The sequence below is a fragment of the Carassius auratus genome, chromosome 44, assembly GCF_003368295.1.
Source record: "Carassius auratus strain Wakin chromosome 44, ASM336829v1, whole genome shotgun sequence".
NCBI lineage: Eukaryota > Metazoa > Chordata > Actinopteri > Cypriniformes > Cyprinidae > Carassius > Carassius auratus.
The window spans coordinates 14,865,425-14,988,481 of record NC_039286.1 but is presented as its reverse complement, the minus strand read 5'-3'; the positions used below and the strand labels follow the sequence as shown (position 1 = coordinate 14,988,481).

General features: G+C 36.3%; 7 protein-coding genes and 1 long non-coding RNA gene across 19 annotated transcripts in view; 2 read left to right on the top strand and 6 right to left on the bottom strand.

Annotated features, from left to right (window-relative positions):
• The first annotated feature begins 1,460 nt into the window (after positions 1 to 1,460).
• On the top strand, positions 1,461 to 34,991 carry LOC113062635 (chromodomain-helicase-DNA-binding protein 4-like). 3 transcript variants are annotated; one of them, XM_026232623.1, is made up of 41 exons: positions 1,461 to 1,714; positions 2,119 to 2,231; positions 4,150 to 4,268; positions 9,806 to 10,033; positions 10,138 to 10,256; positions 13,310 to 13,566; positions 13,932 to 14,056; positions 14,263 to 14,398; positions 15,466 to 15,635; positions 15,781 to 16,014; positions 17,227 to 17,430; positions 17,555 to 17,766; positions 17,861 to 17,992; positions 18,740 to 18,839; positions 18,951 to 19,142; positions 20,136 to 20,336; positions 20,425 to 20,562; positions 20,690 to 20,811; positions 21,948 to 22,121; positions 22,200 to 22,341; positions 22,449 to 22,580; positions 24,687 to 24,804; positions 24,906 to 25,030; positions 25,168 to 25,260; positions 25,351 to 25,489; positions 25,578 to 25,747; positions 26,600 to 26,777; positions 27,494 to 27,580; positions 27,669 to 27,760; positions 27,848 to 27,981; positions 29,273 to 29,417; positions 29,573 to 29,735; positions 29,822 to 29,922; positions 30,642 to 30,870; positions 30,997 to 31,059; positions 31,144 to 31,314; positions 32,180 to 32,288; positions 32,414 to 32,546; positions 32,630 to 32,825; positions 32,916 to 33,079; positions 34,750 to 34,991. In XM_026232623.1, the coding sequence occupies exons 2-41, from the start codon at positions 2,186 to 2,188 to the stop codon at positions 34,759 to 34,761; spliced, it is 5,805 nt and encodes a 1,934-aa protein (XP_026088408.1). In that variant the 5' UTR covers positions 1,461 to 1,714; positions 2,119 to 2,185; the 3' UTR covers positions 34,762 to 34,991. The 3 variants fall into 3 exon arrangements, with proteins under 3 accessions (XP_026088408.1, XP_026088407.1, XP_026088410.1); XM_026232622.1 differs by having other exon boundaries at positions 2,116 to 2,231; XM_026232625.1 differs by lacking the exon at positions 1,461 to 1,714 and having other exon boundaries at positions 2,186 to 2,231; positions 31,000 to 31,059.
• Positions 34,992 to 35,214: 223 nt separating this feature from the next.
• On the bottom strand, positions 35,215 to 36,775 carry LOC113062633 (melanoregulin-like). The gene is made up of 3 exons (XM_026232621.1): positions 36,667 to 36,775; positions 36,423 to 36,586; positions 35,215 to 35,741 (listed from the first exon to the last, which is right to left on the bottom strand). The coding sequence occupies exons 1-3, from the start codon at positions 36,773 to 36,775 to the stop codon at positions 35,538 to 35,540; spliced, it is 477 nt and encodes a 158-aa protein (XP_026088406.1). The 3' UTR covers positions 35,215 to 35,537.
• Positions 36,776 to 40,619: 3,844 nt separating this feature from the next.
• On the bottom strand, positions 40,620 to 42,241 carry LOC113062632 (vegetative cell wall protein gp1-like). Of its 4 annotated transcripts, none has more exons than XM_026232617.1 (3): positions 41,932 to 42,241; positions 41,069 to 41,848; positions 40,620 to 40,913 (listed from the first exon to the last, which is right to left on the bottom strand). In XM_026232617.1, the coding sequence occupies exons 1-3, from the start codon at positions 42,101 to 42,103 to the stop codon at positions 40,639 to 40,641; spliced, it is 1,227 nt and encodes a 408-aa protein (XP_026088402.1). In that variant the 5' UTR covers positions 42,104 to 42,241; the 3' UTR covers positions 40,620 to 40,638. The 4 variants fall into 4 exon arrangements, with proteins under 4 accessions (XP_026088402.1, XP_026088404.1, XP_026088405.1 ...); XM_026232619.1 differs by having other exon boundaries at positions 41,073 to 41,848; XM_026232620.1 differs by having other exon boundaries at positions 41,232 to 41,848.
• A 608-nt stretch (positions 42,242 to 42,849) lies between these two features.
• LOC113062634 (uncharacterized) lies at positions 42,850 to 43,888 on the bottom strand. 2 transcript variants are annotated; one of them, XR_003278564.1, is made up of 4 exons: positions 43,835 to 43,875; positions 43,593 to 43,716; positions 43,280 to 43,389; positions 42,850 to 42,907 (listed from the first exon to the last, which is right to left on the bottom strand). It is a non-coding gene; the product is annotated as an uncharacterized LOC113062634 (long non-coding RNA). The 2 variants fall into 2 exon arrangements; XR_003278563.1 differs by having other exon boundaries at positions 43,593 to 43,888.
• Positions 43,889 to 45,084: 1,196 nt separating this feature from the next.
• Positions 45,085 to 54,114, bottom strand: LOC113062631 (stAR-related lipid transfer protein 3-like). Of its 5 annotated transcripts, none has more exons than XM_026232612.1 (15): positions 53,799 to 54,114; positions 51,973 to 52,220; positions 50,592 to 50,669; positions 49,934 to 50,011; positions 49,688 to 49,741; positions 49,384 to 49,501; positions 48,737 to 48,838; positions 48,600 to 48,652; positions 48,362 to 48,454; positions 48,221 to 48,283; positions 48,032 to 48,127; positions 47,391 to 47,470; positions 47,151 to 47,255; positions 46,974 to 47,067; positions 45,085 to 46,401 (listed from the first exon to the last, which is right to left on the bottom strand). In XM_026232612.1, the coding sequence occupies exons 2-15, from the start codon at positions 52,192 to 52,194 to the stop codon at positions 46,294 to 46,296; spliced, it is 1,344 nt and encodes a 447-aa protein (XP_026088397.1). In that variant the 5' UTR covers positions 52,195 to 52,220; positions 53,799 to 54,114; the 3' UTR covers positions 45,085 to 46,293. The 5 variants fall into 5 exon arrangements, with proteins under 5 accessions (XP_026088397.1, XP_026088396.1, XP_026088398.1 ...); XM_026232611.1 differs by lacking the exon at positions 53,799 to 54,114 and adding an exon at positions 53,234 to 53,337; XM_026232613.1 differs by lacking the exon at positions 53,799 to 54,114 and adding an exon at positions 53,106 to 53,153.
• Positions 54,115 to 55,258: 1,144 nt separating this feature from the next.
• Positions 55,259 to 74,178, bottom strand: LOC113062630 (protein phosphatase 1 regulatory subunit 1B-like). The gene is made up of 5 exons (XM_026232610.1): positions 73,835 to 74,178; positions 62,417 to 62,500; positions 58,177 to 58,252; positions 57,011 to 57,130; positions 55,259 to 55,969 (listed from the first exon to the last, which is right to left on the bottom strand). The coding sequence occupies exons 1-5, from the start codon at positions 73,946 to 73,948 to the stop codon at positions 55,833 to 55,835; spliced, it is 531 nt and encodes a 176-aa protein (XP_026088395.1). The 5' UTR covers positions 73,949 to 74,178; the 3' UTR covers positions 55,259 to 55,832.
• Positions 74,179 to 76,686: 2,508 nt separating this feature from the next.
• On the bottom strand, positions 76,687 to 97,554 carry LOC113062629 (cyclin-dependent kinase 12-like). Of its 2 annotated transcripts, XM_026232609.1 has the most exons (15): positions 95,731 to 97,554; positions 92,551 to 93,225; positions 90,267 to 90,467; positions 88,914 to 89,053; positions 88,357 to 88,527; positions 87,963 to 88,152; positions 85,559 to 85,615; positions 85,246 to 85,347; positions 85,071 to 85,148; positions 84,838 to 84,954; positions 84,371 to 84,502; positions 83,657 to 83,874; positions 82,229 to 82,651; positions 77,353 to 77,608; positions 76,687 to 77,212 (listed from the first exon to the last, which is right to left on the bottom strand). In XM_026232609.1, the coding sequence occupies exons 1-15, from the start codon at positions 96,753 to 96,755 to the stop codon at positions 77,203 to 77,205; spliced, it is 3,795 nt and encodes a 1,264-aa protein (XP_026088394.1). In that variant the 5' UTR covers positions 96,756 to 97,554; the 3' UTR covers positions 76,687 to 77,202. The 2 variants fall into 2 exon arrangements, with proteins under 2 accessions (XP_026088394.1, XP_026088393.1); XM_026232608.1 differs by lacking the exon at positions 76,687 to 77,212 and having other exon boundaries at positions 77,301 to 77,608.
• An 8,387-nt stretch (positions 97,555 to 105,941) lies between these two features.
• Positions 105,942 to 123,057, top strand: part of LOC113062628 (F-box/LRR-repeat protein 20-like) — a 19,094-nt gene continuing 1,978 nt past the window's right edge. Inside the window, exons 1-14 of the mRNA XM_026232606.1 lie at positions 105,942 to 106,095; positions 109,919 to 109,980; positions 110,209 to 110,263; positions 110,562 to 110,636; positions 110,765 to 110,859; positions 112,158 to 112,226; positions 112,301 to 112,396; positions 112,479 to 112,605; positions 113,768 to 113,842; positions 119,309 to 119,439; positions 119,543 to 119,603; positions 119,718 to 119,762; positions 120,880 to 120,936; positions 121,390 to 121,602. Of these exons, the coding sequence (XP_026088391.1) occupies positions 106,054 to 106,095; positions 109,919 to 109,980; positions 110,209 to 110,263; positions 110,562 to 110,636; positions 110,765 to 110,859; positions 112,158 to 112,226; positions 112,301 to 112,396; positions 112,479 to 112,605; positions 113,768 to 113,842; positions 119,309 to 119,439; positions 119,543 to 119,603; positions 119,718 to 119,762; positions 120,880 to 120,936; positions 121,390 to 121,602 (1,203 nt within the window). The 5' untranslated portion in view covers positions 105,942 to 106,053. The remainder of the gene's footprint in view (positions 106,096 to 109,918; positions 109,981 to 110,208; positions 110,264 to 110,561; positions 110,637 to 110,764; positions 110,860 to 112,157; positions 112,227 to 112,300; positions 112,397 to 112,478; positions 112,606 to 113,767; positions 113,843 to 119,308; positions 119,440 to 119,542; positions 119,604 to 119,717; positions 119,763 to 120,879; positions 120,937 to 121,389; positions 121,603 to 123,057) is intronic.

The window sequence follows — 123,057 nt, the reverse complement described above, 5'->3', positions numbered from 1 at the left end:
GAGTCACATTCGGTTCGGTGTGGGTTGGGGGAGGAGGGAACTAGCAGAGAGAGCATAAAAGGAGTATTATGGTATTCATTTTAACATGCATGGTAATCTGAAACCCCTCCCTTACACCCCCCCACCACCCTAAAACACACACACACACAGAAACACCTCTTTCTTGCATATTGCCATGACAACTGCCAGCAAAGGAAGAATATTATGGTCTGTGTTTTCTTTTGGATGAGACATTATTACTGGATATTTGGTGCTTTGGAGTATGGAGGAGGGGTGCGCCTGAGTGAGTTGTCATGACGACCATCTCTATATTTCTTTGATATGTAATTATGCTATATGGTGCCTACCACTCCCCATCCCCCCCAAGAAACTACATTTGTTTCCATATATGTACATGTGTGCTGCATTTTGATGGATTTGATATGTGCGTCAAGAGCCATCAGTGTTTCTCATTTTACATCTCTGGATCCAGGTGGATGATAACGGGGTGAAGATGGCAGAAGGTATAGGCTATGTTGTTGATACGAGGAAGACAAACTACAAAATGTCTCAACGTCCCATCAAGACACTATAACTTCTGAAGGCCTTGAACAAATGGTGGCAATTCCATTTTAAACCATTATACAGCAGAAATATCAATGTGAGATTTGAACTCGTCTTTAAATGAGACCTTGAAGCTTCAAATACAAACCAGATCTACACTTTTAACAATGAAGGTTCCAAAATGGGGTTTTTGCAGTGATGCCACAGAAGAACAAGTTTTGGTTCCCTAAAGAATGGTTCAGTTGAAGAGTTCTTAATATAGCCATTTATTTCTTAGTAGGAAGAACATTTTTAGAATCTAAAGAACCATTTTCCACTATAAAAACCTGTGGAATGAAAAAGTTCCATGGAATGCTACACATTTCTCATGGAACCATCAATGCCAATAAATAGCCTTTAGTTTTAAGAGTGTATTATCTGCTTTTTAAACTCATTCTTGGACCACAAACCAAAGTTGGTTGCATGTTCTACTAAATAGTAGAGTGCTAAAATGCCTTTGCCATTAAGTTTGGATTGTTTATGCCGTTTTATACGCTCACATATGTCTACTGTAAATACAGAACTATAATAAGGAAGCAGTTTGGCGAGGAGCTGCTAATCGACTTTTTTTTTTACCCTCTCTCACTTCCGGCTCAGTTCCCGTTCATTCTATTTTCGGAGTTATGATTATTGTGGGATGTCAGTGACTATGTTTATTATTATGGGATGTTAACTGAGGTGGGAGGGGTAGGCTGTTTCTATGGCAACTGTTGCTAAGGGCATGGTGGAATGGGGAAGAGAGGGTCTGTCTTTGGTTGTTGGGGGGGGGTGGTTATTATGGTCTGTATGTTGCAAGGTAACTATGTGCGTGGGGGGAGGGGTGGATGTCTGTATGTATGTGTATGTGTGAATATGGGGAGGGAGATTATTATGGGATGTCTGGCCCCTGATCTCTTTGTGTCTATGCAAAGGGTGTAAGTGGCAGAAGGAGAAACTGCGACGTTGTGTGCATCCTACAGCTAAGGAGAAAAATAAATCAATAAAATAATCCGGATACACTTTTACTACTTATTAGAAACAGGGATATTACAAACTGTTTTAAGTGCTGATGAAAAGGAGCCAATACAACGTGGGGACATCTTAGATTGAATTAGCTCAGTGTTTGTTTGAAAAAGGGAACAGGTCAAGTTGTGTGAGTACGATTTCTGACATTGTATTACGTTAAATCTACTTATGTTTTCATTAAATCATACTATTTATGACGTCGTTTAATGCATGTAAAATTAAAGGAATCTTAAAAGTTATGGAGACTTTGCCAGGTTAGCATTACTAGCCTGCTTAGCTAATGCCTCACTCACATTATGCCACATTTGTCCATTAAATGTAAAATTAACTTGTATTTTAAAGTTTAAGCATGCTTTTTTTCAGTTTCATTAAACCAAATGCTATATGTCCCCTATTGTTAGATATATTTTCACGCTTTTCGGGTTTTTTCTCCCTTGGCATGGTGTAACCACTATGATCAGCATGCTACCGTGACTATTAACTTCCGTTTGTATTGTTCATTTATTTTCTGCCTCCCCCGGCTTCAAGAAGGCACCAGAGGAGGCGAAAATCGGCATACGAGTGTCCACAATCCTCTCTAGCTGCTGTAATCAACAATATGTCCGGCAGCGAGGACGATTTTGAACATCGGTCTATGATGCAAGGTAAAATATCTAACGTTACGTTTGCTGACGCGGGTCAACTCCACTCGATTGGTCGGTGTTGGTGTTGTTTATCGCATATATAGATTAAATGTAGACACGTTTAATGTTTAAACGGATTATCTGTCACGTATTCAATGTTATTCGGTGGAGTTTATTGGTGTAAAACTTCATTTATTCGACGAAGCAGTTGCTAGTAACGACTAACGAAACCACAAGCAGGATTGATTCTAGATATTTCTTCACACAGTGAACTAGAATAGTAATTTAAATGAGAAATTCACCTTATACGTTTGAATACTTTACCTTTTTATCATCCAAATAGACATTGTTGTTGTTTTTCCGGCAGCGCTTTGTGTTGCCGTTTTTTACGCGGCAACCGTCGTTAACGTAACTTTCATACCATTTCTACCGTCGCACTCAAATAATACGCCTTCATATTTGGCAGACATGCCACAAAACGTAAATTTAAGCAAAACGGAGAGCTTATTAAGCAGTAGTAATGATTTTATAGTAATATTAGATGTGTTGTTGTTGTACCGGCTTCGGTGCTTAGCGGCCTACCGGTAACAATCGCGTGAGTTTGACGCGCGAGGATTTTTCGTGTCCCTCGCGCTCTGGCTGCTCGCGCGCTGTCGGCCTGTGGTGTTCAAGCGCAATATTTGTTATATTTAGTATGTGAAATAACCGTAACCGTCGATTTTATTTGTAATATTTTGATTTCGCACACCAGCATGTGCAGGAATCGGATGTGACGCCAGTTTTTTCAGGGAAATGGTTAAAGGGGGGTTTTGCCCGTCATTCGGTGTGTCGAATGGAGCAAAATACTCATTGTGTTTTTGTATTTTGTCTGACTGATTATGTAAAACAGAATGTAAGATTATTATGAAAAACTTTAGGAAGGGAATTATGATTTTAAATGTGTTTTGTGCCAGTAATGTAGTATATTTGGTGGTTAGTCAACTCAGTGAGTTAATATACTGTGGTACCTGGAGAAAAGCCAGTATATTGTTTTCATAAACAATCTGAGGCAAGTCCATTAAGATCTTATCAGATTAATGTCGTCCATAGGAAAATTTAGACTGACAGAATAATCATAATAACAACAACAGTGCCATGTGACTTTTCTAAACAGAGATTGTAAAATCAGTGCTATCATGCAACTTTGTCCTTAGATTCAGTATTTGCAATCCTGCTACCAAAAAGGACTAATATTGTATTTGATTGTAATACTCAGGCCACTTACATGTGTGATTTTGCTGTCATTTTAATACTTCCTGTATATCTGTGAGATGGTAGCCTAATTGACATCAATTCTTAACATAAAATGCCCCAATGATTTTCAACCAACTCAAATGACTAAAGTAGATTTGAAGATGACTAATCCTTTGCTCTCCTTTTATGAGATTAAATGTAAATGTCAACAAATGGCATTAATGATTGATAAGATCAATCTGAGCAGCTCTTTTCCTAATTACAGGGTTTACATGCTCATGAGTTTTATTTTATTTTTAATTTATTTTACTTTTACAATAAAGTACAATACAGGCCTTAAAATGATGAAAATTAGTAGAAAGTTCATAATGAATATATTGACTATATAGACAAAATCTTCAACTAATTGTTTTTGTTTAAAATATTAAATCAAGTAGGTATTTCTCTCTCAGTGCAATGTGGGCAAGCATATTTTTTTTATTAATATGAAGCCAGTGATACTTATCTGAATGACTGGGATAAATGTAATTTATTAAAGGAAAAATACTATTAATAATTCAAATGCACCATTCAGATAATTATGAAATTTATTTATTAAATGATAAAAAAAACAATATAAATAAAAAATAATATAACATTTATTAAAATCTAAATAATTTGTTAAATAAACTAGATTATTTAATAAAACTGTTTTTGTTTTCTGCAGACGATGATGACCTGGACGAGGAGTTGTCAGAAAATGATGCCCCAAAGGTGAAAAAGAAGAAGAAAGCAAAAAAAAGCCGCGAGAGCAAAGGCAGCAAGAGAAATCGCTCACGGAGAGAGGTAAGTGCCTTTTCTGTGAGCATGTGTGTGGATATTGTTTGCAGTATTCACTGTTCTTGTGTTATTTATTAGAAACCTCCCCCACGGTGTCTTAATGAGAAACAGAACAATTTAGCTACTGTCTCAAATGGGATAGCATGTCCTAATGACTATTAATATCAAAGGTACATTATTCCATTTTTTTAGCTGCTTCATTAAAGAGGGGTTCTAATGCTATTTCATGTATTCTGAGTTATTTAAACTAGGGCTGGGCGATATAGGCAAAAAAAAAGAAATCCTTGATTTTTTTTCACACAAAAAAATCACATTTACAATATTATTCAGTATTCTGATGACAGAGAAATTGCTCAAAACAAGTTTTAACTTGATTTTGTTTTGATTTTACCTTCTGGGATTTGATCTGGATTTCCCCCATTGGGGTTAACCCTCTGGAGTCTAAGGGTATTTTTGGGGCCTGGAGAAGTTTTGTCATGGCCTGATATTTGTGCTTTTTTCAGTTTCTTATAAATATCTAAATTAGGGCCGGGACTTTAACGCGTTAATTGAGATTAATTAATTACACAAAAAATAACGCGTTAATTAAGTTTAATTAATTACAGAAAAAAAACATTTTTAATAACCTATTTTTGCACCGCGGAACGTTTCTCACTGGATGAGTTTCGGCGGACCGATTATACTTGAGCACCAACTAGCGTTCGCATATCACCGCAGCACATCGAACCTCAAGTATCACCTAAACGCAAAACATATAGCAGCTAGCGTGGACTTTACACTTTATGTTGAACTATGTATTATTTTGTTGGTTCAACTGGCAGTTTATGTTAAACTCCTTAATTATTTTGGCCAAGGTTATTGAGAGTTGGACTTAGTATGTTATGGCCTCTGAAGCAACAGAGAGATGTTTTCTAATAGTCAGGGTTTCCAATGTTCTGAATGTAATTGACAGTATTGTGTTTTACTTAAAAAAACACTTTACAGAAGGTTCCAGCACCTATAAGCTTCCTGAATTTCTGAAATATACTATTTCTAAATTGTTTCTAAGTATGCTATTGCTACACTTAATGGCAAAAATTGCACTGGTCTGCTAGACTTGGTTGAACAAAAATAAACAATATTTTGTTACTTAAGCTTATGTATTCAGTCATTATTCAGTGGTATACTATAAATCCCTGTGAAAAAAAATTACTTCTCACTGTTCTCAGGTCAAATATTTATATGCGATTAAAATGCGATTAATTTCGATTAATTAATTACAAAGCTTCTAATTAATTAGATTAATTTTTTTTAATCGAATCCCGGCCCTAATCTAAATGGGTAAAGTCTAATATCACTGTAATCAGCACAAACTGGGCTATAATAATATGTGAAATTGCATGCATGTACATGATTGTATTTTTGAGAAAAAAAATGTTATGCATGGTTAGTGAAAAACTAAAAATGTTAAATCACTTGAATAAGGCCATAAAACACATACATAACATTGGTTCCCGGGACTGTTGAGAACTGGAGCTTGTAGCCTAGAATTTTTCTTTCTAAATTATGTGAAAATCATCTTGTTTACTCATTCACAGAAAACAATATATTGATTTAAATTTTCTAAGACACTTTTTGTTGGTAAAAGTCCTATGTGAGTAGGCATCAACTATCATGAGTATCATTGTGATTTACACAGCTGCATAATGAGCCGAATTTAATTCAATCAATTAAAACTGAGAGTGTAATTTAAGTTCTTTTCGGAAGGTTATCAGGAGAAAATGACTCAAAACGCATATATGCGTTAATCGACTCGAAAGGGTTTTAAAGTGCAATCAGAAACAACAAGCCAAAAAGACAAGATGGCAGGCCCTGCCATTGTAAACAGTGAAAATGTTACATAATATTCTTATCATACTGGATACAGTTTGTAAGACTGTCAGAGGTCTTCACTATTATTATTTTTTTTTCATGGGAGCCGCACTGAGCCACTTTTACAGCAAAGCATCCTGTGTAGACAACATCACTAGGTTCTATTGTCTTTTGTTGGATCGCGCCACTCGTGTCCGGTGTAGACCTGGTGTGAGTTTTTTAATGGGTTAAGTTATAGCCCTGCTTGTTTTTAACGATTTTATGAAATATCTCTGTTGACTGCATGATCATATCATCGTATTATTTACTGCCATGCGAGCCTCAAAAGTAAAGATTGGCGAGCCAAGCAACGAGTAACACTGCTGTAGGTTGCTTTTTGGCGGATATGCTGTGCTTGTGCTGCCGCGGTCTTGTTCATTTCGTAGGGCGAAACATTGCTCTCACTCAGAAGCATGTCTCTATGGCAAACGTGCAGGAGGAGGGTTGAACCCATTTGAAACTGCTGTGGAGCTACGGCCACGGTCCTGAGTGGAGCGTTGGCGGATGTTAAAAAGAAATCCGATTTTCATTCAAACAAGTCGATTTAAACTAGACATTTTGAGTTAATCGATAAAATCGATTTATCACCCAGCTCTCTTTTACACCGTTAAAGAGTTGCATTCTCATGTTAAACATGGGTTTCAAAAACTATTTGGAGTATTTCTGTGCCAAGGACACTCCCTCAGGGTTCGAATAAGTTTTGGAATGTTTTTTTTTTTTTTTGACGTCACGAAGAGCGGAATTTCTTGTATGGGTACTTCTCCCGGAAGAGCGCGTGCACACAGCAGCCAGAGCAAGAGCGCTTGTTTCGGGTTAAGGGAGTCGTCGACAGCGACGCACATGACTTGCTTGAGAAGAATGTCTCCAAAGTAGTGTGATTTTTGGATATAAGGGAAAGATAACCTTGTTCAGCTTCCCAAAGAACCAGCCTTAAGGGAATAGTGGATGCAGTTTGTTTTTCCAGGACAGCAATAGAGTTTCGCATGTGTGTGTTTGTTCCCGTCATTTCGGTGATGAAAATTTTATAAACAAGGCCCAGTTCAAAGCTGGATTTGCAGATCGTTTGATACAGAAAGATAGAGCAGACCCAGCGATAAAATATCCCGCTCATGAACTGGAATCGCAGGCGATGAGTAAAACACAACACACCTGATGCTTCTTCGTCAAGCTGCTGCTTCTTAGGCTTTTGCCTTGATACTTTGGGTTACACCGGCAACATGCCCATGGACACTGCAGACTATTGGCATGCATCTGTAATTGCACATCAACGCAGAAGTATAAATGAAAATTGGCGCATAGCCTACAGCGTAGACTGAGGCCATGTCATAGATCCGACGCAAAAGTATAAATCAGCCTTGAGTGCTTTTGTTGTATTTATAACAGCAATTACAAAATTGAATTAGTTTAGAATCTCTTTCTTAATTAACTGGTCAAGTTAAATCATTTATACGAATAAACGAGCTAAATCATTTATAGGGATAGTCCACCAAGTTTATCTGCTTACCCGCAGGGCATCCAAGATTAAGGTGACTTTGTTTCTTCAGTAGAAAAAACCAAAACCAAATTAAACACTGCAGATCGTGACGTGTAGTAGTTTATATGAATGTATGTCTGATAGGAACTTTTTTTTTTTTTTTTTTTTTTCATCTTACTTCTGTATAATGCATATTAAAGTTCATAAGTGCAGTGCCGCTTTGTTTACAGTGGAAACTAAGGACACGCTTTAAACGCCACCTGCTGGAAGAGAGTGAATCTGAATCTCGTTCAGCTGGTTTGCCGTTTCTTTTTTCATGCCTCACAAAAACTGAATTCAAACCTTTCTGTTTTTGCTTAAAGGGGGGGTGAAATGCTCGTTTTCACTCAATATCCTGTTAATCTTGAGTACCTATAGAGTAGTACTGCATTCTTCATAACTCCAAAAAGTCTTTAGTTTTATTATATTCATAAGAGAAAGATAGTCTGTACCGATTTTTCCCGGAAAAACACGACCGGCTGGAGGCGTGACGTGTGGGCGGAGCTAAAGAATCACGAGCGCCAGTAGGCTTTTGCGTTGAGAGCATGTGGAAGCTGTGACATTATCGTGAGGGAAAAACCATCATCCAAAACAAACCATGGCTTACAGTCAGATTCAGCCGTGTATTTATGATCCAGAATCAGATCCCGAGGCTGAAACTGAACGAGAGCAGCAGCAGCAACGACTCGCTCAGAGCGGGGCTCGAACCCGGGTCTCCGGCACGGAAGGGGACGCACTAACAAGGAGGCAGAGATATTTGAAGCAGTTTTACTCACCGCCTGCGGTTCCAACACACGATCGTGACCCTTTTTCGTTGGGATTGCATCATCCTTAAGAAATAAACGATACGCAAATCCGTCGTCAAACTGGGCCTTGTTTGTAAAACAAGCATCTTCGAAATGCAGGGAACAAACACAAACACTTGCACAACTCCGTTGATGCTCTGTAAAAATAAACTCCATCCACTGGTCCCTTAATGCTGTTTTTTTTTTTTTGGTAATCTGTGCAGGGTTGTCTTGCCCTGGCAACCAAAAACATTTCGCGACGCTCTCGTTCTGATCAGTGAATGTCTGTTGTGCTCTCAGTGCTCTGCTATACGGGAGCGCGCGCTCTTCCGGCAGATGTGCCCTTAGGACCCATATAAGGAAATTCTGCTCCATCTAATGTCACACAGAGCCATACTCGAAAAAAACTTTCCGAAACTTGTGACAAACCAGAAGGAGTATTTTGGGAACAAAAATACTCCTTCAAACGTACAACTTAATTTTTGAAACTTTGTCCATGTTTAGCATGGGAATCCAACTCTTTAACAGTGTAAAAAACTCAGTATGCATGAAATAGCATTTCACCCCCCCTTTAAAATTTTTGCAGTTATACAATCTAATTTAAATTAAAACCTGCTCATGTTGCATGTATGCAGCAGCTTTGTTTGGATCATGATTAAATTGCAGTGGTTGCCTCTAATTTTAAATGGAAAGAGCACAGACAAAGCTTATTTTGTTTATATAAAGAGATTTCTTTTATTTGTGTTATTTATTTGATTTGGGGCTTTCAATATAGTTTTATTTACATTTATATATATAAAAAATATTTAGCAGACGATTTTATCTAAAAGCGACTTACAAATAAGGACAACAGAAGCAATCAAAACCAGCCAAAGAGCAATAATATGCAAGTTTTGTGGTACAGGGTCATGTATAACAAATGCTTACATAAATGCACAGTTTTAAGGCAGCTTTAAGTGCCTCTTTGCTAACTCCATGACTTAATTGAATACTACATTGCATACTCATGTTTCATTTGCCCTTTAATATGAATTTATACAGCACTTGCCACTGTATTTGTGCATCCAATTGAAGAACACGTTTTAAATAAACTAAAAAAAAAAACAGGCATCTTTTTCAGGAATCTTTGAATATACATTTCAAAAGAATAGCATTTATGTAAAATAAAAATCCTTGTAACATTATAAAGGTCTTTCATTTAATTAAATGCTTTAACAAATCTTACTAAATTCAAACCTTTTGAATAGTATTGTACATTAATATAAATCTTAACCTAAAATCTTGTTTTGAAGAATGGGCTAGTGATTTTACCAGCATCCAAATCTGATCAAATGAATGTCCAATGTGCCCTCCAGGATATCGCCATCAGTTCTCCGGAGCCAGTGGAAGGCCCTGATTTGGACGATGGTGAAGAAGACCATTCAGATAGCGAGGGTAGCGACTACACACCTGGCAGGAAAAAGAAGAAAAGAGCCAGCACCACAAAGGACAAGAAAAGAAGCAGCTCTGGTGCCGACAGAATCTCAGCAGCTTCCAAACGGAGGGAACCTGAGGAAGAGGAAGACGAGGATGATGACGATGCTGTGAGTTCATATGGGATTTGGCAGCTAAATGAACTACATGTTAAAATAAATACAAATTGAATCACTCAGTTCTATAAGAAGTGCTTTTCTGAATTGATTTGAAGGAGCCAAAAAGTTCCTCTCAGCTTTTGGATACCTGGGGTATGGAGGACATCGATCATGTCTTCACTGAGGAAGACTATAGGACTCTGACCAACTACAAAGCCTTCAGCCAGTTCGTCAGGTATGAGTGGCATTACCCACATTACAAGTCATTGAATGTTTTTATTGTAGATTCACTATCAAAACACGCAATAATATTGCAGTGTTTATTATAAGTGATTTAGCTGTGCACAAAATCATCCATGTCCCCTCACAACTTTTCAAACAAACCAGACATCTCTCGTGATGTGTGTGCTGGCAGGATGATAATCTGCCTTTTGCATTCGATCACAGCAACAGTGATCCAATAAACCCAGTGCTTCCCACAGGTTTGAAATATAACAAGGAGAAAAACAAATGAACAGTAAAGGGTTATATATATTGCATGCATGCACAGTTTTAAGGCAGCTTTAATAGCCTTTTTGGTAACTTCATGACTGAACTGACCATGACATTGCATATACTTGCATATTATTTCGCGCCTGGCGCTGAAGTAAAGTGGAGCACGTGTCTGAAACATCTCCTGTTCTGCAACAGAAAAAATGCACTTCCTGTTAAAAGAAAAAGTGACAGAATCAGCAGTTGTGAGTCGGGTGGCCAACCCTAAACCCGCCCGTGTTAATTACATTAAATATTTTTAACACGTTAAACTGAAACAATTAATCGCCTCCGTTAATGCGCTAATTTTGACACTGCTAGTTTTAACAATATCTTTATTTGTTGAAATTAATTATAATAACATGGGCTACTATTACATTTAATTAAATACTCATGTAATGCATTAATATGCAGCGTAAATTATCCAAAATTTCAGCATTTAAATGGTAGAGTTCTCCTTGCTTTCTCATATAGTGTCTGTCTTAGTGAATGGGACACAGATTTTTACTGGTACTAGTAAAAAATTATATTTGTCAAATAATGTTCTTGGACTTTTCTTCCTGTGGGAAAGCATCCCAGCCAGAAACTACAATAGTTTACTATGAATTAAACAACATTAATTACTAATAAACACACAACAGCGCCGCCTAGAGACACTTCAACATGCAGTGCACTTTTTAAAAATTAACTCATATACTTTTGAAGTTTAGTAATAAATAGTCTGTATGGGGATTTATGTCGTTCCATCGCCAAGATATGACATCTTAAAATGATCATTAAGATTTAACCATTTATACCATTTTAATTTATTGAAGTTGTGACAAAAAAATCACATGGAGGGTTTTCGCATTATTCGCACACGTGCTCCTAAATATATTTTATATTTCACACACACATCTATTTTTAGTTGCAAATGCGAGTGAAGCACCCGCAGTGTGGTCTCTGCATCTAACGGTTGCTGTTGTTTTTTTGCTTTCTACTGTCACCATTGGCTTGCGTAGTTGGAGTTTAAAAAAACACTTAAAGGGATAGTTCACCAAAAAAGGTTTAATTGTCATTTACTCACCCTCAAGTTTTTCCAAACCTTTATGAGTTTCTTTTTTCTGTTGTACACTAAAGATATTTTGAAGAATGTTGGTAACCACACTGTAGACGGTAGCCATTGACTTATAATATGGGGGAAAATGCTATGGAATTCAAAGGCTACCATTTGGGTGAACTATATTACTGAATTGACTCTAAGTGACACTTGAGCTAGAGCTGAAAATGACACCATTGTCTTATGCTTTTTAAGCTGAATGTTTCATAGTTTATGAACTTCACACAGGTATTGAACTGAACTAAGTCAACTCAACACTATTCTGAGTTGAGCTGAATAAAAACACTGTCTTTTTTAGAGCTGCTTTGTCACGTATTTTAACCCTTCTGCGGCCCTCATTTGGGAGTCACACTCAGGGTCTTCACGGTCAAAAGTGACCGGACACCTGAAATGTAACTTTTTTGCCCCCCAGTAAAATCAGTGGAATATATTTTTATTCAATAATATTTTTTCTTTTTTCTTTTGTATTTTGAGAAAATTTTAAGGTATTAATTCATATTTATGCAATAATTATGAACAATTTTTCTCATAGAAAATATTACATAATTTTTTTTTTCTAATTTTTCAAAATTATTTTCAAATTAATGTTGTATTTCAGATTAAACCAGAGACTAGGCCTTTCAAATACATTTTTTTGAAGATTTTTTAGCACCACCTGGTCAGAGCAAAGAAAGAAAAACATGTAAGTGCATGGTGCAACCACTTATTACCAGTATAGGAATCTATAGAGAGGCTTGTGAATTCCCTTATTGTTTTTAGACATAATTGCTTACTCATATTAAGTAGTGGACTTGAATATATATTAATACATTCTAAAGAGTACTTTTTGTATATTTTTTTATATTTCTTCTGTTATAAATAATGATTTCATGCATTATTTGCATTAAAGTTTTTGCATTATGATTGCAATCAAACCTGAACATATTGTTCAGTGGCACAGAGCTCCTGCAAAAAATAAAAAATAAGAATCCTCAGAATGGTGCAAAGGACCAAGTCTGAGTTTCTAAGTGCACTGACAAACCCAAGAGGCAGCGCTTGCTTCTCATCGCTGTTTTACAGACAGCAGGTCATAGGTGTGTGTGTGTGTATGTGATTATTTAGAGTGTCATACCTTCACTGCTGTTAGATTTTCTCTGCATTATGACTGAATTATTGAATGGATTTCACATTCTCAAAACTTTGCTCTGTGTTACAGACACAGTAGTTCATAGGTGTCTATGTGTAAGTATGTGTGTGTGTGTGTGTGTGTGTGTGCATCTGTGTGTGATTGGATGTGCCAATATCACACTCTTGATGTTTTATAGTGTCATCCCTTCACTGCTGTGCACTTTTTTTCACTTTTGTGATCGATTTGTAGATTGTGTACACAAATATTCTCTGAATTGTTGTATTTTTGTCTATTTCCCATTCATTTCCTATGGACGGTCATTTTTGACCGAAGACCCTGAGTGTTACTATTTTTTTTACGCCCACTTAGACTCTTCGAATCATGTCCTCAATTTTTTTGTGTGTTCACACCCCAAATGCCATGAAGGTCACCGCATTTCATATCATTCCGATGAAGCTGTGATTTTTAACATTTTAAAACGTAAAATATTCCGGTCAGAAATGACCGAAGACCGCACAAGGGTTAAGAAGCTTACATCATCCCCCTACAGGCCTCTGATCTCCGCCAAGAACCCCAAAATTGCGGTTTCCAAAATGATGATGGTTCTGGGGGCGAAGTGGAGGGAGTTCAGCACGAACAACCCTCTTCGGGGTTCGGCTGCTGCCACCACAGCCCTGGCAGCCGCTAGTGCCTCTGTATCAGTTGAAGCTGCAGAAGAAAGTCCAGTCACAGCGCCCACAGCCCAAATCAGTGCCGAATCCACACCAGCAGCTCCCATACGCAAGGCCAAGACAAAAGAGGGCAAGGGTGAGGGCCAAGTTGTTTCACTTCTTTTAATTTGTGTTTTTATGATTTGGTTTTTCACCACGTGAGTAACTGCCTGCGAAGCAGCTGTTTTCCCCAGCTGTGACGTTTGTGTAAAATGTTATTACAATTTAAATGGCGGTTTTCTGTTTAATAATTTTTAAAATGGAATTTATTCCTGTGACTCAAAGTTAAATTTTCAGCAGCATTACTCCAGTCTTCAGTGTCACATGATTCTTCATAAATCCAATGAAACAAGATACTTTATATGATTTTACATGCTAACAGTGTTTATCTTTGATGTAGGAATAGCCACTCATTTTTTGCTTGCTTCATGGGAAGCTGATGCTAATTCGTGTGCATTTCAGGGCCCAATGCACGCAAGAAGTCCAAACCTGCACCCAAACCTCAAGAGAAGAAGGTGAAGACCAAAAAGGTTGCTCCTCTGAAGATCAAACTAGGAGGCTTCAGCAGCAAGAGGAAACGCTCATCTGTAAGGACTTCAGTTCTACTTTCCCCCCTTCCTTTTCTCCAGCTTGTCTTTGCACTCATCCTTTAACCTTTTTCCATGAAATATATATTTTTTTCACTCTGCTCTAATTTTAGACCTAGTATCCCATTAAAGACATCCAAGTCATTTTCTGGTCATTTATCAGACTGTATTTCACTCTTCTTTTTATTTCAAATTCTCTGTTTTAGAGTGAAGAGGATGATGTAGACGTGGACAGTGACTTTGATGATGGCAGTATGAACAGTGTGTCTGTTTCCAATGGATCAAATAGCCGCAGTAGTCGCAGCAGCACTAAAAAGAAGCCCAAAAAGAAGACGAAAAAAGGTGAGGATCTTGTGTTCTCTGTCTATCAGTGCTTGTGAAATATTATTAGGCTTAAACAGGCCAAGGTTAGACCTTATATCTGTCATAATCCCTTCAGAGAACAACTTAAGGGACCAAAGACTATTTAGTAAGTAAAACATTGTATCTGGTACATACTGAAACCCTGAGGAATATTTGGAAAGCCTAGAGCGTTCCAAGTGTTCTTGAAATTAGATATCCTCCCCTAAAAATAAAAGTGCATTTGAGGCACATTACTCATTACTATCATAGAGCCTTATGAAATCAGTAAAAACATTTTCTCAAGTTATTTTTTTTCAAACAAAGTGCAATAGTAGAGAGTGCTTCTCTGGGTCAAGATGCTCTCTGGTCCAGGGTTTATCACCGTCCATCAAAGAAAAACTACAGAATGATCATGGCACTCTTGTAAATAAAAAGCCTTTATTATCAGACGGCTACATCCAAGTAATCGGCACAGATGACTTACTGAAAGACACTACTTTCACCTCTGCTAAGTTTGTTAAATGCTCTCCCTTGAATTTTTTTAAATAATTTTTTCAATTACATTTTTTTTCTGGATTTCTTTTGCATCACAGTTTTTCTGGATTGTTTGATTGCTTTAATGGTTAAATTAAAATAATATCTAATTTAAATCATGAAACTTGTACAGTTTAACAATTTAAGTTAAAGTAATGCCAAAATTTTGTTATGTTCTAATTCTGTCTTTATGATTTAATAAAAAATTATAATCAGAAATGGTGGGAATCAAATGAAGACATAACATTAACAATTGAATAATTCTTATAATAAAAACTTGTAATCAAAACTAAAGAAAAAAATGTTATTCCATGTAAGTTTTATTTTAATTACAAATATTTCGAGAAGTACATTCTACTATACAATATTATACAATGGTAATGTAATTTTTTTAAAGTGAAATGACATTTTGCAATATGTTAAATTCATTTTTTTATGACTGGATTCCACTATTCTGTCCTTGTTTTTCACATCACTGAAATCATAGGGTCCTTCTAACAGTCGTTGAACTGTCCTTTCTCCTTCTCTGTTAGGTGATGATGATGGTGATGGATACGAGACGGATCATCAGGATTACTGTGAGGTCTGTCAGCAGGGAGGGGAGATCATTCTCTGTGACACCTGTCCACGAGCTTATCACATGGTCTGCTTGGACCCTGATATGGAGAAGGCACCAGAGGGCACCTGGAGCTGCCCACACTGTGTGAGTGAACCAACTCTGAATCTCCACATCTGTTCAATATAAAACTGCAGCACTTGCCTCCTGTAAAATGTTTGGTTTTGTCCAAAGAGCTGAATATCAAGCCCTGATGTGCCACTGTACTCAGCATCACCTCTCCCTCTTTTAGGAGAAGATGGGCATCCAGTGGGAGGCTCGTGAGGATGCATCAGACGGTGAGGAGGAGAATGAGGTGGTTGGTGAGGCAGAAGAGGACGACCATCACATGGAGTTCTGCAGGGTGTGTAAGGACGGTGGAGAGCTGCTGTGCTGTGACTCCTGCCCTTCGTCATACCACATCCACTGCCTGAACCCACCCCTGCCCGAGATTCCCAACGGAGAATGGATCTGCCCTCGCTGCACTGTGAGTAAACTGCGTTACAACTTGTAAACAGGCTTAAAGGTCTGAGGTCACGTGTGTTACTGTCAGTTTTCAAGAAATGTCATATTTGACTGATCAGTTAAATGACTTATCATTAATGTTACTGCAGCAAAATTCATGTCGGAGACTTGACATAAAAATCTATTTTTGAATAATAACGTAAGGGTTATACCATTAATGTACTTAATAACTTGTACACTAATCATGTTTAATTAATTGTTCACCCCTAGTCTCAGTATATGGTACAACGTAACATACATTCACATCAAATATTAACTCAGCGGTAGAGATGCACTCACGGGACACTGCACTTATTTGCAGTCACAAAAGTACATTACTTGCATGTGCTTTAAAACCTTGCCGGTTTAACATTTCATTTGTGTGCTGTTCTGACATGCGCCTTTCCTGAGCGTGTACACATGAAGCGCGTGCACACTAGAAGTCAGTGGGGTCCAGCAACTGTTTGGTTACCCACATACAGTAACCTTTATGTTCAACAGAAGAAATAAACTCATTTAGGCTTAAAACAACTGGAGAACAAATGATGACAGAACTTTCGTTTTTGGGTAAAACAACAAAACAAAAAGAGAAAAATCACTTGCAGGTCTTGACTGAAGAACTTTAATACAGTTGCTTTAATACGAATCTATGTATAATTTAAACTATGAAGTGTATATAGTTTTTTTTGTTTTGTTATTTAAGTGGACGGGGGGGGGGGGGGGGGGGGATGAGAGGTGCAAGAATGGAGTGGCTTTTTCGGCTCTCATTTTCGGCCATTTTTCTCTTTTGGCCAAAAACCGAAAATGCCTTAATTAATACATATGCATTTTTTATATAATATACGTGCATAATAAATATAATTATACATTTTTAACATATGATTACTAATTTACAAAAATGACTTTAAATATTAAGATATAACTGCATTTATAATTAACATAAATGTTGTATATAAATAATTGGGATTCATATATGCACAAATAACCTAGCTTTGATTGATAATTTAAAAGTGCGTAAGAAATGTATGACTGTTGGTAATAATAATGTATGGGTATTATCCTTTTGAGTCCAATATATTTAGACTTAATTAGTTAACCATTGATTTCTATTATTGATAATAATGTATATAAGAGTTATAGATTTTACTCTTTCCACATTGTGAAATAATTTATACTGATATTGTTTTCCCTCCAGTGCCCTACTATGAAAGGTAAGGTGCAGAAGATTCTGACCTGGCGCTGGAGTGAACCTCCTCCTCCGACCCCTGTGCCTCGGCCCAGTGACCTCCCCGCTGATGCTCCTAACCCCATGCCATTAGCTGGTCGCCCTGAGAGGGAGTTCTTCGTTAAATGGCATAATATGTCCTACTGGCACTGCTCCTGGGTTTCTGAGCTGCAGGTACCAGCACTGCTTCTTACTGCCGCCTTAAAATGCAATTTTGAATCCAGCTTCAGGCTGAATTTACACTCAATTAGTTAACTCGGTCCTAATTTTGGTCCACACCTTCTCTTGCTCTCTCTAGCTGGAGATGCACTGTCAGGTAATGTTCAGAAACTACCAGCGCAAGAATGACATGGACGACCCCCAACCCGTAGACTTTGGTGTTGAGGGGGATGAGGAAAAGAGCGACAAGAGGAAGAAAAAAGACCCCACTTATGCTCGGATGGAGGAGAAGTACTACCGCTTCGGCATCAAGATGGAGTGGATGATGATTCACCGTATCCTGAACCATAGGTGAGATGAGCTTCAAGAACTTTAGATTTGAAATGATTTGGATCAGTTTCCTGGCTTTGCTCACGTCGTATCTGTTGTGTTTTATTCTTCTCAGTGTGGATAAGAAGAATAACTGTCACTACCTCATCAAGTGGAGGGATTTAACTTATGATCAGGCCACCTGGGAGGCAGATGATATGGATCTACCAGAGTATGACACCTACAAACTGCAGTACTGGAACCACAGGTATACATGTGCATGGACGCTACTGTTAAAGAACACACAAAACCGTGAAGTTAAAGCATTTAACTTCAAAATAATGTGAAGTAACATAATGCTGTTTTATGTGTATTCTCATTTAAATAATAATTTTTGCAATTCCTGACAGTGTTATTTTAGTATTGTTTGTGTACCATTTATAGTTTCTATTACACTTTTAAATAAGATTTTTTTTATGTTTTTAAGATTTTATTTTAATTTTAGTTTTAGTGATTTGTTTTGTTTGTCTTTAGTCATTTTTCATTTTTTATATTACTGTTTAGATAAAATGTATTTAAAAAAAAATTATTATAGTTTATATTATTTTAAATAGGCATTTTTACATTTTTTTGTGCTTTTGTAATTTTTTTATCACCAATATTATTATTATTATTATTACTATTTAATATTATATTATTAGTAGTAATTTTAGTGCTTCAACTTAAACTTATTTCAGTTACTTGCCATTTCTAATTTCCATTTAGTTCTAGATTTTCACAAAGTTTTAAATAACAAATGTTTTTTAATAGTTTTAGTTACCAATAACCCTAATTTCTGCTAAAACATCCTTGATTACATTAGTATGCTAAAAGGCCTTTTAAAGGTAGTAAAAGCTATATAAAAAAGATTTAGAAAATTTCTTTAATGAATTAAGAGAGAAATGTGTAATCTTTAGGTACATAGACGCTCATCAGCAAATGCTCATCAGGTTCTTCTGTTTTTGTTTTCTTGAAGGGAGTTGATGATGGGTGATGAAGGTAAACCAGGAAAGAAAATTAAAGTCAAAGGAAAGGTGCGAAAACTGGACCGACCTCCAGAGAACCCTGTCGTGGATGTAAGTCAGCTGCATTGTTTTCATCCTACACAAAACACAGCACCTATTAGACCCAGCTGCACCATTCACTTGCTCAACAATGGCTGAAATCCATTTCTTCTTCTACTGTAGCCCACTATTAAGTTTGAGCGGCAGCCAGATTACCTGGACGCTACAGGCGGGACCTTGCATCCATACCAGATGGAGGGGCTCAACTGGCTCCGCTTCTCCTGGGCTCAGGGAACCGACACCATCCTGGCAGACGAGATGGGTCTGGGAAAGACCGTGCAGACAGCTGTTTTCCTCTATTCACTGTATAAAGAGGTGTGCAGTTTATGTTTTTTATGGAACTGACCAAATAATTAAAATAGGATGAGCTTCATTAATCTTCGTAACCAAAGAATAACCACACTACTGTAAAAAAAGAAAAAGAAAAAAAGAATTAAATATATTTTTGACAGAAGTCTTTCTAATATTTGGTGCACAAGAAACATTTCTTACTGTGATCAAAGTTGAAAACAGTTTAATATTTTTGTGAAAAACAGTGATCATTTTATTTTCAGGATTCTATGATGAATAGAAAGTTCAAAAGAACAGCAATTATTAAAAAAACTTTTTTTTGTAACATTACAAATGACTTTCACTAACACTTCTGGATAGGGCAGCACAATTAATCACAATTTTATCATGGATTCCACAATTACATAATCGTTCAAAGTTGCAATTGATTGTTTAAAGTCCACTAATGTTATTCTGCACACTTAAGCTATGTTTTATTTCTCTCTACACGTTATCTTAAGTGTTTTTCAATTGTTTTAGTATAGCATACCATTCATATTTTTTTATATAATTTAAAGAAGAAACCAATCCGATGTATATTTGACATTTGAGGGCTTAATACTATAGAAAAGCACTTTCAGTGTGTTTTCAGCTTGTTTGTTTTCGGATAAAAATACGGCATGCCGTTGCATCAAACAATGGTATAAGCATCATTCAATGTAATCGTAATTAATAATCGCAGTTACAATTTCAAGGGAATAATCGACAATTATGATTTTTGTCATAATCGTGCTGCCCTAGAAGCCATTTAATTCATCCTTGCTGAATAAAATATTAATTTCTTTAAAAAAAAATCTTACTGATCCCAAATATTTTATATAATGGTATTTTTTTAAAATAGTGTATATTTTCATACAATGCTAGTGCGAAATAATATATTTTATATTTTGTACGTTATGTAAAAATTCAATGTCATTACTACCTTCGTACAGCATATCCTCTCTTCAGTTTTAAAGTGCTGGTGTCTTCGTTCTCCAGGGTCACTCGAAGGGTCCGTTCCTGGTGAGTGCCCCCCTGTCCACCATCATTAACTGGGAGCGAGAGTTTGAAATGTGGGCTCCGGGTATGTATGTCGTCACATACGTGGGTGATAAGGACAGCAGGGCTGTCATCAGAGAAAACGAGTTCTCCTTTGAGAACAATGCCATCCGCGGTGGCAAGAAACCCTCTAGGATGAAGGTAAGTGAGAACTCTGAGATTCTTTCCATTGAAGAGTCTCAAGACACTTAAATCCATTTATGAGTGATTGTTTCTCTTGATCACGCAGAAAGAAGCCTCGGTGAAGTTCCATGTTCTCTTGACCTCCTATGAGCTGATCACTATTGACACGGCTGTTCTGGGCTCCATCGACTGGGCTTGTTTGGTAGTTGATGAGGCCCACAGACTGAAGAATAATCAGTCAAAGGTGAGACCCACATAGATTATGTAATAATTCAAGTATGATGTAGACTGACAATGTAGTTAAAAATTGTACAAATGTTTATTACATAGTGGTTTGAGGTTTTAATGTTTTGCTGTGGTATTTTATGTAGTTTTTCAGGGTGCTCAACAACTACCCGCTGCAGCACAAGTTGTTGTTGACTGGAACTCCTCTACAGAACAACTTAGAAGAGCTTTTCCATCTGCTCAACTTCCTCACACCAGAGAGATTCAGGTGCGTTTCTGATTTATTTCAAATCCAACAATCATGCAGGAACTTGTGAGAAACTTTAAAAGATAGTTTTTTCAGTCTTGAAATACTGTGTGCATATACCTGTATAGTCATGATATTAGATAAAAACATAGAGAACATAAATATATATATAAATATTAGTGGTGGGCCTTTATCGGCGTTAACATGCTGCGTTAACGTGAGACTCTTATCGTGCGATTAAAAAAATATATTGCCATTAATCTATTCTCAAAGTTGGGTTGGGAGCTGGGTGTATACTATGGGAACTATGATGACTTTCACCTATGTCGAGAGCACATTATTGTAGCGCGAAAGTACATTAATATAATGCGTGAGCGCAAATCTCTCTGCTCGCGCGCGCTCTCAGATACACGTTGCTCTTGTAAGAATAAACGTTTAAGAGCAGGCATACTCTCTGAGCAAGCCCAGAGAAATTTTTACAAGAGCAACGTGTATCTGAAAACGCGCGCCCAGTTCCCATTCGGTAGCAGAGAGATTTGCGCTCCGCACATTATATTCCGCGCTCGAGGAGAGATTTATCTAGATTAATTCCAAAATTACAGTGAGATTAATCTAGATTAAAAAAATTTATCTATGCCCACCACTAATAAATATATATAAATCTAAAATCATCTTCTATTTTGGCTGAAAAAGAAAAATGGCCAAAAATATGTGGTGGTATTTTTTTTTTCCCAACATGTTCAACAAAAAAATCTTTTTTTTTTTTTTCTTTTTTTTTATGAATGCATTTTAAATGAAACCCTTTAGCATCCTCTGGTTGCCCCCTGCCCTTATGAAACAAAAATATATTGCAGTATATTGGAAAATATCATGTAATATATTAGGCATATATTATTATATATATTTATTTTTTCCAATATATTGCAATATATTGAAAGCGACAATCATTTGTTTATTTTGCAATATATTATATAATATATGTATCATCAATATATTATTAAATGTATTCAAATATATAAAATATTAGAAAATAAAAAGGGAAAATAATATATTACAATATATCACAATATATTTTAAGAAGTATATTGGTAAATATATTTTCCTTTCGTAAGGGTGGGCATCTGCATACATAAATAACACGATCTCTCATTCTGCAGTAATCTTGAGGGTTTCTTGGAGGAATTTGCCGACATTGCTAAGGAGGACCAAATCAAAAAGCTTCACGACATGCTGGGACCACACATGCTCAGGAGACTCAAAGCCGACGTGTTCAAGCACATGCCTTCCAAAACAGAGCTCATCCTCCGAGTCGAGCTCAGCCCCATGCAGAAGTGAGTATGTGATGAGGAGCGGACTGAGAAGTAGGTTACAGGACACAGAGTTTCTAAATCATTTATTTGTGAATCCAGGAAATATTACAAGTTCATCCTGACCCGCAATTTCGAGGCTCTGAATACTCGTAGTGGAGGAAACCAGGTTTCTCTACTGAACGTCGTCATGGATCTCAAGAAGTGCTGTAATCATCCCTATCTTTTCCCCGTTGCTGCTATGGTACAGTCCATTTTTACCTCTTTCTGTACCTTTAATAATAGACCAATAACATGTCATATTATGTGATGTGTGAGTAAATTGGTTACTCCATTGGCTGTGTGAAACAGGAAGCTGCCAAGATACCCAATGGGATGTATGAGGGCAGCACCCTGACTAAAGCCTCTGGCAAACTGATGCTACTGCAGAAGATGCTGCGTAAACTCAAGGAGGGCGGACACAGAGTGCTCATTTTCTCTCAGGTAAACAAGCATTTATTTATTCAATTACTTGGGATTCATTTACCTTTTATGTAGAGATCCACCTGTTGCAGCTTTCTTGGCTGATTCAAATTTTTACTATTATTATTATTTTTATTTTTTTTTGTAAGTGTGACCTGCCGATTACGATTTTCTTTCTAAGAACTATAAACAGCTCTCAAAATAAAGTGCTCTGTGACTGGAAAGAGGTTGAAATGAGTTGCTGTATATAACAAAACGGATGTCATTTCCTACTGATTGTAACTGGCCTTTTTTCCCTAAACCTATTAAATATATCTTTCACATCAAATTCTTACATTGTCAATTAATTCAGTTAGAATTATAAGAAATTGTAGATTTGTTACCATTCAAATGAAATCGGTATCAACAAACAGCATCTTTCCACTGCAGAGGAAACCGAAACAGATGAGGTGCCATAAATGCATTTACACCACAAAAAATTGCATATGTATACATAAATAATGTGATGAGGGAAAACATTGTTTTTAAATAATTCTTTTCAACATACAAATAAGAAATTTTGGGGGAAATGCAATGATACATGAAATATGAAACTAAACCAGCAGTAGGTGGCTGCAAATGACTGTTTCAAGGAGTGAATCATTTAGTCATTCATTCAACCGATTCGTTCAAATGCATGATTCATTTAGAAACGAGGCAAGTGACTGTCTTTATGAATAGGTCACTGAATCATTGATTTCAAGTCCGTGGATTCATTCAGTAACGAACATCAATGTGTTTCTCTGAGGCAACCGTTCTGCTGTGACTTTGATTGGAACTATTTTTGTTTGCAAAAACTGTCAATACTGTCTCTAAATTACAAGTCGCTTAATTGTAACATTTTGTTTATTGAACTACTATATCGTTGTTACATTGCAATCATTCTGATATTCAGGAAAACATCTTGGCTATAATAATAATGTATGCATCAAAAATGTAATTTTGCTTACCTATTATAAATGTAATTATATTAATGTAATCTATAACTTACTGTGAGTTTCTTTGTGTGTACTGTTGCGCTATTTTGTTTTGAGTCACTCTCTCACTCAGGCTGCGCGAGCCTCATCTGGCACAACATTAATATATAATCAGTCGCCGCTTACACTGAATGCTATTAAATCAAAATAATTATCGTGTGAAAATTTGTCGTGGCCAAGTTCAGTGCTTCCCAATTTATGGTTATTGATGTTTTAATCAAGTAAAATTCTCTCTTCTTTGGCCCTTTAAAAAAAAACTCCTTGTCCCAGACAAGCGTTAATCGAGACCTGTTTTTCCCCCATGGTTTACTTTGGCCATTCACGTATTACAAATTGCGAACTTTGTGTCTTCACTCACAGTGAAGAGCTTCCATGCCAACGACATTTACGGACGTGAGACTGATTTCGGTCCCTGGCCGGTCGATTGTTGCATCTCTACTTTTATCTCGAAGGCAAAACTTTTGTTCCCCCCAAAACACATCAAACCATTCTCTCTCCCTCTCTCTCTTTATTAATATGCATTTTTGTAGATAAGAATATATGATGGCTATTAAGTATTAATAATAAATATTTATACTACCATTCAAAAGTCAATGTTTTTTTGTTTATAAAAGAATTGATGTATTAAATTAATAAGAATCACAATAAAGGTCATTTTTTAATGTTACAAAGATTTCTATTTCATATTAATGCTGTTCTTTTGAACTTTTGTAAAATCGAAGAATCCTAAACAAAAATCTTGGTTATCCGAAAGTTAGAAATTATTTTTTTGATCATAAATATTTATTGAGTTGCAAATCAGCATATTAGATTGATTTCTGAAGTATCATCTGACACTGGAGCAATGGCGCAAAAAATAATAGGAATAAATAATATTTTAAATATATTCAAATATGAAACGGTTATTTTAAATTGTGATAATATTTCACAAAATTACTGTATTTTTTGTTTTAGGAATAAATAATATTTTATTTTGAAATATATTCAAATATGAAACAGTTATTTTAAATTTTAATAATATTTCACAAAATTACTGTATTTTTTGTTTTTAATTACAAAAGCACCTATAATGCACAGCAGGGGTTTGAGATGTTTTGTCTGTCTTCCCTAGATGACCAAAATGTTGGACCTGCTGGAAGACTTCCTGGAGAATGAGGGCTACAAATATGAGCGTATTGACGGAAGCATCACAGGAGGCATGAGACAGGAAGCCATCGACCGTTTCAATGGTGAGTTCAGATGTTTGCTATGTAATGATGTGGTTTGTTCATTTGTTCTCTATATAAATTCCATTTCTGAGTGCCATAATGAATTTTGTTTTTCACTTTAGCTCCTGGTGCTCCCCAGTTTGTTTTCCTGCTGTCGACCAGAGCCGGTGGATTGGGTATCAACCTGGCGACTGCAGACACGGTCGTCATCTACGACTCAGACTGGAACCCTCACAATGACATTCAGGTGAGATCAGGCATCAGCTGATGTTTAACATATGGATCACCTGCTAGAAATCAGTAAGATCTGACTTGACAAGATAACTTTTTTCCAAAAGCTCAAGTGTGTTTCATTTTGATTTTTGTTCTGTTTTCTCTTTGTAGGCCTTTAGCAGAGCTCACAGGATTGGTCAAAACAAAAAGGTGATGATCTACCGCTTCGTTACCAAAGCCTCTGTTGAAGAGAGAATTACTCAGGTACACTTACAGTTCTTCTGTGAAACAGAATGTTTTTGCCAACACTGTCTTTTGAATCTAAACTGAATGTCTTTATTTTATTATCTCCAGGTGGCCAAGAAGAAGATGATGTTGACTCACTTGGTTGTGCGTCCTGGATTGGGCTCAAAGACCGGTTCGATGTCCAAACAGGAGCTGGATGACATTCTCAAGTTTGGTACAGAGGAGCTCTTCAAAGACGAGGGAGAAGGTGTGCCTTACAAGACTCTTTAATTTATTCTAATACAGTTTCTCACCCAAGGAACTGAAATCGGAATTGGTTGTGTTTGTCTGTTAAGGAGAGAATAAAGAAGAGGACAGCAGCGTGATTCACTATGATGACAAAGCCATCGACCGGCTGCTGGATCGTAACCAGGATGCCACAGATGACACCGAGCTCCAGAGCATGAACGAATATCTCAGCTCCTTCAAAGTGGCTCAGTATGTGGTCAAGGATGAGGAGGAAGCGGTGAGTGCCAGTGAAGAGCACTGTTGGCTGCTGGACCTGTGGGATAAGAGCTGGCTGTAGGATTGTGCGATTAATCAAAATATAGGAAAAACGTGGTGCGGCTTTGTGTCGCTTATATTGTGCTTTTGGGAATGCAACATGTTCCAACCATCTTCAAAAAGAGAAACATTTATAAACCTGTGCTTGTAAACGAGAGAAACTTTAAAGTCAGCTGCTGGTTTCCACTGAAACTAAAGCTTGATGGTTTTAATTTTAATATATTTTTAATATATTTTGTTTTACTGTGAAATGTTACAATAGAAATATAAATTGGGATTTAATGTTTCTAATGTGTAAACATTTTAAAAATGAAAAAAATGCATCACCTTTATTGTAATTTTCTTAAATACTTGAATTATTTTTACAGTGAAATATTAAAATAGTAATACAGTTGTATTAATCTTTGAAAATGAAACTACAGATAAGATGGCCATAAATTTGAATTGTAATTTTACGGGTTATATAACAATTTTTGTTAAATACTTTTTACTTTTATGGTGAAATATTACAATATTAATAGCTTATTTCATTTATTTTAATACTATTTATATCGTAGTGTTGTAATAGTTCACTGTTTAGTAATTGTAGTTATATTGACATATAATCACAGTTCATGGCTGAATTGTGAAGCTTTACAAACAAGCACAACAAACCTAGAGCAGAAACAATTTTTATCAGAAAATATGCCTTTAGTTGTCACATGCTATGACACATGAAGCTGTGGTTTAGTCCGGTCTCATAATTGGTCTTCAATAATACGGTTATAGATACCATCTCTTGCTCTTTTTCACTGTTTCCTGTCTTCTCCTTCAGGAAGAGGAAGTTCAGAGGGAGATCATCAAGCAGGAAGAAAGTGTGGATCCCGATTACTGGGAGAAACTGCTCCGACACCATTACGAACAGCAGCAGGAGGATTTGGCCCGTAATCTGGGCAAGGGCAAGCGAATCCGCAAACAGGTCAACTACAACGACGGCTCTCAGGAGGACAGAGGTGAGAGATGTGCCAACACTATTAAACTATGAACCACTTTTGAAGTGTTTTGTCCAGGTTAATATAAACCGTAGGGATGTAACAATTAACCCAACTCAAGATGCTAAACGATTCGCAATACTGATTTCACAATATGATTTCCTCACTTTTTTTTTTTTTTGCATGATGAGATTCTTTTATTATTTCTCACACAAAATACTGCACATTTCTTTGTGAAATTGAAAAATGTAAAATAACAAAACTATCTAGAAATTTTAAAGCAAACCCAAAAATATAACAAATGAATGCAAATAAAATAAATCTCTTCATTTAAACAAATTTGTTTTGCCAAACAAATATAAAATATAAACAAATATGCTGCATACATGCAGCATGAGCAGTCTATAGTATAATTTTGATATTAGAAGCAAAAACAAAATGAAATTGTGCAGCATAAAACATGTGAATGAAACAAAACCAGCAGATTGGCTGAATGAGAGTGCAAATTTATGATAATGAACACCACAATGTTTGCAAGACAGACGGTAAGTCTTGTAATCTGAAAAACACATCAATCTGCCAACATTTAAAGTCATGTAGTCTGAACTAGTCTCTATACCAACTTGAATCGCCACATATATTTATCAATTTTCAGCCAGCTCGGGGTGCATCGCTACATTTCTACTTAACCATTGAAAGTGCTTCCAAGTTTGTTAATCTTTTTTGTTTCGTTACAGACTGGCAAGATGATCAATCTGATGGCCAATCAGATTATTCTGTTGCTTCAGAGGAAGGAGACGAGGACTTTGACGAACGAACAGAAGGTGAAACTTACATGACAATGATTGAACACAGGATTTTAAAAAGTCCAAAAAATAAAACTGAGTGCAATTTTTCACTATCGTCTTGCAGCCAATTCACGACGACCCAACAGGAAAGGCCTTCGAAATGACAGAGACAAACCCCTGCCCCCCCTGCTGGCCAGAGTGAGCGGCAACATTGAGGTGAGTGAAGGATACCTGGGATTTTGGTTTTCTTAAACTCAACGTGTTTTTTGTTGAACTTACTAAAACTTTGTTTGGATTTGGCAGGTGTTGGGTTTCAATGCTCGTCAGCGGAAGGCCTTCCTGAACGCAGTGATGCGTTATGGGATGCCGCCTCAGGACGCCTTCACAACCCAGTGGCTGGTCAGAGACTTGCGTGGCAAATCAGAGAGGGAGTTCAAGTGAGTTTAATTTAAGTTAACTACCATAATGATATTATATAGACCAAAAAATACCATATGTTTGCAGATATTTAAGAAAAATGCTTAGTTAAAACTTGTTTATCTGAAAAACCAAAAAAAAAAAACGATGCTACAGTCAGTTAATCGCCTTTGAAAATGAGTGTTCTGGTCTGGAATGTCTGTCATTGTTTTAATTTGTGAAACCAGTTTACCCAATTGTATTTCGCCACCCCGGGTTGCTAGTCGGCGGAAAACACATTTAATTTCATTCATCATCAAGTCTGCTCGTTCCTGTTTGTGTCATCAATCTGGCAACCTGTGTGTGTGTGTCAAATCTGAGGAGGAGGGGCCGGGTGAAAAAAAAAAAAACCTCAACAATATTTTGAATTTGGACTGCAATACCTGGTTCAACCACTCGGTGTCAATCCCACATACAGCACCTTTAAGGTTGTGACCAGATTACAAATATTTAAAAGGATAGTTCACCCAAAAACGAAAGTTGTCATTTATTACTCTCCTCTTATCTTCAGAACACAAATTAAGATATTTTTGATGAAATCCAAGATATCTTCTAACCCTGCAGAGACAACAACGGAACTGACATGTTCAAGGACCAGAAAGTTATAAGAACATTGTTAAAAAATAGTCCATGTGACATCAGTGGTTCAGTTCAGCCTTAATTTTATAAAGCTACAAGAGTACATTTTGTGTGCAAAGAAAAAAACAATTATGACTTTATTCAACAATTTCTTCTGAGCATTCTGGCATGCACTGAGCCTTGTTTATAAGCAAAGGAATTCACAATCATGCATCATGGTACTCGTTAACGTGCATTGAAGTCTGACGCAGAAGTGAAGAAATTGTTGAAAAAGTTGTAATATTTGTTGGTTTTTCTGCTTTCTTTTGTTTTCTTTCTTTTAGAAAAGATGCATTAAATTGATGGAGTAATGGCTGATTAAAAATTCAGCTTTGCATCACATTTTAAAATATTTTCAAATAGAAGTTGTTACTTTAAACTGTAGTAATATTTTACAATATTGCTTTTTTACTGTATTTTATAAATGCAGCATTGGTAAGCATAAGAGATCTTTGAATAGTTTATATGAATATATTTTTCCATTTAATGGAATATAAATGTGTATTTTTTAGGATTACAGATAAGACATTTATCTGTAAGCATAAGGCTCCTAGAAAAATAAATACATAAAATCTTAAATAAATATTCATACCTTGTGTGTCTTGGATCTATGAACTGGTTTTAATGCTGTTGTCCGTGTCTTCTTTCTCTCAGGGCTTACGTCTCACTCTTTATGCGGCACTTGTGTGAGCCCGGTGCAGATGGAGCTGAAAGCTTTGCTGATGGCGTTCCCCGGGAGGGACTGTCACGGCAGCACGTCCTTACTCGTATCGGTGTGATGTCGTTGATCAGAAAGAAGGTAAAAGAGTGAAGCATTATTATTCTATATAACATGCAGTACGAAAGCCGTGAAGTTTACAAACCGATTCTGTGAAATTTGTGAGATGCACGAATAGCAAAATCCATTTTGCACAGATGTCTAACTGTTGGTGTTTGGATAACCTCCTGTTTCAGGTCCAAGAGTTCGAGCATGTGAACGGTCAGTGGTCAATGCCCTGGATGATGGAGCTGACCGAGAATAAAACTGCATCCACTGCCGGCAGTCAGCCCGACTCACCCAGCAAAACGCCCTCTACTGGCACTCCAGCAGACACGCAGCCCAACACACCTGCTCCAGGTGCCACATAAAACACAACCTCTCTTATTGTAAGCTGATTACTGTTCAAATAAGACAAACTTAAACCTTGCCTTTTTGTTGTACAGATGTTGTTTCCAAAGCAGAAGAAGCTGGAAAAGATGTCGATAAAGAAAAGGCTAAAAATGGAGACGGTGAGAAGGACACAAGTGAGAATAAAGACAATGAAGTGAGTATCAGTTTAAACGACAGAATATATTGATCTGTTTTTTTAAAGCCCGATATACTTATTGCAGACCTGCCAACCTGTATGCATTTTGTGTAGCGACTACGCATTTTGACTTCAGAGTATGCTGGTACGATTTGTCACTCTAAACCACGCAAAAAAATCTAGCGATGCATTTGTCCACGCGCAGTATTCAAAACAAGCAACAGAAAAAGAGGAAGCGGTCAACCAATCAGAATTTTTTTTTTTTTTTGCATTTAAATAAATTCTGCATTTCTCTCCTAGTATCCTATAGTTTATAGTTTCAGTTCAAAGCAGCTCGCTTAGTTTAATCAAAATACAAAATACTGTAATATATACAACTGTATACCGCAAATCAGCCAAAAAATACAGAGATAATTCATTTTTGCTCATATCGCCTAGCCTTATACAGAAATGTACTGGATTTTTTTGTTGTTGTTCTTTTTTTGTCTTTTTTTCTTTCTTTTTTTTTAAATAGCATTTAAAAACTAAATAGCAAAAATTAACTAAGCAGTTATCGTAAACCGTAAAAAAGTCAACTTTTTACCCCATCTCCACCGCCACCACCCATCCCCAACCACCAAATTCATTCTTTGGTTTTGTTTGATGTATATTGGTGCCTTAATTTTCAGTGCTTCGACCATGTGAGGTTAGATGATTTTGGTTGTTAATAAGCTATTTCTATTTCTTCTAATCAATAGGTCATTGCCATCCCTGATGAAGATGACGAAGCGTCTTCTACTTCTGAAGACAAAGGCAAAGACAGCGAAGAGAAAGACAAAATGCCTGAAACCTCTTCAGACGGAGACAAGGCGGATGGGAAGCAAGATGAGAAAGAGGAAGAGAAAGCGAAGTCTGAAGACGCTGATGAGAAGACCAGCGACAGCAAGCCCAAAGAATCTGAGGCTGAGAAGGAAACAGACACCAAAGGTGAACAAAAATGTCATTTGCAACCCATTTGACTCTGATAATATGGGTTTTCAGGGTTGAATGGGATCAAAAATATACTTTGTCTAAACATGTGGTGGCTAATTTGTTAATGTGTTTTATTTTCAGTAGAAAAGAAGGACGATGAACCTGAGAAGATGGACACTACCCCTGTTACAGAGGAGAAGAAAGGTCTGTACTACCTGACTGGCTTTGACATGATTACGTAGTTTCTCGCCTTCACACTTCACTAACTTGTCGTTCATTTTGCTCCAGGTCAGAAGGACGAGAAGGATCCTGGTAAGACGGAGGAAGCAGGAAAACTGCAGAATGGAGAGAGTGCCAAAGACAGTACAGCAGGAGCAGCAGCAGCAGCAGCAGCAGCTGAAGAGAGGAAGAAAGCCAAAACACGGTTCATGTTCAACATCGCAGATGGAGGATTTACCGGTAAGATCTCTGTCTATCTTAGAAACTCTTCTCAGGTTTTGTACTAGCTTTAAAGAATAAGTGATTCGGTATAGAAGTTTTAGCCAGAAATATGAAACCTTGACAAGCTTCTAAGTTTTTGAAAATACATTTTCTTAATTTAGCTTTTGGTTAATATATATCAATCCGTTGTTATCAAATCCCACACCATCCACCCAACTCCTTTCCTTATTTTTTTTTTTAATATAAATATCTTTTTTTTTTTTCTAGAGGTTTCTGTAATGTGAACAGCACTTGAGCTGTATTTTTAAAAAATGTATTTGAACTATTTAATATATTTATTTTGGACTATTTTAACTAACTATTTACTATATTAACTATTAATGTTATATTAGACATGAATTAATCTATTAGCTATTATTAACTATTAATTGTATTTGATTTATTGTAACTATATTAAATATATTATTTTAACTATTTATTTTATCTATTCACTTATGATTCACTATTAATATTTATATATCTTTAGAAATATTAATACACACACATGCAGTATATTATTTAAATGTCCAGCTTTTTTATGACAAAAATATAAATGTATTGTTTTACATGAATTTCAGTATCAACAAAAAAAAATACTTATTAGAATTTTCTCTTATACATTTTGTGGTTTTTGGTTGTTTTGCCTCTTGAGGAATGATTTTATTATTAGTAGTAAATAAGTGTTAAAAAGCCATAATTATAACAATTATTTGCCAAAACGCTATGTTTAAGCATTTAAAAAAAAAAAAAAATATATATATATATATATATATATATATTTATATATTATTATTATTATTATTATTATTATTTATTTATATATTTATTTATTTATTTTTTGCAGAATTACACTCCCTGTGGCAGAATGAGGAGCGAGCTGCTACAGTCACCAAGAAGACCAATGAGATCTGGCATCGCCGCCACGACTACTGGCTACTCGCTGGCATCATACAGTATCCTTAAAAAAAAAAGAAAAGAAATAAAAGCAGCCTTCTGCATACATGTACACCTGTGAGTGTCTTTCAGATGTGTTCAATGACAAGCAAAGCATGAAATACGCCTTAACTCACCGTCTCAGACACGGTTACGCTCGTTGGCAAGATATTCAGAACGACGTCCGGTTCGCCATTCTCAACGAACCCTTCAAGGGAGAGATCAACAGAGGAAACTTCCTGGAGATCAAGAACAAGTTTCTGGCCAGGAGATTCAAGGTATTCTGAAAAGAATGACATTTTTCTTGTGTTCGTGTCATGTCATTGGAGTTAGTAACACAGTTTATGTGTGTCTCCTGCAGCTGCTTGAGCAGGCTCTGGTGATTGAAGAACAGCTGCGCAGGGCTGCGTATCTGAACATGACTGAAGACCCCTCTCACCCCTCCATGGCTCTCAACACACGCTTCAGTGAAGTGGAGTGTCTGGCCGAGTCCCACCAGCACTTGAGCAAGGAATCCATATCCGGAAACAAACCTGCCAACGCCGTCCTACATAAAGGTGCGTCATCTGACATTAAAAAATTCAACTCCTGAATTTGACTCATCATAGAAGTTGACACCCACTATTTTTTGTATGTGCTTCTAATAGTATTGAAACAGCTAGAAGAGTTGCTCAGTGACATGAAAGCAGATGTCACACGTCTTCCGGCGACCATCGCCAGGATACCGCCGGTCGCCGTGAGGCTGCAGATGTCTGAAAGGAACATTCTCAGCCGTTTGGCCAGCAGAGCACCAGACACACAGTCTCAGCAGGTACACAATCACCCGCCTGTGCTCGTATGGTTTATGCTTGGACTATATCTGATGTGTTTTTATAGTCTACAGTAGTTTGGTGTCCCCTGAGTTAGTAGGGGTGTAACGATTCATCGGTATGGATCGATACATCGATACGATGTCTGACGATACGATGCATCGATGTCACACGTAAAATATTGATACTAGTATAAATAGTCACCTTATTTGAGACTGTCCACATTTTCACATAAAATCCGTCTATGCATTACCGCCAACGCGTGCATTCTCGCTCAAACTCATGTATCAGGACTCGGTATAAGGACTGCCTGAAGGCACAAGGTGAGAATAAAAAATGCTCGGGATTGTTTGCGGAACGGTTGAGCGCTGTGTAAAAACTTGTCAGCGAACACATCTGAAGCGCGCACACACACACACGACCGCACTGCGCGAATACTAAATCGATCCTAGTTAACACAGTCGGTTAGGCATGTCTTAATGTAAACAGTTCAGAAAGAAAAGGCATGTGTATCAGTATATTAAATCCGTGCTTTTGTTCTTAAAGTGAAAGCAAACTAATAATAAATCTAATACTGTCAAAGAAAAATACAAGTGATCACTGCTCCTGACTAAATAACCTTTGTAACATCAAAAAAGTATGAATCTATATTTAATTTATACAGTGAAGACTGCAGTTATTCTAGATGTATTACATTTCTGTAACATACCTTAAAATGTATTTTAGACTGAGCTGAAAAACCTGAAAAGCTCTGTTTATTCAACTTGTATCTTTGTATTTATTTTCTCCTATTACTTGTAATTTGGTTATCTGTATTAAAAAAAAAATATATATATATATATATATATATATATATATATATATATATATATATATATATATATATATATATATATATATATATATATATATATATATAGTATTTTTAGCACTGAGCCCATATTAGCAGCCAGATTTTTTTCCAATTGTTTATTTACACAATGTGAAAATGTAAATGTTTGTTATATATTTTGCTTGCATTTGCGAGTTAATAAAAATGTAGATGGTGGTTTAAAATAGATTTATAATATAAAAATATAGATATATCGATCAATATACTCCTGTATCGAATTGAATCGTAATTGAATCGTATAACTTTTTGAGGTATTGGCAAATATCATATCGCTGGTATTGAGAATCGATATCGTATTGTATAGTGCCGATCCATCAGATTTACTCCCATACAAGTTAGCTATTCTCTGTTACACATTACTGGTTACTACTACAGACTTTATTTTCCAAGAAATCATTCACTTTCTAAATTGATTGTGAAAACACAGCCTTATTCAAAACGTGTCAAGTTAATTTTTTTTTTTTTCCAAAGTAAAACATGAGGCCATGCATTTTATTCAGAGAAAAAACACAGGATAGTCTATTTTTGTTGTTGTTGTTAAACTTTTGAAAGGCTGTGCAATGTGTAAATTTAGCTCAATGCCACATCTACCATGCAAAAATTATAGACCGCAACAAATACAGAAATAAACAGTCAAAATTACCTTCACGTTATCAATGTTTTAGGCCATTTTAAGTCATCAAAAGCCTGAATTTTGAAGTATGCATCATGCTGCAGTTTTTCCTTTCATTTGTGACGTATCTCTATGATCTGCTGTTAACTGTGTGTTCATGTTGCCAGGTCCAGCAGTAGTCTGCGGCAGACGCCAGTCCTCCGAGCGCCGCACACCATGTCTACATTCCTGATTGCACATGAAATCTCATCTTAGCTTGAATCCACACCCTTGTACTGTCCGCTCAACCCTGGGGGCTGTGGATATTTGAGCTGTTGTTGTTTTTTATTATTTTCCTAATTAATATTGTTTACATAATATCGTTGATGATGGTTTTTGGGACCTCAATAAAAATGTTCAATAAAAAGGACTCTGTTCCTTTTATTCATGTTGTAGTTATTGTGCATTATAACTGTAGAGGAGTTTATTTCTTCATCTGAACAGATTTGGAGAAATGTAGTGTTGGTGAGCAAGTGATGTGATGACAAAAAAAAAACAAATGGCATATGAGAGTTGAAGTTTTTAATAACCGACTAGTTTCAACATTTCCACAAACGTCCAATGTAAAGAACACAGACACAAATTTCAAGAGATGCATTTCATTTCTACTTATTTAAATTCACTTCACAATCTAAGCCTTACAATATCAACATGCCTCCGTAATCCTGAATCTTCTAATAATTTTATAATTCATAGTTACATAAAATGTGAGACCTGCAGCTATTTCTATGTTTCTAAAAAGTCTCCTATTTCTCAGAAAATCATTTGTCTAATAAATGGTTTAAACCTGCACCATTTAATCTTAAGCATCCCCATCATCCACCCTAAAACCCGAACCCACATCAGTCAAAATACTTTTACCTCCAAAACCCCTCAAACTGAATTCTGAAACCCTCAACACAATCTAATCTCACTGTCAGTCCTCTGGACCGGTGGTCTCGCCCTCTTCATCCTCGTCCTCTCCTCCAGAGATGTTCTGATTCATGCGGGACAGCAGCAGAGGGAGATTTATTCGACCGGTGTTGTCCTCTTCATCATCATCATCATCATCTTTAGGAGGGTAGAAGCGTCGAGCCTTGGCCACAAAATCCTCAGCAGCATCCAGATAAATCAGCCGGTCCTGAGCGCAGTGCAAATATTACAGAGGTCAGAGTGAACAAGGGGAAGTCTGTCTATCTCAACTAAAGCATGTTCATTTCAGACGTTCATACACATTTTTCATTTTATATTGAATATTTCATTTTAATATTTTGAATAGAATATTTTATTTTTCATGTCTATAAATTTTGATTTCGGTTTGTTTTTTTGTAACTGTATTTTTAAAAAATGTTTTAACTAATTTCTAATTTGCTTTTATTTTATATACATTTATTTTGTGCATGTAAAGTAGTATGGCTCAAGTCCCTTTTTAACTTAAAATTATTAGTTCATTATTTTTTTGTTTTGTTTTCTGAAAGTTGTGCATTGGTAGCTTTTGTTTATATTAAATTTATTAATAATGTAAATAATTACATTTATTCTAAATATTGATATTTGTATTATATTTATATTTGATATACATAAAATGCATTTAATAATAGTAATATTTATTTTTATATTAGATTTTTTCAATATTTTAGAATATCAAAACAATATTCATCTTTACTTGCCTGAAGCATGAAGCACCTCACTTAAAATAGAAATGAACTTGTTGATGGAGAAGTACACATTTAAATGCAGCAGCAGTATTTACATGATTTATATTAACTGCTCTCTGAGTGTTTGTGATTGCTCAGAGTTGTAGTTTGAGTGAGAAGCTCACCAGGATGAAGAGGTATCTCTCGGGTGGAGCCTCTTTGCGGTTGAATATGGATGTCTCCGTGTGGAGGGTCTGCAGCAGGCTGCGGGCGACCGCTGCGTTTCTCATGCGGTCACATGATGCGCTGGTGGACACAGTCAGCAGAGACTCGGCTTCAGCCATGAACCCTGAGAGAAGAACACGAGCATCTCAGTGACAGACGGTCTCCGAATCACTGGAACATCATCTCTCACACATCATCTCTTACCCAGATTCTCTAAGATCATCTTCCACTTATCTCGCACCTCTCTTCTCATGTCTCTCATAGCCTCGATGTCGACGCTCAGACGCCGGTAGCCCTGCAGGACAGAAGACATGAAGCATCACGCTTGACCTCTAGAGGTCACATCTATACACACTAACACACATACAGTCTTGTTCAAAATAATAGCAGTACAATGTGACTAACCAGAATAATCAAGGTTTTTAGTATATTTTTTATTGCTACGTGGCAAACAAGTTACCAGTAGGTTCAGTAGATTGTCAGAAAACAAACAAGACCCAGCATTCATGATATGCACGCTCTTAAGGCTGTGCAATTGGGCAATTAGTTGAAAGGGGTGTGTTCAAAAAAATAGCAGTGTCTACCTTTGACTGTACAAACTCAAAACTATTTTGTACAAACATTTTTTTTTTTCTGGGATTTAGCAATCCTGTGAATCACTAAACTAATATTTAGTTGTATGACCACAGTTTTTTAAAACTGCTTGACATCTGTGTGGCATGGAGTCAACCAAGTTGTGGCACCTCTCAGCTGTTATTCCACTCCATGATTCTTTAACAACATTCCACAATTCATTCACATTTCTTGGTTTTGCTTCAGAAACAGCATTTTTGATATCACCCCACAAGTTCTCAATTGGATTAAGGTCTGGAGATTGGGCTGGCCACTCCATAACATTAATTTTGTTGGTTTGGAACCAAGACTTTGCCCGTTTACTAGTGTGTTTTGGGTCATTGTCTTGTTGAAACAACCATTTCAAGGGCATGTCCTCTTCAGCATAGGGCAACATGACCTCTTCAAGTATTTTAACATATGCAAACTGATCCATGATCCCTGGTATGCGATAAATAGGCCCAACACCATAGTAGGAGAAACATGCCCATATCATGATGCTTGCACCTCCATGCTTCACTGTCTTCACTGTGTACTGTGGCTTGAATTCAGAGTTTGGGGGTCGTCTCACAAACTGCCTGTGGCCCTTGGACCCAAAAAGAACAATTTTACTCTCATCAGTCCACAAAATGTTCCTCCATTTCTCTTTAGGCCAGTTGATGTGTTCTTTGGCAAATTGTAACCTCTTCTGCACATGCCTTTTTTTTAACAGAGGGACTTTGCGGGGGATTCTTGAAAATAGATTAGCTTCACACAGACGTCTTCTAACTGTCACAGTACTTACAGGTAACTCCAGACTGTCTTTGATCATCCTGGAGGTGATCATTGGCTGAGCCTTTGCCATTCTGGTTATTCTTCTATCCATTTTGATGGTTGTCTTCCGTTTTCTTCCACGTCTCTCTGGTTTTGCTCTCCATTTTAAGGCATTGGAGATCATTTTAGCTGAACAGCATATCATTTTTTGCACCTCTTTATAGGTTTTCCCCTCTCTAATCAACTTTTTAATCAAAGTACGCTGTTCTTCTGAACAATGTCTTGAACGACCCATTTTCCTCAGCTTTCAAATGCATGTTCAACAAGTGTTGGCTTCATCCTTAAATAGGGGCCACCTGATTCACACCCGTTTCTTCACAAAATTGATGACCTCAGTGATTGAATGCCACACTGCTATTTTTTTGAACACACCCCTTTCAACTAATTCAACTAATTGCCCAATTGCACAGCCTTAAGAGCGTGCATATCATGTATGCTGGGTCTTGTTTGTTTTCTGACAATCTACTGAACCTACTGGTAACTTGTTTGCCACGTAGCAATAAAAAATATACTAAAAACCTTGATTATTCTGGTTAGTCACATTGTACTGCTATTATTTTGAACAATACTGTATATATATATACACACTCACCTAAAGGATTATTAGGAACACCATACTAATACTGTGTTTGACCCCCTTTAGCCTTCATAACTGCCTTAATTCTACTTGCCATTGATTCAACAAGGTGCTGAAAGCATTCTTTAGAAATGTTGGCCCATATTGATAGGATAGCATTTTGCAGTTGATGGAGATTTGTGGGATGAACAGGGCACAAAGCTCCCGTTCCACCACATCCCAAAGATTGGGTTGAGATCTGGTGACTGTGGGGGCCATTTTAGTACAATGAACTCATTATCATGTTCAAGAAACCAATTTGAAATGATTCGAGCTTTGTGACATGATGATGCATTGTCCTGCTGGAAGTAGCCATCAGAGGATGGGTACATGGTGGTCATAAAGGGATGGACATGGTCAGAAACAATGCTCAGGTAGGCCGTGGCATTTAAACGATGCCCAGTTGGCACTAAGGGGCCTAAAGTGTGCCAAGAAAACATCCCCCACATCATTACACCACCACAACCAGCCTGCACAGTGGCAACAAGGCATGATGGATCCATGTTCTCATTCTGTTTACGCCAAATTCTGACTCTACCATCTGAATGTCTCAACAGAAATCGAGACTCATCAGACCAGGAAACATTTTTCCAGTCTTCAACTGTCCAAGTTTGGTGAGCTTGTGCAAATTGTAACCTCTTTTTCCTATTTGTAGTGGAGATGAGTGGTACCCGGTGGGGTCTTCTGCTGTTGTAGCCCATCCGCCTCAAGGTTGTGCATGCTGTGGCTTCACAAATGCTTTGCTGCATACCTCAGTTGTAACGAGTGGTTATTTCATTCAAAGTTGCTCTTCTATCAGCTTGAATCAGTCGACCCATTCTCCTCTGACCTCTAGCATCAACAAGGCATTTTCGCCCACAGGACTGCCACATACTGGATGTTTTTCCCTTTTCACACCATTCTTTGTAAACCCTAGAAATGGTTATGCATTACAAATCCCAGTAACTGAGCAGATTGTGAAATACTCAGACCGGCCCGTCTGGCACCAACAACCATGCCAAGCTTAAATCACCTTTCTTTCCCATTCTGACATTCAGTTTGGAGTTCAGGAGATTGTCTTGACCAGGACCACACCCCTAAACCATGTGATTGGTTGATTAGATAATTGCACTAATAAGAAATTGAACAGGTGTTCCTAATAATCCTATAGGTGAGTGTGTGTGTGTATATATATATATATATATATATATATATATATATATATATATATATATATATATATATATATATATTTTTTTTTTTTTTTTTTTTTAATAATAATTATTATTATTATTTGCAGATGTGTTGTGCTTGTCGTACGTGAGTGCCCCGCTGAGTTTGGGCTCGGGTCTGCAGCAGGTTGTAGAGCGTGCGGTCGTCGTCTCTCTCGGAGTGGGAGGGGTCTCCGGGCTCGTTCCACAGATTCAAGAAGTCCTCGCTGCAGACTGTAGCGCGGTGACGTCACGTATCGACGTCACGTATGTGTTTCCCGCGCATGCGCAAAGTGAGGCCAGGTATGTCTCTAACACGCATGCGTGTGTAATTTGCATTGCGTGGTGACGTTAGGTGTTTTCGCGTCGTGTGACTTAATACATCAGTAAAACGCATGCGCATTCTTAACAGAATAGCCCATACCAATAAAATAGATAAGTATTTAAAAACTCTAAACAGTAAAATGTCCATGATTTTAATCATGTCTCATCTGAGGTAAAAATATACGGAATTAGAGTGTTTATTCTGTAGCCTAATATCTGTGTAGTAATATATATATACATATACATATATACATTCTGTTGAGCAGTACTTCACTGTGTAGCTATATTGTAACATTACACTACACTTTAATTGAACCTTTCTTTATTTCTTTTAATCTGTCCTCTGTCCTGGTTCTTGTTTATTTATTTAGTATAATTTTATACATGCTTCTGTTACTTTGACAATTCTGCATGTGAAATATTTATGCCAATAAAGTATTTTTCAGTTAAATTGACAACATACTTTATATTTTCAGTGTCTGCTTCCCATTTTTTTGCATCTTGCCTCCAAAAACCAAACTGATAACAGTAATCTTTTTTTTTATTGCAAAGTACAAAACAAAATATAATTGTGTGTGTGTACATATATGATTGAGAGAGAGAGAGAAAGAGAGATTACAACTATAAACATGACACATGAGAAAGAAAAAAGAAACTGCATCTGCACCTACACATTCTAAAATTCACCTCCATCTTTAATAAAACAATCAACTGAGCAGTAGCCCTAAAGTCTTTGTAGGAATAAAATCCACGCAGGACTCCCCTCCTGCCATTCCCAACATAGCCAGGTGGGCAGTCTTTGAATGTTTCATGGCACCATAGGCACTGGGTCAGTGAATACGGCACCCGGAACTCCTGTCTGTATCCTACAGAAAATGCACTCCAGTTCACGACACCTAATTTACATAAAAGAAAAAACAATATTTAAACAAAATCAAATCATTTTGAAGAAAGGCAAAAGAGTCATACAAGGTAAAGATTTTTAATATATTTTGAAATGTATTATAGGATGTGATGGTACTCAAAGTAGATGGAAGTGGTGGTCCCTTACATACTTTGGGTTGATACAGTGGAGTACTGGGCGTGGGAGACACAGACGTGCGTGGTTCACTTGGAGAAGGCTGAGCTTGAAGTAGGGGTGCTGTCTGAGCAGAAGCTGCAGGCAGAGATGTGAAGGTACTCAAAGGAGATGGAAGTGGTGGTCCCTTACATACTTTGGGTTGATACAGTGGAGTACTGGGCGTGGGAGACACAGACGTGCGTGGTTCACTTGGAGAAGGCTGAGGTTGAAGAAGGGGTGCTGTCTGAGCAGAAGCTGCAGGCAGAGATGTGAAGGTACTCAAAGGAGATGGAAGTGGTGGTCCCTTACATACTTTGGGTTGATACAGTGGAGTACTGGGCGTGGGAGACACAGACGTGCGTGGTTCACTTGGAGAAGGCTGAGCTTGAAGTAGGGGTGCTGTCTGAGCAGAAGCTGCAGGCAGAGATGTGAAGGTACTCAAAGGAGATGGAAGTGGTGGTCCCTTACATACTTTGGGTTGATACAGTGGAGTACTGGGCGTGGGAGACACAGACGTGCGTGGTTCACTTGGAGAAGGCTGAGGTTGAAGAAGGGGTGCTGTCTGAGCAGAAGCTGCAGGCAGAGGTGTATTACCAATCAGAACCATGGGTGATGGAGTTCTTTGTGGAGATGGAAACTTTTGTTTCTTTTGCTTGCATTTTGTAAGATGGATGTTAAATTGTGCTTTTCGTATGATTGTAGCAGAACAATAGCAGCAATGAAAATGAGAAACATCTCTGCATTTTAAGCTGCATCTTATGATAATAAAATCTGAAATTTACAAAAAAAAAAAACAGTGTAAAACACATATCCACTCACAAAACCATGTTTATGGATGTTCAAACACTACACACCTTCTTCACGAACAGCTGTTTTCAGATGATCCTGCACATGCTTCGTGACACTGTACAAGTCCACTGGTTTGTAGACCCAGGTCTCACAAAATGGGCAGTGATATTTATCACAGCATGAGATGCACTGTTCTATTGTTATCTTTTCTCCTTTTCTGAGGACTGTAGTATGCATCTAAACAAAAGAACATTTACAGTCAAGTTAAGGTTTCTATATGTCAGATTTAAATGAACTCTGTCAGTCACACAAAGGTAAATTGAAGAGGTAACACTTTACAATAAGCTGTCAATGGTTAATATTAGTTAACAATGAACAATAAATGTTACAGTATCTTTTAATCTTTGATAATGTTAGTTAATAAAAAGGATGACAAATACAAAAACAACACATGCAACAATCAGTGACATTAGCCTACTTTATTAATGCAAGTCTTTCTGCTCTATTTAAATACATCTCTAAAGGCTAATTTGTCGGCGAAAAAATACTTTTAAAGACCCTTTAACAGACCAGCAGCAGAATCCCTGTCACTTTGAATCCTAACATATATCATAACACATGTCATAAATGTCTGAAATCGCAATTGCAATATACGATTATGACCAAAGCATCGTTGCAATTAAAAGCCGTTAACACAAACACACATTGTTTTTAAGAAAACATAAGTAAGTTAATATTTTTTTGACTTACTGCCAACGAATCTCAAATCCACCATACATCCGGAAGTGAATGAACCTGTACATGCGCAGTAACCCTAGGTATATAGCGCTTCTATACTCCTTGGTAACGGAAATATGTACGACGCGCATGCGTGTTAAACATATACCTTATGTCACATTGCGCATGCGCAGTAAACACATACGTGACGTACGTACGTGACGTCACCGCGCTACAGTCTGCAGCGACGGGTGTCTCCACAGATTGGTCTCCTGGTCCCGCCTTTTTTTCGCCTCGCGGTCGAAATATTCTAACGTGTCGTGACTGACACAAACACACAAACAAAACGTCACCATGCATACGAGGACGAAAACTGTACGAATATCCGTATCATGTGTGTTTGATATTACTTTGTAACTAGCAGTTAACACGTTTCCTTTTTAATTCAAATTTGTATTTCCTGTCAGGCCAAAGGAAAAGCAGAAGCACGTTGTGAAGTGAGTTATGAATTAAATGTATATATTAAAAATACTATTTACACATGTTGTAGAGTTGAAGAGTTAGTCGCTGTTAAAACTTTTAGTAAGTTTACTCAGTTTTGAACTAAAGAAACTTAAAATAAAAAAGTAAGAAGGAGAAATAGTATATTTTTCTTGAGCAAAATCATAAACTCAAAACATAGTTCAAGTATAATACCTAAGTAAAGGTCTCTTTTCTTCCTCGTCCTCATCATCCTCACAGCAGCAGCAACAGCAGAATCGTATACAGAACTTCTTGAAGGCGGCACCCATCCTCAAAACACAAAACTAGAAGATGGCAAAGAAAAAGTCCAAGTTCGAGAGGTGAGTTTTAAACACCACATCTCTGTTTCTACTACAGGAGAGATTCGTCTTGCCTTTCTTCAAGCTGTCAGAGTCATATACGGTTCTTCAGGGTGAGCCTCAGCATTCGTTAAGTATTTTCAGATTGAAAATAACAGTGGGATGTATTGCTTTAAATTATAACTTACCCCAGAAACTCCTGGCAAAACGCTGGATCCATCAATTCAGATCTAAACACAGTTTTCTCTTATTCAGAAGTGAAGCATCTTTTGGGGTCCAGAGAGCGAGCGACTAAAACATCTCAGTGTCTCTCTAGAATGAATAACATCACAGTTTAGTCATGAGTCTGAGCTGTGTAACCCGAGGCCATCACAGACCTCTAAATAAAGCCACTCGTCCTACAGCCACCAAAACACACACAAGCTTTTACCTCCGACAACGTTAGGTTTTGCTTTGCATATCCAGAACTTCATACAATTTTAAACAGTCATAGAGAAAACGAAGCAGGTTTGAAGTAAAAAAACAAAACAAAAGAGTGATTACATAACACAGTTGCTTCATATTATTATGAAAACAAATAATCCTAAACCTCTTGCTCACATTTCACTGGCAAAATAATCAAACCTAAATACCAGATTTGAGAAGCATGAAACAGCAGGTCAGTGTTGTTTTAGTATTAATTATAAACTTTTATAGTTTTTGATTTTGCTTTTATTGTTTAAATTTTCAGTCAATTTCATTTAGTAATTTTATGCATTTTGTATTAGTAAACTAAATTATTTTTATGTAATAATTTCAGTGCTTAAACTTATTTGTTTTTCATCTAATATTTATGTTTGACTTTTTTACAAATATTTCAAGCAGGTGAAATTCAGATATAAGTGTAAAACTCGTGTTGTCAGTAGGATGTCTAATACAAAATGCAGATTATTATTATTGTAATTTTTGCCAGCTGTCATCCATCATAAATTGGGTAGGAATTACTGTCTAAAGTTTGTGGCCACAAAAAACCCAGAACTAAACAGACACTTGTGAATTTTGCTTTGCATATACAATTAAATTTTACAGTCCTTAAGGAGTAACAGACACTATTGCATCATTTCGGTTCTGTGGCTGAAAGTTTGTCTAAAAGTGAGACAAACCTGCAAATGTGTTCAAAGATCACTTTAAAATTAATACATGAACCAACAAAATGATATGCAATAAAGACAGAAATAGAGAAGTGTTTGATGTGTGATACTCATGTGAGAGGCTCGTAGTCTGTCTTATCACAAGGTAGGCTGGGTACAACTTATTCTGCCAGAGGCTTTTAACTTAAAAAGCATAATCCAAATAATAAAAATGTAAAAAAGTTGACATTATAGGAGTATATAGGTTTTTGGGGTTACTGTTTAATTAACTATACATCTGAAACAGGTAACAGACATTCTGTATAAACTTCATGTTTGTTCATATTTATTAAATGTTGATTCTTTATTTAAAAACAAAATCATGATTTTTGAGGTTACATGACAGAAATCTGTATAGCTTCATATTACTGTAAATTAGTATAAAAATATCATTCACACAGAACCTGAATCATAAGTGAATTCAAGTGAACTGCAAAATATTTTTTGCACAAACAAATGTGGATACAGTCCATAATGGTCCCCCAAAAAAGAAAGTTCAGATACAAAATAAATCTTAATAACGAAAGCAACTTGTAATTTCACTGAGGGGAAACTGTAACAAAGGCACACAAGTACAAGCCAAGAAAGGCTGCGAAACAAAGTACAGAACAGGATTTTAAAAAGATTATAAAAACATTATTAACGATAGCATTGATAAACCAACTACAACGTGTGCCATCCCTTAAAAGGAAGCACAATACCCTGTAAAAGTGTTTTTTTTCTCCTCTCTGTTAAAACCATTAAGCTTGCTTTTTCAAGCCAACTATTAATGTAGGACACATTCGCATTTCTATTAGACAAAACTTATCAAACAACTAGTGACTATGCCTTATAAATTGCTCTGCCCTGAATGAATGTGGTAAACATGAGTGTATAATCAAAAAAACTTTGGACAGTAATGCTCTGTGAGAAAAGCAAACTGACATGCAATAAAGAAAGGAGAGAAATAAAAGCATGCATTTAAAAAAAAAAGGCCCATTATATTCATATGGATTTTGAGCTGCTCTGAACCAGTTTTTATAGAATAAAATCGAGCACAAAAGTTGTGCTGCAGCATATTTTATACAAATACTCTGGTCGTAGTTGCCCGGATATGTTGATTTAAGACATAACTGTATAATCAAACTCTTAATCATTTACATTATTAGACAAATTATCATATACATGGCAGGATGCTGATCTATGCTACAGATGAATGCATTTACTTTTAATAATCTAATACAGCAATGTTTGGCCACAAGAGCCAATTGCAAACCATAATAAGATCTAAAACAATAATTACAATTAGTAGGAATGTGTGTGCATGTTTGATAAAGGCATAAGTAAAAGCAGAATGAGAAACCACAGCATATTTGGCACAGAAATGGTCCTAGACTTCAGTTGTGTTCACACGGGGACAACAGTGGTTTTAGGCACAATCGATTTTTCCCCTGACCTCTTATACAGCACAAGCTGCTCTATGATAACTTCCTGTGCATGTTTCCAGCTCTTGTTGGGTTTGACAGTATGAGTTATGACTCGTGTCCATGCGCTGCAGTAGTACATTTATATAAAATTAAACTTCAGTGTAAAGTGCAGCCAAACTTTCCTAGTGACAACCTCCCGCCAGTCAAACTCAATGCTGTATCTCCTCTTGACAGTTGTAGTATGAATATGGCACAGTCAAATATAAAGTTATCACAATGTAAACTGTGCCTGGATAAAGAGTCGAAGCCAGAGATCACCGAGGTGGGACGTGGACTTCATTTATATGCTGCCTGAGATGAGACATGAACTCGAACATGGTGGCGGCCAGTGACTGGTGGATGAGGTAACGTGGCAGGTGACCCTGTTATAAGAAAATAAATAATAATACATTTATTTTTACTGACACAGAATAGCGTACGCAGTTTGCGTTCAGCTCATTTTCTTCAAAATGGTGATATGGAGAGACACAAAGGAGACAGATTGTTGAATAAAGTCGTTATTTTTGTCTTCTTTGTGTAGAAAAACCATTTGGCGTCGCTTCATAACATTACGATTGAACCACTGAATCAGATTGAGTATTCTGATGATGTCTTTCATACTTTTCTGGACCTTGACAGAGTGAGTTACTTGGCAGTCAATGGGACAGTCACAAGCCTCTCAGTTTTCATCCGAAATATCTTAAATCGTGTTTCCGAAGATGAATGAAGCTTTTACGGGGTTTGGAACAACATGGGGGTAAGTGATTAATGACAAAATTTACATTTTGGGGTGGAGTAACCCCTTTAATGTTATGGGATTGTTCAAATCTCTAATTCTATGTATTTGCAAAGCTTATAGTATTGATGCTTGCCTTTTAAAACAACTAATTAAAAACATAATTTGACTTTGTTCAATGGCTTAAATGTGCAAACTGCCAGTGACTGAAGCTCTTGCCTTAAGGTCTGTATTGAGGACCCAGATGAAGGTGCAAACTGATGGGTTACTGCTAGATTTCAACACCACAAATCCACCAGGACCATTTTCCCCTCTGAAAGAGAGAAGGAGAGAGAGAGTTCAGTTTAAGGTTTTAAGTTCTCCCCTTTTTTATTTGCTGTTGAAGCCGAAGCAGACCTGACGTAGCGACTGTGAGGGGGTTTGCTGCTGTGACTGGTGGCCATTCCTGCAGAGATGTAACAGTCTCGCCTGCACTCCACCCGACGAACGTTCACAAAGTCCCTGAAGATGAAGAACAAGAAAAGACAGTTTGAACCCTTTGGCTTCCCAAGAATTTGAACAGCCAATCAAAGCAGCTACAAATCATAATAAATATGAAATATTTCACATTTTAAACCGACTTCAACATCAGCTCACCTGGGAGACACGACACCTCCTGCGGCTCCCGCAGAAACATCATAAGACACCATTGTGTTTTCATCCACTCTCTGTAAAATCTGTACACCGATCAGAAAAGAACACACAGAGAACATTAATTGCATGCAGGACACTTACAAACAGCTTCTTACTTCAAGGCTGTTTAAAAACTCAAAACCATCCCACAAAAAAATATTTTATTTTTGTAGCTTCTTAAGAGTTTTATTTATGGCCTTTCTGTTTCTATAACTACAAGGGAAAGTCAGCGAGAAAACAGAAAACAATAGGGATTGATGTATATGTGGGTCATCAGCATAAATACACCCCTGTGGAAGCAAGACCTATTTTACACATCCATTTAGTTTTCATTCAGCAACGACGCATTAGACTGATCGAAAGTGACAGTGAAGACATTTATAATATCACAAAAGATTTCCATTTTTATTTTGTATTTCATATAAATGCTGTTCTTTGGAGCTTTCATCAAAGAATCCTGGAATGTATGCAATGTATCATAGTTACAGAATTATTACATTTTGGTACATTTTAAAGTGTAGATGTGTCTTCACTATTAATACATTCCTCACACCAACATGTGTTTCAGCTGACGTTAATGGAGGCATCTGTGCGTGTATGTGTACCTGACAAACAGACACTGTTCTGTTCCACTGCACCATCTTCTCTGGCTGTAAAATGACCTCCTTATTCACCACCTCTGCTTTACACTGCAAGAGTGCCTAAAACAGCCAAAACACAGGTAAGTGACTGATTCTCTATGTATTGAACAAACATGAAGACACAAAAAGGCTCATAATACAGATGGAAAATACCTTTAAAATAAACGTTTTCCCATGGAATGGGATTTCAAGTGTATATACTGCATCGCCCATCTCCTAAGAATGAAAACATCGTATTAAACCAGCAACAAAACCAGAAACAAATCAAGACTGCAAGCATGTACATGTACATACATTAGTCTTCTCAAACTTCCAGTTTTCCTCTTGTGTCAGTATTTGTTCCACCACTGCCATGGCCTCACGTCCCTGTCGTATAAACTGCTTGTCCTTAAAAACAAGTGATTAGACAAAGTGATCTGCAGTGCTTTTTATGGAATAAACGTTCTTATTACTTTCCGACGGACAAAAATTTTGCCATTGTTTATTTTAACCAAACCTAATCAAAAAAAAAAGAAAACAAGCATTTGATTACTTGTTCTGTTAGTTCTTTCCTGCTGAGACCTTCATCAAACTCCTCATCTGAACCTACAGGACAAACACAAACATTAGGCAGGAAGCAAAGCAAAAACAGACAATGAGTTGCATTAGAAAAAAAGTGAATGGCGTTACCTGCCAGGGACTCTGGCGGAGAGTAAAACTGTCCGTCAGACATGGGTCTAGGGTAGATCAGAGGAGCCGGCTCACATGCCGCATTAACTGCTGCCAGATACACTGCAGGAGATGAGAAAATCACCAGTGATGTGTGAGGACTTCCCCCAAACATCAGTGACAGTCAGTGTGCATCTCCAGAGCAAAGCAGAAGCACGTTTCCCTTCCCAAAGCTTTAAGTGATGTGACTTTACATGACCACAACACAATTAAAATGACAAAAGGGATTTTTCTTCCTCTTTGAAAGGGTTTGTACTATGCAGATATTCTCACATGTTCACAATGCAAAGTTTCCAAGTCTACCCAGAACATTTATTTAAATACTAAGAAGCCAAACTGACTCGCTCAGAAATGATGACACCTATGATGTCACAACCATAAACTTTATTAACATATGATCAGCCACATTTGTATACAACGATAAAGTTCAGTATTATTATACATCTCAAATGAAAAAAAAAAGGTCAGCCAATCATAATTTCTCAAGTCACATTTCTCGAAGGCACAAATGTAAAAAAAAAAAAAAAAAACCTTTAAACTACTGATTTGTGTCAGTACAATATAGCCCTGAATTTGTTTTTTTATAAAAATAAAAAAAAAACACTTACCTCTTTCATCCTCCGCTTCCTGTGTGAGAACTTTGAAATCCAGGAACCAGGTTTCCAACCATGCCACCACAAAAGAGGTGATGGGAAGAACGTAGCCAAAAGCATTCTGACTGAACAACTGTGAAAACAAAGGTGACCTAGCATGTCCCACACCTATCTCTATCATCACATATAGTAAAACATATGAGGAATTCAGAGCTGCTAGTGTTAGTCTATCTGAGGAACCAACACTATGTAACTTCATTTCAATTCAATTTAAGTATTAAAATAGATTGATTAGAAAGACAAAAGATGAATATCTTACATCTGACCAGATAACTTTGGCAATGAGGAAGGCACTGGTCACCAGAGTAGTGATCTGAGATAAAAAAGAAATAAAAAAGAAAGAAAGACAATTATCATGACGAGTGACCTTTAAAATCTTAAAACTCAAAAGTATAGAAAAATATATGGAAGTACCTAAAAATATAAACTGTTTAAAAAAATTTTTTTTTTATAATTTACATAAAATGTAAATATTGAGATTTATATAGGCTGAGGTCTTTCTTACCGCGATAACCCACCAGTGTCTCAATCGAAATGCAGCATAACCAAGCTGCAAACACAGAAACCTAAACACAGCTAAAAGCTGAGAGCAACAAGCAAATGAGAAATAGAGACAGCTTATTGTTTATGAAGTAATAACTGAGGATTTAGCAATGACTGTAAGTGAGTATAAGAGAGTTTCAACATGTTTCTAGAATGAATTCACTGTTTTTGCAGGTATGAGGGCAGCTTCAATACATAATAAAGCCTTTTTATACCCCAATTTCACCCAAAACTCGCTTGTACAAGAAATGCTGTAGGGGACGAGCACTTTCCAAGTACTGTACATCTATTGATGTCACATGCTAAAAAGTGTGAAAGTAGTGACACTGCAACTGTGTGAATCACTGTTCCACTCACATCATGCTCTATAATCTTTTAATAAACAGACGACTGCTTTACCAAACAAAAAATAAAAACCCAAAACTGGAACAGTTTAATGATCGACATGTTCTTGAGTTGAAGTGCGAGTAGTTTGTGTGTTTGTTTTAGACTGGACTAAACAGCATGAAATACTCGGAGAGATCATTTCAAACCAACAGCAGAGAGAACTCAGTTACAAAAATAGACCATATTTTATTATGGCTCAATAAGTAACAAGACATTTGCTTTAAGATACTTACAAAGATATCAAAGAAAGATGACTTAAAGTTGTATTCAACAACCTCATTCTTAAGACTGGTCCATATATTCTTACTGATCTGAGAGAGACAGAGAAAGGCAAATCAAGCATGCGTCCTTACAATATTAAAATTGAAAACCTTTAAATGCACATAAATGTACTGTTTTATATGTCACATGCTAAAGATACATATTAAATTACTATATCAAAATCTATACAATATCTGGATTGAGTAATGCCAAAGGAGCGATGTGGACATCATAAGATTAAAAATGTAAACTGATTTAATATAAGGCTATTTTAATGTTATTGCAATATATTTATTATTCAAATTATTTAGAAATCTGTTGCTGTTTTTGTATGCTTCATTTAGCTCGTGTAAACTAGCCTATAATTTGTTTGCCGTTTTATGCACAATAAAATCTCAACTGTTTAAATTGTTCATTGAACTGTTTTAAATGTAATTTGTATTGTGAAAAGAAACAACGTAATTATAAAGCATGCATTGCTCCAGGCGATACAGTGTGATTAATTAGGCAGGTTGCGGGGGAATCATGATGCCGAAAAGGCCTCCGAAAACCACTCTGGACCCCTCAAATCCAAGCAATCTCCTTTTTGAACTTTTAACGTCTGGCCAGCGCCTCAGAGCACCGAACACCAGGACACTCAGGCACAAGTAAAGATCTCCCCCAGGCAATCTACCTCATGAACTGTTAAATGTTCTCCCCTACTGTTCAATAAATAGATGTGCAATACCACTTTTATTTAATAGTACACTACATCTTATTCCATTCCTTGTAAATTCTATTCTATTGCATCTATATATCTCTACTGTATCTCTGTTCTACATACAAATTTTGTCTATTTATGTTTATTTACATAAATGTATTTTATTCACATATCTTTATTTCTTATTATCTGTGTGTTGTTGTTGTTGTTGTTGTCTTGTGTACTGGAAGCTTCTGTCACCAGAACAAATTTATTGTATATGCAAACATACTTGGCAATAAAGCTCTTTCTTATACATTTATATAATTAAATATCAATTATGCATTTTAAATATATTTTAACCATATATATTTAGTACAGTAAATACATTACATTTGAAAATATATCTTTCCTTTTTATCTAAATATTCACATTTTGTTTTTAATTGTTTATTATTTTATTATTAAAAAGAGATACAATTATACATTTAATATGCAAATATTGCATAGCTCTATTTTTAATCAGAGGAAGTGAAACCGGCACGTACAATTAACTGTAACATGCGTGCCACACGACTATGGGCGAAGTTAAAAAAGGAAGTACAAACTGAATGACAAATAAAAGCTATTAGCATTGGGCAATAAGACAGTTTGTAAACAAAAACAAAAACTTACATTTAATTCAATGATCCAGAGCAGAGCGATGAAGAGGAGGTCAAACGTGACGAAGAGGCAGAATGTTCTGCGTACGTCTGAGAAGGCTTTCCTCTCTCCGGGGGGCAGCAGGGGGTATTTAGGGGAGGGAAGGGAGAGAGACGCCTGGGAATACGAGGCATTCAAAGAAGCAATGGCTGGAAGACTCCCTTCCAACTCGCTGTAGTCCACGCCACTCGGCATAACTACATTCAGCTGGAGCACATTCCCTGAACCAAAGAAGAAAAGATGATCAAACGGTCTAACAACAAGTCAGTCTAATGCAATTATACACAAACTGAAAGCACAGTGATCAAAGCAACAGACTGGAGGACAAGATCTAATCAAGAAGCCTTTGACTTTTAAAACCGGTCTAAAGCTTTAACAAAAGGCTTGCCCTATGAAGTGTATCTGATTGCATATTATATTGTATATGCACTAAATATTTTGCATTTCTGTGTAGGGTAAACATTTTGTTTTCTGCTATGCACTGAACATTTGATTTAAATAGTCACTGTGTTTGCATTAACTAGGTTTTGTTGAATGAATATGAATAATTTGTGATAATCTTTGGGTTGGTAGAATGTTGTGACAATTATACATGATCACTTAATGCCATCATTTCCCATATAATTTGTGTTTGTGAACTGATATGGGAGCTCCGAAAACAGTTTTAAGCATTAATTCTAGCCTGTCATTCTTATGAACAATTTGTCATTATGACAGCAGGTCAGGTGATAAGCCATTCTAACTTTTAACACAAGGCATTCAGGTTTGATAACACTCTCTTCCCTATTTGTCCAAAGAATTATAGCAAAAATTAATAAAATCATGTGAAATAAATAGACCAGATAATAAACACTGGGGAAGCAAAATTATCACATAATAATTCTGCACTGTCGACACGATTACAGTTCATCTACATGTGTCAAATAAGCTTTAAATATATATTTCACAATACAAATGGCCGACTAAATATCCCTTCATAAACACATTCTTGATATTTAGAACATACCTAATTAATATTCATGAGTACATTCGCACTTATTTGCCTAGTTAGCGCGTAAATCGGAGCATAAACAAGCTTGTAGCTCTAAACTTGAACATTTACGGACCTCCAACTTACACCAAACCGGCGGTTAGTTGACAGTTGAGACAAATTGTTTATAACTCATTTAAAAGCACCAAACCCTCTGTTAATCAAAATCAGTCGAGAGAGAGGCAAAGTAAAGCCGAAACTCACCAGAATCAGAGCATAATTCTGACTAGCAGCCAGCAGCTACACTTCCGCGATGACGACTTGATGTGAGAAACGTCACATCCGTCAGCTGATCGAAATACACCGCCAAGCCATACCCATCTCGCGCCAAATGATGCATCTTGTTTGATTTAGGCCTTCATTTTCACTCTTCAGCCGCGAGCGCTTCAGATCGAAAATGAAGGCCTGTATCAAACAAAATGCATCACTTGGTGCTGTATGTATATATAATGAGAAATCTGAATGAATTAGGTTAGAGTGAATGATATTATAAAAATTACCAGTCTATTTTGTAGTTTAACAACAGAGGTATTTTGGTTGACGTTTGTAAAGGATGTAATAAACACTATTATTAATAAGTAGTATAAATAAAATGGGCAAGTACGAAAAGTAGATGACATTTTAGTCTCTCAGGTTATGCATGATTTCTAGTTAACGGATGACCTGTTTCTCACCACAACACCATAAACAGAAACCTGTTTTTCTTAAATATGTCATTGGTCTGGTCCTGGGTTTCATTTCCTCCATCAGCCACGTTCCCATAACTCACCATAAAACACTATATTGTGTGAAGGAGGTCACAGAGTCACGTCTGGTGTGTGCCGCCCCATCTGTCACAATGGCAAACACAGGGATCTGATGCAAACGTTAGACCTGGGGAGCTTCCTAACCCTGGATCCTCTGAATGGTGTGAAAGTCAAAGCAGAAGCTGTCAGCGAAGAATCTGAGAAATTAGATTTTTCACTAAAATATGGACCACCTCTTCTGGGAATCCTAGCCAGATCAGTTTTAGCCCAGATTTTGAAAGCATCAAAGGCAGAGACGTTCAAGATAAGGGAGAGAGAACCACTGTGCCGCCATCTGTTTACAACAGAAACTGGATGTTTTTGCCAAAACTGCCCACACATGCTCGTCTCGGTGTTATTAAAATGTAGTTTTGCATTTTTAAAATGCATGCATTTTTATTGTTCAGAGTATAAAAGTCATAAATACTCTCTCAAATGTAAAGTAAAAGCGCTTCTTACCAAGGTCAAACATGTCCGAATTAGTCCAAGACTATGAGATAAATTAGAGTTATCCCATTATTATGATCTCAAAATGTGAAAAAATAAAAATAAAATAAACACTTTATTTCAGTGCAAATATATTTATTGATACAGAGACTTTAATCTAAAACATTTCCATAGTTCCTATGGATATATTTACTAACTGGGTACATTTTGTCAGATGTTCTATAATACGTTAATTAAAATCAACATGTACCTGCATGAGCTTCAGAGGATATGCATACAAATATGATTATATTCAATATAAAGCAATACGTGGCTGTTGGTTTTTACATTTTAATTCATTTCATTATCAAACATTTTTCCCTTAAAAGATTTTCCTAAGGAATAAACTTAAAAACTAAGGTAGGTAATAAGTTATCCAGCTAATAATAATGCAAGTTGTTTACTACAGTAATTGACTGAAATGATTTCCATGTTTCTGATATGCATGAGCACTGAACGTTCACCCCGAGGCACTGGATTTGGGTTTGTTTTTAGTTATCTGTAACCAAATACAGTCATATCGAGAGATGCAAATTCTATTCTGGATGCAAATATGTTGTTTATAGCAGCTTTGATCACAAGTTCACTGACAAATCATAAATGATTCACAAAGACAACAGTGTAGGAATGAGTTATTCACAGTGAGTCATGATTAGTTTGTTCCATGAGGTGAAAATCTCCCAAAACAGAAAAATTACCGATTGCATCATTAGGATTTCGCCACATCTACCAGTGGTGGTGAATTTAGAAATTAAAATTTTTAGAAATTAGTAAAAAAAATATATATATTTATATATATATTATTTATTTTTTTCAAATATATAATGTTTTGTTTTTATAAATATAATTATATTTATAAATATGCAAATATTAAATGTTACATTTTTATAAATACATGTATATTTATAAATATGCAAATATAATTAGATTCTTTTTTTTTTCTTCTGCCAAATTAACAATAGTTTGAAGTGCAGTCCAACTGCCAGGATGTGGGCAGAGGTTTAACAAATAAAGCTACACAATAATACTGTGAAATACTTTGCATGTGCTCTGGGATTATTGTTCTTGGCATATTAGTTCATGGAATTCATTATAACATTTTTCTGTACTCCAGATGGCAGTGTAGGCCCACGGAAATGCACCGATCACAAAACATACTGAGACTCAAACACACGCATAAAACATGAGATGAACACATTTCTCAACACTTCACATTAGTACCGCGCTGCTCTTAGAACTAAACATTTCTACTTGTTTGTCTGAATCTATGAAACGCAGGGATGGTATAATATGACTGCTGATGGATTTGACCTTATTTTTCTATTTCATGGCAACGTGGGGTGAATTATTTGTTCGAGGTTATTTGATCCCTTTCAAAATGCCAGTCTTTTAGAGTCTCTGAATACAAACAGACAGCTGTTTTTATCAAATGATGGAATTATTGACCAGTAATCATTGAACAATAATTCTGATTTACAAACAAGGATCTGCATTATGAAAAAATCTCTTAAGTTTCTCAAACTTTCGCTCTTTCAGTCCATATTTCTGCACTCATCTTCTGCCATATCGTCCACTTCTTCCTCCTCCTCCTCTTCATCAGTCGGTGTCGTGGTTCCTGTCTTTCTCATGCCAGGCTGGTGTTCTGCCATGCCCCTTTGCTCCTGTGAATCTTTAAAATTTGTATTTATTAAATAAATAAAATAGAATCAACAGATAATCTCTCATCTTTGATTGGCTAATGTTTTCGGGGTTTCATGCTGCATGCAAATATGATAATGTTTGTTGACCTGAACCATTCGAACTGGTCATAAAAGTGATGCACAACATAAGAAAAAATGATGTTTTAAAGACCAAATATACTTGATCAGTGCTTAAATATAAGACCAAGACAGAACTTTTTATAAAAAGAGTAAATGTGCACTAAAATTTAATGGGGAAAAAATAGAGATGCACAACGAAAGACTCTATTCTGGACCCAAGATCACTTCTGTGGAATGTTAAAAAAGAATTCTCTTCAGTTTTTCCCCACTGAAAACAAAATCTTAAAACCCCAATAACCCCAAGTCCACCTCCATCTGCATGAAAACTGTGCTTAATAGTGTCTAAATGTGTGCCTACAATATATTTGTCTGTGGGTCAGTCTCCGGAAACTTGTCTGCGTTATCATCAATTACTATTGATATAATTAACAGAATTCACAATATCTGGTACTGTCGTTTTATTGCTGTTTAATGCATTATTCAATAGAAATTTATTGCATATGCATAATTCAAATGAAATGTTTAAATAAACATTAAAACGTAACATTTGGCTTTTCTTTACATTTACTCCTTTAAAAAAATAATAGTTATAGTAGTGGAAAAGGTATATATTAATCTGAAATAATAGAAAGTGTCTTCTCTTACTATTGTTTCTGTAAGGTTGATGTGAATGATCAGCAGTAACCTTTTCTAATAACAAAATAAAAAAAAATATTATATATATATATATATATATATATATATATATATATATATATATATATATATATATATATATTACTGACAGCATTAATAAATAACTAAACTTGTATAAAATATTATAAAATATATAATTAGATCTTAATATGAAATATTATAAAGTAAAAAATGAAATCACTGATGTGAGAATTCTTGATGATGATTATGACATGCATATGTAGAGGGTTCCTCTGATGTGATATTAAGATTACCAGGTATGCAGGATGAGGAAAGCTCCTCCCCCTCTCTCTGAAGAGGCTCCTCCCCTTCCTCCTCTACATGAGGATACACACCTAATTTCTGCATTTGAGCTTCAGCCATCTGCTGCACAGCTATAAACACACACACACACACACACACACACAGGGGGATTCACAAATCAGGGATCACCAAACCACAAGGAGAAAACACAGGAACGTACTCAAACACACACAGGTAAAGAGGGATGGGTCTGTTTACTTTTCTAACAGGACTTCTGCACCGTGCCAACCAGAAAAGGTTTTTTTCATTTATGCTGACATTCAATGACAGGACATGTATGGACAGGGATAAACCACGTCGTCTTTATGATTCACAAAACACACATTCAGAGACAATATCACAGTAATGTACAGCTTCTTTACATTCTTTTACTTTCACACATTACTAATAAAACAGATTCATGCCATCAATGTTACAATTTTTTTTTTTGACAATTCAGACTTTTTTCCTCACAATTCTGAGTGAAAATGTCAAAATTCTGATATTAAAATTCAGAATTGCAAGATATAAACTAAAGATAAATTCTGACTCTTTAAATTTCGAGTTTAGATCTCACAATTCTGACTTTCCTCACAATTCTGAGTTTACATATTACAAAAAATCTAATTTTTTTTTAGAAAAGCAGTAGTGCTGTCAAACTCAATATAACAATTTCAAAAGAATTTTTCTATAAACAATAAGTTAACATTATGTAACTTACAATTAAGACAAAAATACTGCCAGTTATTTCATTTTGCTTCGTCAATGAAAATATATCTAAATGAAGCAAAAGACGAAAATAACAGCATTAATATGTTGACATAATCTAGGAATCTAGACTGTTGTCAGTGGATCCCAATCTTGGCGAATGTTTGTGATGGACGTCTGTCCTCTAAAACCTCTGTGTTTGCAGCTGTAATCCAGGATGATCCAGAGCAGCACAGACTCACACCCATCACAGCTGTCACCATCTCTAATCTTACTCACACACACATGGGAAAATGGGGAAAAACAGACTTGCAGCTTGGGACAGTTTTTAAACCCAGGGCCGGCACGGTGCAGCAAAGTCTTCTGAAACAATTCATACACAATACAACAGAAACAGATCAAATATCACAGACAAAACACAGGCGTTTACCTTTTAATGAGGGTGGCTGGTAGATATTCGGGTTGATTCGTTTTGGCTTGAGGACACCATTTTCTCCTACAACCCACTGAAGATGGCATATGTGTTAAATGTAAATACCATATATATAAAATCATTTATTGTTTTTAATTTTTATGAGCTTTTTAATATAGTTTATATATATATATATATATATATATATATATATATATATATATATATATATATATATATATATATATATATAATAACAACTTGAAATAAATTAAACATATATACACACACACACATATATATATATATACATATATATATATATATATATATATATATATATATATATATATATATATATACACATATATATACATATATATATACATATACATATATATATATATATATATATACATATACACATATATATATATATACATATATATATACATATACACATATATATATATATACATATATATATACATACATATATATACAGTATTGTTCAAAATAATAGCAGTACAATGTGACTAACCAGAATAATCAAGGTTTTTAGTATATTTTTTATTGCTACGTGGCAAACAAGTTACCAGTAGGTTCAGTAGATTCTCAGAAAACAAATGAGACCCAGCATTCATGATATGCACGCTCTTAAGGCTGTGCAATTGGGCAATTAGTTGAATTAGTTGAAAGGGGTGTGTTCAAAAAAATAGCAGTGTGGCATTCAATCACTGAGGTCATCAATTTTGTGAAGAAACAGGTGTGAATCAGGTGGCCCCTATTTAAGGATGAAGCCAACACTTGTTGAACATGCATTTGAAAGCTGAGGAAAATGGGTTGTTCAAGACATTGTTCAGAAGAACAGCGTACTTTGATTAAAAAGTTGATTAGAGAGGGGAAAACCTATAAAGAGGTGCAAAAAATGATAGGCTGTTCAGCTAAAATGATCTCCAATGTCTTAAAATGGAGAGCAAAACCAGAGAGACGTGGAAGAAAACGGAAGACAACCATCAAAATGGATAGAAGAATAACCAGAATGGCAAAGGCTCAGCCAATGATCACCTCCAGGATGATCAAAGACAGTCTGGAGTTACCTGTAAGTACTGTGACAGTTAGAAGACGTCTGTGTGAAGCTAATCTATTTTCAAGAATCCCCCGCAAAGTCCCTCTGTTAAAAAAAAGGCATGTGCAGAAGAGGTTACAATTTGCCAAAGAACACATCAACTGGCCTAAAGAGAAATGGAGGAACATTTTGTGGACTGATGAGAGTAAAATTGTTCTTTTTGGGTCCAAGGGCCACAGGCAGTTTGTGAGACGACCCCCAAACTCTGAATTCAAGCCACAGTACACAGTGAAGACAGTGAAGCATGGAGGTGCAAGCATCATGATATGGGCATGTTTATCCTACTATGGTGTTGGGCCTATTTATCGCATACCAGGGATCATGGATCAGTTTGCATATGTTAAAATACTTGAAGAGGTCATGTTGCCCTATGCTGAAGAGGACATGCCCTTGAAATGGTTGTTTCAACAAGACAATGACCCAAAACACACTAGTAAACGTGCAAAGTCTTGGTTCCAAACCAACAAAATTAATGTTATGGAGTGGCCAGCCCAATCTCCAGACCTTAATCCAATTGAGAACTTGTGGGGTGATATCAAAAATGCTGTTTCTGAAGCAAAACCAAGAAATGTGAATGAATTGTGGAATGTTGTTAAAGAATCATGGAGTGGAATAACAGCTGAGAGGTGCCACAAGTTGGTTGACTCCATGCCACACAGATGTCAAGCAGTTTTAAAAAACTGTGGTCATACAACTAAATATTAGTTTAGTGATTCACAGGATTGCTAAATCCCAGAAAAAAAAAAATGTTTGTACAAAATAGTTTTGAGTTTGTACAGTCAAAGGTAGACACTGCTATTTTTTTGAACACACCCCTTTCAACTAATTGCCCAATTGCACAGCCTTAAGAGCGTGCATATCATGAATGCTGGGTCTTGTTTGTTTTCTGACAATCTACTGAACCTACTGGTAACTTGTTTGCCACGTAGCAATAAAAAATATACTAAAAACCTTGATTATTCTGGTTAGTCACATTTTACTGCTATTATTTTGAACAAGACTGTATATATATATATATATATATACACACACATATACACACACACATATATATACAGTCTTGTTCAAAATAATAGCAGTACAATGTGACTAACCAGAATAATCAAGGTTTTTAGTATATTTTTTATTGCTTCGTGGCAAACAAGTTACCAGTAGGTTCAGTAGATTGTCAGAAAACAAACAAGACCCAGCATTCATGATATGCACGCTCTTAAGGCTGTGCAATTGGGCAATTAGTTGAAAGGGGTGTGTTCAAAAAAATAGCAGTGTCTACCTTTGACTGTACAAACTCAAAACTATTTTGTACAAACATTTTTTTTTCTGGGATTTAGCAATCCTGTGAATCACTAAACTAATATTTAGTTGTATGACCACAGTTTTTTAAAACTGCTTGACATCTGTGTGGCATGGAGTCAACCAACTTGTGGCACCTCTCAGCTGTTATTCCACTCCATGATTCTTTAACAACATTCCACAATTCATTCACATTTCTTGGTTTTGCTTCAGAAACAGCATTTTTGATATCACCCCACAAGTTCTCAATTGGATTAAGGTCTGGAGATTGGGCTGGCCACTCCATAACATTAATTTTGTTGGTTTGGAACCAAGACTTTGCCCGTTTACTAGTGTGTTTTGGGTCATTGTCTTGTTGAAACAACCATTTCAAAGGCATGTCCTCTTCAGCATAGGGCAACATGACCTCTTCAAGTATTTTAACATATGCAAACTAATCCATGATCCCTGGTATGCGATAAATAGGCCCAACACCATAGTAGGAGAAACATGCCCATATCATGATGCTTGCACCTCCATGCTTCACTGTCTTCACTGTGTACTGTGGCTTGAATTCAGAGTTTGGGGGTCGTCTCACAAACTGCCTGTGGCCCTTGGACCCAAAAAGAACAATTTTACTCTCATCAGTCCACAAAATGTTCCTCTATTTCTCTTTAGGCCAGTTGATGTGTTCTTTGGCAAATTGTAACCTTCTGCACATGCCTTTTTTTTAACAGAGGGACTTTGCGGGGGATTCTTGAAAATAGTTTAGCTTCACACAGACGTCTTCTAACTGTCACAGTACTTACAGGTAACTCCAGACTGTCTTTGATCATCCTGGAGGTGATCATTGGCTGAGCCTTTGCCATTCTGGTTATTCTTCTATCCATTTTGATGGTTGTCTTCCGTTTTCTTCCATGTCTCTCTGGTTTTGCTCTCCATTTTAAGGCATTGGAGATCATTTTAGCTGAACAGCCTATCATTTTTTGCACCTCTTTATAGGTTTTCCCCTCTCTAATCAACTTTTTAATCAAAGTACGCTGTTCTTCTGAACAATGTCTTGAACGACCCATTTTCCTCAGCTTTCAAATGCATGTTCAACAAGTGTTGGCTTCATCCTTAAATAGGGGCCACCTGATTCACACCTGTTTCTTCACAAAATTGATGACCTCAGTGATTGAATGCCACACTGCTATTTTTTTGAACACACCCCTTTCAACTAATTCAACTAATTGCCCAATTGCACAGCCTTAAGAGCGTGCATATCATGAATGCTGGGTCTCATTTGTTTTCTGAGAATCTACTGAACCTACTGGTAACTTGTTTGCCACGTAGCAATAAAAAAATATACGAAAAACCTTGATTATTCTGGTTAGTCACATTGTACTGCTATTATTTTGAACAAGACTGTATATATATATATATATATATATATGTGTGTGTGTGTGTGTGTGTGTGTGTGTGTGTGTGTGTGTGTTTAATTTATTTCAAGTAATTAAAATATTTTTATAGTTTAATTTAACATTACTTAATAGGAACATTTACATTTTTCTGGTAAATATTGTACATGGGTAAACAACCGCAAGAACGAATTTTGAAATCATTATGAAAAATGCTTGTCTCTTATATTAATGCAATGTTTTACTATGGTATTATTTATCATGTACCATAGAGATACAACAGTATATGTATATAATCTATAATATCAGCACTGTATAATCACTTGGCCACAGTATGTTTATTGTAAGGGATTTCAATGAGCAAAGTTTTTGCCCTAAATATATACAATGTAACTTTTCCATGCAAATGTATTTTGACTGCCATTTAACCTCCAGAACTGAGGTGGCAGTGTGGTACCTGATGGGTGGAGATGTCATCCTCAGGAGATGTTTGGTCTGCTACTCTGAACAAAGTGGCCGGTGTGGGTCTTCGTCGTCGAATCTAAAAGACAAGCAGTAGAGAACCGTTACCGGAAAATAGAAAATTAAAGAAAATCACCACATTTCGCACGATTATGAGTGAGGAGCCAGGAAACTTTTATTTATTGGTGATTAGCAGTAAAAAGTTTACAGGGTCAGTCCTCCTGCAAAGCAATAATTAATTTCACAACACATTAACTTGTAATTTGTATCTTATTTAAATAAAGCATTCTGTATTCGTTTATTTTATACATTTGTATTTATTTGTAATTCATTTTGATAACAGTCTATCACAGACCCCCTGCAATATCCCCATGTGGGGAACACTGTTCTAGATGTTGACTTTAATGACGCATGTCATTGCACATGTGACATCCCGGCCAACAAATTTGAATTTGAGAACTATATCTGCTGCCTCCATCCACTCAAACCTTTTTGATTTCTTCTACCCAACAGTCCTGGAACAGAGAACATTCATACGAATCTGCCAGATACCAAATGCGCAAGGATACAAATGGAAAAAGTGACTCTGGAGTACACAACCAAAAGAGAACAGTAGAATATTTGGCGATCATCACAATGAGGTCCAGGACAAAATGTCATTCAGGGACGATAAGTGTCTTTCAATTTCAGTTAAACTTTGATATGGTTTTTATGTTTAATAACTACAAATAAATGAAAAGAAAACCAACTGTGTCATTTTAACAGTCAATGAAAACCAGAGTCAGCAAGTTTGATTCCAAACTAAACCTAAAGTGAAGAGCACTGATTGAAAGCGGAAATCTTTCACAAAAAACAAACAAACACCTGATTAGATTTCAGAGGAACCTTCAAAAAAGAAACCCAAAAGCCTTAAAGGATTACAACAAGGCTTTCTTTAACACAGCTGCTCCTAACTCTAGCCCTCAAGGTCCATATTCCTGCAGAGTTTGGCTCCAACTCTAATCAATCACACCTGAGCAAGCTTTTACTAGAAAGTTACAGTGCATGTCTGACCAAGGTTAGAGCTAAACTCTTAGAGGGCATTGACTTAAGTTTCCAGCTAAAACCTGAAAACATTTAATGCATTTTTTTTGGCCTAAAAATGCAAACATTAGAAAAAGTGCAATTTCTTTTTGAAAAAGATATCGTTATCATCTCAGTGCAAATTACAAAAACGTGAATGTGAAAACTGTGATGTCATGTGCATGCATATTACATGCATATTACATGTCCAGTCTATAGGCCTATGTGTGCATGTGCCATAGACAGTAAAAGAAATGGACACAGCGACCCCATTGGAACTCAATTGAGACAAGTGAAGCCCATTTTTTGCGTTTTTTAGCACTTCCGTTTCTGACGCGCAGACTCAAACGAAGCTTGAGGACGTCAGCAACCTGTCTGACAGATGTAAATCTTCTAGTAGCTGTGCGTGAAAACTGCCATCGTTAATCTTGCAGAGACGGCGAGCTTGAGCGGGGAGTTCTTTGGCGTGAGTGAGCAGGAGTAAGTATTATGATTAATTATTTTGTATAGTATTTTAAAATGTAACGCCAGTACGCCATATTAAGTTAATTGCCTGCGAGCTTCTCCTCCTGTCTGTACGGTAATGGTTATGACGCAATCGTTAGCCTATTTTTACAAAACTGTTTCTACGGGGCCATAATGTAACATAGAAGGTAATGGAGCCCTTTATACATTGCCGTGTATCTTTAGAAATAAATAATGGACAAACGGAGTCTTTAAATGCCTCAGATGTAAAGTTATTCGCTGTCAAAGTGACGCCAAAATGAATGGGAGTCAATGGGAATGCTAACGCAAGTGAAGTTCTGCTACAAGATGGCGGCACCCGGCCGACTTCAACTTCCGGTCGACTTCCTTACCGCCTGGCATGTGCGCAGGTGTGAAGTGTTTCTTTACAGAGCGTCATCGCCAACTACAGGCCTGGCATGCATAATACAGCATTTTAGTCACACAAACTTTTTTTTTTCGGTGTCATGTAAAAATACGTTGAGATAGGTGCAAACTTTCAAACTAAATAATAAAATATATTAATTGGTTATTTTCAACATGTTATGCTCTATCAAGAATATACAGATCATTTTTCTTAATGTAAAGAACATTTGAATAATCTAAAGAATCTTTTTACACCATAAAGAACCTTTTGTAGAATGGAAATGGTCATGGATGTTAAAAGTTCCACATGGAACCACCAATACCGATTACCGAATCTGGCCATTTTGTGCTTTGTGCATGTTCATGAATCAACATAATGAAAAAGAGTGAACTTCTTCATGTTCAAGCTCTCCCAAATAAAGGACCAGAAATAACTGCCGCCCTTTTAAATGTCTCACAAGGGCACACAGATGTTCTTCAGCAGCACTCGAGCAGAGTTCACAGTGCTCTGGAGAAAACAAAGTCTTCTTTGGCAAACCCTCCTTCACAATGTTCACAAAATTAACATTTGTTCAGTATCGGTGTGGAACCGTATTGAATCAGAAACACTGTCAAATGTCTTTTACGTTGTTTGCTACAACTATATTTGATGGGGTTTAGAGCACATTTTTGGAGCCAATCATACAGAAATCCAGATCATTTCTCCTCAGAACTCTACGCAGTCTAAATTACATGTGTACATAATTGCCAACTGACATAAAACATTGTCTCCCACCTCACACTGGAAAATGGATTGTGCAATTCTTTCCATCTCCGGCCTTTTCCACTCTTGCATGTACATTAGCATTTGACCTAATTGGCTGTGTCAGTATTATTGGCTCTCAAAGCAAAACTGGCATGCATGTGTTCCTGTACTATTCAATAATTCCTGCAGTCTGTCTGTTTGCTGACCATCTGATGCATATTACACAATCTAATCAGGCCGGCTGACTTCACACAAATTCCAAGAGTATCAGTCTGCCTAGAGACAAGGTCATATTTGATAAAATATGACCTTGATGAAACCAGCACTTTGGAGGCAATGATCGCTGGTGTTGAGTGAGGCAAAGCAAGTAAAATACATATACTACTACTACTACAATTATAGAAAAATACTACTACTAGCAGAATAAAAGGTCAATTCAATTCAAGTTTATTTGTATAGTGCTTTTTACAATACAAATCATTACAAAGCAACTTTACAGAAAATTCAGTTTCTACAATATTTAGTAGTAGCTTATAAGTGGTGACTGTCAGTTTGTGCGCATGAGACAGGATTTTTCAGAAAAATGTATACAAGACGTAAAGAACAAAACTTTTTGAGGGAAACTTTCTGGGGCGCAGAACAAACAAACGTAAAATAAATAAAAATAAAAACCCAAATGCATCAAAATGAGGACAGCAGTGTTCAAGTTCTCAAAACATTGCAGTATGTTTGTGGATGGGTGTTTGATTTACATTTGAGAGACGCTGAAGAGATGTTTTTAGTTCAAAGGTCATTTGTGTGATTCATGCAGATCCAATGACTTTTTGAAAACACTTGCAACATCCTACTTCAGTATAAAACAGTGACAAAAAGTGAATTTTAAAGAGTGGGTTTATAAAATGTCTAAATATAAATCCCAGAGCATGTTAAAAGAATTGTCATTTTTCATTATAAAAGTGTTTGTTTTCCTGCAGGAGGCACAAATGAGGCGTCTCATTTTCCTTGAATTACACTCGAACCAAAATTTATTCAGAGACCTTCAGTCTTTCACAAATTATCAAAGTTTTTTCGCTTTGGTTTAGAAAGTGGTAATAAAATAAGACAAGAACTGTGTCAGAACAAATTCATCTTGATAATGTCAGATAACACTTAAGCAAAACAGGGTCAGGTCAAAGTGTCTCAATTTTTGGTGCAAAATGTACTGGTAGTCCACTGTATGAAGATTTTTGGGGTTTAATATGCCACAGTTTACTTTATTTTGCTATCCTCACTTACATAAAATGAACTATAGTGCCCTGCACCCACTAGTAAAATAAATATTAAAAATTATATCTAGTGTCTGAATAATTTTTGGTTTGAATGTATCTCCATGAATCAAAATACATAATACATATCTTCTTGAATTTTACATATAATATTCCCATTTTATATAAAATACACTTCAAATTCCTCCAAAACTGCTCAACTAAAAAGTGAGCAATATTGCATGTGTTGTTTGTTCTACTTTCTGGGGTCCAACAGCCATCCGGGGGTTAAAGAGGGTGTTATACAACACACTTATAGCCTCATCTTCTGTTAATGCAGACAAGCATGTTATGTCTTGCAGCATGCAGTCTAACTGACAGGTAAAACATTTTAATCTTGAAAAACTATCAAGTTCCCATGCTCTGACTCAAGTTATTCCTCATAATATGCACACGACTGTATCTACTGATGAAAAGAGATTACCGGCCACATCTTCGTACACATAAAAGCACTCAGAATCCTTCCTGTTTTTGATAACACAGACACAGTTACTGTAACACAAAAGAGTTGTGATGATGACAGGTTAACGGCGTTTGTTATGCAAACAGAAAGTCCTGCGTCCCTGATGGATTTGCCAATATGATATTATAAGTGGCTCTTTCCCTCAGGTTCTTTTAAATATTTGTTTTAAGTTTTACACAAACAATTACAGCATTTTTTGCATTGCAGACTAGAAACGCTCGTGCTTTAGAGACATTTTGAGAAACAGATAGCAAGCAACAACCTAGCTGCTCAGAGATGTCCATTATAATAACAGTACACTGAGCAACATTTATTTGAATATAAATATACTATACAAATTATTTTAATAAACAAAGCTTACTCTATCTTTTATATATATTTTATATTTATACTTTTTTTTTTAGAAATGCATAATCTACCCTTGCTATTATATGGTGGATTGAACCCCATTTACCATGATAGTACAATAGTTTTCTTTACCTTGGAGTACCATGTTACTATTGTAAATGAATAGAGTAATTACTTAGTACCATAGTATACAGTTTATATAGCAAATACCATGTTTTTGTAGGGGTCTGCTAAATGGGGTCCCTGTGGATAGACTTGGGTATAAAACCATAGTCCTTGTTCTTTTCTGTTTACCCACAAACATGCACCGCACCAAAGGTCACTTTGTGACGTCAATGAGCCTGTGTGTGTGTAGATAGTGGATTAACTGTGAAATCCGGAGTCTAGCAACTTTTTACGCAGTGTTTTTCACTCCTGTCCCAGAAGAGTCCGGCAGATCTTCAGTCAGCGGCTCTGGAGCGTAGTGTGACCATTGTGTGAGTTTCACACCGCTCAAATTACATAACCTCAAACCCTGACTCTGTCATCACCTCTTTATAACACAAGCAGGCACCATGTCTACTTATGCAACAGATTATGTGCCCCTTTTGCTTTTAGTTTCAAGCCACATTGGAAATCTGAGATTTAAAATATAAAATCCGAAAGTAACTGAAGGAAGAGAGCGATGAGTTATCAACGAATAAGAAATATTTCTGCACTAATATACTCCTTGAATCATTCTCAAATCATGCTGGAGAACGTGATGATTAAGTTTTGTTCACGTGGTGCTGTTATTTATGCAAAATGAAACAACAAATAGTAAGATAAAATCATACTTTTAAAATTCCAATGTATTTGACAACTTTTCACTCAAATTGTACTGCTGAAATTATAATTTATGATCAGAAACCTTGTTTAAAATATAAATAAACCTCATTTAAAATAAAAATCTACATCCAGTCTGTTACAAAATAAATCAAACGTTAATTTTAATGTAAAATAAAATCTATATCCATTCTATTATGGAGTTCCTATATCCATTCAATCCATTCTAAAACTACATTGTCTATTATAAAACACACACACACACACATTTATATATATTCCATTATAAATTAGGATGGATTATTATAAAAAAATTAAATCTACATCGCCAAATCTACATTAATTCAGCTATTAATTAAGATATAATCTATTAAATATATTATACAATCTAATGAAAATTCAAATAAAATATATAAATCCAATATATTCAGTTCATTATAAAGTAAAACTTGTGTCCAGTCTGTTTAAAATATAAATGTACAAATCTATCCCTGACTCTATCCTACGTACTAGATCTCCATACAATCTCTAATTCTACTTTGCGGGACTGAGCTGTTTTCTCCGAGACATTCACTCAGTTTGCAGATGTTTTCATCCAAAGCGGCTTGCATTCCACTTGTTATAGGGACAACCCCCCCCCTGAGTGACCCGAGGTCAAGAGCTGAAAGTTCATCAATCCAAACCAACAAACTGAAACCATCCTGTGCTGCAATCTCCACACTACACCATTTCAGCAACAGAGACACAAAACCAACAAATAAAAGAAACACATCAGTGCTTCCAACCGTCTAAAAAAGAAGTAAAGAGTGGAACTCAACAACACGTCACAGATTCTGACAACAGAGCTTCGGTTGTAATGAGTCATCCTTCAATTCTATGAGTTCAGGAGCGGTTTATTCTTGTGGCTTGTGTGATGACTCTGCACTTTTTCAGGTCATAGGTAAAGAGACCACCGTGATCAATAAACCCCTAAGTGTCCCTTAGGTTCACATAATTAGATTCGGATACTATAAATACTCTCATTATCAAATGAATGTCTCCGATAGCAATCTATAGACCCTTTAGAGGAGGGTCCTGGAGGGCCGGTGTCCTGCAGAGTTTCTAATACGCCTAGTAAGACCTTCATTAGCTGGTTGAGGTGTGTTTAATCAGGGTTGGAGCTAATCTCTGTAGGACACCGGCCCTCCAGGACTGAGTTTGGAGACCCTTGCACTAATATATCATACACTAAATCCATCACAGATGTATTCCTTGATGCAAGTGTCTACTGTACACTACATCGCTTTATACTGAAGCACGGGATTAGAGAGCAGCCCGACTATATCACAGAATAATATAGTGACATTTACCTTTGGAGAGATTAATCACATGAGAAATTATCTTTTCTTGAATCATAGAGAGAGAGAGCGAGAGAGAGCGAGAGAGAGAGTGAGAGAGCGAGCGAGAGAGTGAGCGAGAGACAGAGAGTGAGAGAGCGAGCGAGAGAGTGAGCGAGAGACAGAGAGTGAGAGAGTGAGCGAGAGAGATAGAGAGAGAGAGAGAGTGAGCGAGAGAGAGAGAATGAGAGTGAGCGAGAGAGCGAGAGTGAGAGAGCGAGAGAGAGAGAGTGAGTGAGAGTGAGTGAGAGTGAGCGAGAGAGAGAAAGAGTGAGAGAGAGTGAGCGAGAGAGAGAGCGAGAGTGAGAGAGTGAGCGAGAGAGTGAGAGAGAGTGAGCGAGAGAGAGAGAGAGAGAGTGAGCGAGAGAGAGAGAGTGAGAGAGTGAGAGAGTGAGCGAGAGAGAGAGAAAGAGTGAGAGAGAGCGAGAGTGAGTGAGAGAGAGAGAGAGTGAGCGAGAGAGAGAGAAAGAGTGAGAGAGAGCGAGAGTGAGCGAGAGAGAGTGAGCGAGAGAGAAAGAGTGAGAGCGAGTAAGTGAGCGAGAGAGAGAGAGAGAGAGAGAGAGAGAAAGCATGAGAATGATTTCTGAAGGATCATGTGACAAGAATGATGCTGACTATTCACTATAGGAATAATTTACACTCTAAAATATATTCAGATAGAAAAGTTATTTAAAACTTAACCCATAAGGAACACATAAGAAGCTTCTTATAAAACATAATGGTAGTATGTACTGTGGTTTATAACACTGTTTTACATGTGTTTTACAAGTACATTGTCTTTCTATTGTTCATTGTGTGATGCACTTAAAATGCTATTTAGTGTATTTTGGCCCGGACGACTGTAACATGAGATACAAAGTCATTTATGAATGTTAACTCTTTAAGTCATTAATATGAAATTCATATTGTTTGACAGGGAAGAGCAGATTTAGTTTTACTTTCAACGACTTAAAGCAGACCAATCCTAGCTAGTCTTGACTACAACAGAGCTACTGAACTTTCCCACCATTATTGACGAGAGAGAGAGAGAAAAAATGGAGTTAATTAAAAAGGTGAAATCCAGTAGTGGGGCATGTTGTCACAATGAAAACTTCCTCATGTGACCCGTCAAAACAAAAAACAGTACTGGACCTCATGGCATCATTGAATTAGAAGTGAACTAGGGCACAATATCCATTTTTCCATCGATGTTACTCTAACTAGGTGTTAATTTTCCCATGATTTATTTATTTTATAATTCTGTGTAATGGAGGTTCATTAAAGCCTCATTATGAAGCGCAGATCTAGGCTGATGAAGCTCTCCTGGGTGTTTTATCCTCTTTGGGATGTCTGAAGTTACATTGTGCTGCTGTATATAAATAGAGGCCATAGTTTGGATCAGCATCAGTCGTTTTTCATCTAAATAAGAATGTAATTATGGGTGTTTATCAAAAATTAAATAAAAAATGAAGCGGGTCGCTAGTTCACATCTTAATGTCTTCATTGATCTCTGTTCTTTAGGTCCTTGTTATAAAAGTAGCTAAAAGTTTGAAGGCAATTATAAAAACTAGGACGGTGGAGTAGCAACCCTGGTTTCTGTTAATATGTGAAGTTAAGGGCACGCAACCCTGTCCAAGTCCTGCACGACAATCAGGTTTCATCTGCACTGCAAAATAGAAAATAATGTTTTTTCCCCTTCTTTAAAACCTTTATAACAAGGTCAAATTAATTTTCAGGAAACTTACCAGAGAATGTCTTAATTTTATAAAATGTAACTTACATTTTTAAAAGCTTTAAAGATCACAAATACACTTAAAACAGTAATATTCTGAAATATGAACATTTTAAATAACTGTTTTCTATTATAATCTCACTTAAAAAGTAATTTATTCCTGTGATCAAACTGGAGTTCCAGCATCATTACTCCAGTCTACAGTGTCACATGATCCTTCAGAAATTCTATTATCATTTCCTGCTTAAGAAAAATTTCTGATTAGTAAAAATTTTGAAAATATATATATCAGATTAACTACTTAGCTGCATGCATCATTTTAAAACATGTCCGGAAGATTCAGTTAGGAACCAGAGAGAAAAAAGTAAAAATAAAAAAACCTGACTCAGCTCAAGCTGTTCCTCAGACGCTGCTGGATTGTTTCCATGCGCTACAAAATACGATTAAAGAAAGAGAAGCTGATGTACACATCATCAAATGATGTTAAAACAGCCTTAGATTTCAATTTAAGACCAAATGATCAGATGTCCTTCCTTTCCTTGAGGCTCAAGATGCACTTTGGATCATTTTCAAATTCTGCTGTAGATGATGATCAGCAGGTTTCGTTTATGTCACAAACAAACATTAAACTGGGCACTTACAAGCACAACACATGCTTCCATCACAAGAAGAGGCATAAAGGACAAAATCAGGTCATTTGCCACAAGGCACATTATATTTGATTAATAAATTAATTCATAAATAAATGGTTCATGCAAAAATTTCAATTCTGTTACCACGTTCTCATTTTCTTTTCATAGGAACAGGAACAGCCAAATTTATAAAGAAATCATTCAACCAATCAACCAACTAAGAAAATTAGTGGATCTGACTCAAAAAAAGGAAGAAAACTATGACTTTTTTTTTTGCTGAAGAATACTAGAATATAGCGAAAATATAATAATTTTTATTTTTACTATATTTACTTTTTTATATACTTTATTTTTACTATAATAATCATTTTTACTACTTGTTTTTGTGATGTTTTGTGAAATTGTGATTTTTAACATTTTGGTCTGAAGTGGTGCCAGGGTTATTATAGATAACTAAAATTAAGCCTGAAACTAAAATTAAAACCATACGGAAAAATTTTTTTTTTAATCAATTAAACTAAATATATTAAAAAGTTTGTGCTAGTTTAAGTTGATGTACTAAAATAACTGAAATTAAAACCATTTAAAAATTTTACCTGAAATGTTGAGTGAAATAAACAACAATGTATATGAAATTTACTGATCACGTCTCTTGCGCCGCAGGATGTTGGACTACTAAAAATGACAACAAATAAAATTAAAAACAAAATATAAAAACAAAAACTAATTCAAGACAATAATAATAATAAAAACTCAATACTAATATATTGGACTGATTGGAGAAGAGATCGCTGTGGTCAGGACATTTTTCAAAACATCTCTTCTTGTGTTGCAGAACAGACTAATTCAAATGATTGTGTAAATAATGACTGAATCTTCATTTTTGTATGAACAATACCTTTACCATATAAATGTCTTTACAAATGTTTCCGTGAACTGGTATAGAGCAGTTCTCTTCCTCTCACCTCTTTTCACTTGTGTCTCGCGAGGATGATACGCTGGTAAATCACTGCAGCAGCACAGTACAGAACAGCACCCCGACCCACTTTAAGACTAAAATTACAACACCAACAGGACAGGATCCAGGATCACACACACACACACAGCCTTGCATCTGCACTTTCAGAGATCCAGAAAAAAAAGACAAATTCACAGCCGTTGATGCACCTCTTTATCTCAAAAAAGTATGTGCAATGCAACTCAATGCAATCAAAATCAATAGCGGACTTAGAAACACACAGATGAACACAGTGTAGTTTACCCAGTGCTTGCAGAGCCATGTATCCAGAACATCAACTCACCCCAGTCCAGGTCACACACAGTTTACCATTTCCAGGACAGATTCATAGCCTTAAAACTTTGCATTTTATGAGCGTGCTCAGTGAGTGTGTAGGGCAAACATATCTCTTGGTCATATTTGACCCCAAAATTCAAATAAAATTATTTTACACAAAGAAGCCTATTTTTCAGACCAAAAAGATTGTTTTGCATTTGGAAGTTATTTTAAGGATAAGCACATTTCTCCCAGAATGTCCTGAATTATCATTAGATTCTCATTCCTCTGACATTTTTTTTTAAGTATTATTTTTATTTTAAAATGTTACTTTTCATTCCATTTCTACATTTTTTAGTTGTTATTAAAATTGCATAAATAAAGAGTTATATACTTTTTTTTTGTAATTTCCATTTATTGTGATTCAATTTTCTGTAAGATAGAACCTATCCATTTTCAATCAATTTGTTAAAAAATACATTATTTTAAAATGTTTGCTTTTTTAAATGGCATAAATAGAATAGCATACATAAGTTATTACTTTTTTTTTTGAACGGAAGTCAGGAGAGTAATGAAAATGTCACAATGCAAAATAAATAAAAGTAAGCTTCAAGTAAACTTGATTTCAGCTTGAAATATGACCCAGACATGTTCTTTAACAGGCTGAAAAGCACATCTCCAACAGTCCATCACACAAACTAACACCTCAGAGTCATTCTTTAAACTGTTTCGCCATCAGGATAAAGAAGCTCAGGGCCCATAAGGGTCATTGGTACCAGTCAGCATGTGTGTGTGTGTGTGTGTGTGTATGTGAGAAAGTCGTACCATTTCAACCTGCCGAGGGTCCAGCTGAGTCGGTTCTGTTGCCTGGACGGCGAACTGGATTTTCCTCCTTTCTTTGTGTTCCACGGGGCCCTCGGAGTTACTCGAGGGATCCATGATGTGCTTTCGTCCTCTGTTAGTCTCACAGCTCTCACTGGAATCTACCTATGCTTGTCTCAACACACACACACACACACACGTGGCGTCCTGTCCTCCAGGCAGTGTTCTTCAGTGCTCGTGGTGTTGTCTCTTCTCTCTCTCTGATTTGTCTCTCTGTCAAGTCTCTCAGATATGCCGGTGGCCTTTTTTTTTCCTCTTATCAGCGTGACCTCTGGTTTTCTCCCTCTCTCAGTGTTTGGAGTCGGTGTGGGCGTCCTTATATCAGCCGGGAGGACGGAGAGGGGCGGAGCTCAGAGAGAGGATGGTACACTAGAGTCTTTTAGTGGGGTCTGCTGACGTTGATTTCTAATCAGAAAAAAAGAGATAATCTTATCCAGCTGGCTGAGCCTCTTTTGGCCTCTATTTGTGAATAGGAGATTAATAGACAGTGAGAGAAATATAGAGAGAGGGCAATAATTCATGTCAGCAACCAATTTCAATGTGTACTTCAGTTTTACACGTCTAAATAGACGTGTTGATGTTGAAAATCATCAGGAAGATAGACATTGATCTGATGCTTGTGTGACTTCAGTGGAACTGATTTAAAGGGATAGTTCACCCAAAAATGATAACCCTGTTAGTAATTTTATTTTTAAGGATTTTTGGTTAATTGAAATAAAGCTAAAGTAAAATAATATAAATATTAGATTAAACATTTTTAATTAGAAATGTTGCCTTTATGTCTAACGAAAATAAAGTTGAAGTAGTAAAAAGTGCATAAAATTACTTAAAAATTACATTAAAATGAAACCAGAAAATATACATTTAAAAGCCAAGTAAAAATATTAATAACCACTATAATAGTATATAAATTAAATACTAAAACAACACTGAGCATCAAGCAACAGAAGGATTTTGTGACGCAGATACACACCTGGGGTCAGTTGAGTAAATATAGGCACTATTTAAAGACTGAGCCTTGAACTAACAGTTAGGCAAGCGCTAATCAGACTGCTGTCAGAGAAATCAGACTGGTATCAATTCAGACAAATCCATACTTTTATGTTACTTACTTACAGTTGTGAACGGTTTTAAAGATACTTGTGAGACTAAGGTGTCTCTGAAGTCATTTTTTCTTTTCAAAATAACAATAAAACAACACTTTGCAAGTCATATGTTCAAAAGTCATGCAAACTCTGCAGCAGAAGATCCTCTCAACACAATGACATTCAGGTGCACTGCACAGAAGACTCACTGGCGACCTCTAGTGTACAACATCTAAAGCACGCGGTTCATTTTGGGAGATAATAAAGAGAAGAATATTATAGGAAGGTTTTTTTTTACCTGACATGTAGAAAGAAGATGAGTGGATAAATTGCACTGAAAAAAATCATATTTAAATATTGAGAGAAAATAATAAACATTGCGTGCTCACAATAAATCTCAATAAATCAAAGTTTCCGCTTTGTGTTTGTGTAAGCACCAAAAATCTTAAAACAGCTTTAATCAAACAGTCACCAGCCTCTTATATCTCTGGTTTGAGACTAAACGATATGAGTGAAACATTTCAGGCAGGATTTCATCACAGTAACTGTGTCTATACATTACAAACAATTAAACCAAACCAAACCAAATATGTCTGGCTTGAGATTCCTTCTAAAATGAAAAGCATACTTACTGTAAATTATATACTATAGTAGTACTTGGTCTTTTTTTCATAATAAACTGGTTGGCATTTGAGACATAGTTAAAAATGGCTCTTATTCTAAATAAAAGCTGTTCTTTTGAATGTTTTATTCATCAAATAATCCTGCAGTTTTCAACATTGACAATAGTTAGAAATGTTTTTCCGAGCAGAAAAATCAGCATGTTAGAATGATTTCCTTAAGCTTTGCATCACAGGAATGAAAATTACATTTTATATTATATACAAATAGAAAAGTTTTTTGTTACTTCAGTTTTTATTGAATTTTTGTCAATGAAATGCTGCCTTGGCAAGCATGATAGACTTCTTTCAAAAATATTCTTAAATAACAGCTAGTTTGGACATCAGTGCAGCTGTACCCCTATACATTTACCAGTTTCAGACTACATAAGTAAACAACATAAAAAAAAAAAATAAAAAAAAAATATGCAACAAATTGTCCTTGCTCTTCTAACTCCCATTTTCCTAAACCCTGGATTCCAGTGCATGGGAACAAACCAAGAAAATTCAATATCTAATGACTGTCAGCAGCTGTGGAGCACTCAGGCTGGCTAGCTTGTTTCTGCAGATGGTTGAACACACAAATCTTCTCACTCACATATTTATGCAGCATTTGCTTACAGAAGAAATCTGACAAGTGCACGCCTTGACCGTCCCAAATCCCTCGATCTGAGCCAGCACTCAATGCCAGTGTCCCAAATCTCCAATTGGCATCTACAAGAAACTGCCTGAAAGAACAGGAACTATTTTTTTTTATTAAAACAATTTCTCTTGTATTAAACTTTAAGGCATGAATGTTTTTACTAAATATATATATATATATATATATATATATATATATATATATATATATATATATATATATATATATATATATATATATATATATATATATATATTATACCCTAGTATTATGGCAGCATGTTTTGCACAAGCATGCACTTCAGAAATCCTATGTAATGTAGTTCTACAAAATGTTCAAAGTATGCATATAAATGTGTATGAAAAAATGGACATGCATATACTTACATTAAATGTACCAGACAAATACTACTCAGCCACATTTTTCATTTATTATCAGTTTACAACATGTACATTTGTGTAGTCAAATCAAAACGGGCAATTCTGGCGCTAAAATTCAAGTCAGTTCAGTGTCTTCCCGAAGATGCTTTCGCTTTAAATTAACATCCTGAAAACAACATTTGGATGAGGACATACATTTCCCCCCCAACCAAAAATCAAAATAAGAACACATCTTATGCACAAGCTATTACAAATCTTTTGAAAACAAAGGCCTCACTTAAGTTCTGCAAATGACTTCAAGTTCTCCTCGTGCCTTTGTATTGGAAAACATGAAGTAACACAAGCTGCATCGAGTCTCTTGCTTTACACATATCAGCACGAAAGAAAGTAGCTTGATTTAAGACATTTACGCAGCCCTCAAAGAAATCGCACATGGCTAAAACTCACTGACCGTCGTGGAGAAGCGGGAAAAGACGGCCTCCAAACACATCACTGGGAGGGATGAACATCATCCATTCGCATTCAAGAACAGTTCCTTCAACATTCACTTTTTCCTTTAACGGGAGAAAGAAATATATTAATATGTGGTAAACAGAAGTTTAACGGCTAAAGCACATTAAGAGAAAAATGTCAATGAACAAAAAGATCAGCGGAAGGGTTTCAGGAAGGGCCCGCGGCTCCTCCCAGGGTGTACCGCAAGTCTTGGTCCTGGGTGAACTGAGTTTCGGGAGCAGCGTTTGGCAGGTCCGTGGCAGGCGAGGGGGCGTAAGAGGAAGTCGGTGGTGAGGTGGCGCTCGGGGGAGAGGAGGGTCCACGTCCAGGGCACAGGTCTGTAGCAGGATGTCTGCTCTCCGAGGCCTGCTGGGAGATGAGCTGAAGCAGGGTCGTAGCTACATCTGAAGTAATGTCAGACTTTGAGCCTGTTGCCTCTGGATCTACTAATGCAGAATCTGCCAGGAAAAAAAGAGACACAAAATGTTATCATCAATGAATTCCGTACATGAGCTATAGCAATAAATATTAAAACATTTAAGCAATACATTACATTACTAAACTGTAAACCCTAATAAGTCAAGAGAACTTTATATTAATTTTGATAAACCAAGAATAAGTGGGTAAAACTTACTACAAAAAACATGTTAAAAAGGGTTAGTTCACCCAAAAAAGAAAATTAGGCTGTTTTACTCACCCCCGAGGCATCCTAGGTGTATATGACTTTCTTCTTTCAGACGAATCTAGTCGGAGTTATATTAAAAATAGTCTTTGATCTTTCAAGCTGTTTCATGGCACTCAATGGGTGTTGCATGCATCAGTCCAAAAGAAGTGAAATAAAAAGCGGCCATCATCAAAAAAAAAAAAAAAAAAAAAGAGGGGTGAACAAAGGCCTCCTGTGGTGAATCGATGCATTTTTGTATGAGGTCAGTATAGCGCATGCACCGCTGAGTCTCGTGAATACCAACGTTTGTTTACTTGAGCAAAGTTTCTTTACTTGAGCAAAGGAAAACCAGTCCCCTCTTGGTTTATATCGAAATCCTCTGACATTCTTCTTTACAAATCCTCGTTTTGTACTTTTAATTAGTGACCGTTGTTTTGTTTTAAATGGATGGGCACTTTTTATTTCACTTCTTTTGGACTGATGCATGCAACACCCATTGAGTGCCATGAAACAGCTTGAAAGATCAAAGACTATTTTTTTTTATAACTCTTGACTGGATTCGTCTGAAAGAAGAAAGTCATATACACCTAGGTTGCCTTGGGGGTGAGTAAAACAGCCTAATTTTCATTTTTTGGATGAACTAACCCTTTAATTGCACTTATCTGGATTGATTATTGAATAAAGGCTTATTACTACTACTACACTGTTTATTGTTAATTTACATTAACAATATATTTTTTAATAAATTGCAATCATTAATTTTGAATGATTTTGTAATGAACTAGATTTAAAATAATAATTACATCTAAATGGAATTAAAATGGAGCCGTATTAATGCACATATGAAAATATGAATCTGCATTAAGGGATTATTCTTCACTTACAAGCAAATAATAGCTTTATTTGCTCTTAGCACATTTTATATAATTCTGTTAAATGTATAACATGAACATTTAACTATCTCTTTGAAAACTGTCTAACTTATGGAGTATATGAGTATAAACTTAACTCGTTTCATGAAGTTATATGTTTTATTAATTATTTTAAAAAGGTATATAATTAGTATGAGTAATATTAAATTATAATAATAAAATTAGAATAATTTAGCTGTGTTATAATGGTCAAATTATGCTTTCAAATTGTTTGGGTTTTGCTAATGCAGCTACAGAAAAAAACGAAAAAACGAAAGAGCAGTCTAGATTTATGTAACTTATAATTTATATGCTAGATTTATATATCACGACCCTTCACTGGATGATAATTCTAATGCTTCAGTTGCTTTATTTTTGCAAAGCCGAGTCTAATACATTGGGTCCATCTTAAATGTTTATAAATAAGATAATAAATTGATGTCATTTGTGTCTATTATAAGACTTTCATGATTTTTTTCCTGGAGTAAAATAAAGTTTTGATCTGGATCAGAAAAAATAGTCATCTTTCAGATGTTAAGAGTTAAGATAAACTTAAATAAAACACAATGAGCCAACAGCAAGCACCCACGTCAGCAAGGCTAAAGCGCTTTAAAAACAGTTGGACCATCCTTAAGCTAATAGAGGAGTCAATCTGAATGAATCCATGCTTCACTCGACCAATTATTCATCATTTAAGCAGTTCTGCAGGAGGTGTGGGATAAAACTTCTCCACAAATAAAACAATAAAAATAAAGAAAAACACTGACCTACAGTGATTGGTTGCAGTCACTAACTACCAGTTGTTTTTTCTTCAAGAAAATGTAAAGTAAACTGCAAATGTAGGGTAAATTTGCTAAGTAATATGCAAATATTATTTTTAACTTGCATATTTAAAGAACTCTATACAGCAATATAAGTAGCAGCAGCAATAATTATATTAATAATAATACATCTACAATAAAAGAAGCAATCGGGAATGGTGTACCATTCGCAGCACTGTACTTTATCATGAATTTGATGGACAAACTGCATTTGTTTATGGGAAATATCTAAATGCATATTATTCATGACTTTAATTCATTAATATTTTGGTTATGAAACCGTTGTTGTAATGTCTTATAAAATTTGCATACATTTAAAATGCTAAATAAGATCTAACAAACTTTCATACAGTTTTCATACGTTTTTTTTTGATACTGTTTAAATTTCAGACTACGCTTAAATTATTTCAGTAATAACACATAGCTAGAGTTGAAGCTTTTAAACTTCTAAGTTGTTAATCTTAGAGAAAAAATGGGTCATAGTGATATTTATGATTTTAAGAAAAGGCTTTTTAAGAAAAAAAAATTATATATATAGACACACACACAATTTGTTAAGCTTTTGAACAATGGCAGTGGCATATCCAATTTTAAATATGGGGTGGGGAAAATAATTTAAACCTAGTTCACTTTTCAATCTGTGTACAGTAAGTCTCAGCAAACTCATTCATAAGCTAAAAATGCAGTTGTTTTACTCCAGTCTTTGGACCTCTGTGCTTCAAAACGACACTGAATTAACCAAATCCTAGTGGTCCGAAATAGATGTTGAGGTGAGAAATATTCTAAATCATCACAGCGGGAAGAGTTTAAAACTAGAGATGCATATGTGGAAAAAAAAAAGAAAAAAAAGGGTTTGTGGGAGTGATTTAGCTCATGCTAAATTTTTTTTTTTTTTTTTTTTTTTTACAGGAACTAGTGGAATGTGTTTTATATAAACTGATTTTAGCTTTTATTTGTGCATTTATATTGTAGCAGTAGTTTGTCTTAATATAAGCAGACTGTTATTACTAAACAATAAACTATCAAACTAGATGTGCTCCTTTTGCACTAGTAAACATCATGTTCACATACATAGATGATAGCTACAAGAGTACAGAGACTTTGATCAATGCAACTAATTGATGGTGAGATGCAACACAAATATAAAGTGAAAAACAAACAATAGCCCTTTTGCATCAAAGCAGATATTGATAAGTGTGAGGACAAAATCTGAAGTATAGCTATAATTTATTTGACACTCATCTCACAGTAAGGCTTTATTACAGTGTGTATTCACAGACCCCAAAGACCATGTGAAAAGAGGGAAGAGAGAAATGAAAACGACCAATGAGGAACTGAGTGTGGAAATAAAAGTGTGAGCTGGTACATAAATGAGCTGGAGAGTGTGAGTCAGCAAGACAAGGGCAGTCGAGCTTAATTAGACTTCATTAATTAAGCCGAGTTACACAAAGCCAAAGCTATAGAGCATCTCTTGGATGAGAACCGGTATCATTCACAAATAAATGGATGCATCTTTTAAATGTCAAGAAAATGCTCGCTTCACATTTCACCCTGAAAATCAACATAGAAATGCATTCATTTTGCATGAAGACAATTTTTATTTTTATATTTATTGTACTTGACATCTGCATAATAAATTCAAATAAATCAAATTTAAAACTATATCAATTTAAATGAGCACATTTTCCACCTCTCATTACCAAAAAATATGTTTCACTTCCATAAATTATTCTGTATTTAATTTTTTTTTAAATGAACAAATTGTAGGCTACTGTGCTATATAAAATGATACATTATAATAGTATTAATTAAAAATGTTTTCTATAAATTAAATTCTTACTGTAATGCAATGCATATTATATATTTTGCATTACAGTAAATGTATATATAAATTATATTCTTATACTGTAATGCAGATATAAAATATATATGTAATGTATTAAAGTACTAAAAAAAATTATTCTATATAAATTCTTCAATGTCAGAGTGAAATATGATTTGGTCATATTATTGACAGGATTTTAAGATTCACCCAACTGTGCTAAACCAGTTCAGTAAGATGCTAAATGATGCGTGCAAGTCAGCAGTCGGAAATGTGACCTAGCTTACTCTGGTTAAGAGTTGTTTTCTGTATGTATTAGAAGAGAGGCACATAAATAGAGATGTGTCCCAAATGGCTCTTTATTAGGACTGTTTAATCTGGATTTAAAAGTGACAATTTAACGCAAACACTGTAATCATCTCTGGAGGACTTGCAGTGTGTGCCAATAGATGAAGAGCTCTCCCGTCCTGTCTGTGAGCAGATTTCTGCACGCACACAAATGTCCACTGGGCACCGGAGCAGTGAGCGAGCAGACGGGGCTCTGGGGATTTTGTTCCTTTAAAAATACAACTGAATACTGCAAGAATGTAAAACTCAATGGAAGTTCACGAAATGCAGAAAATAAACATCTGGATTTTCAAATAAACATGACAATTTATTTCTCTATTCGTTATTAACTGATTAAACGTTTCTCCCTTTGTAAGACATTAGGAAGAAAACAACAACAAAAAAAGAGAAAAATCTCTACAACAAATGCTTATGGGTTTCTTTGACGTGGGTGGGTCTCACATAACTGGCCTGCAGGCCAATCACAGCATTCGACTACTCAGGCCCCGCCCCCCATAGACTTTAACACTTGCCCTCGCGATCGCCGCTCATGACAGAAGCGGAGCCGCCTCGTGTCGTACCCTCATCCTGCCGGACTCCGTTGCTTTCGTCTGCCTGCTCCGCCCCCGGCGCTGGGGCCTTTATCAGCTGCTCCAATAGGAGCGTGAGCAGGCCGGCCTGGTCTTCCTGCGGGAGTTCTGCTGGCTGCGGGACGCTAGAGGACTGGATTAAGGTGGAGAGATGACTAAGCAGTTCGAGCTGCTGCGCCGCGTCCGGTTCAGGGGTGGAGAGGGCGGCGGGTGTTCTGGAGAGCACTGAGGTGGAGGCTTCAGAGGATGAGCTGCGGAGATACTCCGCCATCTGCGGGATGCTTAGATTGTCTGTTTGACCCTGCAGCAGGTTCAGCAGCACTGCCAGCTCCGTCTGGTTCAACTGCTCTGCTGCGGCTCCCAAACCTGTGTGAAGAAGTGGTTATATTTGATTGCCGTTTATGGAAGACATTTTCCATTTACAAACTGCAGTTGGCTGCACAGTTTTAAAACAATGAGGAAGCTGGAAAGAGAGGAAGATGATGATACTGAACCTGTACTGTAACAATGGACCCTTTTCAAATTTACAGTGTTTTCAGAAACAGACGTCATCATGGCAGGTTAAACTTACAGTGTTAAACTGAAACTGCAAATATAATTTGAGTTCCCACAAAAATAGACGGACTGATTACTTCGGTCAAAAAAGATAGATGTCAAAATCACTTCCTCAGCCATTGTATTAGAAACAGTAACATAACAGAATTAACCAGTTTTCTGTAATTTAATGCCAAGGTAGACAAATTATATTTAATTATTTTTTTAATTAAAATGAAAACTTTACTAGTTTTACCATGCTAATAACTCACAGTTTGTGGAAATGGTCCATGTACTGGAGGCTTCTATTAAAAAAGGGCGATGCAGCAACAATATTGACTGCCACAGTAAAAATGCAATTATATTCAAAAAAAAATTATCACATTTAGCCAATCATAACCGAGGTAATCTGCATGAACTTAATAGCAAAGTAACAAAAAGGTGATTAAAAATAAAAAAAGGTGAAAAAAGTGAAATAGTGGAAATTTATTAAGTAAAATCTATTGAGATTATACTGGTTCAAAAACACAGATTGACATAAGTGAACACTATGTAAAAGTTAAAAATATATAATAAAATTAAAATAAATATGATGTAAAATTAAAGAAAGAAACAAGTACAGCCTCACATTCAAATAATTAAAATGATAAAGGCTGATGCAAGACTCACGTTTGTAGAGATAAAGTGACAGTAACGTGAACCTAATTTCGTTGCATAAAAAAAAAACAGTTAAAAAAAAAAAAAAAAAATCTGCCTACCTAGTTTAGTTACTCTAACTACCTGTCTGTAGTGTTTAGGTGAACATATTCCAAAGCTTCCTGTCAAGTCATGGCCCACCTTCCAGCTCACTGGCTGTGATGTTCGCCGATGCAGGACGGGCAGATGAGGGTGGTGGGGGTGGGCTCGGCGGTGGGCGGCTGTTCTCCCCTCCTGAAGGTCCTGCAGGTTCCTTTCGGGGAACTTTGGTAACAGGGAAATCCTCAGATACTCCACTTTGCCTCTGCCGCCGCCGCTTCTTGCTCCAGAGCTCATGACAGTCTTGCCAATGAGGCAAACTAAAAAAAAAAAAGGCCACATAATTACAACAAAAACAATCACAAATTAGGGGTTGCACGACTAATCGACTTCAATGCTCTGCCATGACACTTTAAGTTTGAAGTCAACTAGTCGCTCGTCCTATAGAGGGCACAACAGGATACTAAATCTTTGAAGGACTTCCACATTTACACTCCATTTCCAAACAATTAAAATTACAAAAATACATACTCTGAAAGTGCTCCCCAAGATATCTGCGATTATATTTCTGGACGCTCGAAATTGAACAGGAGAATGCGTATTTTAAACAGCTTATTGTACAGTTAAGTTAATCGCTGTTCTAATCTAATGCACTGCTGCAATCTAACACACACACATATGCTACAAACAGTACTCGTACATCATGCACAGAATCATTTAGCGCAGAAATTTAATGTCATTGAAGTGTTTCACAAATGTAATGTCATTGACATCATAAAAAACTATTTAAATCACATAAGATGCGTTTGCACTGACTCAGGTGGCGACATCCTGTTGGGCTCCACATCACACAGAAACTGGCTCGCGAGGGCCTGTTCAGCCGTGCAGCGTCTCGAGGGGTCCAGCGTCAACATGTGGTCCAGCAGGTCGAGAGCAAAGGTGGGCAGACTAGAGAGAGACATTGTGATTATATAATAGGAATTGTGAATAATAATAAGAAATGTTGGTTGAGCAGCAAATCAGCATATTAGAATAATTTCAGAAGAATCATGTGACACTGAAGACTGGAGTAATGATGCTGAAAAATTCAGCTTCGATCACAGAGATTAATCACATTTTAAAATATATTCAAATCGAAAACCGTTTTAAATTGTAACAATATTTCACAGTATTACTGTTTTTACTGCATTTGACCAAATAAATGCAGTGTGAGACTTCATTCAACGAAGATTAAAATCTTTCAGAGAATGATGGAAGCGCTACAAAAATCAAGTTGAACTTACAAAGCGAATTCCTCCCGTAAGCGTCGTCTGTACTGTTTCTTGGGTCTCATGGTATTAAAGTACGGCAGCTTTATTACATCTGGCCAAGCAGCAGGACACGGACTACCACACAAACGACTGACCAAAACAAAACACAAAACAGATGGAGTGTAACAGCATTTCACAAAGTCCTTTCCCCTTCTTCAGCATTAGAGCAAAACTACATTTATATCCAGAGACTGTGAGCAATATACCTGATCAGCTCAAGCTGCAGAAGCTCTTGGTTGGCCTGGAAAATTGGTTTCTTTGTGAAGAGTTCTCCCAAAATACACCTTTACACAACAGCAAAAAGAAACCCAAACAATATTTTACATGAACAGCAGTTGGTGTTTAAGAGAGGTTGGAGATGGGAAACACAGGACCTCTTACCCACAACTCCAGACATCAATAGCAGGTGAGTATCTCTCCTCTCCCAGTAGCAGCTCAGGAGGGCGGTACCACAGTGTGATCACCTTATTAGTGTACGGCCGACTGGGGATGACCATCAAGTTAGTGTTATACACCAAAGATTTTCAATACCAATCATTTTCCTGTTTCTGAAACCACATGAAATCTACAAAAACTTTATAAAGCTGAAGGGTGTACATGTGTCCCATTTTAGCCGTAGTTCAATCAAACAATCAAATGAAATTTTTTTTTATCACAACCTACAGTAAGATCGAGAAACCCAACATTTACTTACCTTTCCTCAGAGTTATAAAGACGAGCCAAACCGAAGTCAGCAAGTTTGATCTGACCACTGTAAAAAGAAAAAAAGTAATAAGGCAAATGTAAAGCATTATCCAAAATCTCTAAGTCAAGAGTTATTCAATTGGCGGCCCGCCAATCATCTTCATCTGGCCGGGGAAGAGTCGCATACACACCTCAAATTGTTTCGCTCTAATTCGTTTTTCCACAAGGTGGCAACACTGGCCCGGACCATTGTTTCATAGCGAAAAAAAGAAAAGGAAGACACTCACCAACAAGCGTTCATGTGAGGGGATTATGGGATATCCGCAGCTAGTTTAAACTAGTATAATGACCGTGCTATTGGTCATATCTTCTAGCGAGATATGGCACAGAGACTAGACAAAGTTGAAATGGAGTTCCACATACGCTGCTGAGCTGCTTCAGCAGACAAAAACACACACAATTATGTTAATATATGCGGTTATGGTCTTAAATGAGTCGCAAATGACCGTAAACTGTTGGGGGAAAAGCAAATGTATGTGTCACATCCAAGTCATGTGTATCAGGTTTTAAAGAGATATCGCTGCATTTAAAGTGAAACCTGATGAAGTCTGTTATCGATCTAAACAAAAAAAAGAAATCACTCAACTACTCTAGTCACTAAAATCAACTTTTGTAGTGTGAATAAAGATTCATTTATATTCATTTTATAGTTTATACATATACAATTTATAGTTTATGTGTAGACTGTTTTAAGTTCACTTAAATTTAAATTAGTCATTTTTCAGAGTCAATTAAGTGTTAAAAATAATGGTTTTTGATTATACGGTAATGTTGAAAAGCTATAATTACTGGCTAAAATTGAAGGAAAATTAATTAAATAGAGATTTTCTAGTATCAATGATACTGGCCTTCATTAACAGTAGGCTACTTAGCAAAAATATGCCATTAAACCTATCATATTTATGTTATTTCTTCATTAATTTGGAGGTTCAATATGAAATTATGATAACATATTAATATGCAATTAATCGCAATTAATTACATAAAAAATGTGTGAATGAATAGTTATCTTTTTAATCGATTGATAGCATTAACGTTAACCTTTCAAAGATGTTATTGTTGGTATAATTTTTTTTATTTTACAGCTGAATATGCTTTTAAATGTAATTTCTTATTTTACAAATTCAAATCAATTATATTAAAAGTTGCAACAAGGCAGGAAAAAAGGTTGTAGAATGCGACTATTTAGTCGCAGTCTGGAGACATGCATAATATATTATCTAACATTATTTTGTACACAGGGCCACATTTGATCATTACCACAAAATGCTAATATTTGCAAGTATTGCTTAAATGCCAGTACATAATGGATTTGAAAGAAGAAAAAAAAAAAGAAAAAAAGTATGACAATTTTTATTGACTCAAGCATTTATTTCAGAGAGCACATGGTTAGTTAAGAATATATATATATATATATATATATATATATATATATATATATATATATATATATATATATATATATATATATATTTATACTGCATGTCTTCACGCACAGATCCGATCTTCTGACCATATCAGATTTTTTTGGCCCATGACTGGTATCATATCTGTGTAATTCCCACCCAAAATGATTATGAGTGATCACACATGGTAGATCCTCGGGTTTTGAATGGCCATGCTATTACAATTATTTATATAATTCACATCGAGTGGCCATTTGGCCATTATTTCCCAGCATGGACAATGGCTGTCATGGATGTTTTGCTGCTCAAAATCTCACTGAATGGATAAATGACAGAAAATAACGGTAATTTTCATTTGGCATAATAAGAGAGAGAGTGGGAGAGAGACCGCGCGAGCGTGAATCTTGCAAACAAGTAAAAGTTATCACTTCATTGCTAAGAAATATAATGTAGCATTTAGTAGAGAAGCTCTTGTATTTATAAAATTCACAGGGCAGAGGTTGAAAACCAGCTCCTGAATGTGCAATTTTTTTAAGTTTCCATCTCAATCAAATGCCAGCACATAAAGCACAACGGCATTAAAATGCGTCGCCCTCGCATTGGGAGTTCTACAGGGGAATCGGATATGTGTGTTTCGACGTAGGTTGGATGTCCAGATATCTAATATGTATCTGATTTAAAACCACATTTGGAAACAGCTCAGATCGGATGCAAAAAAATTGGATCTCGTGTGGATTTTTCTGTTTACACACGTGCATCAAATTCCAACCTGTGGCAGACGTGGCCAAAAAAACCTGCCAGTGTAAATGAAATTTAATGCATTTAATGCAAAACAATTAATTTCTTAAATGAAACTGAATGGCAGTGTAGCTGAACAGACAACATGTAAATCTGTATGACACTAATAAGAGACCGCGTCATGCAATGTTTAAAAACACAAACTGGTACCTGTTATTTAGCAGGATGTTGGAGCACTTGATGTCTCGGTGTAGAAAGTTCTTTTTGTGGCAATAATCTAATCCCTCCATCAGCTGACGCATGAAGCTCTGCACATGCTCTTGGGAGAAAGACACCAGCCCCGATTCCAGCAGCCCCATCAAGTCATGGTCCATGTACTCAAACACCAGGTAAAATGCACCTAAAACACGTACAGGTTAATGCATCGAGGTAGGCTTAGAAAATGAGTGGGTGCAGGCAGAAAATGAAAACGTTTCAGGGAATTTGAGAGGGCCACAAATATGCCACAAACTCCAAGAGGAAAATGTGTTCACTAATAAAAAAAAAAACCTGCACATGCAAAATACATAAATAAGTATAAACATGCAAATGCATTTAACCAAACCTTTATCCTTTTTGAAGTCAAGTGCGTCTTGTTTATCAGTGACAATTTCTTTCATGTTGACGACGCTGCGATGGTTGAGTTGTCTCAGGATCTTGATCTCTCTGATGGCAGTGATGGGGAAACCCTCCTTTTCATTATCCAACCTCACCTTCTTCAATGCCACCAGCTCTCCTTTAGAAACCAAAACAACAGAATGCTGTCAACACGTCCTTCTCAAAAACACGATTGGAAACCTGTTGATTTAAGCATTAAAAGTTGCCCCACAGAGTGGGTGTGGTGTAATTACTGAGAATAATAAGGTAAGCACAGCTTTTCTCATTAAGAGGACATAATTCTGCACTTAAAGCAATGCAAACAAACTACCATTCAAATGTTTGGGGTAAGAATAATTTTTTGAAAGAAATTAACACTTATTCAGCAACGATACATTTAGTTGACCAAAAGTAAAAGACATTTACAATGTTACAAAATGATTTCTATTTTAAGGAACAAACACTTTTTGGAGTGCCTTATAACATATCCACTCCCTTTGTATTAATCCCCTTTAAACAACACACCTGTGTCTTTGTCCTTTGCCTTGTACACTTGACCGTAGGTTCCCTCTCCAATGATGCCGATGATGTCAAACTTATCCACACAGCGCTTGCCCCAGTCAATTTGAGTCTGCTTCCTCTCTCCATATCTAGGACAGCAAATCCTGCACACATTTGACAGACACTTTAGAAAAACTGCAATTTTTCAAGTCACTTTCTCTCATTCTACCATTTTCACAAAACCTAATGAAGCACTCCGCATCCCATGACTAAAGTAATAACTGTGATAATGATTTTTCTCAACCCTTACCAATAATAATAAACAAAAAACATACATTGCCATTCAAAAGTTTTGGTTCAAAAGAAACATTAATACTTTTATTCAGCAAGGACACATTAATTTGATTAAAAGTATGTTCTCTGAATGCATAATGCGTTCTATTAGCATCACTGTTTTAAATACTATCTAAAAAATAAACCTTTAGGCTTAAACTGCTCTGCTCAAAACCACTAGAATATGGAAATAACTTTTACTTTACCGTTGGATCACACTGCCAAAAATATTGATCTTTTATTTACGTCTTGTTTTCAGTGCAAATGTCAAATGTACTGGAGAGGCAAAACATAAATCTTGTTTTATAAGAAACTAATAAAAAAAATAAAGGGAGTTTAAAAAAAAATATATATATATATATATCTGCCAGTGTAGTCAGAAAAATGTATACCTGCCAGATCTATTCTGGTTTTCAGGATAAACTCATAAACTTATTTTCCTTCACAAGTAAATACATCTTGATTTAAGAACTGGACAACTTAAAAAAATACTGAGGACAATATTAATTTTTAACAATGCATAAAACATCTAATGCCGTGACTTTAAGACATTCTGCTTTAAATCTGTGTAAGGACTAATTAAGGCTTTTTAAAACATGTGAATGGTTTATTTGACCTCATACTGATTTATTATAGTCCATTTAATACAAATTAATATCAAAGACTTAGATATCTACTTTCTCTGTCTACATTATGAAAACTGGCAAAAACAAACAAAAAAATTATTTAACAGTAATATTCCTAACAGTATTTCCAATAATTCCAAATTGCAATTATGTTTCTCTATTAAAACATACATACACACACATATATATATATATATATATATATATATGTGTGTGTGTGTGTGTGTGTGTGTGTGTGTGTGTGTATATATATATATTTTTTTTTTTATCAATTTTAGTCTTGTCTCTTATCGTCAGTGATATAGTCAAAGATTGTCAATGAACATTGTGTCACACTTTTTGTTACCAGAATTAACACTATTAATGTCACACAATCATCTTGAGAAATGCACTGATGGATGACCGCAGTGGCACTTACTTTGGTCTCTTCTTGAAGGTTGGTTGCAGAAGCAGTGGGGATTCTCGAGCAGGGGACTGTGGAGGGGAGTGGTCTCCTCCAGGAAGAACTGGAGGGAGGGGCAACTCACTGAGAAGGCGTGTCCTGATTTCTTTTTCCTTTTCCTTCTCTTTCTCCCTGTCCTTTCGTGATGACTTCTGGAAAGGAACGCTCTTTTTTGGACTAAAAGAAAAAACATTTTTTAATATACCTATATTTGTGGTTGTTTTTCATGTCCGTAGGTCAAAGCGACCCCAATCCCAATAACGTGATATTTAGCCAGTAAAATGCGAATTTTACTAAGGGAACCCCGCCAAAAACGTGTATTTTATCGGACTTGAATGAAACACGATTGGGCTAGTTTTGAGAAGCAATTGGCCAGGTTTTGTTTTGAAAACCTGGCAACCTTAATTTTAATATATAATATATAAAAACATGGAAAATTGTGGAAAAGCAATATTCATAATGGCAAATTCTGCACAGAAAAACACTTTTCACATTTTCTGTCAACCGTATTTTTCGGACTATAAGTCGTACCTGAGTATAAGTCGCATCAGTCCAAAAATACGTCATGATGAGGAAAAAAACATATATAAGTCGCACTGGACTATAATTCGCATTTATTTAGAACCAAGAAACCAAGAGAAAACATTACCGTCTCCAGCCACGAGAGGGCACTATGTTTTCAGTGTAAACTACAGGAGCACTGAGCAACATAAAGCGCCCTCTGGCGGCTGGAGACAGTAATGTTTTCTCTTGGTTCATTTCTCTCGGGTCATGTCAAATTAATTTTGATAAATAAGTCACACCTGACTATAAGTCGCAGGACCAGCCCAACTATGAAAAAAAAGTGTGACTTATAGTCCGGAAAATATAGTATTTAGTTAAACATTCCATCACGTAAAGTCTTGGCAGGGAAATTAGAAGAATGAATATTTACACTAAAAGAAAGTAACACCAAGTAATTGCTATTTACAGTAAGTATAAATAACAGTGCATACAATGCTATTAACATGCATAATTGCAATAAATAGCTTCTAGTAAAAACTAAATTCAATACGGACACATGGAATTCTCACAAAATGTAAACAGAGGAAATAAGCTATGCACACTAACAGTGAATAGTCTGTGTAATGTTGGGTGTAGTTGATGTCAGCTTTTGTCAACAAAGCTGTTTGCATTTAGTGCAACCAGACACCGTGAGGAAATAACTGCCTGTTCTCCGCTTGCACTCCCTACAGTCCAAACATACTCGCATTTATTTAGGATAAATATGTAATTTGTCAAGCATATATGATTTGATAATGTGACCAAGAGGCTACATGTACAAATGGAGCCAATGAACAATTTTGCGATAGCTTAAGTATCCAAATACTTGGGCCACTGTACAATGTTTAAAATATATGAATGTTGTTGCATTAGATAACCAAATATCTGAAGGAAGTGTCATTAATTTTAAACCTAAAAAAAAATTGTTTACACCACAGTAAAATAATTATGGCTATTAATATTCTGTGACATTAAACCTGAAGAGCATGGCAAAATTGCACCTGATGTGAGATTAAAACAAGGTCTCAGGTCACCAAAACTTACTGAATGCATGTGAACACAAACGCATCAAGCTACGCTGAGCTTGTACTTCCACAAGGGACTCAAGCATAAACTCTTTTAGGTACATTTTTAGAGAATGAGCAAACTGATTAAAGTTGTGATGAAATGCTTTACTTCTATATCAGTTATTTTAGTATTTTCATATACTACCATAATTGTAATATTTTGAATTTGAGCTTTTATTCATATTTTTTATTCCAAATATTAGTTTTTTTTATTTTTATTAATTTTATAAACATCTTTATTAATTTTTAAATACTACTATTCAACTTTTTTTTCAGTTCTAGTTTTATTTTCAGTAAATTAACTTATTTCACTTGGTTACCAATGCATTAGAAAAAAAATAAGTCTATAATTTAACCAGAAGACAAAGAAATGAAACGCATGCACAGATAAATAAATCAGAAAAGGATCTATAAAATGCATTCAGAAAATAGATAGGGTGACTTCATTTTAATGCCAATTTTAGAAGTTCACATCCAGTTAAATGACAAACTTTATCAAATCTTTCACCCTCGACCACTGAAGTTTGTTACCACTGGAGAAATGCAAGAGCATTTGCAATACATTGGCCAAATATTTGAGTCTGTGCTCTCTTACTTGTGTAAAGAATGTTTGAGGGTTTCCCTGTAAAGTGTGTCTGATCAGGACTCACCTGTCTCTACAGTCTCCCAGAAGAACTGGCGGCAGGGGAAGAGGTGGAAGTGTGGAGGTCTTTATCAGTTGTGCGGGACTTTGCGTATGTTTCTGTTTGGGGCTTTTCGTGCGAGAAGCAGCCGGCGTAGCAGGTGCTGAGGGTGGAGGAGCAGGTGGAGGGCTGTTCAGAGGAAGAGGTGGAGGGGATGAGAGAGGAAGAGGAGGAGGAGAGTTTGCCGGGAGAGGCGGAGGAGATGAGAGGGGCAGCGGAGGTGGACTGGATAATGGGAGAGGTGGAGGAGGAACCACAGTGGGCTCCTCCACCGCAACAGTATTTGGAGGTGGGGAGGGCGGTCTTTGAGGCTCTGGGGGCGGGGCCGTCTCTAGTGGCGGCGGTGCCTCAATGTTTTTCACCGGCGCATTTGAGATGTTAGAAGTGTTGGAGCGGAGGGAGGGGGAGTTTTTGGCGGCGGCCGCCTGACGTTCCTTCTTTTTTCGAGTTAGCTCGGCTCCCAGGCTGGAGGTGATCGGCAAACGTGAAGATGAAGGGGAGCGGCTGCCTGGTCGACTGCTGTGGGAGGAGCCTCTGCTGGCTCCTCCAGAATATAATGAATGTTTCTTAGTGCGAGAACGTGAAGAGGAGCGGCGAGAGGAGGAGTAGTGAGGAGAACGGCTCCGAGAACGAACAGAAGGCCTGAGGAGGAGAGAAAAAAACAGAAATGTTTGCAGTCACGTCAACCTGCTAAAACAACTAAATAAATGTAAACGTCCCATTTAAAGCTTCAATCCAATTACACAGGGTTTCCTCAAAGTTACAATGAAACTGAAGTAGCGCCAGATTTTTCCTTTTGTATTGTCACATACCGTACATTTGAGTGTAAAGGATTATCAAAAAAGAAAAAAAATTGTAGAGCGGGACATAGTTTTACGCTTCGGTTGGAATTTAGATTTTAAGATGCTGTGTTGCAATCAAAAATTTCAACCGATGGACGTGACCTTGCAACAGTGGGGATCTAAGTGGTGTTCACTACAGTTTTCATTCTATTGTGGGAGAGCAGATATGCAAGCTCTTGTGAAGAAAAATTTCAGATTCCGCTGGGTTCCGAAGTTCAAGTTTGGTGAGCTCTAACCTGCAAATCTGTATCATTTGAAGCTGTGTAATAAATAGAACACTGATACATCAGTGTGACCTTGACCACTTACAGTATTGTGAGAACTGCAGTGACGGGAAGAATTTTTGTTCGCCACAAGGATGTGCCGTTTCTACATGAATTTAGCTTTGATTTGAAATAAAACGACACATCCTTGTGGCGCGGAGGACACAGAAGAGCATACGGTGATATGGAGAAACACTGAGGAGACCGTTGAAAAAAGGAATTGTTGAATAAAGTCATTATTTTTGTTTCCTTTGCTTAAAAAAAGTAATCCCGTCACTTCATATAACCCAGATTGCACGTCTGATAGCAGATGGAGTATTCGGACGACGACGACTTTTCATATCTTTCTGGACACTGTTATTTACTTGGGAAAGTCTCAAGCCTCCAGGTTTTCATCCAAAATATCTTAAATTGTGTTCTGAAGATAAACACAGCTTTTACGGGTTTGGAAAAAAGTTTTCTAAAACATTCATTTTGAAAACAGATGAGGTGAATTTTCGTTTCATACCAACTTTAATATTATCTGACTTGCTCTAAAGACAAATGCATATTTCACATATTCAATAAATGCACCTTTTAATCAAAGAAACACTATGAATCACAACAGCTTCAGGTTAATAAAATTTGCTGTGACCTCTGTTTTTCCCCCTGGGTTTATGCATTATGTGCTCACTGTTTACTTTCAACTGCAGGTATGCTCTGCTCACCTTTTTGAGCTGAATGTGCAGCTGTCAATGAGTTGCTATAATAAAAACTGCAAAATTACATTTCTTCATTTGAACGGTAAACAATGTAATTCTTCGCCAGAAAAACCAATAAGCACCGACCAAATATTTGAGTATCTAAACAAGCTGGGGTTGTTCATATGTCGACAGCCAAATGCCTTCACAAAACCTTTTCTTTCAATACTTAAAATTAAAATCAAATCTCATATTTTCCATAGTGCACAGAATCTGATCTGACAGTATTAGGAATGTGCTGGTAATCAGTAAATTAATTAGAGGGGTAACCCAACTAAATATAGACCTGTAATACAGGAATTAGGCTACAGCATGTAAATGTTAGTGCAAGATCTTAGTTTTAGTGATGAACAACAGCATTTTTTTTTTCATAATCAAATATGAAACTTTAAATTCCATAAACTCGACTGTCTGATGCACTGAGTTTTCATACATGCTTTTGTCCAAATAAAATACATTGGGACTGAATATCATGCTATAAATATAAAACACCTCTACTTTTAACATAACACAGTAATAACAAGATCTGCTGCTATAAACTGAAAATTACTAAATGAAATTTGCTGATAGCGTACGCATACTGCAATTTAAGGTATTATCTATAAATTATTAGTATGCTGGTAAGCAGCTCCAAATGTTCTTTTTTTTTTACACAAGTAAAATACATTCATCTTCTACAATGAATATTTAATTGTTATGTTATGACAAAAACAAGTCATTTTAATAAATTTGTGTAATGCTTAAAATTATAATTTGTATAATAATCACTGATGGACAGTATAATATCCACCTAACATAGATAAACATTAAATTAAAACCAACTCAAATACAACACTTTGAAAACACTGGTCAGTTATCAAAATAAATTAAAAATATAAAATAAATCCCAAAATAAAATGCAACAAAAAGAAAAAATTATGAATTATGAAATGAAAATCATTCAGCACAATACAAAAAACACGTAAACTGTTAGTGTTAACTTACCTGTCAGCCTATGACTCACATGACACGTGCACAATGGTACTATATACTTTTAAATACCATTTAAAGTGGATTCATTTAATTGCTTTTATAGTTTTGGCAAACTAATGATGCTAAAAGTAATAATAATAAAAAAAACATTTAACATGTACATGCAATCATGTAGGCAAAGTCATCCTATCTTATAAAATAAGCATCACTGGGTTTGACATTTACAATGCAATAATATTCCTACGTGTCTAAAAGCCTCTGGAGAGACTGAATCACATGGACTCAGATTTGTGTGTGTGTGTGTGTGTGTGTGTGTGTGTGCTCGCTCACCTGGACACTGGACTAGTGCTGGATGAGCGTCGGTTTCCGTAAGGACTGCCAGGTGAGTGTTTTCTGCTCACATACGGACTTCCATCCTTCTCGGGGCTTGAAGACCTCCTCCTCCGATAGGGGCTCTCGGATCTCTGTCTGCTCCGCCTAGGAGGCTCCCTGTACGGACTGCGCTTGGATGAATAGCTGTTCTCGAGTTCCGCAGTGGAAGGACTGTCCGCTCCGAGTCTCCTGGACGGATCCTTCCCTTTGTGGCTTTTGGCGGCCTTCCGATGGCTCCGCTCCTCCTCATACTCCTCGCTCCTCCGCTTGTCTTTGCGAGATTTTGACGAGCGGCCACTTTCCTTACTGATGGAGGAGGAGGCGGAGGAGGCGCTGCTGCCCAGACTGACAGCGGACTGCACCACGCCTGATGAGAGAGAGTCGCCGGACCTTTTGCTTCCTGACTCACCTGAACGTCTGGATGTGGATGCAAGGCACGCAGCGGAGCTAGTCTTGTCCTTAGCCTTCTTCCGGCTCTCTTTACTCGCTCTGTCCCGGTCCTTACTGCTCTTCTTACCGCCGCTACTTTCTGCCACCTCCGCAGAATCCCTGACCGAATATGGGTCTTTGGACTTCTTCCGGGAGCGCTTGTGTTTATGAGTCCTGTTCTCTTTCGCACCTGCCTCATCGTAGTCCGACCGCTCTAGGCGTTCGGCGTCCCTGCCCTCCGCCGGTTTCCCGGTAGCGGGGGAGTCCAGAAACGTGTCCGAGTCGGAGCTGATGTCGTCGTACTCTACCAGAGGCTTGATGGCGCCCGCTGCTGGAGGCGCGGCGGCAGCGCATGCGGAGCCGGTTTCGGCCTCGTGTTTGGACTTGTTTCGTTTGTGCTTGGAAGAAGCGACCGAGCTCGTCGTCTTGGTGGGATGCCTCCCTGAGCCCGCGTGTACGGGCTGACCTTCCCCGCCGCCGGCCGCCTGCAGCTGATGATGGTAGAGCGATTCAGCCTTCCTCTTGGTCCCATGCAGGCGGTCTGATCCAGGCATACCTCTGTCCTCCGGAGACGCGGACCTAAGTGGTCAAGACAGCACATGAACAGCACAAACCGCTCTGTGTTGGGTAAAAGTGTGAAATCTTGCCAGACGGGAGAGTCCGAGTGAAGCAAAACAAAGATGCGCACTCGATTTAATGCGCAGAGGTTATCCACAAGTCATCCCCGGTCCCGTGGCTTCTCCGAATCGCGTCGAAATATATCCAAGAGTATATAAACCAAACAACAAAAAATGTTTAACGATATTGTCCTTCACGACGGCATCACTGATCGTTTCCAGGGTGCCTCGAGCAGCTCATTGAGCTCGCGCCTCTCGGCTAGCTTTAGCTAAGCTAGCGTCCCTCGACAAAAAGAAAGCAGAAAAATACAGGCTGTCCTTGTTTTAGATTGTTTATCCTTGTTCGATATCAAAGCCTAGACAGGCGTTTAGCTCTCCTTGCACACGGTTTCTGAGCTTTGAAGCGGTAACGCTCGCTGTGTAGGGATATTGTCCCACATAACTGAAAACAAAACTTGACCCGCTTGCTTCTTGTTCACATATTCGCTTTAATGTTCAGTGTAAACTCTCTGTAGTTTCATATTCATCGGAAATTATCACATATTTATGTGTTAAAAATGATTCCAGTTCACTTAAGCGGCTCTGGAAAGAAACCAGACCTAGAAACTGGGCGATGTTCGTGGATATAAAACCCTCCACAGCCCTTGATTCAGAGAGAATTCACTTCACCATTACAGCCAAAAATTATGCGCAGCCTCTTCTGCGCATGCGCGGTTTTAGCCCGTCCCACGGAAAAGGAAATACCACAGCCCACATCATTTAGAATATAATTAACTCGTCTTTTTCTCCCTTGATAGCGAATTCTCACATAAATACTGTAATATTTTGTATGAAAACAAAAAATGGAAACATATAAAGATATAAAAATCTCTTGTTATCGTTATTTCTATGGAACAAGGTCGCTGTCAATCTCCATGGTAACTAGGCGACAGCCAATCAGATGCAAGCTACTGCATCCCGCCTTCAATCGCGCGTCACTTAAGCCAAACATACAAAATTATTTTGGTTTACACGTCTCATAAAGCTAAATGGGAGTTTCTTAAATTTAAAATTTGTGAATTGTCTATAAGATATAGTTAAATGCTTGCCAAAGTAAGAATACAACATGAATACAAGATTATATTTGAAATTAATAAGTAGCCTACTGTAGTAGCACTGAAAAAAGTAATTTTATTTCTCTTCAAACACAATTGGATAACTTCTACATCAAGAAAGCTAAAGGTGCATACATTCGCTCAGAGGCCAAATGGATAGAGGAGGGAGAGAAAAGCACGTCCTATTTTTGTAGATTAGAAAAAAGACGACAGTCTAAAACCAGTATTATTTCATACATATAAGTTCATAATTCCTACAGTGAATTGTATTTATCAAATTTTTCTCCAAAAGAATGTGATGACTTTAAATTTTTTTTTTTTTTTACATTTTATTCCTAGGATTGACAATTAATTAAGAGATCTTTGTGATGCACAATTAGGGATTGAGGAACTCAATCTAGCAGTTCAGAAATTTAAGTCAAACAGATCCCCTGGCCCCGACGGCCTTACAGGAAATTTTTATCAATTTATTTGGAATGATTTGAAAATGGTATTATTTAATGCTCCTACTGAATCTATTGAAGATGGATCTGTGTGCCCCACATCAAGTCAAGGCTTGATCATTTTAATTCCCAAACCAGATAAAGATCATAGATATTTAGATAATATCCGCCCAATCACCTTCCTTAACAATGATTATAAAATTTTTACACACGTTTTTGTCAATAGACTGAAAGAGGGCCTTAAAGGTGCTGTAGGGAACTTTTGTAAAAAAATATTTTTTACATATTTATTAAACCTGTCATTATGTCCTGGGCCCGGTTTTTCAAAAGTAATCCAGTAGGATTTTGGATAATGGATTGGATCAAATCTTGAAAATGTGTTTTTCAAAAAAAAAAAACGGATTACATAATCGGATTAGATCACGTAATCCAATCTCGATTTTGATCCGGATCAAACCTTTAGTTTGGGTTTTTTTAGAACTTTTTTGTAGGATTTGGATCACTTTGATCCAAAAAATCTGGATTAAACTGATCCCATCAGAAGGGTGGATTCAGCGTGGATTTCATGGCAGAAATGTAATGAAAACTTTAAAAATGTATTAAATAATACTATATTTGGATCATGCAGTATCTTACAAGATATCCTATTTATTCATAAGGTTTTAATTTTATTTGTTCATCCGTCAGTCTACAGTGATTAGGTATGCCTTAACGTATTCAGCCTTTCAGTATAGGCCTACAGCAAAGTAGAAAGAGTTTGCCCTCATAAAATAATCCCCCAAACTGCTGTCAAAATTGACCAAAAACAATAAATTTTATTCTGTCACTAATTGATATATATATTCATCACAATCGAAAATATTTTTTTACATTAAGTCTTTTTTTTATTTTTATTCAATACATCTATACTTGATCCTTGTTATAAATATTCTCAATGTACAGTGTTTGTGTTGTAGGTCTCAGATGAGCAGACTGCTGGAAGAGGATGGGGTGGGGTTTTTCTTGTTTTAAGTTTTTTTTTAAATGTGTGGGTTTTCATTTCAAATAAAAAATAATTTATATTGACCCCACACTGGCTATTCTACTTGTTGCTCTTTACATATCTATAGTTCTACATTGTGATTTCCTATCCTGTTTGAACACTGGTTATCCAGCACTGGTTATCCAGATTTGGTGATCCTGAAAAGTTCCTATCCGGATCAAATTGATCCAATCCGATGTTGCTTTAAAAAACTGGCTCCAAAAGTAAGCTGGATTACGTGATCACGGATCGCAAAAAAAGGATTACTAAATCCGGATCAATTTTATCCGGATTAAACCTTTTGAAAAACCGGGCCCTGACAGTACAATATGAGACAGATAATCTGTGAAAAAATCAAGCTCCTCTGGCTCCTCCCAGTGGTCCTATTGCCATTTGCAGAAACTCCATCGCTCCCGGTAAAAAACAACCAATCAGAGCTGCGGTCCGTAACTTTGTCTGTGTTCAAAATGTAGAAAAATGTATATAATAAGCGAGTACACCATGAATCCATTTTCCAAACCGTGTTTTTGGCTTGTCCTGGATCACTAGGGTGCACCTATAATATAAGCACCGAATATAAACACTATATTCAGACTATTTTAGATTGCTTCGGGGGTACCGCGGCGGAGTAACCCAGTACCTTTGTGATTCTTCATAAACATAAACAGAGAGAAGTAGTTCCGGCTACGATGTTCTTCCGCAAGAAGCAAGCAGTTCTGTTTATTAACCGCTAGAGCGTCAAAAGTTACCTACCGCAGCTTTAATGGGTTAATTAATGAGGTTCAAAAAGGATTCCTTAAAAGTAGATCTATTCACATTAATGTAAGACTAGTAATGGATTTGGTTGAATACAGTCATTTGATAAAGGATGATGGATATATTCTTTTCTTAGGCTTCAAGAAAGCCTTCGGCACGTTAGAACATAGGTTTTTATTTAAAGCTTTAGAGCTCTTTGGTTTTGGTGAGAACCTTCTCAATATTATAAAAATTATTTATAAAAATATGAACAGCTCCATTTCTCTTCCTTATACTTCACAAAGATTTCCTATTAGTCGTGGAATAAGACAATGCTGCCCGAAGCAATGCAGTTGCTTGGTTGTATGTATTATTTTGTATTCAGTAAAAAAATTTACAAATAAATAAAAATACAGACTCTTCCTTCGCATGTTAAACATTAAGTACATTCTCTCTGAACAAACCTGTTATATCAACCTATAAGCAAGAAGACTTTAAACGTTAATGCCAATTTTACTCTCATCGTGTATGAATACAGACATTTTAATTCGTCCTTTAAATAACAATATTGAATTACCATGAATTGTATAACATTATTTACATCATCCGTTGTTTAATAAATAAATTATGCAAAAACTATGGTTAACTTAGCATTGTGCAATAACTAAATTTAATACCAGTGGTGGACGAAGTACACAAATCAAGTACTTGAGTAAAAGTACAGATACGTATAATATAATATTACTCCAGTAAAAGTAAAAGTACTCCTTTTAAAAAAGTAAAAAAGTACTGAAAGATAGATGTTTGCAATTTTATATAGGCTAATTTAATTTTATATTAGCACTTTTTTATTTTATTTTATCCTACTGCTCAAAATACCTGGGATTTTTTCCAAAATAACCACTATATGGAGTCAAGATATATTTTTGTTGTTGATATGGACTACGCTGACGAGAGTAATGTTCACTGTGAAGCTTACACTGTGATATACCTGAGAGAAAACAGAGATGACCATCTGATTTTCACCAGTAAGAACAAAGTATTTTAAAGTTTGTTGTTTTACAGAACATCACAGTTATATATGACATGATAATAAGGCCTGAAGATTTTAAGGAAAATATAATTATATTTTCATAATGATTTTTTCCTTCTCAAACCTTGTCTGGGGTGTAAAAATACCTCTGGCCAAACGGGGTGCATCTCTTCCCCTCTTTGATAATTACGGTAGTAACCATGTTCTGAACATCACATCCTTTCTTTTCTCCCCAGATGTAATCTATATATATATATATATATATATATATATATATATATATATATATATATATATATATATATATATTTATTTATATTTATTTATATTCATTTATCACCAATTAACTGTTTGACAAACACTTCCTGCTTCGATGTCCAGATCTGAATTAAAAAAAATCTCAAACATGCTCCGATGTCCCGATCTGAATCAACCGAGTCGCGAACATGCTCCGAAGTGGCGATCTGAATCAACCGAGTCGCGAACAGGCTCCGAAGTCCCGATTTGAATCAACCGAGTCGCGAACATGCTCCGAAGTCCCGATCTGAATCAACCGAGTCGCGAACAGGCTCCGAAGTGCCGATCTGAATCAACCGAGTCGCGAACAGGCTCCGAAGTCCGGATCTGAATCAACCGAGTCGCGAACATGCTCCGAAGTCCCGATCTGAATCAACCGAGTCGCGAACAGGCTCCGAAGTCCCGATCTGAATCAACCGACTCGCGAACAGACTCCGAAGTGCCGATCTGAATCAACCGAGTCGCGACCATGCTCCGAAGTCCCGATCTGAATCAACAGTCGCGAACAGGCTCCGAAGTGCCGATCTGAAAACTTTGACCAAAGAATGTAAAAAATAACTCCATTTCTCTAATAACTCTATACTCTAATAACTGTACAAATCTATGAAAGACTCAGATCACGTATCTAAAAATAAATCGCTATAGTAAAAGAGAAATAATAAGAGGAGTGAAGTTTCCTACCGTTCTGCTATGTTTGGTTATTATACATTTACTTCATAGTCAGCTTCAGGTACTTCATTTATTATTGTTCAATGAACTGTTTGAAACAAAAAGGGTTGCATTTCAGTAATAATTCTAAATTATCAAAATAAAATATATAAAATAATGGTTTCTATTTTAATATCCTTTAAAACATAATCTATTTGCTGTATTTTCAGCATAATTGCTCCAGTCTTCAGTGTCACATGATCTTTAGAAATCATGAAAATATGATGATTTATTATTAGAACTATTAATAGTTGTGCTACCAAATATTATTTTGCAATCTGTGATACTTTTTTCAGGATTCTTTGATGAATAAAAAGTTAAAATTAAATAAATAAACTTGAGTAAAAGTACAGATACGTATAATAAAATATTACTCCAGTAAAAGTAAAAGTACTAATTTTTCAATTTTACTCAAGTGAAAGTACAAAAGTACTCAATTTGTTATGTACTTAAGTAAAAAAGTACTGAAAGATAGCTGTTTGCAATTTTATATAGGCTAATTTAATTTTATATTAGCAATTTTATTTTTATTTTTTATAATCCTACTGCTCAAAATACCTGGGATTTTTTCCAAAATAACCACTATATGGAGTCAAGATATATTTTTGTTGCTGATATGGACTTGTGTTTTAAAGTGTTTTAAAGTTTGTGGTTCTACAGAACATCACAGTTATATACGACATGATAATAAGGCCTGAAGTTAGGAATAACATTTTAAGGAAAATATAATTATATTTTCATAATGATTTTTCTGAAAAACACCCCTGGCCAAACGGGGTGCATCTCTTCCCCTCTTTGATAATTACTGTAGTAACCATGTTCTGAACATCACATCCTTTCTTTTGTCCCTAGATGTAATCTATATACATATATATATATAGGTGGTTGAATAAAAATATTTGGACATTATTTATAAAAATTACCTCAAGTTAGCACAAGCAAGCCTGTTAGACATTTAGCATCAGCTACAATATTTACTTATTTTCAGTACGGTTATGAATAAACATTCATGTCTGTCTAACGTTACTCGTCTAGTTAATCCAAACAATATACATATGTATAACGTTACTGTTGATACACAATATAAAAACAGACGTCATGGTAGCATTTTAATAAAACTGTTAATATTACGGTAGCGGGGAATTTGGACATGCATGAGTTATTTTATTTAATTTGTGTTAGTTTAAGGTTATTTTATTTTATTTTTTAACCTAAAACACAGAGACGCTGATTGATGTGTCTGCATCGTTTGCACTGGAGCATTTCAGTGGGCTTAAACAGATCACTCTTTACAGCGGATTTAGTTCCCAAACAACTGACAATTTTGACCTAAATTTGATTTTCAGTTACAATAATTAATCCTAAATTTCGACATTAATAACTTACTTTTAGCAACATCAGACGCACGCACGCTCACAAGATCTGCCGGTTCTTACTTCTGGAGACTCGCACTAAACGGTTTATTTGAATCAGTGAGTGGTCGACTCCAGAACAGCTGCAATCGGATCATTCTAATTCGTAAACGAATCGTTTGGTGCGATTCGGGATCCGATTAAAGTTTATTTTGAAAAGACTCAGTTCGTTCATGATGAATCAGACACCGCTTCTGCGTGTCGGAGCACGTGATATATTATAGGGAGTAACGATATGTTTTATGAAATGTAGTGAAGTTAAAAGTACGATCTTATGCTTTGGAATGTAGTGAAGTAAAAGTAAAAGTTACTCAAAATAAAACTACTCCAGTAAAGTACAGATACTTGAAAAATGTACTTAAGTACAGTAACGAAGTAAAGCTACTCCGTTACTGTCCACACTGTTTAATACAGTATAATTTCACCTTCTTAAGCATTTGTCAGCGGGAACATAGGCCGGTTTTGCAGTTGCGATTTTATATATGAATGATAGTTGACTGTTGCTGCCGATATTCGTGTATTAAAAAGGTATTTTCCAAAGAGCTTGGTGTTTTGACGTCGCGCATACATGACGTCAGAATGGTGTTCCATGTCTCTAGCACAGCAACTCGTCCTGAGTGGAAGATATATTTCTTTACTTTTCCCGCAGTGACCATGCTATTGACATTGTTGTTAATTTCTTTGTGTTAAATGGTAATTTTTTTAATCACAAAATAAATAAATAATAATAAATAAAAAATTACATCACATAAATTTATTATTTTTATATCCTGTGTATTTTAAATGTAGATTTGTTAAACTTGCTAAAAGTTTTGTGGCATTTAATTGTAAGTAATTAAACCTATAATCTTAGCACTCACGATTCTAATTCAATTCTTTAAAAAAATCTAACTACCTTTCTAATCTTTTTGGATTCTATCCATTTTCTTGTCATTTATTAAAAAATTATATATAAAAAAAGACCTCTAACATTAGCTTGCTCTAGTTTTCTTTTCTTTTTATTTATTATATTATTTGAACGCCCTTGCTACGTGTACTGCGTTTAAGCTAACTAAGACTTGTTATAGAACTTATATATTATTGCTCTTTTGTTGTTTTTGATTGCTTCCATTGTCCTCATTTGTAAGTTGCTTTGGATAAAAGTGTCTGCTAAATGACTAAATGTGATGTAAATGTAATTATTGTGTTATTTTATTAATTCTGTATTAATATATATTGATATAAACATAATATATATTTATTGATATAAACAAAAAAATAATGATAATAATGAAAGCACCTTTTGATTATCCCCTTTTCTCTAAAACTGGATGCATTTTAAAGTATTTAGGCCTACTGGCAGTATTTTATGATTATTGTGGTTTAAACAAAATACAGACACATTTTATATTGGTGCCTTCAGGATGGTTACATTAAATGAGCATCACGAAGTTGCATACAATCAGGAGGTAATTCTCTGTGGCATTCTTGTCTAAAATAAATTTTAGTTGAAGCGTTCCAATTCACCATATTTGTTTACAGTTCTGCAAAAGTTGAAATTTATAATTTTGAATATAATATCAATAAATATTTTCTTAAATTAGTTTATCTGAAATGACATGAATTTGATTTGTGTAAACGTGGTGGTAAAGGCATTCTGTTTCGTTTGTTTTGGGAAAACGCTGCCTCGTGTTACCACCACGATGACGTCAGATGACGACGACCATATTTGAGTTTTAATTGGCTAGGACAGCTGGAGGCGGGGCCGACTCGCCAAACCCGGAAACGAACATAACAATAACCTGACAATAACACGAAACAAACGATTTGCAGTCTTTACACTTTCCACACAACATTGCGACAAAATATGTCACCTTTTACAAGTACTTTGCACACACTGAACCCAGGAATGTTTCAATATCCTCAACACGTCAGACAAATAAACTTTCGGTGCAAAACTATAACTAGTTCACTGAAATCTGAAATGAAGCTCATATATATATATATATATATATATATATATATATATATATATATATATATATTCCAGTTTGGTAATATGACAACTGAAAATATATATAATTTATTATAAATGACTCTTTATTCGACCTTTAAGACATTTTCTAAAAATATTTTATACTTTCACTGCGGTTACTATCACATCACGCATGGCTTTAAACTATTAGAAATGAATTCAGTCCGACAAATGCGAATGGACAGATAAAGCTGCAATATTTATGAACAATATTGACTATAAGGTGTAGTTTACAGATGGGGAAACTGTCTGAGATCAGGAGGGGGTGGTCCGCAACACAACACGAGATAAACTGGATTCGTTCATACTTCAACCGCTGGGGCTCTTCTGCATCTTCGCCATATACACACATACGCGATGAAATCAAGCAAAAACACGGCATGAGCTCGCCAGAAGCCAGCGGTACCGACACATCTGCCACCTTTTAATAACCGGACGCTCTTCTCCTCTCCGGTTCACCGACTTTGTAGTGTTCGGGATGGGTAAGGAGGTGAACGGCGTCTCTCGGAGTCGCTTTGAGGCGAGTAGCCCATGTTTATTTGCAGATTGACATTGTCGATGTAAACAACCGTGCGTTTTTATTCCTAAACGACTGAAATGATGGAGGATTCTACGTGTTGTCGCGGTAGAAGAGGCCGAGCTTCCGCAATCATACTTATATGAGTTCAGCTCTTCTAATCACTTGTCAGTATGTAAAACACGTTCAGTTATGTATGTTGACCAAAGGCAACATCAAACCCAACGCTATGGCTCTTTAAAGTTGCTATATTTTGTTTTCTGTCAAGTCTACTTTGTATAAACACAACCATTCTTCCAAGCTTAACGAGCCACAAACGCTGCTTTAATGTTACTTTTTTATTATTTTCGTGAAGCAACAGTAGGTTGCGTTCTACGCTTCGAGTGCTTTTATAAATTAAACTGGTTAATTTAGCTGAGATTATAGGAAACGGATAATGGTGGTAGGCCCACGGGCTGAAGTGAGGAGAAAACAGCCAGCCAAAACAAAAGCTGGATATATATACACGGGCCTTTACGCGTAAAAACACGAGTGTATTACAACTCATCACTACTGAGAACAGTTGGGCCTGTTTAAGCAAACATTTAGTTTGTTGTTTACATCGAAGATGCTAGATAAGCCGTGTTTAAACAAGTTTGTGTTTACAACAACTGTGTTTACATCGGGAGTGTCTCAAATCTGAGTGAGCTGACTATCTAGACTGTATATAAGACTCGTGCTGCCGTTTTGGCCGCCTGTGATGCTGTCTAGGTAGGCGACGTACAAGGTTTGAAACAAAGCCTTAATGTTGTGGCACATGGCATTGATGCTATGCTTTAAAATGCTATGTGTTGTCTATAGTTGCTCTTAAAAATCAGATTCAGACATGCAGTGTCAAAGTGAATACATTGTTGGCTAGTTACTGAAGCTTAATTTGTAATATAATGCTCCAGTGTTGATCTACCCTGTAATATGTTTGAATGAAATCTATCCTAAACCAAATTTACCATGGTATCTAGTTTCCACCACATTACCACAGGCATTTAACTCCTTATACAAAATAGATATAACTTTTTTTTTTTTTTTTTTGCCATTTTAACCATTCAGTATTTGATATTATTTTCAAATTATTGAATAACATTATTTTCTGTCCTCTTTGTATGCCATTCTAATTTTTATGATAACAATTTCAGCATAGCTGATGTGAACGAGATATTGCACAAAGTATAGAAGAATGGGAATGAAAAAATAAACTAAGTAATTATAATCACACAAAAAAAGATAATTTGTGATATAATAATTAATGCATTATTGATATCTTATTTACTAGCCACAAATGGCATAAAAATAACATGCATATTTTAAAACCTTAATATTAACATTTGAATGATCTTCCATAATCATAATAGTCAATTATGACTTTACAATAATAGCCCTGACATTTAAGTGGAAATTATGATTACTATGGTTCATTTTTGTTAAGTTGACAAGGCCTAGTTGCAGTATTTCTATCGTAAAGGCATGAATGTAATCAGTATTTAAGAAGCACTACATTGTTATCAGCTTAGCACTGTTTCTTTTTTAAGGATCTGAGTGATTATCTGGATGTTGTTTTGCTGACAGCAGTGTGAGAGTTATATTTACAAATGACTGACAGCTCATCTTATGCTCAGTTGCTTGATTGTTACTGCACAATATTGTTACAATATTACTGAGGAAATTAGGTTGTTTATGGGTAAACAAGGTATAGCCAACAAAAATATCTGAACCAATTAGAGACCTTTTGTCGTGAGATGTTAGCTAATATTACACATGAGATAACAAGAAATGTAATTCGGTAAAATTGTTGTTAGTAGCAGTTATTTATAAAGTGAAATCAGTGCAAGTATATCTAGAAACCATTAAAACAGGTTGAAGTTCTTCTCAAACACTTGCCTGCTAGGAATGTACGTATAAAAAAAAAAAATGTATATAGTATAATTATGTATATTTGTTATTTTAGTACATATATATATATAAACTGAAAAAATAAATACAAATTATATAATTATTATTAAATAATATAATTATATTCTCAGGACAGTACTCCATTACTTTCATATTTTGTCTTTTATTTAATTTTAATAAATTTCAATATTGTTTTTGGTTATGAAGTATGACCTGCACTTGTCTTTGTGAGATTCATACATGTTAGAACAACTACAAGAGCCATTTAGGTATAAAAGGGATTTGGTGAGGAGAAAAGACATCTGGTGATGTGCAGTGTTTCAGATGAGCTGGAAACAAGTGATCAATCATTCCTGGTTTCTAACAGTTTGCAGTCAGACAGCACATGGCTTATCCTTAAACAAACAAACAGATGGAAAGTCGCCCCATACAGAATGGATGGGTGACAAGAGAGAGGAACAACACAAATGAGAGAGTTCATAATAAAGAATAGCTGTAAGCTATCTCACACATTGTTTGTTTCAATGCTTTAAAGGGACTGTTCACCTAAATATGAAAGTTTAGTCATCATTTACTCCCCCTCATGTCATTCCAAACCTGTAATGATGTGCTTTCTTCTGTGAAAACACAAGAGGAGATTAAAGTGAGAAGGCTCATGAGTTGTGAAGCTGTAAAAATACGACTAAAGGCCCATTCACACCAAGAATGAACTATAAAGATAATAATAACTATATTATCATCCGCACCAAAAACAGAAACTATTCATGTGTGCTCCATTATTCTTGGATGTGAGGTAGTCACTTCTTAAAAAAGGGAACATCCGGTCCATTCTGAATTATTCAGCAGGACAATCTGTATCTCTTGTTACCTCTTGGAAAAAAGGTTTTGTGGTTTTATGAGAACAAGACATCTGGTATTAATTTCATGTAGTATATTTGGCACAATGTCAATTTTGCCTGTAGGGCAAAATTCCATCTGTAAAAAAAAAAAAAAAAAGAACTTGGGATTGAAATTCTTTATTTCAGAAAAAAATGCATTATTAAAATACATTCAATTGGCAAATTTCTGAAAACATTTTAAAGTAGTTACCCCAAAATAAAAAATTAAATAAAATAAAAAGCTGAAAATTTACTCACCCCCTCAATGTCATAGATGTAAATGAGTTTCTTTCTTCATCTGAACAGATTTGGAAAAATGTAGCAGTACATCACTTGCTTATCAGTGGATCCTCTGCAGTGAATGGGTGCCGTCAGAAGGAGTGTTCAAACAGCTGATAAAAACATTGTGAATTTGTTTCTTAAAACACAGCTTCTCATGTCTCAGTGTGTTAATTGATGCACTGGAGTCTTGTGGATTACTGTGATGTTTTTATCAGCTGTTTGGACTCTCATTCTGATGGCACCATTTTATCTTGTAATAAAATGACAGCCTCAGTTCTCTCACATGAGAATATGAAGGACACTTTTCAACAAAAAGTGTAACAGAAATGTGGCCAAACAGAATTATTGGTTTCTTGTTGTACATTTTGGGGAAGTCGTGGTCTAAAGGTTAGAGAGTTGTGGGTTCGAGTCTCAGGCTGGCAATACCACGACTGAGGAGCCCTTCAGCAAGGCACCGAACCCCCAACTGCTCCCCGGGCGCCACAGCATAAATGGCTGCCCACTGCTCTGTGTGTGTGTGTTCACGGTGTGTGTGTGTTCACTGCTGTGTGTGTGTGTGCACTTTGGATGGGTTAAATGCAGAGCACGAATTCTGAGTATGGGTCACCATATTTGGCTGTATGTCACTTTGTCACTTTGAAAGAGTGTAATTTGCTGTAGCATACTCTAAAATCCTGTCGTTGACCTTTGAACTCATAAGACAGACAGTTTTATAAAAGCACGTCTTTCTTTGTCCTCAGATGTTCTCCAATAATGACGAGGCTGTTATCAACAAGAAGCTGCCGAAGGAACTGTTGTTACGGTTGGTGTGAAACCATTCAGCACTTCTCTCTCTTCCTGCTTCATTTCCTTATTTTAATAATGTTGTCTTGTCAAAAATCTTAATCATCTCTGTTTTCTTCATCTGACCTTATATGTGCTGTTTTTATAGCATAGACCTGTGATCAAAAACAAATAATGAAGACTTTAATGACCTTCCTATCACAGCCTTTTGTTGATGTTTGCAAATAGTTCTGATGTTTTTCTGCAGAATTTTCTCATTTCTGGATGTAGTCACACTTTGCCGCTGCGCACAAGTCTCACGAGTAAGTGTGATTTCTCAGCACTTTATAGATTATATAAGTGTCTGTTTTGACATTTGCTCAATCCATGGTTTTAAGAGCCTGGAAAAATGGTCACACTGTCAAAACATCTACTATAACATCGTAAAATATTTAGTGGATTAAATGTTGCTTGCAATGATAATTTGTCAGGATGTACAGCTACTTTTGAATGGCTGTCTATGGAGAGAAATGAAAAGAGCTCTTCTAGAATAATAGTTTTAGTGTATATGTATCTATAGTGGAGTATTGAGTTTCTCATTTTCTCTCTCTTTTTTCTCAGTCTTGGAACGTGTTAGCGCTGGATGGCAGTAACTGGCAGCGCATTGACCTCTTTGACTTCCAGAGAGACATTGAGGTGAGTAGACAGTGGTTGCTCTTAAACTAGACAGTTCACATTTTGTTCGAACCACTTAAATACAAGGAATGTCAGACATTATTTAACATGAAAGTTGCTGAAGTTTGTAAAAATCTCTTCATTCACAGGGCCGTGTGGTGGAGAACATCTCAAAACGGTGTGGAGGCTTCCTAAGGAAGTTAAGTCTTAGAGGATGTCTTGGAGTAGGGGACAGCGCTCTCAGGTGAGAAAGAGGGAGCGGCAAAAGGATGAAACTACTCATTCTTGAAGACCCATTTGCAGATAAAAATGAAGACTCAACCTCATGTCGTTCCTTAAGTCTTCAAGACCTTAAAATCATAATTTTTTAAATATATATACATTTACATGTATGCATTTGGCAAAAGGCTTAACTAAAGCAATTTACACTGCTGGAATTTACAATGACGCCAGACTTTTGAACGGTAGCATTCATTTTATCAGTTATATTTTTGAACTTGTATTTTTGCATTGTTTTTGCTGACATTGAGAAATGTCCCTAGTACCCGGCAGATATCATTGAATTAGATGTTTTGAGAATCCTACCTATCTTTTTGTCAACTCTACAGCAGAAAAGACAGACCATACAAATAATTGCTGCCTGTCAACATTTTTGACTTCAGTTTTACCAAATTAAAAGGCAGCTGAAGTTACAGTACTTAAAGGGGTCATATGACATTGCGTCAGTGTCTAAACAAATAGCACATGCTGTCAGTGATTTCAACCACTAGAGGCCGCTGTCGCACTGTACAATGAAAACAGACCCTTCTCAGCCGCTCCAGTAATGGACGCAACCTGAAAAACTATCGCGATGATTTTTTGCCGATAACCGATTGTTTCAGCAATCAACTATCGGTGCCGATTAATCTGTAAAATGGCTACATTGGTCGACCTCTAAAATTACTGATCATAATGACTTATACTGTCTTTTTACGAGTTGTGTTGCGTATCGCACTGTGTAAACGTAAAACCATGTCTGCATTTGTGATCGGAGAAACGACAAATAACAAGCGCTACTCTACACTGCTCAAATCTTGCATTTGAATCATTAGTGGCAGATTCTTTAAATATGAAAACGTACTTACAGGCTTTGAGTCAGAAGCGCCAGACTGTCCCTGCAAAGTTTGAATTGCCCCACTTTATAGAAACAGACACCATATTGTAAGCTATTCTTCTAGAAAACAGTCATTGTCCTCCATAAAATGTGATGCACACATGAGCCGTAGAATGAGCCGTTTTAAGAGGCCGTGGTTGATCTTAAAAGAATATCTCTTATTATCAATGTATCTTACCGGTTTGGAATGACATGAGGTTGAGTAATTAATGACAACATTTCCTTTATTGATTAATAATCCCTTTAATATATATTTAATAATAGTATTGCAAATATGTTCAGTATTGATATCTGGGCTTTACAATTAGACTAAATATATTATTGTGACTTGGAGGGAAATTCAAGCATTGTTTACTGTTTAATATAAAACGTGTTTTTGTCTCCCGCAGAACTTTTGCCCACAACTGCAGGAATATTGAGCTGCTCAGCCTCAATGGCTGCACCAAGATCACTGACAGGTGGGTAAAACCTGTAACGGTGTGTGTCTGTAAGTGTTTTGATCTCTGTTAAACTTCTTTCTTTCTTTTTGCAGTACCTGTAACAGCTTGAGTAAATTTTGTCCCAAACTGAAGCACTTGGATCTTGCCTCCTGCACCTCAATCACAAACCTGTCCCTCAAAGCTCTGAGGTCAGAGGTTGTAGATACACATACTTGCTGGTTAAGCAAAATGCTTCCCTGGGGCTAAACGACTCTGTCTTTGTCATTTTAGCGAGGGCTGTCCATTGCTAGAGCAGCTGAACATCTCGTGGTGTGATCAGGTGACCAAAGACGGCATACAAGCGCTCGTGAGATGTTGTCCAGGACTCAAAGGCCTGTTCCTCAAGGGCTGCACACAGGTCATTCTCTGCTTTCACAACAAATAAGTTGAATTACAAAATTGACTAAAACTTAAATTAAACTGAAGTATTATAAAAATGTATTACTAGCACTACTTCTCATGATATTTTTAACTATATCTAAAATGATAAAAAAAATCAGTTTTGGCATTTGAAATAATTTTAATGAAAAACTTTTAAATACTTTAGAAAATGAAACAAAAATTTGACTAACGGAAATTAGCTGAAGTTGAAGTACGTATTTGAAATAATGCAGATAAAAATGTACATGAAAAACTTTAATTTAGATATTTAGAAAATGAAACAAAAAGTTAGGCTAAATGAAATTAGCTGAAGTAGAAATAGTAAATTTTTTTTGTAATTGATAAATCTGAAATAAAAATGTATTAAAGTCATATGGAGAAATAAAAAAAAGTAATAAAAATTACAAAAGCACATAAACTTACTAAAACAAACTAAAAATAAAACTGAAACTATAAAAACTTACTAAAAGCTAGGTCGGAATATTAATAAATTATATAGTCCTAACCCAAAAGAATGGCATCGGTTGAAACACAAAAAATGAAGCAGAAATAAGTAAATATATGATGAAAAAACGTAAACTTTAAAAACATTAATAAAAATTCTAAATGTGTTATTTCATATTACTAAAACTATTACATAGAGAAATATTTCTAAATATTTGAAATATATTTGAAAGTTAGAAATATTTGTAAAAAAGTAACATAATGACAAAAGCACATTACTAAAATGACTAAAACTTAAACTAAAATAAAATGAAAATATAAAAGTAAAAGCTAATTTAAAATATTACACAAATTAAACGAATTGGCCGCATTCGATTACAAAGTGTAAAAAAATATATGTCAGTTAACCTCAGTTAAAAAGTGTTTCACGTGTTAACATGGGATTTTGCATACAATGACAACTGGACAAGGACAAAAGACACCATAAACATTGTCTGAATGCGACTGTATAGTTTCAGAAGACATCAAATATGTTTAATTTGATGGTAACTGTTCTTATTGATTCTGCAAAACTCCTTATTTTGTATTCTACATAAAACAAAAGAGCATAAAACAACATGAGGCAGAGTAAATAAGTACATTTTTGGGTGACCTGTCTCTTTAAATCCAGTCATTATCTGTCTCTCTCTTTATAGTTGGAGGATGAAGCACTTCAGCATATTGGAGCACATGGTCCAGAGCTGGTCACACTCAATTTGCAGACGTGTTCAGTAAGTCACTCATATTTTTTTTTTCATCAAAAGACAACTGTACTAAACTTAATGGGAAAACTCCCTTTATTTGACTGCATCCACAGCCGTTCACAACAACATACCAGTACCAGAAGCAACGATCGCTCTGTCACATAAGAGTCTTTACTTCCTCTCAGTGTAATATATGCAAACTTGTTACATGTATACAAAATCAGAATGTATAACCTTGACTGAAACTTTACAAACTCCATCTTTTCTTAAAAAAAATATATATATATATATTTCAATATTCAGCACATGCCCTAGGAGCCCTCATTATAAAACAGCAAATCATTCACATCAAATAACCTGTTTTAACAGTTAATTATTAACAGCTCCTTTTTACATGACTCCTGCATTTTTTTTTTTTGAGCTTCCATTGTCCTTCACAAAGTGCCTTAAGTAATTGCAGTGGTGATGCCCCCTTGTTTGTAAGGCAGTCTGCAAGTTGTTCTTTTGTATTACACCACAGCACTCATTCAGCCCTTTGTGTTTGAATAAGATCTTTGATGCTGCTTATTTCCAGACGCAGTCTTTTCTCAGCAACTGATTTTGTGGACTTCAGTGGAACAAGTGAATGATGGTCAGTGACACATATTATTGGTATGGCATGTTCAGTGTCACCAGTAGTCAGCTCAGAGAACATTGCCAATGTTTCACAAGCAAGAGTGCTTCGCACAATCCTCTTGACTCTTTTTGACTGCCAGGAAAGGGGAGAGAACGTCCCGTTTTCTCCCATGAGAACAATCAGATGCCCACCTTGAGTCCCCCCATCTGAAAGATTCCCAAATGAGGCATCACTGTATACAACCATCGTCTTTGCTCAGATATTGGAAGTACAGAACTACCTTTTTGGACTTCAGTTTACACACTATTCTGTTTGCTTCAAGAATAGTCTGCACAGTTGCATTTTTTTATGCTTGATGCTAAGCTGCTGGCATCAAACATTACATCAGGCCTGCTCGGCCTTGCAGCCCAGAGAATTTGGGCTACCTTGGACCTTAGTTGATCTTAGTCAGAGAGACTTGTTCCACAGTTCAAGAAGGATCCAAATGTATGGGCTGCAATGCTTAACCTGTTAGCCTGCACCCAGACGCGGGCGTCCTGTAGTTTCCTGAATGACCTGCATTTTATTGTCCACAGTCTCAAAGTTTATTCCCATGTAACAGAAGCTGTTACACTCCTCACATCAAACTTGAAACATGGATCTGAGATGAGGTATTACTGTTGTGGAGAAACATTGTGTGCCTCCCCATATGAAGTGATCCACATGGCAAGCGAGTACCCCAGTGCGGTCCTGATCTAGCCAATACACAGCAGGATTTACTTGGGACATTGTTTCTCCTGAACTCATGACAATCTCCTTCACTCTGTTATACCAGTAGAGTGACGCATCGGCCAAACCCTACACACATTTTTTAAGCTTCTATAGTTTTCCTTCATTGTTGGCCTCAGGAAGAGGTTTGATATAAAGGTCACAAGACAGCTCCATTCCCTGTAGAAATGCAGATTTTATATCCATGGAGTTAAGTGTCCACTGTCTTTGACAAATCACTTCCACAAGAAGCCAAAGACACTCTGAAGCACATGTTTTGGTGAGTCCTTGTTGAGTTCTGACACCTCTAGCGACCCGACGAGCTTTGGGTACAATCCCCTTCAATGTCCCTTTGTAGGTACAAACCCACCTAGTTGAAATGCACTTTTGTCCCTCATCCTTCACTTCTTCGAAGACACTGTTATCTCTCCAACTCATTATCTCTTCTTGTTTTGCAAAGTCAAATGTTACATCTTTTGTTACATACACATCCTCACATAGATCAATAGAGTCAGTATTAGTAACAGTGGATTCAATTAGAAGATTCTCAACATTCAACATGTCAGCAGACTCTGTACTGCCTGCTACATTAGTGGGCTCAATGAGCAACAGGTTATACCAGTAGCTTTACCTGCATGCCCTAAGATTTTAGCTGTGCACAAAACACATTTTTTCTTTATCTCTGTATTTTACAATTCGTGCTTTTTTTTTTGTAATCTGACAACAGTTTCCAGGTTAGTACCACTGGGTGTCTCTGCACTGTCACTTATGTGCTGTTCTGCTTCATTCTGCCCCATTGTGTCTTCCATTTGCCTCACCTCTTGTTGCATCCAAGTATCTGTTTCTTCTGTCAACTGTCTGTTACTTTCAGCAAGCTCCTGTTTTTGTTCATTGTCTGTGTTCTTTTCTAGGTCAGTCTGTGTGGCATGTTGATCCTCGCTTTCTGTATTCAATTTACTCAGTCTGAAATGATGTACCCTAATGCAAGTCCCTCCATGTCTCACAAATACCACAGCTCCATCCTGACCAATGACCGTTCCTGGTCCTTTCCACTCTCTTGTAGTACACTTTATTAACCATTTCATATTTCTCATCGGTGTGACGTAGTTGCTTCCGTAACGCTCTGCCAATTCTCTCTGAGTGCTCTGCATCCGTAGAAGCCTTTCTTGATGACTCTTTGTGGTACCCTCTAGAGCTGGAGGTTTATCAATCAACACAGATGGTAAGTTGGGATTCTGGCCAAACACTAGCTGATGAGGACTGTAGCCATGTTGCCATAAGAGCCCAGTCCATTGCAGTATGCCAATCACAACCATTACTAGTTTTCACTTTCATTATGATTTCAATGAGTGTTTGATTGTGTCGCTCCAGAAGTCAATTGCTCCACGGACTATATGCAGCTGTTGTTTTCACTTCTATGTTGAAGTTTTCCACCATATATTTCACCTCGTCATTATTAAATTCTCCCCCATTGTTGCTAAACAGTTTCTTGGGTGGCCCATGTATGCTTATCCAGTCATGGAGGAAATGTTTTCACTATTTCAGAAGATCGCTTTGTGGCCAGAATGCTGTCTGCACTAAAGCGAGTAAACCGATCAATTAAATGGAGATACCACACACCTGGCTCAAATTCATGCAAATCTGCAGCCACTGTTTCGTTGTACTGTGATGCCAATAACAGGCTTTGTTTTAGCGTTACTATGTTTTTGGCATACCTTACACTCATAATTTTTTTACAAGATGATGCTGCATTCTTTATCTTTACTTTTGGAGATGTGTAGAAGTTGCTGCAATTTATCGTCAGAAGCATGTCCAAATTGTTTCTGAAACTTCATCAGGATGTGCTCATTTTATCCGAGATTATTAGGATTTCATTCTCATTCTCATTCCTTTCCTCTTCAGCAGTTGCCAAGATATGCTCACTACATTGCATGTCTTTAGGGCTACTTTTGTTCTCCGTTATGTTTACAACGTAATGATCAGAGCTTGTAAACTCAAGTTCTACAGGTTGATTAAACATTTTTTTATTTCTAATACTGTTCCTGCTCTTTTCAAGGAGACTTTGCTTAAGAGTAATGGAATGTTATCTGGATCAACTTCAGTCTCAATTTTGCACTTGATCTGTCAAATCTTTGCAGAATCTTTCAACTTTCTGTTGGAATGGACTACTTTACCATCTCCAAACCTAAATGGTCTATGGCTTTGTGTTTCTGTCTTCCTCAAATCTGTTGTCTCCTTTTGACTCGGCTCAGTGATGTAGTGAGTAAGCCACTCTTGTCCACACACAGTTCGAGTGCATGCAGTGTCTATTATTGCAGATCGAAAACATTGAGTCATAAGGATTTCTGCTTCAGAGTGTAATTCTTCTGTAAACAGAGCAATGTTGCACTCCTCTACGTTAGTCTCTTTACTGTCTTCAGTCAATTTGATTTGCTCACCTTTGTGTGGGCAGTGGAATGTACTTTGACACACTGCACATTGTGATTGGCCATATCTCTCCACAGGGTCCAATTCTCTTTAGTGCCAACTTCATTGATGCAAAAGTCAGATCTGCACATGCTGTTAAAGCTAACTGTCAATCCCAGCATGCAGTGTCCAGCAGCTTAAAAGCTAATACTGCATCAGGAATTTCCATTTTATACTTGCTCATCCGAGAGTAGCATTATTCAAAATCGATTATATAGTCTGTCATGGAAACATTACTGTCTCTCACTATATGATCAAAGCTCATATAAGCTTCATATGTACAGTCCTTTTCTTCCTTGAGGAACAAATCATGTTTCGCTAGTAAAGTTGTCATGCCAGTGTCTGCGTTCAAATCGTCTGCCGGTATTTCCATCGCAGCTTCTCTCGCTCTTCCTGACAGTGCCAAAGCAACAGCGAGCGCTTGTTTACTTTCCGTAACTCTAGTCCAAATTCCGACTTCATTGTTCCAACTTCCGTATGGATTCCCTTGTCAAAGGGTGGAACTTTGTAATTGCTAGCCATCCTCTGTGACCAATGTTATTCATCAAAACACACCTGTTTTAAACTTTATGGATAACTCCCTTTATTCGACTGCAACCATAGCCATTTACAAAAACATAACGGTACTGGAAACAGCAATTTCTCTCACATTAAAATCCTTACTTCTAGGGTTGTGCAAAAAATCGAATGCGATTTTCATGCACATCTCATCAGTAAAGACGCTCCTGTAATTAGAAGTTTATCCCCAGCACATGCGTTCAGATCAGGGTTGCCAGGTTTTCACAACAATTCCTGCCCAGTTGCTTCTCAAAACTAGTCAAAAACTAGCCCAATCGCGCTTCCAGAAGGTTCCCCGATTAAAAAATTGCTTCCCGGGGTTAAAATATACTTTTTTTTTTTTTTGCATGGTAGCCTTGGTAAAATTCGCATTTTAGGGGCTAAATATCACGTTATTTGTATTGGGGTCGCTTTGACCCACGGACATGAAACACAACCACAGACTTGGCAACACTGGTTGGCATTTACTACATCAAGCCGTAATTCACTGACAATCTACACAAAATCGATGTTAAAATCGCAGGTGATTCTTTGTCGATTTTGAAAACGATTTTGTGTTAGTTGTCGGTAGACTACGGCTCTATGTAGTAACTGCTGCTCCACCTGAACCAGTGTTGCCAAGTCTGCGATTGTTTTTAGTGTCCACGGTTTGAAGCAACCCCAATACCAACAACGTGATATTTAGCCCCTAAAATGCGAATTTTACCAAGGCAACCCTGCTAAAAAACGTATATTTTAACCCCGGGAAGCAATTTTTATCGGGGAACCTCCCGGAAACGCGATTTGGCTAGTTTTGGACCAGTTTTAAGAAGCAACTGGGCAGGATTTGTTGTGTAAACCTGGCAACCCTGATCTGAACGCACGTGCTGGGGATATACTTCTAATTACAGGAGCGTCTTTACTGATGAGATGTGCATGAAAATCGCATTCAATTTTTTGCACAGCCCTACTTACTTCCTCTCAGTGTAATATATGCAAACTTATTACATGTATACAAAGATCAGAATGTATAACCGTGACTGAAACTTAACAATATTCACTCGTACATGGGATGTCCAGAAGATGGGTTCCTCATGCAGGTCTGTCTCTGTGTGTGAATCGAGCAGCAGATCACAGATGAAGGTCTCATAACCATCTGTCGCGGGTGCCATCGGCTGCAGTCTTTATGCGTGTCGGGATGTGCAAACATCACAGACGTGATTCTCAATGCCTTGGGCCAAAACTGCCCTCGCCTCAGGTGTGTAACCCACATATCAGCTGATAAATTTGCATGCGTTCCCCCATAACCCAGTTTTTCTCCTCTTTTGAACGATGCATCATTGATCTCCGTGTCTGTGTAGAATATTAGAGGTGGCTCGCTGCTCTCAGCTTACAGATGTAGGCTTCACCTCACTTGCACGGGTGAGTAAACAATCCCACAAACACACTGCACAGCTCCAACCTCCCTCTGTGCTGATCCTCCAGAGCTTTTATCAAACACAAAGCAGACCTATCATTTCCCTTCATGTTTTCCAGAATTGCCATGAATTAGAAAAGATGGATTTAGAAGAGTGTGTACAGGTGAGTGCAAATAGGTTGCTCTTCAGAGAGTGTCGCATAACAAAAAAGTTAAAATGTTGTTACATACAGTATTTAAATGTTATTAATTCTGCATTAAGAACATTACATTTGGAATTTTTTTGTTGTTGTTTTTGTGCAACGAAGTGTTCAGTGGATTCTGCCTGATGATAATGTTGAAATAAATCTAGTGGAATTTTAAAATAGGTGAAATTGTAATGGGGACTTTTAAGAGAAGCAATGTGAAAAGTACAGATTATTTTTTTATAAAAAAATGAAGGAATTGGATATTTTATAATAAATACTTGTTTATTCATTCTGAATCGAAGTCATACAAAAACAGCTATTTCTCTTTTGAGAAATATTTTCCTAATCAGAAAAGCTTTTAAATTGTTAGCCTGATTGTATCCTGTATTTACAAATGTTAGGTTTTTTTATTGTTTGTGTTTTTTGGGTGTTTAGTACTGCTAGATTGAGGGAACCTGGAAGATCAGCATTGAGACATAACAAAGAAATGCAAGTTCTCTGGCCAATTCTGAGAAAAAAAGTCTAAAAATGAAATTGATCAAATTCTGACTTGTCTTTTTTTCTCCTCAAAATATTGAGTGTACCTCTCACAATGAATGATGTTTTTTCTCCGTATTGCAAGGGAAAAAGTCAGAATTGTGAGATTAAAAGTCACAATTACCATTTTTATTTCTTAGCCGAGAAGAGGCTTTTATAGCTAGAAGACCCCCTAGATCAAATGTTTTCATTGTAGACATTTATTTTGGACAGAAATTGACACCGATATACAACAATGTAATTATCACATTGAAAACTCGGTAGCACTTTATTTTACAGTCCTGTTCCTTATGTACATACGATGTACTGATTATAGTAATTACAATAACTATGTAATAACTAGGTACTAACCCTGAACCTACCCTTAAACCTAACCCTACCCCATGTAGTTACCTTGTGTTACCAGAACTTTCTTAGATAAATACACTGTAAGTACACTATAAGTACATGTTAGTACACGTACTGTAAAATAAAGTGCAACCGAAAACTCTACTCCCCTGCTACATGGCTTTATTTTCTCTCTCCTATTAATACAATTTTACATCTTCCTCTATAGATTACAGATGGGACGCTCATCCAGCTATCTATACACTGCCCTCGACTCCAGGTTCTGGTAAGGTTAAAAAAACTAAACTAAATTTTAAAATCAGCATGAAATTAAAATTCTGTTTTTTAAATGCATGTTATAGATCTTTATTATAACAACTTATTTGTATGTATGGTTTTATGCCATTTTATTTGATCACAATACAGAGGAAAAACCTGTCACTGCTTCCGTTTCATCAAAGCTTTGATTAGTGCTGTCAATTTAATGCTTTAGTGTGATCAATTATTTTATAAAAAATAAAACGATATAAAATGAACATATTACCATCATGATATAGCCCACTCTTCTGTCTGCAAAGTTTTGTTGCAAAATAATTTGATTCATTGGAATATGACAGAGCTCAGTTTAAATTTGTAACTGATTGGCATGCCTAATTGTAACATTTTCAAGTTGTCAACTCAACAGTAATTTATGTGACGTTTCTTGAGTGTTATGGACTTGTTCTCTGGCGTGGTTTAGAGTTTGTCTCACTGCGAGCTTCTCACTGATGATGGCATCAGGCAGCTGGGCAGCGGACCCTGCGCTCACGACCGTCTGGAGGTGATCGAGCTCGACAACTGCCCGCTCATCACAGACGCGTCATTAGAACATCTGAAGATCTGCCACAGGCTGGACCGCATCGAGCTGTACGACTGTCAGCAGATCACCCGCGCCGGCATCAAACGCTTGAGGGTAAGCCCCGTTTCCACAGTGTATAATCGTTTCTAATCTTGTGGATGTTACTAAAAATAAAACCTTTTAGGATACAGATTTAGGATTGATTTGCAGTGAGAAATGCATTTAAATGAGTAAAGAAAGTATAAACATTTCACTAAAATAGATGATGCATCACACTAATTTGGATCCATTCACTGTGATTTTGGTTCAGTTCATAATTTATTATAAAAAAGTGGTGCAAATATAAATGTAACTGGAGAAACGATTACAATTAAAAATGCATCTGAATACTATGATTTGTTTGTTTAAATAACTCATTAAATATTGGAATCGGAGTAACCCTAGAGTTTTTTTATTTATTTATTTTTTTTAAAACAAGGAAAAAATTTAGAATTATTTAAACCATTGCACATATTTTTCTAAGCAAATGACCATACATTTTGTACACTTACATTTTATCATTTTATAAAATGAATGAATGTTCATAACTGATGGATGGACATCTATGCTCGGGTAAAGGACATCAGCAATCCGGCGCAGAGAAAAGAAAACTAAAGAAAGTAAAATAATAATAATAAAACACAGGCATTAAATTGGCTTGACGCAAATTTAAAGCTCAATAGCATTTGAGGAGAAAGACTTGCAGTCATAAAACAATTGTAATGTGTTCATTTATGTGCCAGCTACAATGCAAACCTTATACATTTTTAATATATATTAAAATAAATTATAAATCATTTAGGAAAAAACGAAGGCCCGTTTATCACTTTCAGGCACATTCCTGTGAAAGTTTTTTTTTTTTTTAAGGTTCTCTTACAAAATTACCCATGGTTTTAACAATGACACCACAAATCATTGTTCTTGTAGCCATTTTTGTTGTTGTTGTTGCTATATAAATAGACCTAAGCCATCAATAGCCTTTAAAATGACTTAAAATGCATTATATAAAAAATAATGAGGCAATAATGATTGGTTAATAATAACACTGTTAAAATACATAATGTAAGCAAATACAAAATAAACTATTTATGTACATGTTATTACAAATGCCATGCGATTGCTGCTGTTACACTTACAGGACGATCAAATCCTTGTTTAGGCTACTGACCAAACATTTAATTTAAATATTCACTAAATCTTTCATTTTTGGACACCTTTTATAGATGACACAGCCTTTATAATTTCTTCAACAAAAAACATGCACATCCCAACCCTTACAAAAATAAACCATGGTTTTATCTTAGTAAAACTGCTTAGTTTCCTTTTCCATGATTTCTGAATCCTTGAGACTATAAAATAAATTAGAGTCATAATAAAGTTATAGCCACAGGTAAATGTCGAGAGCTACAACTGTAATTTGTAAATAATACAATTTATTCATTTACTTTTTTATTTTATTACAGTTCTATTTTCACTCCTATAGTAGGTGTTTTTTCCATCATCATATTTAAGGAAGGGGGGCACAACAAT

Coding starts and splice junctions, on each gene's coding strand:
- LOC113062632 (XM_026232617.1), bottom strand. CDS start 42,103: ATGCATACTACAGTCCTCAGAAAAGGAGAAAAGATAACAATAGAACAG. Junction 41,849..41,931: donor AACAGCTGTTCGTGAAGAAG/GTGTGTAGTGTT, acceptor TGTAAATTTCAG/ATTTTATTATCATAAGATGC. Junction 40,914..41,068: donor ACTGTATCAACCCAAAGTAT/GTAAGGGACCAC, acceptor TATGTAAATTAG/GTGTCGTGAACTGGAGTGCA.
- LOC113062635 (XM_026232623.1), top strand. CDS start 2,186: ATGTCCGGCAGCGAGGACGATTTTGAACATCGGTCTATGATGCAAG. Junction 2,232..4,149: donor ACATCGGTCTATGATGCAAG/GTAAAATATCTA, acceptor TGTTTTCTGCAG/ACGATGATGACCTGGACGAG. Junction 18,840..18,950: donor CAGAGAACCCTGTCGTGGAT/GTAAGTCAGCTG, acceptor CTTCTACTGTAG/CCCACTATTAAGTTTGAGCG.
- LOC113062629 (XM_026232608.1), bottom strand. CDS start 96,755: ATGCCTGGATCAGACCGCCTGCATGGGACCAAGAGGAAGGCTGAATCG. Junction 88,528..88,913: donor GGCAAAGGACAAAGACACAG/GTGTGTTGTTTA, acceptor TGGTTTCTAAAG/GAGAGCTGGTGGCATTGAAG. Junction 83,875..84,370: donor AACAGGATGTCGCCACCTGA/GTCAGTGCAAAC, acceptor TTTTTTTTTTAG/TTTGCCTCATTGGCAAGACT.
- LOC113062633 (XM_026232621.1), bottom strand. CDS start 36,775: ATGTCTTCTGTCCTGCAGGGCTACCGGCGTCTGAGCGTCGACATCGAG. Junction 36,587..36,666: donor GATGATCTTAGAGAATCTGG/GTAAGAGATGAT, acceptor TTCTTCTCTCAG/GGTTCATGGCTGAAGCCGAG. Junction 35,742..36,422: donor AGAGATACCTCTTCATCCTG/GTGAGCTTCTCA, acceptor CACTGCGCTCAG/GACCGGCTGATTTATCTGGA.
- LOC113062630 (XM_026232610.1), bottom strand. CDS start 73,948: ATGGATCCCTCGAGTAACTCCGAGGGCCCCGTGGAACACAAAGAAAGG. Junction 58,253..62,416: donor ATGACATCTCCACCCATCAG/GTACCACACTGC, acceptor TGCCATCTTCAG/TGGGTTGTAGGAGAAAATGG. Junction 57,131..58,176: donor CCAGCCACCCTCATTAAAAG/GTAAACGCCTGT, acceptor GTGTGTTTATAG/CTGTGCAGCAGATGGCTGAA.
- LOC113062631 (XM_026232612.1), bottom strand. CDS start 52,194: ATGCCGAGTGGCGTGGACTACAGCGAGTTGGAAGGGAGTCTTCCAGCC. Junction 49,502..49,687: donor CCAAAGTTATCTGGTCAGAT/GTAAGATATTCA, acceptor TTGTTTTCACAG/TTGTTCAGTCAGAATGCTTT. Junction 48,284..48,361: donor GGAAGTTTGAGAAGACTAAT/GTATGTACATGT, acceptor TTTCATTCTTAG/GAGATGGGCGATGCAGTATA.